General features: G+C 57.8%; 14 protein-coding genes across 25 annotated transcripts in view; 3 read left to right on the top strand and 11 right to left on the bottom strand.

The window, feature by feature from the left end:
• ABCA2 (ATP binding cassette subfamily A member 2) overlaps nt 1–9,167 on the bottom strand; it is a 34,018-nt gene extending 24,851 nt beyond the window's left edge. For all 3 annotated transcript variants that reach the window (XM_088065646.1, XM_088065649.1, XM_088065648.1), the window contains exons 1-2: nt 8,963–9,167; nt 1,665–1,758 (exon numbers count right to left, since the gene is read on the bottom strand). In XM_088065646.1, coding sequence (XP_087921772.1) covers nt 1,665–1,758; nt 8,963–9,028 — 160 coding nt within the window. In that variant the 5' untranslated portion in view covers nt 9,029–9,167. The remainder of the gene's footprint in view (nt 1–1,664; nt 1,759–8,962) is intronic.
• Nucleotides 9,168–12,318: 3,151 nt separating this feature from the next.
• FUT7 (fucosyltransferase 7) lies at nt 12,319–16,149 on the top strand. The gene is made up of 2 exons (XM_014256249.2): nt 12,319–12,364; nt 13,881–16,149. Exon 2 carries the CDS (start codon nt 13,925–13,927, stop codon nt 14,966–14,968), a length of 1,044 nt encoding a protein of 347 aa, XP_014111724.1. The 5' UTR covers nt 12,319–12,364; nt 13,881–13,924; the 3' UTR covers nt 14,969–16,149.
• Nucleotides 16,150–17,318: 1,169 nt separating this feature from the next.
• On the bottom strand, nt 17,319–22,249 carry LOC102104163 (POU domain, class 5, transcription factor 3). Of its 2 annotated transcripts, none has more exons than XM_005527307.3 (5): nt 22,130–22,249; nt 20,452–20,563; nt 19,932–20,062; nt 19,252–19,416; nt 17,319–18,498 (listed from the first exon to the last, which is right to left on the bottom strand). In XM_005527307.3, the coding sequence occupies exons 2-5, from the start codon at nt 20,501–20,503 to the stop codon at nt 18,247–18,249; spliced, it is 600 nt and encodes a 199-aa protein (XP_005527364.3). In that variant the 5' UTR covers nt 20,504–20,563; nt 22,130–22,249; the 3' UTR covers nt 17,319–18,246. The 2 variants fall into 2 exon arrangements, with proteins under 2 accessions (XP_005527364.3, XP_087921968.1); XM_088065842.1 differs by lacking the exon at nt 22,130–22,249 and adding an exon at nt 20,711–20,728.
• Nucleotides 22,250–26,620: 4,371 nt separating this feature from the next.
• On the bottom strand, nt 26,621–50,312 carry NPDC1 (neural proliferation, differentiation and control 1). 3 transcript variants are annotated; one of them, XM_005527308.3, is made up of 9 exons: nt 50,153–50,312; nt 37,010–37,153; nt 31,118–31,225; nt 30,820–30,993; nt 30,637–30,703; nt 29,594–29,678; nt 29,364–29,443; nt 29,168–29,264; nt 26,621–28,207 (listed from the first exon to the last, which is right to left on the bottom strand). In XM_005527308.3, the coding sequence occupies exons 1-9, from the start codon at nt 50,241–50,243 to the stop codon at nt 28,130–28,132; spliced, it is 924 nt and encodes a 307-aa protein (XP_005527365.1). In that variant the 5' UTR covers nt 50,244–50,312; the 3' UTR covers nt 26,621–28,129. The 3 variants fall into 3 exon arrangements, with proteins under 3 accessions (XP_005527365.1, XP_087921969.1, XP_014111835.1); XM_088065843.1 differs by having other exon boundaries at nt 29,364–29,678; XM_014256360.2 differs by having other exon boundaries at nt 29,364–29,678; nt 37,010–37,150.
• A 4,917-nt stretch (nt 50,313–55,229) lies between these two features.
• Nucleotides 55,230–59,044, bottom strand: LOC102105814 (extracellular fatty acid-binding protein). Its single transcript, XM_005527129.3, has 7 exons — nt 58,788–59,044; nt 58,127–58,266; nt 57,592–57,662; nt 56,900–57,010; nt 56,265–56,366; nt 56,002–56,027; nt 55,230–55,406 (listed from the first exon to the last, which is right to left on the bottom strand). The coding sequence occupies exons 1-6, from the start codon at nt 58,881–58,883 to the stop codon at nt 56,002–56,004; spliced, it is 546 nt and encodes a 181-aa protein (XP_005527186.1). The 5' UTR covers nt 58,884–59,044; the 3' UTR covers nt 55,230–55,406.
• A 1,061-nt stretch (nt 59,045–60,105) lies between these two features.
• LOC102104529 (lipocalin-15-like) lies at nt 60,106–63,379 on the bottom strand. The gene is made up of 8 exons (XM_014256218.2): nt 63,373–63,379; nt 62,438–62,664; nt 61,738–61,877; nt 61,470–61,534; nt 61,054–61,171; nt 60,501–60,598; nt 60,378–60,399; nt 60,106–60,222 (listed from the first exon to the last, which is right to left on the bottom strand). Exons 1-8 carry the CDS (start codon nt 63,377–63,379, stop codon nt 60,219–60,221), a joined length of 681 nt encoding a protein of 226 aa, XP_014111693.2. The 3' UTR covers nt 60,106–60,218.
• Nucleotides 63,380–63,439: 60 nt separating this feature from the next.
• On the bottom strand, nt 63,440–65,968 carry LOC102105998 (lipocalin). Its single transcript, XM_014256362.2, has 7 exons — nt 65,810–65,968; nt 64,779–64,918; nt 64,620–64,696; nt 64,392–64,505; nt 64,092–64,193; nt 63,821–63,890; nt 63,440–63,606 (listed from the first exon to the last, which is right to left on the bottom strand). Exons 1-6 carry the CDS (start codon nt 65,906–65,908, stop codon nt 63,865–63,867), a joined length of 558 nt encoding a protein of 185 aa, XP_014111837.1. The 5' UTR covers nt 65,909–65,968; the 3' UTR covers nt 63,440–63,606; nt 63,821–63,864.
• Nucleotides 65,969–68,479: 2,511 nt separating this feature from the next.
• C8G (complement C8 gamma chain) lies at nt 68,480–72,003 on the bottom strand. 2 transcript variants are annotated; one of them, XM_014256363.2, is made up of 7 exons: nt 71,726–72,003; nt 70,854–70,993; nt 70,123–70,193; nt 69,714–69,821; nt 69,321–69,422; nt 69,108–69,146; nt 68,480–68,760 (listed from the first exon to the last, which is right to left on the bottom strand). In XM_014256363.2, exons 1-7 carry the CDS (start codon nt 71,900–71,902, stop codon nt 68,747–68,749), a joined length of 651 nt encoding a protein of 216 aa, XP_014111838.1. In that variant the 5' UTR covers nt 71,903–72,003; the 3' UTR covers nt 68,480–68,746. The 2 variants fall into 2 exon arrangements, with proteins under 2 accessions (XP_014111838.1, XP_014111839.1); XM_014256364.2 differs by lacking the exon at nt 69,714–69,821.
• A 206-nt stretch (nt 72,004–72,209) lies between these two features.
• FBXW5 (F-box and WD repeat domain containing 5) lies at nt 72,210–84,659 on the top strand. Of its 2 annotated transcripts, none has more exons than XM_014256358.2 (9): nt 72,210–72,325; nt 72,600–72,810; nt 75,120–75,277; nt 75,928–76,069; nt 77,315–77,463; nt 78,790–79,270; nt 81,756–81,903; nt 82,176–82,388; nt 82,843–84,659. In XM_014256358.2, the coding sequence occupies exons 2-9, from the start codon at nt 72,621–72,623 to the stop codon at nt 83,087–83,089; spliced, it is 1,728 nt and encodes a 575-aa protein (XP_014111833.2). In that variant the 5' UTR covers nt 72,210–72,325; nt 72,600–72,620; the 3' UTR covers nt 83,090–84,659. The 2 variants fall into 2 exon arrangements, with proteins under 2 accessions (XP_014111833.2, XP_005527188.2); XM_005527131.3 differs by having other exon boundaries at nt 75,895–76,069.
• A 964-nt stretch (nt 84,660–85,623) lies between these two features.
• TRAF2 (TNF receptor associated factor 2) lies at nt 85,624–109,554 on the bottom strand. 4 transcript variants are annotated; one of them, XM_014256336.2, is made up of 11 exons: nt 108,897–109,551; nt 108,449–108,523; nt 106,558–106,778; nt 105,896–105,974; nt 105,449–105,547; nt 94,851–94,922; nt 93,248–93,322; nt 91,941–92,300; nt 90,824–91,001; nt 89,162–89,310; nt 85,624–88,489 (listed from the first exon to the last, which is right to left on the bottom strand). In XM_014256336.2, the coding sequence occupies exons 1-11, from the start codon at nt 108,912–108,914 to the stop codon at nt 88,271–88,273; spliced, it is 1,545 nt and encodes a 514-aa protein (XP_014111811.1). In that variant the 5' UTR covers nt 108,915–109,551; the 3' UTR covers nt 85,624–88,270. The 4 variants fall into 4 exon arrangements, with proteins under 4 accessions (XP_014111811.1, XP_014111812.1, XP_014111813.1 ...); XM_014256337.2 differs by having other exon boundaries at nt 108,449–108,520; XM_014256338.2 differs by lacking the exon at nt 94,851–94,922 and having other exon boundaries at nt 108,897–109,554.
• A 1,518-nt stretch (nt 109,555–111,072) lies between these two features.
• EDF1 (endothelial differentiation related factor 1) lies at nt 111,073–114,192 on the top strand. The gene is made up of 5 exons (XM_005527133.3): nt 111,073–111,219; nt 111,344–111,395; nt 112,369–112,529; nt 113,053–113,146; nt 113,653–114,192. Exons 1-5 carry the CDS (start codon nt 111,142–111,144, stop codon nt 113,712–113,714), a joined length of 447 nt encoding a protein of 148 aa, XP_005527190.1. The 5' UTR covers nt 111,073–111,141; the 3' UTR covers nt 113,715–114,192.
• Nucleotides 114,193–115,411: 1,219 nt separating this feature from the next.
• Nucleotides 115,412–126,000, bottom strand: MAMDC4 (MAM domain containing 4). Of its 2 annotated transcripts, XM_088065816.1 has the most exons (29): nt 125,913–126,000; nt 125,237–125,350; nt 124,691–124,864; nt 124,359–124,499; nt 123,947–124,092; nt 123,772–123,856; nt 123,410–123,538; nt 123,038–123,184; nt 122,794–122,888; nt 122,370–122,528; nt 121,992–122,076; nt 121,130–121,279; nt 120,721–120,825; nt 120,403–120,534; nt 120,030–120,160; nt 119,832–119,937; nt 119,442–119,558; nt 119,091–119,225; nt 118,851–118,981; nt 118,561–118,777; nt 118,082–118,219; nt 117,856–117,977; nt 117,680–117,770; nt 117,338–117,484; nt 116,911–117,045; nt 116,561–116,688; nt 116,371–116,485; nt 116,068–116,243; nt 115,412–115,511 (listed from the first exon to the last, which is right to left on the bottom strand). In XM_088065816.1, the coding sequence occupies exons 1-29, from the start codon at nt 125,956–125,958 to the stop codon at nt 115,470–115,472; spliced, it is 3,639 nt and encodes a 1,212-aa protein (XP_087921942.1). In that variant the 5' UTR covers nt 125,959–126,000; the 3' UTR covers nt 115,412–115,469. The 2 variants fall into 2 exon arrangements, with proteins under 2 accessions (XP_087921942.1, XP_087921943.1); XM_088065817.1 differs by lacking the exon at nt 123,410–123,538.
• A 2,286-nt stretch (nt 126,001–128,286) lies between these two features.
• On the bottom strand, nt 128,287–129,919 carry PHPT1 (phosphohistidine phosphatase 1). Its single transcript, XM_005527136.2, has 3 exons — nt 129,734–129,919; nt 129,443–129,567; nt 128,287–128,680 (listed from the first exon to the last, which is right to left on the bottom strand). The coding sequence occupies exons 1-3, from the start codon at nt 129,873–129,875 to the stop codon at nt 128,588–128,590; spliced, it is 360 nt and encodes a 119-aa protein (XP_005527193.1). The 5' UTR covers nt 129,876–129,919; the 3' UTR covers nt 128,287–128,587.
• A 533-nt stretch (nt 129,920–130,452) lies between these two features.
• AJM1 (apical junction component 1 homolog) overlaps nt 130,453–132,617 on the bottom strand; it is an 8,282-nt gene continuing 6,117 nt past the window's right edge. The window contains exon 3 of the mRNA XM_088065796.1: nt 130,453–132,617. This exon is cut by the window's right edge and continues 1,430 nt beyond it. Within this exon, the coding sequence (XP_087921922.1) occupies nt 130,748–132,617 (1,870 nt within the window). The 3' untranslated portion in view covers nt 130,453–130,747.

The following is a 132,617-nucleotide window of genomic DNA, read 5'->3' as shown; positions in this document are numbered from 1 at the left end:
TCCCCAGGGCAGGGCAAAGCCCAGAATGCCCCAGCCTGATGGTGACCACAGGTTGTCACTGGGCAGTGCCAGGCAGGGACCCTGTTCTCACCACCCTGCCAATGACTCTGTGGTTAGAGATAGGTCAGTGCTGTTAGCAAGGCCACAATCAGTGGTGACTGGTGAAGATAGGCTTCTGGCAGGAACAAGGGACAGGTGCAACATGGCATAGGCCAGCAGCCTGTTGGGGTGGTGGAACCCACACTGGTGGCTGTGCCACTGTTTGGTGACTAAGTCAGTGCATGGCATCTTGCTGGCCTTGAGGCTCTAGTGCCACATCCCAGCTTGTCCCAGCCATAAGGGGCCAAGACAGGGACCTGGTGGCGGTGCCAGGGTGGGAGCCAGCCCCAACCCCTTGGCAACTGGGCAAGACTGGGTGACCACAAGCCACCACATGGGTGACAGGACCCAGCAGACTTTGCTCCAGGAGGCAGGCAAGAAGAAGGGGTAAGACAAGCCTCCACCTGGCCTGGAGAGCCCTATGCAGCCCAAGAGGCTGGGGACATGGCCACCAGTGGCCCCAGCACCTGGGGAACCCAGCACCATCAACCAAGGGGGTACACCACCATGGCTGGTCAGTCCCCAGGGACAAGCAGGCAAGGGCCATACTGTGCCACCCAAGCTCATCTTCACCAGCTGTGGAGGACAGAAAGGGGTTTACAGAGGCATGGATTAGGCCAGAGTGAGTTGCTCTAAACCAGGCTCTTCCTCCCCAGACTATGAGACCAGCACTGGCAAGGGAATGGGAGGAGGAGCCCACCCGTCCCACCAACTTACAGACTGGCACATGCAGTTGAGGCATGAAGGGCAGGCGGGCAGGGGAGATGGTGGGAAAGAAAAAGAAAACATGAGCAAAAGAGAACAAAAAAAAACAAACCAAAAACCACACAACACACAGCGCATGTCAGCACCAAGGCAGGAACCCAGGCAGTGCCTGCCGCAGCCAGACCACGCTGGCAGCTGGGCTCTCCCTCGCCGGGACACACTGAAAAACAGGCTCAAACCATTGTTACACGGGGATCATCAGTGCCCAGCATCTCCCCTGGCCCTGCTGTGCCAGGGCACCCATCAAAATGGGCATCCACAGGCCCTTGTGAGCTGGCAGCTTCACTCCGCTGCCTCCTCCCAGCAGCGCAGCCTGCAGGCATCAGAGTTCCAGCTGGAATTCTCCCAGAGCCCTCAGCTCCAGTCCCATCAATTTATCATCCTGCCAGGCCTCTGAGTGCCCCAGGGTCAGGCATAGGGCTTCCTTTAAGTCACTTTCCCCCACAACTGGGGAGCCCTTCCCAGAGCCACCCCAGCTGACCCTCAGCAACTCAGGGGGACTGTGGCTGTTCCAGAACCATCCAGCTTGCCCTTCCCCATGCAAAATGTCCATGCTGATGACAGGCCCAGGCTGGTTGGTCCTGCAACCCCCAGGGGAGCCTCCCTAGGCTGGGACAGACTCTGCTACTTCCACCCACCACATCCACCCCACCAGTCCTTGACTGTAGCCCCTGCCCAGTGCAATGTCCCTCAAAAGGCCTCTGTAGGTCCCCCCTGTCCCCAGGCTGGAGCACCTCCCCAAGGCCTCAGGGTGCCCCCAAGTGTAGGAGTGCTCCAAGCACCGCCTTGCTGGGACTCACCTTCCTTCACAGGGATGGTCGGCTTCTTCTGCCGCAGCCCCAGGAGAATGAAGAAAAGCACCAGGGGGATGAAGATCTCAAAGGCCAGCACCCACTGGGGATGACAGAGAGCAGAGGGAACAGGATGCTTAGGGACAGAACCCAGCCACCAGGGAGAAGCATGGGCAGTACAGAGGCCCCAGGCACTGGTGCAGTGCAGCACTGTGTCCACGTATTGCAGATGGCTGGTGGCTCTGTCACAGCTCAGCCAGCAGCAATCAGGTTCCTGGGCTTCCCACAACCTCCTGCCTGCACCCTGTTCAGAGCACTGCAGTTCAGGGCAGAGTACACAGAGGGGATAGTTCCCTCCTCCAGCAGTGCAAACAGGGTGCTGGAGCTTGAGCTCAGTCTTGATGGTCCACCATAGCTGGGGTTGCCCAGACCTCAAGTCCTGAAGGCTAGTGCCCTCACAGCCTGGAGCAGCATGATGTCCCCTTGTCACTGTGCCACTGTTGGCTCTCACAAGGTTCAACAGGTGAGTCTAATGGCAGACAGTAGCTCTTCAGCCAGGCTCTAGCACCAGCTCCAGGTGCAACTGGACCATCCTCACACCCCTTCCATACTCTCCCAAAAGGCTCTGGCTGCAAGGAATTTCCACTGGCAGCATACAGCAAACAACAGCAAATCCCCAAGAATCCCTGGCCACAGTGGCTCAGAAGTCCAGGCAAGGCTCTGTGCCCAGAGGCCCTGGGGATAAGCATCAGCATCTCCAGTCACTGGCAGGAGCAAGCACCCAGCACACTGCCAGCACAGCTGCTGCCACTTTGCACCAGAGTGCCTGGACATGTCACAGCCCCACTGCCCTGCGGCAGGGAACCACCGCAGGTTTGGAAACTGAGGCACAGGGTGAGGTGAGCCAACTACAGCTCACTCCAGGGCTAGATCAGACCCAAGGCATCTCCTGATACCTGCTGCCACCCCATGGGCAGGGCAGGGCCCAGCTCCACTGCTGGGAAGGTGCTTGCTACACCACCCACACCAGCCTCCCACCAGTGACCAGTACCAATGGGCAAGACCATGGGGTGGCAAGAATGGACTTTAACATGAAGGATGCAGCTCCCAACAGGGTCAGGCCCTCCTGTCTCCAACATCACCTCCATGCTGCCCCACTCAGGGGGCAGCCTGAGAAGAAAGTCAGAGCAGCCCCAAATGGCAGTGAGCAGGGGGAGCCCTGCACCCAAATCCCTGCCAGCCAATGGCCACAGTGCTACTTCTGTAGGATGAGCACAACTGCACCCATGGGTGCTGCCCAAGCTGCACTCACCATGCCAAAGTTCTTGGTTTTGGAGAGGAAGAAGGGCTGGAGGAGACAGAAAATGCCCCCAGGAGCAGTACCTGAGAATCCTCATCTTTCTGTAACACCAGTCCCAGGGACAGTTCACTGTTCCTGCACAAGGCAGGATAACAGGGGACACCCTGACACACACTGCTGTCCCAGGGCCCCTGCCCCACCCCCTGCCTGTTTACCAGGCACACAACGGGTCCTCTGTGTCCAGGCACCAGGGGGACCATTCGCACACACCCACGCTGGCCTGTACCAGGCTCGTGTGGCGACTGTTCTTGGTGGCAACAGCTTGTTGGAACCTGCTTGTTGTTATTTATTTTTTTTGACAGGGGTTATTGACTTTTGCTCATCTCCATCCCCAGAGATGTCCCATGTCCCCAGCCCATTCTGCACCGCCACATACCCCAGTGTCACAGTAGGCTGTCCCACACCTTTGGCACCCAGAGTGACATGGTGATGGGCAGGCACAGTAGCAGGTGGTTATTTACCAGGTTGCACCTCTAGGACTGACCCTGCCCCCCAGGGCTGCCCCCATGGCCACTTCCCAGAGGTGAGGAGGCCAGGGCTGCTCCACACCCACAGCGGGGCACTGGCATGCAGCAGGGCCCAACAGAGCCTCGGACTTCCAGAGAGGCACACAGTGGGGACACCAGCACATCCTGGGGTCCCTGCCCGCAGGTGCAAGACACTGGAGGACATTTTGGGATTGTGTGAGGAAGCAAGGAGGAAAAGCCAGGATGCAAGCAGCTGAGAAGGAAATGTCCCCCAGTAGGTAGAAGAGAGGGGCTGGTCCCCGCCAGCAGCTGGCCATGATTGTACCAGCTAGTCTGTCTGCCCTGCCCTGTCACCCATCCCCTGCCTCTCTCCTCTCTTGACGAGGGCACAGGTGCAGGACTGAGGGTGGGACACTGGTCCCAGGAGCCGTTGTACAGGTGACAGTGGCTTTGGGGGCCAGAGACAGCTCCCGGATGGTAGCATTCTCTCCTTCCACATCCCCTGCCACATGTTCATTTCAGCCTGGTTGGATGTGAGCAGGATGAGGTCATAGGTGATGTCCAGGTTTGCACAAGTGCTGGGTATCCACCTGCCACCCTACAGACAGTGGGGTAACTTGTCCCATGTTCGGCCCTGCCCTTGGCTACCTGGACAGGTAGGGTCCTGCCCAATTACCCCAGCAGGGAGGCAGAGCCGGGTGGGTGCCACAGCTGGATGCTGGCCCCTGGCAGGGGGACATATCTTTTCTGGAGCATTTGGACAGTGATTCAACACCTGTGCCCATCCTCTGCCACACTGTCAGATGGGAGCAGGAGGCTGCGAGGAGGCCGAGCAGGAGGCAGCAGTGCCTGCTGCGACACATGGCTCCCACACAGCCAGGTCAAAAGGCCAGACAAGCACTACAGGACAGTGGTACAAACAGAGCAAACAGCCCAGCCCAGCACAACAGTGCCACCATGCCCACCCTCCAGCAAGCAAGCACTGGGACAGCTGGGACATGTGCTGGAGCCAGGGTCAGCATAGACATGGGTGTTACATCATGGACAACTGTGCAACTCCACCGGTGTCCCCAGGATGTGGCAGCACTCATGTCCCAGTAGCCCAGGGGGCAGTCCTCATGGGGACAGCCAGGCTAGGCAGGTGCAGCTCATCCTGTCCATCACTGTCACCCAAAGTCTGCTCAGTTCCTGCCTGCCTCCAGCAATGCCTGACGCCCACAGCCACAGCCTCCAGCCAGTATGATGTGTGAGAGGAGCAGTCAGGGGCTGGGCACACCCATACTAAGACTCTCAAGCTGACAACTTGAGCGACACCCCTGCACCCCAAACCTGCCATGTCAGCCCTCCTCTCCCATAGCCTGGCACCTGCAAGGGGGTTTATTTGTACCAACACAGGTGAAGCAGCATCACACACAGCATCCAAAATCCCCGCACGTATCCCCCAGAAGACAGGGCAGGGTCTGTCTGTCCTGCTCATGGGAGGAAGGAGCTGCTGCCTACTTCATGCCATCCTCTCTGCCCATCTCAATGCTACCCACAGTGCCAGCAGGAACTGGCAATAGGTGCTGGCCTGCAGGAACCCTGAGGGATGGGGCTCTCAGCTCCTGCAGGATCCAACTTTTCCAATAGCATTTTAAGGCTGCAGAAATACCTTTGAATTTTCATGGCTCCAGACGTTAATCACTCATTAAATGCTCACTTTTGCCCACAGCCAGAAAGTAAAGGCAGGTAAAGCCATGGTCACTGGGAAAGATGAGCTTGAGAACTCTGGGGCAAAATAGGCCCCAAAATCCATGAGGCTGTGCCAAGCTGCCCAGCTCCAGTGGAGACCTGACCATGGACACCCATTGATGGTCACCACCCAGATGTGGGCCTGAGTGGCTTCCTCAAGGTCACCTGCCCCATGGGGACAGATAAGGCCAGGTCCAGGGGCTGCCAACTCCCATCCTGCCAATGCTAGGCCACCCTCACTTCTGCGTCTGGTCACTTCTAGTTGTGTCCATCCAGGCATGGCAGCCTGGGCTCCTGCCTAGGGGAGGCTGAAGGAGCAAGAAGTCCCTCCTAGGGTTTGTCAACAACTCTCCTGAACTGAGGACCCAGGAACACTCACCACAGTTCTCCCAATTCCTGTAGTGTCAGCCAGACACATGTGTGCTGGGCCAAGAGGGCACATCATCATCAGTGTCCTGTGCAAAGGCCACACAGCACTGGAACAGGGCCACCCTCCCACTGGCACAAGATGCCTGACCTGAGCACAGGGTCATGCCAGCAACCAGTGTGGAGGAAGGTGTTCCACAACAGGTACCCCCTGGCTGCCCTGCCAACAGGGACTCACAGAGACACCCCTGGGCCAGCACACCCCTGCTAAACCTATGCTTCCCCTTCCTCCAGCGAGGGGGCAAAGAGCACCTAGAGCCAGGGCAGTTCCCAACCGATTTCTGCTGTAGAATCCAGTACCAGCATCCTCCCAGCCCTGGCAGCAGGACCTGGCAGGGCCACGGGCACAGGGTCCTAGGGACACTGCACCCCAGCAGAGGCACTGTTACAGCCCCCCAGCACCCCAAATTTCAGCCTTTCTTCTTCTGGCATCAGTTTTCCCCCAGCTCTTTGCCATCAGCCAGGGGGAAGGGACAAGATCTGCAAGCTCCTGTGTGGAGAGTTTTCCATCTTCAGAACAAAGTGCAGAAGGCACAGATCCTGTACAGAGCAGAACAGTCACACTGATGTCAGCTCTCCCTATACCACTTCCCTCATCCCAGGGCTCATGCCAAAGGGTGCCCCACCAATGTGCAGCAGCACCAAAACAGCACAGAACTGCTCCCACCATTCCCCCAAAAAGAGCCTTGACCTGCCCACCAACCCTACCCCAGGACCAAGCAAACTGGCAGCACACTTCCATCACTGAGAGCTCAAGCTGTGACTGCTAGCCTATCCCAAATGAATGGGCACAAAGAGCCCCAGGGCAGGCGGGTGAACACCCTGAACTGTGTCTGTGGTGACTCTTGAGAGAGCACCTGCTAGTTTTACATCCAATATAAGCTTAAACCAGATACCAAAGTCATGGGAGAGCCCATCCTTTAACAATTCCTGTCCCAGCAGACTCAAGTCACAGCCAGCAATCCCCAGGGCTGCCATGGGCACCCCAGGGGACCCCACAGCCCAGGCTTCTCTCTGCCAAGAGCTACCAATGCTATTCTGCTCAGACCTCCATCATCGAAGGTTTCCTGCCTGAATTTCTGCTCTGGGAAGAATAAAATTGGGGCCAAACCCCAGAGCAGTCCCTGGAACAGCTCAGCCGCACTAGGCAAGGTCCAAAGCCACCATGGGATGGGAACAAGGCTTTACAGAGGTGCCACTGGCCAGGGGCAGTGCCTGGCCATCCCCCTGGCCATACTGCAGGTCTCTCTGCACCCACCATCCACCCGTGACCTGGCCAAGCCCTCACCAGGTACCTATGAATAAAGTCTGTCCCAAAACCATGGCTGTACCCTACTGCCATCCTGCTCCTGAACAGCCCCTGCTGCCAGGGACAGTGGGGACACTCCCAGGCCAGCAACACTGATGGGCAGAACACAGAACTGCTCCACCTCTCAAGTCCCAGCCCAGAGCCCTCAGTCAAACCTGGGGCCTCTGCTTTCCACTCCACAGCACTGGGTGTGCTGCTCCACATGTGCTGCTGGGAGGTGAGCGCATGGTGGCAAGAACTTACCCCAGGACAGCACCTGCAGCACCAGGCTGTGCCAAAAGGCAGCTGCCAGTGCCCACATTCCCTCTCTGAGGCTGGGAGAAGCCCTACAACCTCCAACTCTGCCTGCCCCTGAGTGAACTCCCAGCAGAAGAGTGGGCTAGTAGTGCATCCCCCCTTCCCTGCTCCAGCCCCCCAGCCTCTGGCTGCTGCAGTATGATCACCCCAGTGGAAGCTGGCTGCTCTCAGAGAAACATCCACCTATGGCTGCTGCCAGGGCAGACCTGCACTGGGGAGTCCACTGCTGAATGTCAGGCGTGGCTGCCACACAGGGCCTGGCTCTGCCCTTGCCAGCTCAGCCCAGCACTGCTCAGAGGGGGCAGAGCTCCCCATGGAGTGGGCAGGATGATGGCCCCTATGCAGACCAGGGATACTGGGATGTGACTCTGGGATTCACACACAGCAGTAGCACAAGGAAGGAGGTGACACACACAGGGCATGCACAGCCTCAGGGCGCAGCTGTCCTAGGGACTGCATCAAATCCATCCAGGAGCACCCACAGCACTGGGACCAGATCTCGTCCTGGCACACAGCTGGTCCCCTGCACACCCCATGCACTCACAACATTGGTGTGTGGGCAAGGAGGGGCTGCTCCATACCCTGCCACCCTGCCTGAAGCAGTGGCACTCCAGCAACAGTCCATACACATGGAAGTGATGGGGCCTGTGCTCCTTATCCTCCTCCTCTGGCCACAGCTTCCTGCACTGTACCCCCATGCTGCCCACGGGGCTGGTAGGGAAGGTCACGGAGAAATGGGTCCCCAAAAGCTGTGTGCACCCCTACTCTGTAACCCAAAGGCCATGGCAGCCAGGGCCGGGTCAGCCAGCGTGAGCCAGGACCCAGCTGTGCCAGGCCACTCATCCTTGCAGGCAAGGGTCCGGCGCAGCCCCTGCCTTGGCCACGCAGCTCTGCTCAGGGTAAAGAGGGGAGATGACTCAGCCTAAGAGCATCATCCCCCTCATCCATTTCAGGGGCTGTCAGTGCAGGGAAACCTGCCTGCAGCGCCAGGCTCGGCCCTGCTCCTGTCACAAGGGCCTCTGCTGCTCCGGCTACCGGGACACGCAGTCTGGTGCCGGCGGCTGCCAGCGAGGAATAGCAGGATCGGGCCTGCGGGATATTTGGGAAGAGAAAAGCGATGCCAGCTCGCGAGCAGCAGCTCGCTCCCCTCCCCCAGCCGCTAAAAATAACCGGCTCCTTCGGGCCGCGCAGCCACCCCCTGCCCACAGCTGCGGGGTCCCTCGGGGGGTGATGGCTGATCTCACACGGGGAGCCTGCGACAGGGTGCCAGCGGCCCCGAGGCCCCAGCGCGGTCGATGCCATCATGCCCCTTCTGCCAGCCCAGGAGGGACACCCACCAGTCCCCCGACCCCCAACTCCACGAGGTTGCCTTTTCTCCAGCCCACGGAAGACCGGCGGCTCCGACCCACATAGGGGCTGAGAACTTTTTTATACCCGGCGGGTACCGGGTCTCGGGGAGCGATCCCACTGTGGGGGGCGGCATCCAGCCCCGGTCCTGGACTCCTCCTGAGGCCCCACGGATACGACAGCGAAGCGGGAGAGCCCCACCTTTTGCTGCCGGACAGGGGCCCGGGGGCGCGCCAGGCCGGGGGATTCAGGCACGGGCGGCCCGAAGCGGGCCGGACACAGCGAGGGACTGCGGGAACCCTCCGGCAGCACTTCGGCGCGGGGCCCGGTCTCGCCCCTCGGAGCTGCAGGGCCCCCCGCCCCCACTCACCGGGCTGCGCCGCTTCAGTGTCACGTTCTTCCAGAGCAGAAGATGGAGCTGGTGCAGGAACCCCATGGTCGGGTCGGGCCGGCCCCGCCGCAGGGCTGCGCCGCGCTCAGCTCCGCGGTCACCCGCCACCCACCGCCATCCCCTCCCAGCCGCCGTCTATTGCTTGCCGCGGGTTGCAAGGAAGCAAAGCGGCCTCGGCCCAGGCCTGGCTCCGCCGCACCCGCCCCGACCCTGCGCAGCACCAGCACCACCCCCAGCCTGCGGAGGCCGCCCCTTAAAGGCGCCGCCGGAGCCGCCCGCTCCACCTGCACCGCGGCCCCGGCTCATCCCGACAGCAGTGGCCCCGGTGCTGGCTGTTCGGAGCGGGGCTACTGCCCCAGGGGCCGAGGAACCCTTGCTCCCCTCGAGCCGCCGCCCTCCCACCCCTCAACCATACACAGGTCACCTCCGCTCTTCTGCCCCTGGTGCCCCACCCTAGGACACGACGGACTAGCCCGTGGCTGTGGGATCTGTGTACCAGGGTGCCACGGCTGTCCCTGCTCTTGTACGCTTCCCACTCTACTCCTGCCTGACTTCTCCCACGGGCATGTGCTCAGGCATCCATGCATGTTTTTGGGCTAACCTGCTGCCACATCTGACTCCTGGCAGCTCTGAACCCAGGGCTGGATGCCCTCTGCAGCAAGGACTGAACCAGGCCAGCTCTCCTCCTTAATTCCATCCATCCATCCATCCATCCATCCATCCATCCATCCATCCATCCATCCATCCATCCATCCATCCATCCATCCATCCATCCTATCGTCCATCCTATCGTCCATCCTTTTCCTCTTTTCCTCCTTCCTGCCATCTTTTCTTCTTTCCATCTATCCTTGCTTCCATCCATTCCCCCATCCTTCCTTCCCTCCCTTTTCCTGTCCTTTTGTTCTCTCCATTTCCCACCTGTCCCTCCCTCTTCCTGCTCTCCCTTGGCCTTCTCTCCCCCTTCCCTCTCCTTTCCTCCAGCTCTCTGTAACCATCTTGGTCTCCACGCTGCTTCATGGGCCAAGTGTAGCCAGGAGTTGCCCCTGCTGCAGTGGTGCTGGCAAGGGTGCCTGTGCTCGTGGCAGGCTCTTTGGCAGCTGTCCCGGGCTAACAAAAGCTCCCTTTGTCCAACACAAAGCAGCATTATTCCCCAAACTTCTGGGCAAAACACTGTGCTGAGATCCAGGAGGACAAAGGATGCCTGGTGATGTGGTGGTGGAGAGGCACTGTGTGCCCAGCTCCATGCACTGGGGAGGGTGACTGGTTTGGGTGGGTTGCTGGGTGCGCGTGCAGAGCTGCCCAGAATTGAGGGGAGCTGGGCTTTTACTAGGTCCCTGGAGAAGGAAGAATGCAGCCACCCTAGGCTCCTTGCAAAGAATTGTGCATGGTTTGCCCGCAGTCCACATAGGGAGCACATCCAAGCCTCTGTCCTGCAGCAGAGTGGATACCCAGCTTGGAGGGGCACAATGTGGGGACCCATAGGTGGGTCAAAGCCCTGTGTTTGACCTGGTTCTCCTGCTCCTTCCCTCCTGCTGCCCCTGGGTGGGTCTTGGGGAGCTTCACAGCTGCTCTTCTGTTTGGCATGGCCATGGAAAACCCTAGAAGCCAGCAAGGAACAGACCAAGCAGTGTGCCATGGGGCAGCACAACCCCAGGGAGGCAGACCGCCTCCAAGGACCCACAGGGGCCTAAAGCCCAAGGACCCAGTGGCCCAACCTCTCTATGGGCTAGAAGCTCCAAAGACCTTGTAGCCCATCTCCTCCATGGACCGGGGTCCTGAAGACTTGGGAACATGGAGCCCTGAGCACCTCTCAGAGGACTTCCTTGCAGGGTGACCAAGCTCCTGTCTCTGTGTGAAGTCATCTGCAGATGGCAGTACCCACCCACATACATCTCCCTGCTCTGTGCTGGTGCTGTCCAGCATTCCTGATGGTGTCATGACCTGGCCCCTGGCCTTGATCTCTGCCCAACCCACCTAGGCAGCACTGGCCCTGGCTCCCTGCCTGGCTCAGAGCCATGTCCCTTGGGTCACAGGGTCAGGGTGTTTGGATCCACTGGCTGCAAATTCTCCCAGGGCATTGTCCCTGTACACAGGGTGTCCTGGGGCAGCAGCCGCACATGGCAACTATTAAGTGCCAGGGAAAAGGTCCCTGCTTCTCTACCAGCCATCCTGAATACCCTGTGGAAATTCTGTCCACAGTGCTGTCCTGCATGGAGGGGAATGGCCGCAGCCCGTGTGGCCCTGGGCTCTCAAGCTATGAAACAGCAGCAGGATGATGCTGAATGCTCCAGCCAGGCACAGACTTCTGCCCACAGCCAGCAGGGCTAGGGCGGGCAAGGCTGGGGATGGTGCCTGTGGACTGTGGTATCTGGGCTCTCAATCATGCAGGGGAAGAAATGCAGAAAAGAGAGTGAGAAAAGATGACAGGAAATGGACATGGCTGCGGAAGAAGGAACACCCTTCCTTGGGGCTGCAGTTGGCCTTTGAGGGCTCCTGGGGTGTCACTGAAACTACAGAGCCCTGCTACACCATGGCATGGTGCATTATGCCCAACAGGAATCCCTGCTGGCTGGCAGCTAACAGGACTGAGGATGCAGACCCCAGGGGCACTGGAGCAGCCTGAGAACCCCCAGAGAGCAGTTTGGAGCCCCGTTCTGAGCTCTGTATATGCCAAGGCATAGGGCATACCCTTGCCAGCTTCAAGGACAGTGCTGCACACCTCAATGCTCCCCTCCCTGCCTCTGCCTCAGTTTCTCTGTCTCATTTTTCTTGCCAGGGCTTTCATGAAGACTTGGGTACTGAACAGCAATGCCAGCAAAGGACACAACTGAGCCAGACTGGGAGCAGGGCATAACTCGGGCAGGGGAAGAGGAAGCAGCTCTCTGTGCACACATTGCCAAGGCTCACATGTGCCTGCTTCTCCTTTTGGCAGGAAACATCCCAGGCAGGACAGTACCCAGGGCTCAGTGGCACTTGGGGCTGTTAGCTGATAGTTTCAGGATGAGTCAATGGGAGTTGGTATCCTGTTTGCAACCAAGCTGCGGGTGGCAGATGGGTGGCACCTTGTCAAGGCTGAGGGCACCTACCCAGCCATGGGGCACCCACCTTGTTCTGGGCCATGCACCTACCGTGGGGTGCCCATTTGGCCAGAAGGTACCCACCCAACCATGGGGCACCCACCCAGTCACAGGGTACCCACCCCACAGCGCAGTGCAGGGGAAGTTCTGGGGTGGGGTGTGCCAGCTGACACTGGGGCAGGAAGGACCTGCTGTGGGGCTGGGGCAAGGCAAAACTGAAAAAAAGAGGAAGCCCTCGAGTGCCCCAGCCCAGCACAGCAGCACCCAGGCAGACACATCTGGCACCTCGTACACCTCCAACACAGTAAGTCTGAGTTCAACATTACTGACCACAGAGGGGAGAGGGGCTGAGAAATGGGGTGGCCCTTGCTAGGGGTTTCCCTTTCAGAGTATCCTTGAAATGGGGCAAACACCCCCAAAACCGTATCAACATTTCTGCTGCTGGGGACAGAGACCTGGAGCACTGATGTGCAGTGCAGGGAACCAGCAAAGCTTTCCCAGCCCTTTCTGCTTCCCATGCCAGATTTGTCTGGAGCTTAAACTTAGCTCATGTATTTTAGCAGGACAGATGGAGTGGGCCAAGGTGGGGAAGGGATTTTTTGCAGACAAGCTGCAGTGCTGGGGTGGGTGGGAAAGTAGGGCACTGCTTTCCAGGAGACTCCAATACTGGAGGCACTGGCTCAGCCCCAGCTGGCAGCAGGACTCAGGCAACCCACATGTTTCCAGAGGTTTCCACTAAAGGGGAAACCACCTTTGGTGCTGAATGCTCTGAGCCCTGCAGTGGGACCAGCTCTCCAGATGGGGCTTAAGCTGGTGGCTGGTCCCCAGTGCAGCCAACCATCCCCCTCTCCACCTCCACCACTGCTCTGCTCCCAGCAGTTCTGCTGGTTAAACCACTGAGATCTGAGGCAGGCAGATGGGCACCCTGTCAGGGTGAGCATCCCACAGCTGGGGGCCCATGTGCCTGCAAGCTGAGCCCCACCAGTGGCAGCCTCAAGTGCTGCACTGTCCTCCCTGCTCTCCCTGCCCTCCCTCTCCTCTGTGCCCACACAGTGGGGCATTGGCCATCTGTGACATCCTAAGTATAAAATATAAGTGTTTGGGGCACTGAGGCTATGAGCTCCCAGCCTGCTGGAGCTCCTGATGCCCTTAGGGACTGGGAAGTGCACCCTGACCTGGGAAGGGCACCTCGAACCTGGGAATTGCCTTGCCATTGTCACAGGAGAATACTGGAGTGAGTGGACACTTCTTGGTCAGGACTCTGCCAAACTCAGCCCTCATCAGAGTTTTGGACTTCAGAGTCAGTCACCCCATTTTGCAGCTAAGGCCTCACCATGGGGCTATTCAGGTGGGACTAGGATGTTCCTTCTTGTTTGGTGCACAGCAGTGGCAAGGCTAACTGCATATCAGGTTTGACCTGTTCTGGGCAAAGCAAGAACTGGGGACTGAGACTGTGGCTGTGTGTCAGGTGAGTAAACTAAGGCACAGAGCAAGCAAGGACTGCCTGTAGCGGGGCCAGCCAGGTGGGTCAGAGTGGCACAGTTGGCTACTTCCCATCAGCTCAGCACCCTCAGCAGCATCTGTGCTCCCCCAAAGGTCACCAGGGATTGCAGGAGCATGAACAAAGGCCACCCTGGGGTGACACCATGTGCATGGGGAACTCTGTGGCACAGGGAAGCAGAGGGCCCTGGAGCGATGCTGAGGCCCAGGCTTCATGAAGAAGCCCTTTCTCTGGCCCCTCTGGCCACAGCACCTCCCCATCACCCCTCGTCCCTGGCAAGTCAAGCTGATGGCCTGCAGTGGCCTCTCCTCTCTCACAGGTGTCAGCTCTGTCACCCAGTGAGGTGACAGCCAACCCACCAGCATGCCCTGGGCATTGCCACTGCGATGGTCACCATGGGGCCGGCCTGGTGTGAAGGCCTTGATCACTGCCGGGGTGTTTGTAACCACCCTCTGGAACCTGAGGTTCTTCCTCAACCCCTCCAAAGGCTCTGGAGAAGAGCCTAAACAGAGGGAGCCATTGGTGATTCTGGTGTGGGAATGGCCCTCCAAGCAGGTCCCCAGTGTCAGCAGAGATGTGTGCCATGAGCTGTACAGCATCACAGGCTGCCAGCTCACTACAGAGCGGCAGCTCCTGCACCAGGCCAATGTGGTGGTGTTCCCCCACTCCAGGCTCCAGCCTGGCCAGGACAAACTGCCCAAGGAGAGGCTGCCGGGGCAGAACTGGGTGTGGGTCTCCCTGGAGTCCCCCTCCAACACTAGAGCTCTAGCAGCATGGAACCAGACCTTCAACTGGGTGATGACCTATAGACAGGATTCGGACATCTTCATCCCCTATGGCAAGCTTGTACCCAATCAGTCGGCCACCGTGAACATCCCTGCAAAGACCAACTTGGTGTCCTGGGTTATCAGTAACTACCACAGGACTCAGAAAAGAGCTGAAGTCTACAAAAACCTCTCCAGGTACCTCCATGTGAATATATACGGGAAAGCAAACAACAAGCCCCTCTGCAAGGACTGCCTCTTGCCAACAATATCCAAGTCCAAATTCTACCTGGCCTTTGAGAACTCCATCCACCGGGACTACATCACAGAGAAACTCTGGAGGAACTCACTGCTGGCCGGCACTGTGCCTGTGGTGCTGGGGCCACCCAGGGCCAACTATGAGCAGTTTATTCCTGCAGACTCCTTCATCCATGTCAATGACTTTGGCTCCCTAAAGGAGCTGGCCACCTTCCTGAAGACAGTGAACTCCAGTCGCTACCGGCAGTTCTTTGCCTGGCAGAGGAGGTTCAGTGTGAAGCTCTACACTGACTGGAGGGAGCGGATCTGTGCCATCTGTACAGCCTACCCCCACCTTCCCCATGGCCACCTCTATCCTGACCTGCAGAGCTGGTTCAACTCCTAGTGCATGCCAGGACCCTTGGGATGAATGCAGGCAGGGGTGGGAGGTGCATGAGGCACCCACCTGCACACATGATGTGGAGCAAAGACAGGAGCACCCCACTCTCCTCCCAGCCCAGCTGTTGCCACACTGCAACTTCAAGCAACTCCCCATGACTTCATGTTTTGTGAAACAGGACTTACCACCCCGACCCAACACTGAACACCTTGCCAGGGTGCTGGCAGGACCAGAGGGTACTTTGGAAATAAGTGGCACAGTGCTGCTGAGGCTGTGCATGTGGTGTGGACAGGAGAGCAGGGTGGTGGTGGCTCAGGGCTCCCTGACCTCCCCTGTGATCCTCAATGTCCCCTCAGCACCTTCTGCTGGGTGCCAAAGTCCTGGCAGCAGATGCCCTGTGGTGACATTTTGTGGCTGGGCTGGAGTGGCAGGGGTCAGCCCAGGGGGGTCCATTACTCCATGGCTAGGGAGGAAGGACAGCATCTGCTCCCCTTCTTCCTTGCAGCACCCATTTCCTGTCCCCAAACCCTGAGCCATGGGTGTCGCTGTGCCAGTGAGGAGCCACAGGACAGCAGATGCTCTCAGAGCAGCCTTTGCTGCCAGGCAGGCAGAGGGATACTGTGGTTTGTCACTCCCTCCCTGCTGTGACAGGAAGCCAGTGAGCTGACAGCCTCTGAAGGCTTGCACCATCCTCGAGTAAAGCCAGTCCCATGGGAAACTTGCACATGCACACATTGCACTGGGGAAACCCTGCACCATGGGCACCCTGCACCATGGACATCCCAAGAGGAAGTACCCATCTGGGATCATGAAATTGGGGTGAAAATCGGGGTTGAGTGACATGACCAGGGGTAAGACATGACTGCTCCATCTGTGCCTTGCTCTTTGCCCCTCTACTCAGTGCCATCAACTCCCTTGATATAAACAACTCTTTTTGTCACAAGTTTTTCCAGTTTTCTTCCCTGTGGGCCTGAAGTCACCAAACCCCACCTCTGCCACCCTGCAGGCTGCCAGGTGCCCAGCAGGACTGAGAGTTGGCAGAGACAGCCCTCCCCTGGCACAGCCCTGGTGAGGTGGCAGTTGGACAGGCACACTGTGCTCTTCTGACTTCTGTGGCTTCCGATTTCCGCTTCGTTGTTTTCTGGGTCAACCAGAAGTGGAACGGGAGGGACTGTGGATGCCCACAGACAGATGCTGGGTACTCATGGGCAGGGGGTGCCAGGGGTGCAGGATGTCGGAGTCTCATGGTGGGCTGTATGTAGTTCTTGCGTGGCTGCATGCAGAAAACCAGACAGTGGAAATGTGGAGAAGCAAACCTGTGGGAGACGACATCTGTCTCACATTTCTGCTCCTGACCCTGGCCAGCCTCCTGCACCACTCAAGTGCCAGGCAGCACTGGGCAGCAGCAACAGGAGGCAGTTCCCAGTGGATGTCACACACAGCTGTACCCCTACCCTGTGGGCAGGCAAGTTTGAGGCTCTGGGGAAGCAAGCAAAGATGCAGAAGGGCCCCACCCCACAGGGCTGGAATCTAGCCCAGCCCAGCCCTTTGCAGGGTCCCAAGGTGCCCAGTAAGCAGCTGCCTTCACTGCCCCTGGACACTGCCTAGTGCTAGTGCCTAGCACTGCCCTGGTGCCTCCAGGCAGCCCTAGAGAGCAAACCCCTTATAGAGCAAAAAATGGGGATTTCATTCTGCTCAGGGCAAGGGCCCTTGAGAGAATGAACCGGGGACAAACCAGCTGAGAGTGTGGTGGGGAAAAGTGAAGACCCCAGACATCCCTGCTCCCACCAGCTCAGCTCCCAGTGCCCAATAGACCTGCATGGCTGGGTTGTTATCCCCTCATCAGAGATTGCCTTAGCTGGACCACACATACAGGAACATCCTTCCCTCCCCTGTCAGCGCCATAGTACTGAGGGCAGCCCCAGCTTTCCATTGGGAAGCTTATCCACCCTGCTACATCCTTAGTTCTCTGTCCCTGGCAGCTTCTGGAGCAGCTTACAAGCTCACACTGCTTCCAGCCTTCCCAGAAGCAGCTACAGCAAAACAGCAGCCCGAACTGGGTGGAAGATGACCTCTCCTCTCTTTACTTTTGACCCCCTCTGCTTTGGGGGGGCAACAGCCCTGACAAGTTGGTACTACTCCAGGGCCAAGATGCCACCAGTTGTGGAGGGAGGCCAAGCTGCAGGCAGCCAAGAGCTGAGTGTTGCTGGCATGATGGGGACATGTCCACCTTCTTAGGGTGCCTTACTCCAGCCCTGCTGTGCCCCTGCATGCAGCTGAACCTCAACTGCTGGGCTGCAGGAATAGGGATGCAAGGAAGGCAAGAAAAGGGTTAACTCATTCTTGCCTCAAAGAACTCTGAGATTTATTTCATTGCCAGAGGGAATGTGATTAAGAACAAAAAATGTAAAAATCATCATTAACTACAGCAGGCTGGAAGGCATGGGGTGCTAGCAGCATGGACAGGGTGGTGTAGGCCCACTGGGCTGGGCCCTCCAGGGAAAGGTAGTCTCTGGGCATCTGGGCTGGGGGTGGGTGAGGGGGGAACAGCAGCTGGAGAGCAGGGGGGCCTGGGGGTGATGTTGGGCACAACACATGAACGCCCCAACCCAAACAAGCTTTATCAACTGCCCCACAGAGGGGTGAAGTTGTCTTGTGCCACAGGGTGAGGGGTGGTATGGGGGGCTCACCTTCTCCCCTTGCCCCAGCCCTTGGCTCATCCTGGCCACCCAGGAGGGTGAGCAGAGCCACCAAGGCCATTGGCCCTGGGCATGGCACCCCAGCCCCACTCTACATGACAGGGTGGAAGGAGACACCTGGGAAACTAGATCACTACAAAATTTTTTGCTTTTTAAAAACTACAACCAAAAACCTTTAAAAAAATAATAAAACCACCGCCTCCCCCCACCCTCCCCAAAATCTAAAAAATACTTTTTTCTGCATCTCACAGGAGAGCAGCTGGGCTGGGGCCAGGCACAGGCTCAAGAGCCCTGGGCACATGTGGCTTCAGAGGGTGCAGTGGGGCAGGAGGAGCTGCCCCCAGGAGTGGTCAGAGGGGGGCCAATTCTGCTGGGACCAGTAAGCTCACATAACTGAGAAGGGCTGGGAGCATCTGCAGAGAGCAGGCACCATCGCTGTGCCAGGCTCTCAGCGCCTCACACTCCAAAAGCCCCACACATCAGCCCAGAGAGCAGAAGCAGGGCTGTGCCTGTGCGAGCCCAGGGCAAGGGGAGCTGCCCCAGAGCACCAGCCCCCCTTGCTGGTGTAAGCCCACAGCCCCTGGTTCAGTGGCCGCTGTTACTCATGGAGAGCCCAGGCTGCAGCGCTTGTGGGAACATCTCGGCTTTGTGAAAGGTCGGCATGTAGACAGGAGGGGAGGGTGCCAGGCTGTAGCCCTGGGATGTCACTGGGATGGGCAGAGTGGAGGGCACCAGGGGCTGGTTCATGTCATACATCATCCCCTCTGCCTCGTTGCCGTAGGGCAGCAGCAGCCGTTTGCCTTTCTGACGCCGGTTGCAGAACCAGACCCGGACCACCTGTGGGGAGACAGAGAAGGGTATGGGGGTGACCCAGGCACACCATGTGGGTGACAACGAGACCCTTCTGCTGGTGACATCTCCACAGCATCCCAAGCTGCCAGTGCAGCCCCTTCCCTGTCACAACTCCTTGCCAGGCTCAGCTCAAACAAACTTCAGCCATGAACACTTTCCCACTGCTTCCAGAGTCAAGATGACAAAAATGGCAAACGTTAAATAGGAAAGAAGATAACAAATCAAAAGAAAGGTTCCTCTCCAAAGGCTGGCAGCATAGCCAGATGAAGCCAATAGGCAAACTTGTGTATTGTTAGTGGATTATAGTTTGTCTCTCTTCTGGTGCATTTCCACTTCAGAAGAAAAACATTGTAACTTTCTGGGAGGATTCTTGGGATCAAAAATCAGCTTCTTCTGAGATGAATTAGTATCAAAGGATTACTTTTATAGGATAACATTAATATATTTATGTATATATATACACGAATGCCTGTAGTTGGGTCTGGGAACTATATTTGTCTCCCTTTAAGTTTTAAATCTTTAGTCTGTGAACAAAAGTCTTCTCTGGAACCAAGTGGGTTTTTCTTTTATATTGATGAGCCATATATATATATACTAACTGTCTGGCAGAGCTAAAGGGCAGTTGTTTACATCTTTCCATGTGCATTTAATTTTTGCTCTGAGCTAAAGTATCAAACTGGCAGGTGCTCAGGAGCTGGCACTGTTTGGGCACCCATCCTCCCCACCCTTCCAACCTACATCTTTATCCAGGTTGAGGTCCTCGGCGATCTGGGAGATCTCCTGGGGACTGGGCTTCACACACTTGCGGAAGAAGCTCTCCAGTGTCCCTTTCACATTGGTCTCGATGCTAGTCCTGCGTTTTCTCTTCCGAGCTTGGGCCAGTACTTGTTCTGCATTGCACATCTGGGAATGAGAGAGGGAATATGTTTGGTTACCAGGTCGAAGAGTCTCCACCAGGCTTGGGACACGTGTGGCTAGCTGCAGAGCTTGGGGCAGATTGTGTCCCTGTGGCTCTCCACTGAGCATTATTCCATTGTGACTGGGGCAACTCCCAGTGTCCCAGCACTGCCAGCAGTGAGGCTGGACACATCCTCCTGCAGCCCCCCGAGGTTCCCCAGGGAGCAGCAAGCTGCACATTCAGTCTATCTGAGATTACAGCAGGACCTCGCTGCTCCAGAAAGGGAGCTGCCACAATCACAAGGTGTCTGCAGGGGGATTTGGCTTCCTCCCTCAGCTTGGCAGAAGGTGATACCCAGTGGTTTGCCCTCAAGCCAGGTTCAAGCCATGCAGCAAGATGGTGCTGTGGCAGAAGATGCCTTCTGTTCCCCTCTTCTCCCTGAAAGCACGTGGGAGACGGAGGAGAATCTGTGGCTTCAGGGTTTGCAGGTACCCAGCTCCCAGCCCCCTTGGCCCTGCACCTCTTGCATGTTGTCCGTGTTCTCCGCCTCGTTGAGCCAACGCTGCAGCAGCGGCTTTAGCTTGCACATGTTCTTGAAGCTGAGCTGGAGCGCTTCAAAGCGGCAGATGGTCGTCTGGCTGAACATCTTCCCTGTAAGGGCAAGGCAGGCAGGGCATTACACACCACACAGCTTCCCCCGCCCACAGTTCCCCAGAGCCACCACCCCCCCAAGCTTGCCTTGCTCCTGGGAGACCAGGAAAGGCATTCACCCTGTTCCTTCAGCAGGGATTTAAAGCCCTGAAACGTATCTCAATAAGTAACCATTTTAAACCAGTTCCCTGTGAGCTCGAACTTTCCAGCTCACCGCAGATCTGGAGATACCCCTCTAGGAGCCCTGGGCCCGGACTGGCGCTTGATACCCCCTTTGCGGGTCGTTAAGGAGCAGAAATCACTTAGCCCAGGTGATTACAAACCCCTCCCGGGCCTCTCCCTTCCCACCGGCTGCGGGGGAACGCAAGGGCTCTCCTCCGACCCCTCACCGTAGAGTGTGCCCAGTGCCAGCCCCACGTCAGCCTGGGTGAAGCCCAGCATAATGCGCTTGTGCTTGAGGTCCTTGGCGAACTGCTCCAGCTCTCCTGAGGTTGGCGCATCCTAGCAGGGGCAGAAACACACTGAGAAGGGACAACTCGCGCGCAGGGTCCAGGGTCTGTCGGGGTCAGTGGCATAAGAAGGCTCGGCTGAGCCATAGGCAGCACTGACACCGACCAGGCTCACACAGGACCCACCCCGACAACGCACATTGCTCAGCTCGACCCAATCTGGAGGGGCGGCGGCCAAGGGTAGCACAAGGGCACCAAGTGCTCCTGCTCTGCCTCAACACGCCCTGGAAATGTTCCCTTTGTCCTCTGGCTCGAGCCCACCTGACCTTGCCTGGCCAGAGGCAGCACCGATGATCACATTGGCTGAGTCCCAGATTTGCCCCATTCTCACTCATCCCACGACACGTATGCACGGGGACGCTCAGTTCTCCCGCGGCGTGGGCCACTTCCCACGGCTCCCAGGCTGAGACTGCCCCTCGCCAGCCGCTCTCCCGCCTGCGTCCGGAGCAGGGAAAAGACTCCCGTGAAGAGAGGGACGAAAGCGCGAGTGATATTTAAGCACCTTTGCCGCCAGCAAGCTCTTCCGTTCTGGCAAGCGGCTACCCAGGCGCTCCCCACCTTCCTACGGGGGCATTTTGAAGCCTTTTACCCAATTTCCATGTTTTCAGAGGGGTTTCGGGTTTTCCAGGAGTTTTTCCTGTCACCGAGCCACGGCTATTAGTTTCTGGCGAAAACCGGCACCGGTAAACTCGGAGCATCCCTCCCACGGAGGACGGATGCAGTCCACATCGCCGTCCTGCATCATCCCGCAGGTTGCAAACGCCGTTCATGAGCACTCCCCAGCCAGCGCGGCCGTCGCGGCCGGAGGACACACACGCATCGATTGTGGCGTGGGACCTCCCGCAGCTCCGACCCGCTGGCTGGCGGTGCAAATCCTCCCAGCCCCGTCAGGGACCATGCCCCGCCGCCTCTGCTGTCCCCGGGGCGGGCTCGTAATACGTCAACATTGAGAAATATTAAAAACAAGTGCAAAACACAAATTCAGTCGTGCCGGGAACCAGCCCTGCTGCCCTCGTCTTCTTCCCGCCGTCATCTCTGGGCTGTCTGCCCCGGCAGACTTCAGTGCCCGTGGAGGTACGGGAGCGGCGTTCGGGGACGCAGCCGACCGAAGGGACACTGAGGGGACTGGCCAGGAGCCCTCGGTGAATTCGCTGCGCTGCCCCGCCTATCACGCCAGAGACAGCCTTAGGTATCGCTACCCGGGACGGCCCCGCCGCATCGACATGGGGAAGTTCATCTCATGAGTTCCCAAAACCGCCCCCATATTACCCCAAAGCAGCCTCCCCAAGGCTCTCGCCCACTGCGGAGAGTCTGTCTGACACAAGCGGGACGAGCCCCAGCGCCGGGTCAGGGCTTCTCCCGCGGGCACCCGACGGTGGGGTCGGACAGGTGGCACCGGCGGAGTCTCGGCGGTACACGAGAGCAGCCGGGCAGCTCCTGCCGACGGGGCAGCGAACCGCGACTCCGGACGGGGAGGAAAGCCCCAGGGCCACACCGTATGCGGACGGCGGGAGCGGGGCAGGCCAGCCCGCCCCATCCCCGTCCCGTCGGGTCTCACCTCCTCGCCGCTGTCGCTGGAGTGTCCGCCCTCGCTGGCGGCGCCGCTGGAGCTGCCGCTGCTGCCCAGCCCCGAGGGGCCGCCGGGGCCCGGCTGCAGCGCGGCGGGCAGAGCTGGGGGCCAGGGAAACCAGCGGCGGCCGGGCCAGGGAAGGGCGGCCCGGGCAGGGCGGCGGGGCCGGAGGGCGCAGGGCCGGCCCAGGGCGGGGGCGGCCAGGCCGGGCCACAGTAAGCGGCGGTGCGGGGCTCGGGATCGGGCTGGCTGCAAGGCCGGCCCGGGCGCGCCTCCGCCTTGGCGGGTGGCACCGGGGCGGGCGGGGGCAGCCAGGCGCGGGCCGGCGGCGGGTCCCGGGCGGGCTCGGGCTCGGCGGTGGAGGCGAAAGGGAAGAAGAGCGGCTGGGCGGGCGCCCCGTCGAAGCTGCCGCGGGAGAAGGGAGGTCCGGCGTCGGTCAGGAGGCCGAAGGGGGGGGGCGGGAGCCCCCCCTCCCGGGTGAGCATGGTGCCCGCCCCCCCCTGCCCTAGGGCTCCATGCGGGGGCCCCCGGCCCCTGCCTCCCTGCTGCGGCGCCGCCGGGGCCCCTGAGAGCGGCGGGGCCGGGCCGGGCCGGATGGAAATGGGCCCCGGCCCCATTGGGCCCCGCATTGGTGGGTCGGGCGTGAACTTGATCCCCCAGGGGGGCGGGGGGCACGGACGGAAGGTGCGATGGGAGGGGGCTGCGCCGGCCCGCACCCAGCGCCGGTGGGGAGGTGGACGGGGCGGCCCCGGTGAGACAGGGAGGGGGTGAACACCGGTCCTCGCCCCTCGCGGGGCCTCGCACCCCTCCGGTCCCAGGGGACTCGAGGAAACCCACGTCCTTCGCATCCCTCCGGCCCCACGCTGTTCGGGGTCCACCGCGCCAGAGTTAGGGCAGCAGCAGTCACGGGGTCTTCCCACCTGGGAACCCCCAGCGCTGCGGAGCCTAGGCAAGAAACGGGATGGCTTTGGGGAGCTATTGGCGGCATGAACCGGGGCCAGGGGCTGGTGTGAGGGCAGCCTGTTCAGCCGCGGCAGCCACTTGTCCCCAGGACAGAGAACAAGCTGCGCGATGTCATTGCCCACCGTGTCATCGTGCAGCAGCAGGGATGGTCCAGGGCTTGACCATCACCTCTTGCCCCTCTTGGTGTCTAGTCTTGTTGACTGAGCCTTAGCTCCTTGTGGAGCATGGACAGAGCTGAGGCTCCCGGGATCCCTTACAGTCTCACCATTCCTCTCCTCTTTCTCACTCTGCAGAGGAGGGTTGTGGCACGGAGGAGCATGTCCCTGGGGCCCCAGAGCTAGGGGTGTGCTGGCGGGAAGGAATTGCAGCTCCAACTACCGTGTCCATCGGCTCCACAATGAAGCACGCTCCATATTTTCTCTATCTTAAAGACTTTCCCTTCACACTGTCCTTCACAATGGTTCTATCAGGGCTGGCTCCAGTCATTTCCCATTTTCTTCCCTCCGGGCTCAGCACTGGAACCTTCCCGATCCTGACACTGCCATCACATCAGCCCCTGCTTGGCTCTGCCCGATGCCAGCTCCTGCGTACGGTCAGGTACCAACGGCATGGGCACCCCCTGACCTCAGCTGGAGCAGGGCGAGGGGTGCTCCTTCTGCCAGTAGCCCGTGATCCCAGCCGGAGCAAGGCAGGGAGTGATCCCGCTGCCGACACTACTGCGTGTTTATTAACTCGGATTACCGAGAGCAGCTGCCGTCTCGCACTGGAGATATGGCGAGCAGATAGGCTGGAGCAGCCTCCCCCGCGGCGGGATGGGAATGGGGCTGTGGGCGGGAGAACTCGGGGAAGGTGCTTGATGATGTTTATGAAGCACTTGCTTTGGCTCCTGAGACGGCTGGAGCCCAGGGATTGACACCCAGGGTGAGGATGCCCTGGGACAAGCACCCAAGGGTTGGCAGACAGGGACTCATACCCACAGCTGGCATCCAAGGACTGGGATCTACAATGCCCCTGGCCCAGCACATGGCTCTGCTGCATGTCAGGGGAAGAGCTAAGCCTCTTGATGATATTCTTCTAAGGAAAAAAATGGTCCGGTGGATGAGGTGGAATTAATGTCTGTTCCTGATGCCTGGCAGGACATGTACTAGGCTGCCCATCCTGGCTGTGCCAGACTGCTCCAGGAGGCAGGGCAGTCCCAGGAAAATGAACTAAGGATTCAAAAACTTTTTCAGTGGGGACATGGGCAGCCCCGAGTGAGCCCTGTGGCTTCTGGACCTCGGGGGTCCCATGGCCAGAGTGGTGAAGCACCTTCCCCAGCAGGGGCTGGATTCAATCTGGCAGGGGACGACTTGGAGCGTGCTGCTGGGGATGCTGGAGCTAGTGCTGTGCAGGCAGAGCTGCCCGCTGCCTGCTGTGCTGCTGCCTGCCCCACTGCCAGCGGGCAGAGGAAATCTCTCTGCGGGACCCCGATGGCAGCCATCAGCCCTGCTCCTCCCGGGCTCCCGCTGCGGCCCAGGGTTTCAGAAGCTCCTTGGCCTGGCAGTAACTCCGTTTCCCTTTGATTTATTGTTCCCGGGCTGGATCCCCTCCTCCTGCCGACTTACTTTTTCTCTCCATGCCCCCGGGAAGCCTTCCAGGCCCCCCTCCCCCCTCGGCCTCTTCTTCCCCCCCCCGGCCCCCCCCCGGTCCTCAAACGCATTCCTGGTCCTTTCATATACAGACGGAGGGGAAGGGAGACGTTGACTTTGAACCGGCCCCTTTGTAGGCGCGGGGCCCATTGTGGCGGTGATAGTTTTAGCTGGGGGATGTGGAAGGAGTCAGTGTGGTTTCTCGGTGTGTGCCCCCCCCCCCCCCCCCATACATTTCAATGATTTTGGGTGATTTGGGGGGGGGGGGCGCTGCACGAGGTTATTGTGTAGGGTCTTTGAACACCAGTGACCACGATTCTTCTGCCTGCTCCAGAGGAGATGGATGGATGCATCCTTCCATCAGCCCAGATCTGGAACATGCTCTGTCTAACACAGCCAGGGATCAGTGGGATCCTGCTAAGAAAATGGGAGCAGAAAAAAAAGTGTCTGCTTTACTGGTTCACTGAGATGGCAGCAGGCTGGAGAGGGCCGAGATGTACTCTCCTGAGATCTGCTCATCCTCCTTTTGCTGAGTGTATTGCTGTGGCACTGGTGCTTGGGATTTTAAGAAAGTGGATGAGCACGAATTATGTTTTATGCATGGTCAGGCCGCACTTTTCTCTAGCAGGTGATGGAAAGGCCATTGGGGCTGTGCTGGATACCCCTGAGTTGCCCACCGAAGGGGGGCTGCAGTCCTACCTGTGGTGGGTCAGGGTCCCATAGTGAGGGGGCCACTTCAGGAGAAATTAAGAAGGACTGGACAGGGAGTTCTAGTCCAGAAACCCTGTGCCTGGAAGAATGCTGATCTGCTCCCTGTCAGCTGGGCTGCGTCTTACCCAAGAGGACAGTATGGAGTCAGTCATGCCAAGGGGCTAAGGGGAAAATCACAGAAGGTGTTTTGGTCCAGTTCTGTCCCCTTATTACAAAGGCCCTGGGCTGTAATGTGTGTCTCACCTACACCAACACAGTGCCTGATACACCAATGGGCCCACCCCATTGTGTTACAGCTGGGGAAAATGAGGTGGGGGCTGAAGCTCTTGGATGTCTGCAGCACAGATGCCCTGTCCCTGGACAAATGACTTCCATGCCTGAATGTGTGGTAGGGACAGGGATTCCCAGGGGATACAGAGCTCCTGTGGCCACCGTGCCTGGAGCAAGGGGGTTTTCCCAGGCAGAACAGTCAAGTTTTACTATTAGCTAGAACTTCCCAAAATGTCTGGATGTGCTTCAAGAGAGATTGCTGGGTTGTGGGAGCAGAGGAAGGACAAATTTGGGGACCTCAGTGGACACGAGTGACTTCGAGTCTGGGTCTGCCCAGGACTGAGCCCTGGGGGCATCTCAGGTTATTTGGGGTGTGCATCACCCGCGGGTGCAGCTGGAGACCCCCATGAGAGAAGCATTCCGGGTGGGTGCTTTGGCAGTGAGTCAGCACCCACCTCCGGCTGCCGAAACCAGGAGAGATGGTATCAGCCTGATGGGGGGGTTTGGCGTGATCAAAGGAGCTCCGCTGCACACAATGCGGGGACTCGATAGCCCTTATCTGTCATCCCCGAGGTGCGAAGGGCCCCGTGGGGGCTCGGGGCGGAGGTGGGGTGGGGTGGGTGATGGGTGCTGAAGGGCTGGGTGCGGGGGCTCCCACCCGACCTTTCTCTGGAGAAACCTCTCCTGGCAAATACTGAGACAAGAAAATTATCCCAGGTTCTTTATGTGCCTGGGAAAACCCTTGGGAAGGGTTTGAACGCTCCTCCAGTTGCAGAAGCAGGATGGCTGCTCACTGGCCCCTAAGGAAGGTTTGGGGACCCACAGCATCCTCCCTCCCGGTCCCCTTGTCCCATCCTGCTGTCGAGAGGAGCCCCCCGAGCCGCGGGCCCCATACCACACACTCGCATGGGTCTCAAACATCGTCGTTTAATAAAATCTCCTTTTAAAATAACTACAATTCATACAACAACGACAAGAGGTGTGGGGAGAGTGGCAGCAGCCCAGGGGAGGGGGAGTGCAGGACACAGGGACAGAATCTGTGCCATGATGGCCTCTGTCAGCTACCCCACCAGGGACAGGGATGGTCCCATGCCACCATCACTCACCAGCACATCCCTGCCACTGCTGCCTGCCCTGCCCATGTACAACGGCTCCAGTGAGCACAAGAGGTCACCTGTGGCTGTGACAGTCCACAACAGGGTCTGGACATGAAGCCACAGGATAAAGTAACCCAAACCCTGTTCTGGGTCTTCCACTGGAGGGGTCCATGGCCTATGCACCTGGGAGGGTTTGAGGAAGAGCACTGGGCTCCAAGCAAGAACATGTTGGTGAGGGCTGGTGAGGCTGGACATGGGCAACGGAGAGGTGCAGAGGGTCTGAGACCCAAGAGGTGCCTGGGATGGAGCAGTGGAGACTGTTGCCTGCCACAGAGGGATTCTCAGAGAACACACAGTGCCAGGCTCCACAGGGATGCTGCCAGGGCATGAGCTTTGTGGGGTTTGAGGCAGCACAGCAAAGCCCCCATGCCATGGCTGCCCCTCTCAGCCACCCCAGCTCCTTCCAGCCCTATTCCTGCCTCCCCCACAGCCACATAATCTTAAAAACAAAACCTTGAACACTTTTTCTTGAGCTTTTACTCCACTGAGGCCTGTGGTAAGAGAGCCCATCCTCTGCCAGCACAGACTGGGCTCCCAGATCACAGTGGCATTGGGACTGTCCTGAAGCCCAGCACCCGAAAAGGGGTCAGAGCACAGGGCAGCAGCTGAAGGAGCATCCTGGGGAGTGATGTCAGTGCCTGCTCGAGCTTCTCCTGCTCCTGCTATTGGCTCCTAGAGCACTATCCTGCTGCCAGGAGCTGCCCAGGCTGGGGTGGAGGAGGCAGAATGGGCACTGAAGCCCTTAGTGATGACACCTGCTCCAGGGAAAGGCTCCATCCCTGACAGATGGGCTCTGGGCAGGCTGTCAGCCCTGATACCAGGCATGACCATGCCCAGCCCTCCTGGCCCTCTTCTGCTTTCTGACCCTCTCTCTGACTCCTTCCCAGCTGCTATGCATCAGCCTTGCTGCAGCCAAGGCAGCAGCCCCCTCCTGAAAGCCAACTACAAAGGCACAGTGCCAGGGCAGCGCCCCCAACAATTTCTGTGCCAAAGCAGCCGCCCCCTGCGCCACAAGAGTTGTGAGCGAAGGGCTACGCAGGGACGCGGTCACAGCAGCAAAGAGGACAAGGACGCTGGAAACGGGGGCAATCCCCCCCCATAGCTGTTAGTGGGTGTTTATTGGGCAGGCGTCGAACAGTCTGGCAGCGCGGGGTCAGCGTCCCTCGGCCCAGCTGTGGGTGCCCCTCCGGCACAGCCACCCCGCCGGGCACGGCCGCGGGCACAGTCTGTAGCAAGCTCGGGTGCAGGAGATGGGGTGATTACTGGTGCGACTTCGGGTTGGAGGGGTGTAAGGAGGAGTCATCAAACAGTGGGTTTCTCACTTCCATTTCTCCGGTCTGCCGTGGTGGAGGGAGAGGAATGGGGGAAGGAGAAGGCAGGAGGTCAGAAAACAGTTGGGATTCAGCTGCCCCATCCCAAGGGGTTTGGGTCTGAACCCCAGCCCGGCAGGGAGGAGGGAGGAGGAGAGGGGGGTGACCTAGTGGGCTGCGATGGATGATGAGCACCAGGACTCCCGTGACCCGGGAAAGGTGCTGCCTCCCTGGCAGGGGGGGATGGAGCGGGATGATGTGTAAAACCCAAGGTCTTGGGTGGGATGGGATCCCACAGCTGGGGCTGGGGACCCCAGGACAGCAGTCCCAGCCTGGCTGGCAGAAATAGAGTTCCCTGCTCAGACAGGGGACCTCAGGATGCCCCCCCCCCCCCCGTACGGCTGGCAGGAATGGCTTGCCCTGCCCAGACTGCCTGCCTGCCATCAAGTGCCCTTTAATGGGCCTGTAAAGACCCACTGATGACCCTCGATCTGGGCCCTGATGGCCGCACTCGGTACCTATTACCATGTAAAAGGCTCCTCTTCCTCCCTTTGTGCTCTTTGTACCTAGGGCTGTTAAGACCTGCCCTTCCCCGAAGTCCCCTGCTAGCCAGGAACATCCTCTCTGGATGTGAGGGGTCACAGGTCTGAGCTCTGGGAGTTAGGATGGCACAAGGACGAGCCCCCCCAGCCCTGGTGCCCAGGAGCAGTGACCCGTCACTACAGGGATGGTGGGTCAGGTGTGCCAAGGGCTGCTCTAGTTCTCTGCTCCCAGGGAAAAGCTTTGTGCCAGGGCATGCACTCCTGCCCACTGGAGAGCCTCAGTGGGAACTGGCCAGGGACATGGGGGGAGCAGAGTGGTTGGACCACCTCAAGGTTTGATGAAGAACATGTGGAAAAGGCTCCTCACACAGAAGCGCACATCCCAGGCACATGTTGGACACCCCCACATACACAGGGACTCCCTGGCCCTCCTGCAACCGCATACCGGAGCCAGCCCAGGGCACTCATACACGGTGAAGTCTCCATCCTCATTCTCCTCATCAGATGATGCTGGGTCTGGCAGCTTGGGCTCCTCTTTATGCCTGGGGGGAAAAGACGCAGAGAGGAGATGAAGCCCAGTGGTATGATTAGGGCCATCCCAGTTAATGGCAGGACCTGCAGTCTGCTCCCAGGCTGCTTACTTCTCCAGGGAGAGCATCTGCTGCTTTTGGTGCTGGTAGTGGTACATTTGGGCACTCTGAGCCAGCGTCTTGTCCCCGGGCTGTGGAGAGAGCAGGAATAGCTGAGGAGGTTGGGCTTTGGAGGGCCCCAGCCTGGCTGGTGGGGGACCTCTACTGTGTGGGAATCCCTCCAGCAGAGCACTGGGGCCTGAGTGCCAAACACTCCACAGGGAGGGACATGGGCGCCTTACCGAGATCTTGTCATAGGGCAGGGGGCTGGCTGCTCGCTGGGCTGAATACTCTGCTTTCTGTGCCAGCCTGATCTCCTTCTGCAGCCTGCCAGGGAGGGGAATTGGAATCAGAGAATCACTAAGGTTGGAAAAGCTTTCTAAGATCAAGTCCAACCATTAACCCAGCAATGCTGAAGTCCACAACTAAACCATGTTGCCAGGTGCCACATCCACATGTTTTCTGAACACTTTCAGGGATGGTGAGCCCTTTCCAATTCCTGACTGATTACATGAATCTTCCCTAATGTCCAGCCGAAATCTCCCCTGAGACAGCTTGAGGCCATTTCCTCTCATCCAGTCCCTTATTCCCTGGGAGAAGAGCCCAACCCTCCTCTGGCTGTCCCCTCCTGTCAGGGAGTTGTGGAGAACCAGAAGGTCCCCACTGAGCCTCCCTTTCTCCAGGCTGAGCCCCTTTCCCAGCTCCCTCAGCCACTCCTGGTACTTCAGACCCTTCCCCAGCTCCACTCTCTTTTCTGGACATACTTCTGTCCCTCAATGTCTTTCCTGCCATGAGGGGCCCAAAACCAGGATTTGAGGTGCCTCACCGGTGCCCACTGTGGGGCACAATGACATCTCTAGTCCATTCTAGAGGATATGGGGAGCCATAGGAGCAGATGACTCCATTCAGGAGCCAGTGACCCTTGGAGGGTCAGCCCTGTTCCTTGTGATGGCACCATGACAGGCATAGCCACCTCCATCCCATGGGGCCTGGGCACAAGGCACCAATGTGCTGGCAGTGTCAGCACCCAGCGCCACAGTGGGGCCCACACCAGGTGCCACCTGCTCCCAGGAGCCTGCATCTGGTGCAGGGGTGTCTCACTACTGTCCTCCTCCCCCAGGATGTCTCACTACTATCCTCCTGCCCCAGCCATCTGATGTCACATCTTGGGGGGACTGGCAAGGGTAGTAGCTGCCTCTCTTCCGATCCCTCACGCCTGGGAAATGTGGTAATACACTGCCCTGGGCACAGGGACACCAAGGGACTGTCAGCAGCCCCAGCTCACCTGCACCAGCAGATGGCCGCCACGATCAGCGCTGAGATTCCGGCCACTGTGCACACCACAATCAGCCCTGCAGAGTTGGAGAGGACAGCAAGGGACAGCAGGTGAGCTGGCAGCACGGTGACACCAGCCCATACTTCACTGGTGAGGGTGTGAAACCTCTCCCTTTGAGTCCCAGGGTCTCACCAAGCACCATGTTGTCATTTGCAGGGATGGGAGATGCCTCCACCGGGTACTTCTGGACCGTGGCAGTGGTGGGAAGGGTGGTGGCTGCCATGGTGCCAGCAGGACCCTGCTGCAGATGCCCCCCTCTCAGCCCACTGCCTGCACGCTGTCCGCCACGGTCAGGCACCAGGGTGGCTGCGGGAGAAGACAGAGCAGTGAGTGGTGCCTGGGCAGCTCCAGAGGGCAAACCTGCCTGGGGTGCAGTGTCTGGCTGCCACGGGGTCCCTGGCACCGCCGGGAGCAGGGAGTGAGCACTTACTCCTGGGTCTGCCATCCTGTAGAGGGTGGTGGCGAGGAGCCTCCTGCCTGGCCAGCACATCCGCAAGAAAATCAATTTCTGCCTCCAAGCTGGGAATGGAGGTCCGTCCTACAGGAGAATGAATGGGTGTGAGATGGGCACTGTGGGGTACAGCTGTGTGCCCACCCCCAGGCCAGACCAGTACCTCCAAGAAGGGGCTCCTGTCCCAGCTCCAGCAAACACAGGTGGTGTTTAATCTGAGGCCCCTCAGACGCAGCTCTCTCAAAGCTGGCCCCCAGGGCCCATGTGTGTCCTTACTGCTTTAAGTGGCATTTTTCACCCCACAAATGCTGGAGGATCAGGAGCAACAGCATCTGCCCTTGTGCCAGAGGCAGCAGGTGCTGAGGACTCTGTGAGAGAGGGCAGGGTGTCAGCCCCCTGGTGTGCAGGACCTGCCCTGTGTCCCTGCCCCTTGGGTCACTAGCAGCCCCAAGTGAGGAGGGATGGGAGCTGGATCATAGACGGATACTCCCCAGCTGCCCTGCTGCCTTAGGGATGAGAAGCAGCTTCAGCACAGTGAGTTGCAGTCAGAGGACACCCGAACACTGGTTTTCACTCCAAATTGTCCTTTATGGCCCAGGGTGGCTGGAGCCACCCCAGAGCAGGGCGCAGTTTGGCTGTTCAGCAGAGCATGGGAGCCCGTGCTCCAGTAGAGAGGTTGGTTCCTGCCCAGCATCTGGTGGGATGCAGCTCCTTTGGGGAGGGGACAGGGGTGCCCCATGCCGTGTGGGATGTACCCCCAGGGGCTGGCTCCAGCATCATCTCACAGGTGGCTGTCCAAGCCCACACCCCAGCACAGTGCTCACCAGGGACATTTGCCCTTCAGGGGGCTCCTGCAGCATCAGACACAGGCAGGACTCCCACTCTGGCCTGGGGGTGCCCAGCCATGAGGTGACAGCATTGCAGCAAGAGTGGAGTTGCTCTTCTCAGGCTCATCAAGCAGAGTCCAGCTCTGACACTCACCACCGCTTTTAACAGGATTAAACTCAATTTCAAAGGCAGTAGACATCCCTGTCCCCATCTCAATCCCCAACCTATCCCTGCTTCCTTTGTGTCCTGGGGTGATTTTATGATGCTTGTATCCCCAGTAGTCTGTTCTGTTCATGTGACATACTCAGTCCTGCACCTTTAGGACTGGCTCCAAGGGCAAAGGGGGAGAAAGAAGAAGCCACAGTTTCTTTTCAGAAACTCACTCCCCCGCATCCTTCTCCGGACTGTGCTGTCTGCAGCATGGACAGACAGCGGGTCAGAGCTCACCTTCGCTTTCAGCTAGCTTTTAGCTAACTAAGTTCCCTGGGCTGTTTTTTTTCTTTTTTCTTGGATCTGTTCAAACCTGCTCTGGACTGAAAACATAGAAAAACACTGGCAGCTCATGCCTGTGGCCCACTGGGGCCTGGGCCTTGGCACTTTCCAGCACTAGAGGGACTGATAAGGGACTGAGCGAGCCGGGCTACACCCCATGAAAAGGACTTTCTGAATTTGCCATCTCTTCAAACAGCAGGTTTATTGTTTAATATTATTCATTTTTAATGTTTGCGAATACTTTGCTTGTTAAACAGTTTTTCCCACTTTTCTTCAAGGAAATCTTTTCCCAAACCAGTTGGGGGAAGGGGCCACTTGGATTTGTTTCTGCAGGGACCCCATTTATTTCTGGAGGTTTTCTCCCAAATTTGCCCTAAACCAGGACACTTTGCCTGTATTCAGACTGTCCCCTCAGGGAAGCCCTGGGGGCTAAATCTAGACATACAAAGGCAAGGTGGTACTTGCAGCTTGATTCCCAGATAATTCAAGGTTACAACCATTACATCTCCTCTGGAATCTGTTCTCACATCCAGTGTTTGGAAATAAACCCTGATTCCATCTGGAGCTGTGCACAAAGGCCACCTTGCTGCCCCATGAGTCAGAGCCACATGAGCCAAAACACAATTTAAAAGGGGGATACTCTTGCTTTAAACAAAAGCACTGAAAGTTACTGTCCCCACATCCTCCATGTCCTTGTGTCCCCAAACTGCCCCCAGCCTCCTACCCCCTTAGCTGGAGCCCTGGGTTTCCCTGGCTCTTTGCCCCTTGTTATATGCATCCCAGAGCAGCACCTTGGGCAAGTGGAGCCAGGTTGGGGCTGTGCCAATGCCGTGCTCAATAGGTGAGTGCCCATGGTGCCAAGGTGCCAGCATGGGACCATGGTCTCCCAATGGGTAAGGGAGTTGGCTTGGGACAGTGTGACAGCCTGTGCCTGAGGGGGACATCGTGGTGCCCAGGATGGGGATAGCCCTGTGCAAGGGGACATCCTAGTGCCTGAGATGGGGACATTCTGTCTCTAGCTCCCTTCTGCAGTCCGGGAAGGGTCTGTCTCCATAGGGAGACCATCAGGCTGTGTTGTTGGTGCTGGATGTGATGTGGCTGGAAAAAGGAAAAAAGTAGTTGAAAAAGCAGCCAAAGCAGCTGCCAGGTCCCTCAGAGTCTCCCGTCCTGTGGCAGTGTGTGAAGTGGCACATGGGAAACTGAGGCAGCAGTTTGGGGTCCCAGTGCTGCTGCAGCACCTGGGTTGTGCCACTTACCTGCACTAACCAGCTTTATCACCAAATTCTCTTCCAATGGCTAAAAGCTGCCCACCTCCCATTCTGTGTGGCAGCTGAACCTCCCTCAGTGATGCTACAGTTGCCACCACACATTTGAGGGCACCTCAGCCCTCAAGGGCTGGGTCCTGCCAGGCACTGTGGGTGTGTGTGATACTGGCCCTGAGCTGCTCCAGGAAACAGGGAGCTGGGGCGAGACCCAGTTCCTGCCTGGCTGCCCCAGATGCAGGAGCAGAGATGCTGCGGAGGAACAGGGTCCAGGCAGGACACAGCATACAGGGCATGCAGGGCAAGGATGGGACAGGGACAAGGACAGGGCATGCAGGGCAAGGATGGGACAGGGACAAGGACAGGGCACACAGGCGCACACAGGACATGCACAGGGACACCCGGTGGTGCAGGCAGGGCTTGTGCAGGGTGCAGGTGCCCCCTCATGGTAGTTGTTACCACTGCTGCTGCAGTATGGCATGGCCAGGCTGGCACACAGCTCCCCAGCCCCTCTGCTCTGCCCCTGGCCTCTCCTCAGGGCTTCCACCTCCTCAGGGCTCAATCCTGGGACACACACCTACCCTGGCAGTTTGGGGAAACAGGGACCAAGGAGAGACACAAGTGGCTTCCACCCTGGGCTAAGGAAAACTGTGATTGACAGTGTCCACAGGAGGGCACAAAATTCCTACAAATCCACTAATTTCTATAGTCCTGGCCCAGGATGGCTGATGTCCTCCTTGGTGCTGGCAGCACAGCAAGCAGGGAAGGGGGAACCCACACGTTTGTGAGCTGAAGCCCCTTTTCCCCCTTTTCCCCAAGTGCTTCCTGCAGCCCAGTGGGGGCTCCATGCTGGTCAAGCAGAGGCAGGGATGAGACCCACTATCTCAAAGCACATCAAACCCATCACAGCACATGGTGTGCACATGCAGCACCATGGTGTGCGTGGGATTATGTGGACAGCAGCAGCCAGGTGCAGACAGCCAGCTGTGGGATGCACTGCACCCAGATTCCCTGCATCCCATCTCACCTCTGCACTGATGCTGTGCCGGGTATGCCGAGACCCCTACACATTATAATGGTAGCAACACACCACTCACGTGCATCACCCTCCTGAGACCCCAAATGGGGCTCTTCACCCAAAAAGCTGCTCTTGGGAGAGGACCCCTGGCTCCTTCCAGGAATTGTGGCACAGCAGCAAGATCCCAGGATCGATGTCACCAACAGTCACAAGTGGCTCAAGGATGTGTAACCCTTTAAAGGAGCTGCCTACATAGCAAAAGGGCTGCATGGGTATCCCTTTTAAAGGCTTAGGCATCCTTGGGCTACAGCAGCCCCGTTTGCCTTGCATTCCCTCTAAGTGTAGCTATCACAGCCCCTCTTCATCCTCACAGCCTTCTCTGGTGTTGCTACCACACGAAGGTACAGGCACAATGAGAAAGCCCCCATGGAAAAATAAATGGTGCCTCCCTGCCAAGAGGAGCTGGGCATCCTCAGGATGCTAAAATAGAGGATTTGGGAGAGAATCCCCGTTTTTTATTTACTGCAGTCCCCATACTTTTGCTGCTACAAGCTAGTGGCATTGCTTGGGACAACTGGATGGGACTGGGAGAGACCTTGATGTCACCATCCCCCCATGGTGAGTCCTTAGAGGATGGTAGTGTAGTCCTGCATCTCTCTGGGTGAGGATGCAACTATGGCCACATCCTTCAGAAAGGAGCTGGGTTGCTATGGAGATGCCAGCACACGCGCAGCCCTTGTGAGAGGGGAATTTGCTCTCAAGACTTTTTAATTTATTATTAAAAAATAAACGATAAGCAACTGCTAAAGCCATTCAGTGCCAGTGGATGAATAGCCCATGGCAGAGGTGCTGACTGCTGTCAAATGTCAAGTCTGGACCTCATCCCAGGGGATGCCATCCCCTCTTATCCCCCCAGCCATCCCTCTCATTTCAGCTAAAGGGCCTTGCTTACATGCTCAACAACACAAAGCAATCCCCCAAAACCCAGAGGACCCTTCCATGTCTGCATGGAGTTCAGATGCAGGGGGAGCTGCCTCCCTGGCTCAATGACCAGTGCTTGTCCTTCCTGCCTGGCATAGGGAGGGACATGCTTTTAGAAACTCTCCAGGAGTTGGGAACCCCTTAACAAGAGACTTTTGGGGGCAGCGGGAGTGAAGAGTGGGTGAAGGGTGGGCTGGGGCAGATGTCAATACGTTCTGCACCAGGAGATGACTCAGAGGTGCTCCAGAGTACCTTGCATCCAGGTGGTCCCCAGCAAAACCCACCAGGAGCAGCCTGAGGACGTGGCCAGTCCTGGCCTCTCCCCCAGCCACAGAGGGCACTCCACTTTATACCAATAAATAATTGTGTGCCATAATTATGGTCTTTACTCACCTGTGAGATGGTCCCATGATAAGAGGGCACAGAAATAGCTCTGCCACAGCTTCCCAAGCTGCATAAAGAGTTGACTGTCATGCTAAAAAATGCCTATGCCTGGCCACAGCACTGTCTTTGCAGCTGAACCAGGGGCACAAGGGTCAAAGCTGCACTGGGAGCATCCTTCAAGTATTGCAGTAGCAGTGGGATGGGTGACATGGGCTGCTGCACCCAGGCTGTCACAGCCCCTCAGATCCCTTGGGGACAGAGCCAGGAATAACACCCGGTGCAGCCCCCAGTGCCCTGGTATGCAGCCAGGGAGTGGTCCTGCCCGTCACAGCCGACTCCAACCCTCTCAGCATGGACGCTGGGCATCACCCAAGGAGGAAACATCAGTGAACCACAGTCCAACATCTGAAACCAAAGACAATCAGGCATTGCAACCTGGCTGGTTGGTACCAGCTCAGCCCTGGGATGGGTGAGGCCACAGGCACCTGTTTCAGTCACCCACAGAATCAGCCTAAGTGAACGCTCTGTGCTGAAAGCAGTGCCCCTGCTCCTGCAAAGACAGAACCCTAGAACAGCCAGGCAGACCCTGGAGATCCCCAGAAGCTGCCTGTCCTACTCCTGTCCTTGGAGGTCCTGGGCTCCCCACAGCGCTGACAGGGCCACACACAGTCACCAGAGGAGGATGCATATAGAGCAGGGTGGGGTTGCCAGCCCAAAACCACCCCCACAGCTGAGGTGAGTTGGGTGAGACGGAGAGGAGCAGCTGTCCCCACAGAGATACAGCTGCCATGGAGAGAAGAGAGAGGATGGGGTACTGCTGGGGTGGGGGGCGGTCCTGAGGCACAGAACCTTCCAGAGCTGCAGGGTAGGTGTGCAGGCAGAGGGGTGGAGGATGGGTGCACTTACCACTGGGTGAGAGCTGCTTCTGGACACAGCGGCCGTGGTCATCCTCCTGGAAGGGGGGCAGGCAGGGCCCACAGGCACCTGACCCCGGCGGGCAGAACTCTCGGCGCTGCAGGGCACAGTCCAGGCTCCGGGGACATGATGCTGCTGTGGAGACAGGATAAAACAGCTCAGGAGATGGAGAGGAGTCAAACGCCCCCAGCTCTGTTCAAACCCTCTTGGTGTGGGACCCAGCCGCCCTGGGCTGCCCATGGCTGCTTCTGCTGCAGCTCCCAGCTATCAACAGGCTTCACCAAAGCCACCCCTGGGCCCTGTTCTGCCTCCACAAAGCCATTAACAGCTGGAATTAACCACAAGCTTAATGCCTAAGGAGTTGGACTCAATGATCTTCATGGGTCCCTTCCAACTTGAGGTAGCCTGTGATTCTGTGACCTGCACAAAGCAGTATGCAGTGATGAATAGGCAGTGCCCATACCCCTCAAGGTATGGGCACAGGGTGCCACCCCATGGGAGTGCTGCAGAACACTGAGCCCTGCAGAGCTGGCAGTCACCAGGATCTCCTGCTCCTGCCTGCCCTGCATGGGGAGATGAAATCCAACCAGCACAGACAAATACTTGTCTGATGACTGTCAAATCAGAAGTCCCAAACAACTCCCCCAAAGCCCCAGCAGGGTGTGACAGTGCTGGTACCAGCACTTACCTCCCATTCCATGGCATTTCCTGGAGCAAGCAGTGGAAGCCAGCCCTCCCTAGCACTGACCTGCACCCTAAACCTCACTCGCAGTTTCATGGGGCATCTCATGCCCATGTCAGCCCCAGGAAGTCTCCACTCCCTGGGTACAGGCACGAGGCCCCCAGGCTCCAGCCTCACTGTGCCATGGGAGTACCATCATGGCTGGGTTTTCACCTCAGGAGGTGGATCTTCCTGAGGGACACAAGAGCCCTGTGTCTTACACAAAGCTGAGTCCTGGACCAGGTGATGGTGGCAAAGCATGTGCAGAGCTGGAAACAGGAACTGTGACACGAAGGGCCAGCACTCAGGTACCACCTGCAGCAGGGGACACACTGGGGTCCTGGCTTTGATGGTGACACTGCTGGTCCTGCTGCAGCACAAGTGTCTTTGTGTGCGGCCATGCCTGCAGCGTTCCCACAGGCAGCAGTGGGCAGGGACCAGAACTGAGGGGCTGCACTGAGAGCAGGATCAGGACTGAGGGGCTGCACTGAGAGCAGGATCAGGACTGAGGGGCTGCACTGAGAGCAGGATCAGGACTGAGGGGCTGCACTGAGAGCAGGATCAGGACTGAGGGGCTGCACTGAGAGCAGGATCAGAACTGAGGGGCTGCACTGAGAGCAGGATCAGGACTGAGGGGCTGCACTGAGAGCAGGATCAGGACTGAGGGGCCAGACTGGCAATGCATCACAGCAGGAGCCTGCTCCCAGCACTGGCCCACGCACCCTGAGCAGTCCCTGCCAGCCCTCGCCGCCCACACCGGCACCAGCAATGCCTTGGCCACCCATCTGTCCCTGCGCCTGGGGATGGCAACACAGGGGACAGCCCCTGTGCACTCCACAGCGAGGGGAACCACAACTGTGGAGGCTGTCCTGAGCATCCCCAGCCCTGCAGCACACCAAGGGCAAGGGGGACAGCACCCTGTACACAGCTGAGAGTCCTAAACAGGATGGAACCGCCAGGACACGAATCATGACAGATCTGCTCCCCCAGCAAGGGCACGGGAAAGATGTCACCCCAAAGCCACACAAGTGGGATATGCACCCCCCTGCCTTTGTATGGCCATATTCCACCACCAAACTGCTCCCTGGAGGGTGCAGCTGCTACTAAGAACTCCCAGCCTGTGCCCATGCACACATGCCACTGCACCCCAGGAGGAAGTCATCATCATGGGATCCAGGACCATCTTCCCCACCTTGGCTGCCACAAGGGTGCAGCAATGACAGTTTTAATGCTGGCTGACCCCCATGCCAGGCAGAGCAGCCTGGGGAGGTTGCCCTTGGGGTGGGGGAACATGCCCACTGTGCCCCATGGGAGCTCAGTTTTTTGCTGGACTATTTGCTCCCCGCAGATGGTGTGGGGCTTGGCCACATGGCTGGGTGGCAAGAAGTGCTTAATGGGCAAATAATCAGATGTCTAAGCACAGAATCTGGACTTAGCTTCTGGCTTCACATCCCTAGGGTTACTCTCAAGGTTGCTGTGTTTAAAAATCAGGGCAGGAGGAGGTTGTGGCACTGTGCAGTCTCAGGCTGCAGACACACTGGGGTGGGGGACACACCTGTAGGAGCCCTTGTCTGTGCCACAGGTTCATGGAAACACTTCCTCCTAAAACAGGTGCTGCAAAAAGCTTATCACTGACAGAGGAAGTCACCCCAGGGTGGGTAACCCCACAGCACCAGACATTGACAAGACCCTCAGAGCCACCTTATGAGGAGCAATGGGGGCAGAGCCCCGAGCCAGACTCCAGCAACTGGGTAAATAAAGCCCAGGCTGGATCCCAGTGAAGGCCGTTATCTTTGTTTGAGGAACAAGTTATGCTTGCCCAGCTGTCACTGGCTGTAATTCAGAGCTCCCCATGTGCCACCAGCCAGCGACTGGTGAGCTGGCATCGCTGTGTGGGCACCCTGTGGACTGAGGGGGCCCACAGGGGCTTTGCCACTCTCTGAGCCCACCTCAAAGCCCAGCAGTAAGAGTCTTGTGCTGGTGGAAGTGAGCACCTCAGTGCCATGCTAGGTAATGGGGACCAAGCACTCTGAGTGCCACCACCCAGGCACCACTTGGGCACCTCCAACCTTGACTGCTGCCACCCTATGGGGCTGCCACACTACACTGCCCCAGTGCTGTGCCACACTCGCATGCTCACACGTTCCTGGGGGCTGGTGCCACCTGTCCAGTGCTCAAGCAGAGAGGTGGTGGATTCCCCAGCACTCTGGCCAGGGGTCCCCTCTCCTGAACACCCACCCCAAGGTGGGCTGGCACAGCATGTGGGTCCCAATTCCACCTAGCTGTGGCCATGTCACCACCTTGCCACCCACCTGTTACCAGTGTCAGCACAGCTGCTGCATCTCCCAGTCTTGCCTCTGCACCTGCAGGGCTGCTGTTGAATCTGGGTGAGTTTGGGATCTCCCCATCCCAACCACGCCACCTGCTTGGCACCAGTGCACCCCAGCAGGGCCTGGCCACAAGTGGGATGGGCAGAGGGACCCGAGCTGGGATCTGGCTGAAGTCCTGTGACTTGGCATGGCCCTGCCAGCAGGAACAGTACAGACCAGAGGAGCGAGCAATAAATAACATGGAATGGTCTGGTGGCCAGCACCAGACACAGCACAGCCAGGATGCTGCTGTCCAGATGTGCCAAGGGTGTTTGGAGGAGGGGGATGCTCCAATTACCATCATTGCCCTGCCATGGTGCTCAACTCCTGTGCAGGTGGGCAGGGAGGCCAGAACAGCACAACTGGGGTAAGTGTACTGGGCCAAGCTGCTGGTGCTGGAGGAACCGAGTGGCTCCCTGCAGGCAGCACCCCAGCCCAAGGCAAGCAGGTGCATGGGACACAGCAGCTGGCACAGACAGCAGGTGAGCACGAGTTGGGGACACATGTAATCAGGAACAGAGCTGTGCCCAGGAGGAAACATGGTCATGTGAGCAGCAAGGCCTCTGGATGTGTTATCCACAGGGGAAAGCTGAGTGCAAAGCTCCACCCCCAAGGACTCACCCTGGGGAGAGCTGTGCTGGGCACCCAGGGTGGTACTCAAGACCAGCAGAATGCTTGTGACAGGGGCTGCCCAGGCAGGGCATAGAGACACTGGCAGTCACAAACTGAGTGGAGCAGCTCTTCCACACTCATGCCAAAACATGCAGGTGAAAAAGAAACAAAAATAAACCCAATGAGGACAGCTGTGTGGCCAGGGAGGCAGGGACTGCCCCTGCTGCGTCACTGCTGCAGATAGAGAGATAAAAGTGAACGTAAGAGGATAATTAATTAGCACCCAGCACTGGTGTGAATGTTTAAGGTCCCAGCAATGCCAACACCCAGCCTCCCTCTCAGCTGAGTTGTGCCAACGGTTTGAGCTGGCAGAGCCCACTGGGCATGGGCTGAGCCCACGGGGCACTGGCTGCACAGCCACATGGGCACAGAACAGCCCACCCAGGACCACCGGGTCTGGTCCCTCTATGGCAGCAGGACACGGCCCCTGGGCATGTCAGGACATGGGCACTGAGCATGGGGGGATATCGGGGTGTCTGGGGAACAGGGTGCAGGTCTCACTCCCATGTCAGGCCCCTACATGCTGGCTGAGGCTGAGGAAAGACCACAGCAAGGCCATGACAGAACCCCAGCAGCAGTAGCAGCAGCCCCTGCAGGGCCTGCAGTGGTGTGGTCTCTGCCAGCTCCACTCCAAGGTCACTACTTCTCCTCTTCCTCATCTTCCTCCTCAGCCAGATAATGTGGGAACTGACGTGGGCTCTACCTGCCCTCCCAGTACTTCCATGGCCAGCAGGCACTGGCCATGGCTCCCTCCCAGAGCTGCAAAGTGCTCCTGGCTCTGAAGGAGAGCTCTGGAGCAGGCCCTGGGCAAGCTGGTGGGCAGGCATCAGACAGAGAGGCTGGTATGATGCCCCCACCAGACCCCAGCCCCTGAGGTCTTTCTTCCCCCTGTCCACAGCCTCCCTGGGCAGGGGCAGTGCTGCTGTCCAGCAGCAGGCTGGAGCAGGGGTTGCTGAGGCACCCCAGCACCTCACCTGCACTGCCCCATGCCCAGGGATGTGGCTTCTGAAGTGAGTCAGGGCCAGTAACTGCCAGCAGCTGCAGTAATGCCAGGCTGGATGCTGTACACACCAGCCACGGGTGACACATAGACTGACTGTAGGACGGACACCCCGCTGGTGGCTGTGACCTGGTGGGCTTCCTGACCCAGCTGCATCCCCCTGCCCTGCTGTCTCTTGCACTAGGAAGCAGGTGGATGGGGACTGGATTGAACCCCCAGAGCAATGCCCACTCCTGGACACAGCTGGCACCACTGCTCAGGCAGTCCCTGTGCAAGCCCTGCCACTGCCAGCAGCTGCTCACGTCACTGCTGTGTTCCTGCCCCTGAAAATGCAGCAGCCAAGCCCCCTCCCACGCAGAGACAGCAGAGCAGGGCTCTCTGCAGCGCTGACCCCGCAAACCAGGAGTTGGGGGCCGCTGGTCACATCACGTCACTGCTGGGGAGAGAGCATGTGGCACAGCCATGGCCACCAGTCTGGCCCCATGTCCTGCAGCAGCACTGGTGTGTGCTAGTCCACCAGTGGGGGAGCAGCTGGAACTGCTTCTTTGTGCTTCAGCAGATTTGGTCAGACAGATGCAACATGCCATCAGCTCCCATCCCTGAGGCCACCAGGGCTTGTGTTCTGGCTCCCAGCTTTGGCTGGTGGGTGCTGAGGTCTGGCCCAGCTGGCTGAGATGATCTCCAGCATAGTTTCTGTCACAGCCAAGAAACAGTGCCAGCAACCTTGCGTCACAGGCTGGGGACAGGGAACACCTGTAGGGAACCTCTGGGAGCATTCCCCATGCCTGCACAGCAAACACCTCACTGCACCCTGCTCCCAATGAGGGGACAGTCCCACCAGACATGGCCTCACCCAGGAACAATGGAAAAAGGCCTCATCAGCACTCCCCTACTCCCACCTCCTACTCCCATCCCCATCCTCACCCTGCTGCTGCTGCTTTGGGGGCACCAGCCCAGAGCCCTGGGCCACAGGCAGTGCAGACAGCGTGGTGGGCACCCATGCTGCAGCCCTGAATGACAGGCTTCCAGAGGCTTGTCCTACTTCACGTTCATTGCCAAGGGAGAAAGGGAGGGCCAGGAGGAGCTGAGCCAGGTTCCTGCAGAGGTGGGGAGATGCCAAGCCCTCAGCATCCCCAAACACATTGCCTCCCAACTACCAGTGTTCCCCCAGAGCCTGTCCCTGCTCTAGAGGAGACCCCATCTACAAGCACCCCAAAATCCCAAGTTGCTCCTGTTGTTCCAGGCTGGGACAGAACCAGGCAATCTCCACCAGGCTGAGGGAGTGGAATTTTGTGTCATCACTACTCAAAGCCCTTAACTGGGCCAGAAAAATCCCTGTTCCTTGCCCTGGCAGCCTGCTTGCTGTGCAAATGGAACAGCTGGATTGGGAGGGTGTAGGAGTAGGAGACAGCACCAGGATGGGTGGAAACAGCTCCAGAAAACCACAGATTCGGACCTCAGCAGAGACTGGGCAGAGCCAGGATGTAGAAGAGGACATGGCTTCCTTGTCTGTGGCCAGTGAGGAGGGCATCAAGCCACTGAGACACCCCCTGCTATCCCAGCCTCAACAACCCTGGATGCTGACAGCCCCAACTCCAGCCCACCAGGGGCTGCCACATCCAGGATCTGCACCACTGCATCCCACCTGTGCCCCTGCTGTGCCAGGGAGTCTCCAGCCACAAGTGGCTTCAGATATTCAGGAAGAGAAGAAATAATAAAAAAAACAAAAGGCAAACCAGCTGTCACACACCATTTCCCCAGGCCTGCCCGCCCAAACCTGCTGCTGGCTTTGCTTCGCTGCCTGCACACCCACCCATACTGGGGACCCCAGGCTGCCACCAATGCCACCTCATCCCAATGCATCTGGCTGCTCTTTGCAGCCTGCACCACCCACTTTAAGTCTTGTTTATCAAGTTTTGCTCAAGTAAATACCAACGAACTTTGTACATGCCCTGAGCCTGCTGGGGCTGGGGTTGGGCTCTTTAATTCCCTTCTTATTGGGCAGGTTTTGCACCACGTCACAAGTGAAGCAGGTGGTGGTCAGGGCTATGGTGCAGAGCAAGCACCATCGAGGGGCCCCTCCTCACACCCCTGAGGTGCTCTGGAACACTCCAGTGAGTAGCACAGCACTGTGCTGGACCCTTGCTGTGCCAGCATTGCAGGGGATGGGCAGCCCTGGCACCACAGACCCACCAGAAGGACTGAGCAGTCTGGAGGGAAGGGGTGGGGTTCAGCTCTCTCCTCTGGGCATTCCTGGGCACTGACCCATCAGCAGGACAGCACTCCATGGGTATACACTTGCCCAGTGAGCTGCAGCAGAGCCACAGCCCTGGGTGAGCTCTCTGTGTGATGGCAGGGAGGTGGGAGAGGGCAGCCCAACCCACAGCTCAGCATCCAAGGAGCCGTCAGGCCAGGGGCCACCACAGCTCAGTCATCTGAAAGCAGCCACAGGCTCCCACACACTCTCACTACTGGGCTGGAAATACCCATCTGGAGCAGCAGCATCATTGCACCCACCACGGCCAAGATGCTCTTTAGCAAAGCCAAAGCCATCTCACACCACCACCAGAGATATCCTGCAGCTTTTGGGAAAGAGGCACCAGCATAATTTTGCTGATGACTCCAGCAGCTCATTGTTCAAGGTGGGAATTCTGTCTGTCAAGCTCCCTTGGTCTAGTCATGGCCTGGCACCAGCCCTGGTGCTCCTACCAGCCCATCACCCTGAAACAGGTGCCTGGGGACATAGCTCCTCACCCATGGGTGCTGGAGCAATAGGGGCCAACCTTCATGGCTGTTGGAACAGCCATTAGAAGAACAGCCATTAATTAGAATAACGGCCTTTGGAAAAAGGGCTGGCAAAAGGGACTCTGGGTGGGCACCCTCCGTGCTGGTGGACATGCAAGAGCAGAGGCAGGTGGAAACACAGGGGCTGCAGCACTCACCCCACTGGGGCTGCACCTATGGCTATGCTTGTGCTGATTCAGCCACCACCACTGATAAAGACCTGCAGGGCCATTGTGTCTAATGGGGCAGAACCCAGAACATAAGAGGCTCCATCAACACAGAAACTGGGGGTCCATGGGATGCACAACTGCATCCTAGGGGTGCTGGTGAACGCAGCATCCCTGGGCTCTTGAAAAAGGGCTGCAGATGGTGCCAAAAGAGCTGGACCCAGAGATTTTGGGGTATATGCTGAACAGGAAGAGGCAGCTCAGGGAAACCCTCTCCCTCCCAGCCAGGAAGCCAAGAATGATTGTTGCAGGATGGGTCACATTACAGCAGCTCACCAGGTTGCCCTCTCTCCCGATTTAGGGGCCCCCCCCTCTCTCTGACAGGTGTGAGATGATGAACTCCTGGAGGCAGAGCAGCTCCTCACCCACAAGAGAGCTGCGCGCTCCCCAGGAACACTATCCTGCTGACCCCCAGCTGAGCCCAAGCAGCAGCCATGGGTGTGCTTTGGGTGCACTGGAGACCTGTACCTTCCATACCTCCCATCTCCACCTCCACCATACTCTCTTTTCTATAGGAACGGAACAGGGGCCAGGAGCTCAGGAAGCCCCTGTATCATGATGAGTCAGGATCCTCGCCAGCACTCAGCTGACATGTCACCTCTCATGTCACCCACCTAGTGTGATGGGCTCCCACTCAAACAGCAAATAGCTCTTACAGGCTTTGCCATTCTCAATCTGTGCAGGAGTTACCCCAGCATGTGCCACAGTGTGCATGGGTTAACATGGGCAGTTGCAGCTCGCAGTGCTCCAGGGCAGGATAAGGCAGGGATCATGACCTGCTCTGGCTGCGTTTCCTTCCTCCAATTCAAAGCGCACTCCAGGCACTTAATGGCCAGTTTCTTTCCGTTGCAATTCTGGTTAACTCATGAAGTGGCTAATTATAGGCCTGTAGCTGCCATTTGGAGTTGCAAGAGTGCTGGGTTATGCCCAGGCACAGGAGGGAGATAACTCAGCACTGGCAGTGGCACTGGGGCCAGAGGTTTTAGGGCCCCAGCCAGCCCAGGGGAACCCAGGGGAGCCACTACCCATTCATGGACCAGACCCAGAGATTTTGGTGGGGATCAAGCACCAGGGCACCGTGTTTATGGATTCAGTGCAGGGATGGGGCTGATGGCAGCTTCTGTACCCTGTGCCCAGGGACCCAGCACCCTGCACATGGGGAGAGGCCATCCCATCACCCCTCTTGTCCCTGGGCACCAAATCACCCATCCTGTCCACAACATGCTCATCACCACATTGACGCTCTTGTCTGCAGCAGCCTTCATCAACTTTCTCATTCCTGGAGTCGACCCTGTGCTATCACCCCTGCTGTCCCCAGCACACTTTCAGTCCTGTGATCCCTTCTGTTCCCCCTGCCCCTGCCACACTGTCATCCCTGATACACCCCATCATCCCTCTAGTCTCCACCATCCACCACCAACCTCCCTGTCCCCAGTGCCCTGACCACACTGTCACCCACCTGACGCTGTGCCCCCCCGGAAGCACCCGGCAGGGCTAAGCCGATTACCTCCCTTAATACCCCCATGGCCCAGAAGAGACATTTCAGGCAAACATCGATGCACCTTCCCCTGTGCTGTGGGAAAACCTGGGCTCCCTGGGGACTGAGGGATCCCTGTGGTGGGAGACTGGTCTCCAGAGCTGCCAGGAAATCGCAGATCCAAAGGACCTGACCCTGCACAGTGCAAGCAGCAGGCCCCTGGCTCTGGAATCCCAGTCTCCCAACCCTGAGCTCCAGCTCTCCACACACCAGCACCCCCAGGGTATTGCTGGGGTGCACATGGATTTGTGAGTCCCCACAAAGCTACAGCAAAAGGGATGAGAGACTTTCACCCCATCTCTTCCATAAACTCTTCCTTGATGCTGATTCTACAACTGGAATTATCAGACATTTTTCCACCCGTTCCCCCTCCTCAGGCCTGCAGACAGAGCCCTGCCCATGTCCCTGGCATGGGTACTAGCTCCTTGGAGCCTCGTGGGATGCCTGTGCCCATCCCAGCTCCTCCACAGCTCACCCCCACAAGGGCTCTTTTCCCACAGTGGGAGCCAGCTGAGCACATGTAACCCCAGATAACAAGGTGAGGACATTATCTCCAAGAATAAAACCACATGGAAAATTAAACTCAGGAGCAGCACCCCAGCTGCTGCATGGAGAAACAACTGGTCTGCACCAGTGTGGCAGAGGACACCCCACCATGCAGCCATGGGAGGCTTGAAGGGATGGGGCAGCTGAGTGGGACCACTGCCCACCACTGCCACCACTCCGAGGGTGGACCCAGCCAGCCTTTCATGTGCCTCAAGAAAACACTGGGGCTGCTTCCTGCAGACCGACTCACAGGATTTCAGGACTGAGAGACCACTCCCTGCACTCGGCAGGGCAGCCAGGCCCCTGCAAGCACCCCGGGCACAGCACCAGTCCTGCTGTCTTGCTCCCAAGAGCAGCTTGGAGCTGCCACAGCTTCAGGGGTCAGCATGTAGGTCCCTGAGGCCACTGCACCCACTGTGTCCCAACCCTGTGCCCAGTGCAGCGATGGACAAGCAGGCAAGGAGGAAAAGCTGAGAGATGAACAAGCCCACCACAGGCTGAGCCTGGGAACTTCCCAGGGAATGGCTCCTGCCTAGCCATGCCCAGCTGGGAACTTTGAGCACTCCCTGGACCACTGTAGAGCAGGGGCAGCCAGTATGAACACCAGCATCTGTGCTCCCACCCATGTCCCTGCGGACTGGTGCAAGAAGGAGTAGCAGCGCAGAGCCAGCAGGTCAAACGTGGCCAAATGGGTCACTTGGACTGGAAACAACTCAGATTTTGCTGAGCATCTTCTCCAGATGTCTGGGATGTGAAGTGATGGCTGTGGTAGCAAGGTTCAGGATTATTAAAAAATGGGGTTCTAGCCTGCCATCCCATTTGGAAAACACTTTTTTTTTGTTTGCAATAATAACAAGGATAATAACAGATGAAATTCGGCAACCTAGTTACTCAAGCGGGAAGAAATACAGCTTTCACTCATGTTCCATGAAAATGAATCCAGAAAAAGCAGCAAGGCAGGGCCTCTGCCCAAAGCCTGGTGTGATGCATAGAGACATGGGAGAAAGAAGCCCAGCTGAGGAGCAGCAAACAAACCTAAACCACCCTGCACCACCTCCAAAGCACTGCTGCCCTTCATCCAGCTCAGATCAGGCTCACAGCAAGATGAGGATGTTACTGAGCCACGTGCAGCTGCATCCCGGGAGATGGCATCTGCTGCAGGGGCTCTGGGTTGCAGCATCAGCCAAGGAAAGTGAGAAGGAGGAGGAGGAGATGCAAATCCTTGTCTGGATGGAGCTACAGAGGCAGGAGGACATGGGTATGGTGGTGCAGGACCTTCTCCCTGACTCTCTCCTTGCCAGGAGCCAGTTTCATCAGCATACCAGAGAGCAGGAGCTGCTCCAAGGCCTGCCACCTTCAACCTCACAGCCATCCCCAGAGAAAGCCAAGGCTTGGCCCCATCCGCCTAGGAAAGGCAATTATAAAGTGAGAAGAAACAGCCAATGCTTCCTGTGCCCCACTGCACTCAGAGGAAGGTGGTGGGGTCAGGACAGAGACTCCTTTTCCTGCCCAGCATCCCAGGGATATTTCTTCCACCATCTCCAGGAGAAACCTACCTGGAGTTCCCCACTGCCACATGCCACACAACCTCGAACCCCTGGCAATGGGATGCTGCTGTTGGGAACAGTGCAAAGACACCATCCCCAGCTTTTCTCAGGGGAAAGAGGTTGAGCTGAAAATCCAACCCCACGTGTGCCAAGAACGTGCCATATCCCAGCACTGGAACAGGCTGCTGATGCGGTGCCAGGCCACTCACGCTCACCTCACCTCCAGCATCCTTCTCAGGCTAGGAAGGGAAGGGAAAGAGAAACTCTCACCACCCCCTGTGACAGCACCCAGGCACAGCCACCCCAGCAGCCCCTCAAGGAACCCAACCAGCACTGCCAGGCCAGATGATCCCACACTAACCCCTTGAATTCAGGAGGAGTGGAGATTATACTGGATCACTGGTGGCTCATCCGAGCTGCCTGGATCTCCTTCCTCCCATCTCAGCCTGTGTCAGCAGTACCTCTGGCTGGGCCACCCCAGAGAAGGAAGCTTCCCTCTGGCTTGTGGGAAGGGGGGGAGCGCAGGAGCATCCCCGCCACTGCTTCCAACCCTCTGACATGGAAACACACAGACGTTTTGATCCACTGGGAGATTTAAAAATTATTGCAGCTTCCCGCCATCCCACAGAGCAGGCGGGAGCATGGCGAGGCCACCCGGGTCCTGGCTGACAGCAGACTGTCTGTCCGGCGTCCGCCTGCCCGGCGTCTGTCCTGCCAGGAGCCAGAGCAAGGAAACAATATCGGATCCGCAAACAATGCTGGGAGCCTGGAGGCCTCTCCCGGCTCCTGCGCCAGCGAGGCGGAAAGCACCTGCCCGAGACAGGCCGTACCTAGGCAGGGCCATGGCACCTCCCCGAGGGCTTGGGGCTGGCGGGGGTTTTTGGGTCGCTGTTCGTGCCCACGACAGCCCCGTGCTCCCCAGCAGTGGGCACAGAGCAAGGGGACACGGAGCATGTCCAGCGCCAGAAGCCCCAGGAGGGGAGATGCCCTAACCCAGACCCCGAAACTCAAGCAAATCAAACCTGAACACCCCGAAACAACCCTTCAGCAGACAGCAGGGCAGCTTAGGGCGGTGCTCCATGGGTGGAGGCCACTCATTCCTTCTGCCCCGGCGGAGAGCAGAAATGTCACCGTCACTGGTGTAGCAGGGCGATGCTGCGGCTCCTCCCGGGGCAATGAGGCAGATGGACAAACAGGGCTCCCTCCAGCGCAGCCCCGGCGGCTCCCTGAGATGGCTCGGCCACTGCAGCACCTTTATTTTTTTCTTTGTTTCGGTGTTTTTTGATGTTGTTTTATTTTTTTTCCTACCAATAAAGGTGCTTCATGAGGCCCGCTCCCATGACTATGTGCTCCTTCCCCACTCCAGGATCCACATCTGTGGGTCCCTCCAGCCCCCCAGACAGATGCTGGGGACAAGCCCTGCGGCGCTGCCACCCGCCGCCAGGCCCCTGCCTGCAGCAGCGGGCAGGAGAGTGACGAGGAGGCGCTGCCCGTCCCCGGGGAGCGCTGCGGGGTGGGAGAAAGCCCCGCGGGGCTTCGTGGCAGGGGCACCTCCTACCTCGCTTCCACCCAAGAACACGAACACCCACGGATGCTGATCCCTCGTGGGGATGGGCATAATGGGAAAAGAGGGGCAACCGCACAGGGATCGTCGTGGGAGGGGACACGAGCATCCACGGGGGAAGGGTGAGGACACGAACACGGGAGTGCGGGGAACGAGGAGGAACTCACCGGCACGGGCGAGGCGCGGACGGAAGGATCCGAGGGCGGCGAGCAGCAGCAGCGCTCCGCAGCGGGCGGCAGCGCCCCGGGCCGCCACCATCGTCCTCGTCCACGGGCACGGGCACGGGCACGGGAGGGCGCGGGGCCGCGGCGAATGCGGGCGGCAGGGCGGGGCTGGCAGGGAGGCGTGGCCAAGCGGCGGAGGCGTGGCCAAGCGGCGGAGGAGTGGCCAAGCACATGGGCGTGGTCAAACGGTGGGCGGAGCTCTCCGCGTTTGGGCCACACCCCCTCCAGCAAGGCCCGCCCCGCCCGTCCGGCATCACCGGCCGGGGATGCTCCGAGCGCTGCCCCTCGGAGCCCCTCCCAGTGCCTGAGGGGGCTTCAGAGAGCTGGAGAGGGACTTGGGACAGGGGTCTGCAGTGGCAGGACACAGGGAATGGTTTTCCATAGCCAGAGGGCGGGGTGAGATGGGATATTGGCAAGAAATTCTTCCCTGTGAGAGTGGAAAGGCCTTGGCTTTCCACAGGTTGCCCAGAGAAGCTGTGGCTGTGTCATCCCCGGAAAAGTTCAAAACCAAGTTGGACAGGGCTCTGAGCAAGTGGCAGGTGTCTCTGCCCATGAACCATGAATCCAACCCAGAGAAGTTGGACTGTATGATCTTGAAAGGTCCCTTCCAACCCAATGCAGTCTATAATGCTATGCTGGGATCTGGTTATTCCCCCAGTCCCACATGAATGGGAGTGAAGAGCTGGGGAATCTCAGCTGTGGGTCGTGTGGCTGCTGGGGTAATGTTCAGGCTGATGGCAGAAAGTGTCTCATCCTTGCCTGCTCTGCATCTGTGGCACCTGGCTGGGTTTGTCAGACCTCATCCGCAGCCATTGGCTTTGGAGAGAGCTGTGCACTGCCAAACCACCCCCTCCCTTCCCAGTCAGAGCCACATCCCTGGATCACTCCCTTGAAAAACCTCTTTCCATATCCTGGATTAGTCTCACATCTCTAGGGTTTGCTTTCCAACCCCTACATCCCCTTCAGACTACAAATGTCCCGTCTGGCTTCAGAACACTGGGTGCTTGGTGGAGATGTGCCTCCACAGCCACAAACCCCAGAGATGCCACATGAACACCCCAGTCACACCAGTAGCTATGTCCAGTAGGAATGCCAGGTTGTCCCTCTGTGCTGCAGAGCTCCCAGGCTGCCCAAGGTTTTCTCCTGTGGAGTCAAGGGATGCTCTGCAAAATCCTGGCATCCGATCTCTGGCCCCATGCTCTGGGCACAGACCTGAGGCCTTGGCATGCACACAAAAGCCAGTGCTGTATTGGACCTGCTGTCTGGGATCCTGCTGGCCAGCATGTGCTGCCTGATTCTCCGTGTATGGATTCCCATGGCTGTGCAGGGCTGTGTGGCTGGGCTCAGCCCCAGCCGACACGCTCACAGTGGGAGCCCTGTTAAAGTGTCAATGGTGCTCTGGCAGCCTGTCAGCCCAATTTGAGCCTGTCCAAGGAATGCTGAGAGTGAGCTGCTATGGTATGGTGTGACAGGGACATCAGGCCTGGCTCTGGAAGGAATTTCCACCTGCCCGTGGCTCCCCCTGACACCATGACTGAGCAGGAAGGTACCAGGCAGAGGTGGGTGACAGCATGGCATGGGGGCCAGCCATGTCATTTGCTCCCAGCAGAATAGTTACCTCTTACATTTTCTTTATTCTTTAATTTCCTTGGCCCTTTGCTCCTGTGAAATGAACTGTGGGAAAAAAAAATCCCTCTCTGGGATTTTACTTCCCCAAGAAAAAGCTGCTGTCATAGTTTAGGAATGGCACTCTCCAATTTAGTGTTCCCTGCCCAAGACCCTCACAAACCAGATGCTGCTCACTTCCTCTCTCTTTCCCTCCCTCCTTTCCACCACCTCCTCCCTGCTCTAAGAATGGAGTTGAGAACTGGAGGCACAAAAAGGTGGTTTGAGATAAAAACCATTTACTGGAAACAGCACCTCTGTGGGGACCTCAGCACTCCCTAGCATCACACTCAGCCATGGGGCAGGGGTACTCTTTCTTCATCTGGGAGCAAGTGGTGGGTGGGGAGATGGAGGGGGCCACAGGAGCCCCAATCACAGTGGGGCTGAGTTGGATCCTCCAGCACTGATCCATCAGGGACAAGCAGGGCTGGCAGCAAGGTGGGACCTGATCTCCTTGGAGAGGCAGAGAGGGACCCACTAAAGCCCAAAGTGCTCACTTCATGGGGCAAATACAGGAAGTGTTTGGGTTCCTAAATCCATTTGTCATCACAGAAAACTTTTCCCTTTACCTGTTCTAACTATAATTCCATGTTCACAGAGTCTTTGAGTTGATTTGATGAGGCAGAGATGGAAAACTACATGGCCGGTCCACTGGAAAGATATCACACAGACACACCCAGCACAAGAACCCTGGGGAAGCCACCCACCCCCAGCTCCCTCCCCATACCCTGTGACCTCTCCATGACCAAGGGCATACCAAAGAGCTGCTATCCCCAGGACAGCGCCACAGTCTGGGTACCAGAAAACCAGGTTGGGTTCTCTGGCACCAGCTGCCTTACTGGAAGTTGGAGGGTGCAGAGGGATGAGGCACAGCAGACTGTGTGTCCCCCCACAGCAAAACCCCCCAGCCCATGAGCCAGGGCAGGAGAAAATGTCAGAGGTGCTGTGTGAGTGGGATGCAAGTGGCATCTTCATTTCATTCTCTGGTAACTGTGGGGCTTTGCAATTACGTGTGCTGATCTGATAGTCATTAGGGAATGATCAGCCAGTCATTGACAGGGGCTGTTTGCCTTTCTGCTAATTAAATTGCATTTGATTTGCAATCAAATCTAATGAGTCAAGTGAGCTTGAGGTAGGCTCAAGTGAAGCACAAGCCAACTCCACAGCCTTGCTGTGCACAAAGAGCCACATCCCAGGGACACTGCCAGGAACCACCCTGTGGCACAGGGCAGTGAGGGACGTGTCTGCAGGTGAGCAGTGCTGTGTATGTGGCAGGGGCACAGCTTCTGCCATGGAGCTGTGGACTTTGAGACATACACCACTGGAAACCAGTGGTTTTCTGACCACTGTATTGGCTTGGCATGGCCAGGCTTTGGTGGGGGGCTATAGGGGTGGCTTCTGTAAGAAGCTGCGAGAAGCTTCCACCATGTCCAGCAGAGCCAATCCCCGGTGGCTCCAAAGATGGGCATGCCACTGGCCAAAGCTAGGCCAGTTAGGAGTGGTGGTTATGCCTCTGAGATTACATATTTAAGAAGAAACAAAAGAGGTTTTTGTGCAGTTGTAATTGTGGCCAAATAAAAGCAGGGTGAGAATATGTGAGAGGAAAGCTCTGCAGACACCAAGGTCAGTGGAGAAGGAGGGGAAGAAGCTGTTCCAGGTGTTGGAGCCGAGATTCCCCTGAGCCTGTAGTGAAAACAGTGGTGCCCCTGCAACCCAAGGATGGCACAGGAGTGCAGAGATCCACCTGCAGCTCCTGGAGGAGCCTATGCTGGAGCACGGAGATGCCTGAGGGGAGGATGTGACCCCTCTTCCATGTGGGAAGCCCATGGTGGAGCAGGATTCCTGGCAGGGACTTGCAGACCTGTGGAGAGAGGAGCCCACACTGGGGCAGATTTGCTGGTAGGAGCTGTGACCCCATGGGGGACACATGCTGGAGCAGCCTGTCTTTGAAGGACTGACCCCATGGAAAAGTGACTCACATTGCAGCAGTTTGGCTAGGGCTGTTGCTTGTGAGCTGGACTCACAATTGAGAAGTTCACGGAGAACTATTGCCCATGGGAGGGACTCTGCTGGAGCAGGGGAATGACTTCTGTCCCTGAGCAGTGTCCCATTCCTGTCTCCCTGCACCACTGCGGGGACAGAGCTAGAACTGGTAAGGAGGGAGGGATGGGGGGAAGGTGTTTTTAAGGTCTTATTTTACTTTTCATTATCCTGCTCTGATTTTGTTAGTAATAAATTTAATTAATATTCCTAATTAGAGCCTGTTTTGCCTATGACAGTATTTGATGAGTGATCTCTCCCAGTCCTTATCTTAATTCACAAATCCTTTGTTATATTTTCTCTCCCCTGTCCAGCTGCAGAGGGGAGAGCTAGAGAGGCTTTGGTGGGTGCCTGAAGTCACCCCACTACAGCCAGACACCCTGTGCTGCCATGGAGTGCTCCTCTGGCTGCCAGGCCAGCAGAGAGACAGCGAGTACAGCCCTGACTGCTGTCTGCAGAAGAGGGGCAGGGAATACATGAGGGCAGAGACCCAAGCATGGGGCTGCTGCTTCTCTCCTGCACCTCTCTTCATGATAGGTGTGCCTGGCAGCTTCAGTGGTTTGGGACACTGGTGTGATTTCAATAGACCCCTGGATGTGTATTGAAAGAGGAAAGGCTGTTCTCGCCCAGCAGACCCCAGTAGCACTTGGGGAACCCTGTGGTCTCACTCTGCACCATCCAAGGCAGATGGACAAGCCTGGTCCTGATGTTTGCATGTCATCTGAGTGACTCCTCTTGTGGTAGCCTCACCACCAGCTGGTGACTGGTGCTGCACTCCTCACATGCACAGGGATATCCAGGAGCCTCTAACACATGACAGCTCCAGGCAGGTTGGATGGGCATTCATGCACTCATTTTTTTTTTGGATGGCCAAGAGCCCACAGGTCCCAAGCAGCAAGTGGAACCTGGCTCAGAACTGAAATTAAAGTATCATCCTTGTGCCAGCTGGTGTTACTCTTATAACCTCAGATGATCCCATACAGTCACACTTTATTTTTAAAAAGAGAAAAAATGAAAAGTCAAGAGGATTAACTATCACATATGGCACAGAGATTGTCTGGAAAGACCAGCTTAGCTTCCTTTTGAGTGCTTAAGCTGATATTAACAAATACATGCCCTAAACAACATTGGAAACCTTAAATGGAACCCAGTGTGATTGCATCAATTTAAAGAATCTGATTAGAAATAAATATTCTTGGGTGAGCTCAGCTGGGATCACTCCTGGCTGTTCACCATCCACAGCCCCCAGGAGGACAACAGGAGGGACCACAGGACCCAGCACCCCAGGTTCTCCCAAAACAGCCAAACCAAGATCTGGGGAGGGCTTCTATTTATTTGACAAAAGGCAGGGACTTTGTGCTGGAGGAGCAGGGGCTGTGTCAGAGTCCTGACAACAGAGCTTGGAAAAAGGATGGTGGAGCAGAAGCCTGGAGCTTCAGAGCATGGATCTTGCATTGCTTGGTAGGAGCATCCATTAGCCAGTCTGCGCTTCCTGGAAAAGAGGTTGGAGAGGTGGGGGCTGGGTGGGGCAAGGAGACCAGTGTGACTCTCCATTAGAATCAATGCATTCTTCTCCAGTTCTCCCCAGATTTGTAGGGTGAGGCATCTCCAGCAATGGATTTCTAGTAATGTCTTCAGCTGTGTGGTGGGAAAGCACAGGCCAGGGTGGTGACAACAGCAAATATATTTTGCATAGTGAGACACCAACCCACTCTGGCCAGGTTTGCCAGTCCACAAGCCCAGGGCCCCTTTGGCAGGAGCTGGTGTCCTGGTCCTCACTGCTTAAAGGGCTGCACAGACATTTCTCTGGTGGTTTCAGCCCCCATATTCAGTGCCAGGCACTTTCCACTGGGGGTCTCTGGGCACTGCTCCTTGGGAGTCCCTGCATGCTGCTACCTGGGGATCCCCACTGTAGAGCAGTATCCAAAAGAATGGTCCTACCTGTGTGCAAGCTCCAGCACCAGTTCAAACAGATCAACCCCATAGAAATTCAAAGACTTCTTGGTGGCCCTTGTCGTGGGGGCACCAAGAGAGTAAATGTCCAGGAGAGAACATTGCAAATACCATGTTGCACTGTGACAACTCACCTACAATTCATCAAGTCTGCATTCCTCTGTGGAAACAAAGAGAAAGCCTGAGTCTGGCACTGTGGTCTGAATAATCACATTTAGCACCCAAAATAGACTACTCAAAAGGAACTTGTGGGTTTCTCCTTGCTCAGTGTGCCCAGCCAGAACACTGCTGGCTGCCAGCACCCCCTCCTGCCAGCTCAGACCACAAAGTGGTGGCACTGATGGGCTGAGCTGGTCCCTGCCTGCATGTCCCTGTATTGGCCCTGGGCAGTGCTCACCCTGCCTGGGTAAAATCCAGATCGTCTTGTTGGTGAAGCCGTTCAGCTTGGCAAGTCTCTTGAACAGCAATTTGATTTTGGGTCTCACCCACTGGCTTCTGCCTAAAGACAAAGACATGAGTTAGCTCCAGGCTGTGCTTGACCCTGCTTCCCTTCCTGGGAAGCTGGTGAGTGTGTCCAGCTGAGGGTGGGATGGATGGCAGTCCCTGGCAGAATGCTGGAGGCACTGAGGGAGGTCCTGGAGAGCAGTGGTGGCCAAGCACGAGACACCCCACCCAGGGAACAAGATAGCCAGAGATTCTTACACCAGCACAGTGACTCCTCTCATGATTCCTATCCCCACTGATTCTGTTCTGCCTGTGCAGCAAGAACCCCACTCTCCACCCCTCTCCACCAAGCAACTTACCCAAGGCCATGGACTTGCAGCACAGTGCTGGGAGCCGGAGCCCCAACCTCCACAGCCACCCCAAACCACTGCTCCTTCCCTGCCACACAGGGAACACCTGGTGGTCCCTGCCCCACTCCTGCACCTCACCCAGGGTGGGAGTGAAGAGGGAGACTCCCGTTCCCCAGCCTTGCAGGACCCTCAGAAGCACCTGACGCCTCTGAGCAGTTCACCACTGCTGGATACGCACTGTAAAGTCTCAGCATATGCAAGGTCTTCTCATCCTTCTCTCTGGTGGCAAAGACAACCATGTAGGAACTGCCATCGGTATCCACCAGCCTCACCGTCTTATTGCCTCTGTCTGCAAAAGGACGTGGTGAAAAATTAATTATCTTCTTCTGGAAACCCCCACTCTGCAAAGGGGCTGTAAGTGCATGAAGCCCATCAAGCCTGTCTTTCCTCAGTATCTCCCCATCCTGCTTTTCTTTCTTGCTAAGGCCCCTCTGAAAGCCTGGGGGAGCCTACAGACCACAACAGAGCAGAGGGATGGGGAGGTGAGGATAGAAAGGGGTGGTCAGTGCAAGCTGTTGGCCAGTGTCAGACTGATCCTTGTGCTGGGAATGATGGAAAACCACTCCTGCTCCATCCTTGGGAACATCCGCTCACAGCCTCTTTGCGAAAGGAGCCTACTATTCCACTGGGGTTTAAGCTTGCTCTGAATGTGTTTATACCAGAGGGAGGGATTGGGGGGGGGTCTGCCATGCTGCTGAGCCACCAGCCCTGGGGTGCAGCTGGCACCTGGAGGCAGAAGGATGTCCCACCCAGGACAGAGGAGGGACAGGCAGTCCTGAGGGCCATGTCTCCAGGAACAGCCAGCTGCTTCAGACAGGGATGGTAGGACATGCCTCCATCCTGCCCCAAGACCCAGGCACCCCCACTCACCAGAGCTGTAGTATTCACCCAGGCTGCCTGTTGGCTTGTAGATCGATTCAAACTTCATGCATCTCCCAGGGCTGCAGAAGAGTGAAAGATGCTCCAGCTGAGTTGAAGTGACCCCCTTTCCTCTCTCCTGTTCAAGGGTCACTATTCCAGACATGGGACTTGCTGTTCAGAGATGGGATGGTGTGGCCAGGGCAGGAGGGAACAGATACCACCCTTGGAATACAGGGCACGTGAGCTGGCAGGGGACAGGGGACATGCCCTCACTCATGCTTTGAGCTTCTGGGATGAGACTGGTTCTGCTGGGAAAGTTGTAATCGTAGGATCCCATCCCACCCTCTGTGATGGCACTGGTCCTAGCTAGCATTGCCCTAAGCCTGCCCTGAAGACAGGGAGCCCACAGCTGTCCCAAGCCCCTGGTGGTCCTGTCTCAACCCCTGCCCAGTCTTTGGTGAGTGCACTGAGGTGGAGACCCACCAGTGAAGGTCCAGGGAGGAGGCTGGTAGTGAAGCCTATGGAGAAAAGCATGTGGACTTACGTGGGAATTGCAAAGGAGACCTTCAGGTCACCATCCCCCAGGACCTCAATGTTGGCCATCGCCATCTTCAGTTGGTCCTTATTTTGGAGATAGCTCTCGGAGTCAGAGGCCATAGCAGTGATGTACCATGTCCCTGCAATCTGGCAGTGAGAGCAGGCTGTGAGTCCAGAGGAACAGTCAAGAGTGTCCCCTCTTCAGGGACCAAGCCAGGAAAACCTCAGTCCATGGAACACCCACATTCCGTCCAGACAACAAAATTCCCACAGGGACACCTATGCAGGAGCTGAGCGACTATCCCTACCTAGGTGTGGCAGCAAAGCACTGGTGGCTGTAGTGACCCCAGCTGTCCCCAGTACGAAAACACATTTACAGTCCTCCCTGCTCTGCTGGTGGCTGGAGACTACGTCCCTTCCCTTCCCTTCCCTTCCCTTCCCTTCCCTTCCCTTCCCTTCCCTTCCCTTCCCTTCCCTTCCCGCACCTTCCCGCACCTTCCCGCACCTTCCCTTCCCGCACCTTCCCTTCCCGCACCTTCCCTTCCCGCACCTTCCCGCACCTTCCCGCACCTTCCCTTCCCGCACCTTCCCTTTCCGTCCCGCACCTTCTCTGCCCTTCCCTTCCCGCACCTTCCCTTCCCGCACCTTCCCTTCCCGCACCTTCCCACCTTGCTCTCGTCCAGCTCCGCAGTCCCCACGTCCCCAGCCTGCACGCCCAGCAAGCACAGCAGGACCAGTCCCAGGCTCAGCCCCATCGTCCTCATCTCGCCTCAGCTCCTCTGGCCCCCGCAGTGGGATGGGGAGCGGTGCCGGGGCTGTGAGATTTATAGCTCCGTGCTGCCTCCTCTGCCGCCCTGCTGGAGCCGTGCCGAGCCCCACGGGAGCGCTCTCGGGGCTGGCTTGGGCAGGGGTGGATCCGAAGGGCAGAGTCAGCCCAGAGTGAACAAACTCCTGGGGCAGAGGAGAGCTCGTGCCTGCCAGCCCCAAAACGGGGTTACAGGAACTGTTGCACCATTGCTGAAATTTCGGATTTCCCCCGTTCTTTTGGCTGCTTGCGAAAGAACAAAGGGGACGGTTGTTTTCCAGCGGGCTGCCGGGAGGAGCGGGAGGTTCTTCCCGGCACCGGCCCCGGGGCAGCCCCGTTGCCCGACTCACCAAGGCCCTCGGTGACCGGTGTCACTGGCCCCGGGCAGCTGCTGGCATCCTGCCCAAATCCAGCCCTTGGCTGGCACAGCCTGACCCGCGGTGCCTGCGCCGGCCTCCCCACCTGCGCTGGGCTGCACCCTGAGCAGGCTGGGCAGAAGAACGGCTTCATGTCGCTGTGGGATTGTGTCCCTCCTTCCCAGAGTGTGATGTCCCCTGTGGCCTGGCTCTGCCAGGCTCCTGGGGTCACAGCCCAACACCTGCCTGGGCGCTGAGGGACTCCGGGGCAGGGAGGCAGAGGGGGGACCAGAGGCTGCCTTCACTCTGCAGGAGGTGGAGGGGGATGAACACTGCCCTTGGGGGTTATGGCAGCATGGTCTTGCTTTGGTCAGATGGGGACCAGGGGGGGTGTCAGACAGACATGTGGGTCCCAGTCCTGCCATAGGCAGCCCTGGTGCCACCCCACTCCCAGCTGGGTGGCCCAGGAGAGGACTGAGCAGGGAATGGGGTTTCCTGCAGGCAGCACTGGGCAGCCTGACTGCTTAGCCCTGTCTGCCCAGAGCTACTGAGCACCCAGCTAGTCTGTGCCAGCCCCTGTTCACCCTGGCTCCATTCTTCCATGCCCTGGCAGCTGCTCCCCTGCACCTTCCCCATCCTCCTCATGCTTGGCACAGCAAACATCACATCCCGGGTGCCCCCTACCACCCGTGAGGGCCTGACAGGAAGGGTCAGCTCCAGGACTGTTTGGCTCAGGGTGCCTGGAGACCCTGGCATCAACCTGCTCCCACCAATAAAGCACCAAGATCTGGAGCAGTTTCTGCATCTATTTATTTAGGAGGTTGAGGATGATCCTGGTATGAAGCAGGGGGTCTGGCAGAGCCTGGAGGATGGGAAGGAGCACCACGGAGTGGGGTGCAGAACCCATTGTTCACTAGGTCTAGAGGAGACATGGTACTTCAGCTGCAGAGACAAGACAGGCAGACAACTGTTCAGAGCAGGGCACAGCCAAGGTGACAGAGTCCCGAGGCACGTGGGGGATCACCCAGGGCCTGCAAGTCCCTGCTCAGCCCAGGCCATGCTGGAAGGGAGTCACAGCTTTCCCTGGCCACACTCACCTGATGTCCCTGGTGCACTGATCTGTTGGAAAGCAAAGAGAGGGGTGAGTGTGCCGTTGGCAATATTCTGAACCCCCACGCAGAGGGATCACAGCTGCCACCCTGTGCCCTTGGGCCACTCACCTGACTTGGGCAGGATGGCCAGCATGTCCTTAGTCAGGCCCATGGTGGGGATGAGCTCCATGAACTTCTGCAGGAGCTGGGGGCTCAGGTCCTGCTCTCTTGCAGCAGCCACACACCCAAAGCGGGCGCTGATGAGTGCAAGGAATCCCAGCAGCCAGCCCCACACTAGGGGTCCAGGTACTGCGGGGCAGCAGCTGGACCCCAGGGAAGGGCCAAGGAACGAACATGCAGGGTGGATACCAGGCAACCCCCAGCTGCCCTGGGCTGGCAGCAAAGGGGCACAAGCCCCTTGGGATGAGTGACCCATTCACTTGGGGTGGCTGGCAGGGTTGGGTTTCTGCAGCTGGGCTTGCACACTGCAGGGGGCTCTGGTTCAACCCACAACCAACAGGAGATATCTTTAGTGCAAGGCTTCATTCACCCCAAAATTAATTCCCTAGGTGATGGACATGGGGTGCTGCTGATGGCGGGCCTGGGCAGTGGTGGGGAGCCCAGACCCTGCCTGCCTCTGGTGCCCCCATCCCTTCCCAGGAGCCAGGTCCCCACTCCCAACGCACTGAGGAGCTGCAATGCTGTGCTGGGCTCTGCCTCGCCGTGATGGGCCTCGTGCAGGACAGCGTAGTGGCTGCAGTCTGTCTCCATCACATGCAGATCCCTCTTCTCTTGTGCTCCTAAGGACCCCAGAGGTGACCAGTTGGGTAACGTGGTACAGTCTGAGCCCTTCTGGGCCCCTTCTGGGCTGGGGCCCACAGCTCAGTGCTCAAGCCTCAAATTTGCCTGAGGTGGGTATGAGGAAGGAACCCCTGCCCGATGTGGAGGAGCCAGGTGCCCACCCACCTAGAAGAACTTGCTGAGTCGTGGAGGCAGAGGGGGCCAAGCCCACCTCCCACTGCTCCTGAGGCATGGGGGCTGGGATACCCACCCTCTGCTTCAAGGTACCCATGGCTCCAAAGCCCATACCACACATACCTGTGTAGTGTCCTGCCTGCTCGCTCTGCTGGAAGAGAAGCTGAAACTTTTGGCATTTGTGCATCCTGCAAAAGGAACATGAAACAGACAAATGTGTCTAGAGACCACATGGGAGGGCAGTGGGGTGGTGGGCACAGGGGGGAGCCCAGCCTGCCCAGAGGGTTGCACTGAGGCAGGGTTGGACAACCTGGAGCAGTGGGGAAGTTGCTTTGGTGGGGAAGGGAGTCCCTGTACCACGGGGAACAGGGTAAGCAGGACAGATACTTACAAGGGCCAGACCAACTTCATGGCCAGGTCCCCTTCTGGCATGAAGCTGATGATGGCCATGGATGACTTCATCCCATCCCTCATCTTCAGGAAGATGGAGCAGTTGGAAGCAATGGCTGTGACATGCCACACCCCTGCAAACTGCAGAAGGACATCACCAGTGGAATTTGGAAAAGTTGTGGGGACTTGCCAGGGGGATCTGCACTCCTCCGTGGGGGACCTGGCAGCCCACTGCAGAAATTTGACAACCTGCAGTGGACCTGCCACTGTCTCTGGGGACATGTTGCCCTCTTCAGGGACCTGCCACCCTCTGTGGGGATCTGCCCTCCACCATGGGGAACACGACACCCCAGGTAGAAACCTGCCATCCCCTGTGGGGACCAGCCAGGCAGACATGGGGACCTGCCACCTTCCTGCATGCAGAACACCCTGTCCTGCCCCATGCTAAGAGTACATGTGCAGCACCTGGCCCGTCTTCCCTGGGGATAGTGCCACATGCTTGGGGACATCATGGCCCCACGCGTTGGTGTCCTTGCAGTGGGGCTACTGCTGGCACTGGACACAGCAGCCAGGACTAACCTGGTTTTGCACAGGCTCCCCTGGAAGCTGTCCTGGTGTTGGCTCAGGGACTCAGGGGCGCAGCACTGCCCTGCCCCAGCCAGCCCAGGCAGGATGTGCCAGGCAGAAATCTGCGAGGTTACCTTCTCAGTGTCCAAGTCCAGTTGCACAGGGACCTGGGCCCCTGCCTGCAGCAGGTAGAGCAGGGCCAGAGCCAGGCTGGGCAGTGCTGCTGTCACCCTTGCCCTGGAGAGGATGTGGGCAGGAGACGCTGCACCCACCTTTATAGCCCCCGCTGCTGGCAGCACCCCTGCCCACACACCCGCTTTATGCAACAGGTTACATAAGAGCAGGGATAAGCTGTGCCCAGCTTAGGTGACAATGCCCTGTCCCCCGCAGTTCTGGATGAATGCAGCCTTGTGTGAGACCCAACCCAGATCATGCCAGGACCAAGTGCTGCCCCATGCCCGCTCCATGGCTGAGTAGGAGTATGAGGTGCATCCCAGGGGCCCCCTCCTGGCTGTTCCCATTGATTCTAGGGTCTGTCAGTGGTGGGACAGATCCTGCCTCAGGATCCTCAGTGCCACAGAATGGTTGTGCTGTTACCCCAGGCTGAGCCACGGCCTGGTGCCCTCAGAAGGGGTTGCGGATTCTTATGCTGGTGGCAAACAACTCAGACTCCCCTGCTGGAGAGGGTCTGGCTTGATGGGATGGAGTTCCAGGGGTGGCCAGGATCAAGCCACATCCAGAGCTCACAGACATCCTTCTGCTTTGTGCCCATCCTTCCCCAAATTTCTGGAGAACCCCTGATGCCCATCGCCCCATTCCCATGCTGCCAGCCTGCTGTCCAGCAGGGAAATCAAGGCAGGGAAACTGGGGGAGCCCAAGGGGCAGAGGGGGAGCAGATGCCCCTCAGTGAGTCCTGGCCTCAGGGACCCCTTTTTCTGGGATAGGGCAGGTTCAGTGGGCAGGCAGCACCACAGGGCAGAGCTGTGAGTGCACATGGGGTCTCAGCCCAGCAGCTCCACAGCCAGGAGCTGGGGTCAGCCCTGACTGCTAACCCCAGTCCCAACCCTACTGGTCATGCTTTCCCCACCCCATCGCCTTGTTTGGGGCTGCCTCACAACAATCCAGCAGGCAAGGGCTGGTTTTTTATGGGCTTTAATTGAGACAGGGATACAGGTGTAGGTTGTGAAGCCAGGAAGCGAAGACTGCTGCAGTGCTGGGGAGCCACTGGTGGTCCGATGGGACAGGGTGGTCGCCAGTTTGCGGTGCTGCTGGGGCTTGGACTGGTAGCAGCTGGTGGGTCTGCCTGGAAAAGATGGGGGGTGAGCACGGCTGAGCTGTGGGAGACCAGGTAACACAGAGGGGGTACATGGGCCTGGCGAGCCCCACACTGTGTGGGGAGGCACCCCACAGGGCTGGGTGGGGGATCCCCAGTAGTTGTGAGGAGAGGAGCAGCCTCGGGAAGGATTGTAGAGGGGCTGGGGGCTCTGTGGGGTACACGGCTTTAAGCATCCACATACCCTCCGGCAGGGCTGGTCTGAGTCCCAGTGAAGTCAGGACTCACCTAAGCAGCATCTGCCATGCATTTGTCTGCAGGAGGAAGAAACAGGGAGATCAGCTCCTCTGGGGGCTGTGGGACCTTAGCCCCCCCGGGGGATCCTGAATGGGGATACCCCATGGCTGGCCCCATAGAGAGGCAGACACAAGCCAGCAGGGTCTCCTCCTACTCAGTCCCCCTCTGGTATCCTCACCCCCTACTCCCTGACACCATCCCTGTGCTCCCAGCCTCACCTGTCTGGGGCAGGATGAGGATCTCATCATCCGTCAGGCCCTGCTCCCTGGAGAACTGGGTGAACATCTCCAGGTGCTCAGGACTCAGCTCCTTTGTCCGGCCTGCAGTCAAGAGCAGGGTGAGAGGCAGTCCCCCCGTACCCACCAGCACAGAGGTACGGGCAGCCCGGGGATCCCAACCCAGCCACCATCCCCCCAGGGTCACCCCAGTTTGAGAAATTACCCTAACCCTGCCCTTCTCCTATGGAAAAGAGACATCCCAGGGGCATGGACAGCATGGGGGTCCCGGGGCAGACGTACTGTAGAGCAGCACCATGGTGGAGGAACCAGTGCTCTTGAAGATGCGGGTGGCCACCAAGGCGTATTCCTCATAGTTGGTCTCCACCACATGGATGCTGTGCTTGCTGCCCCAGCCTGTAGGGGACATGGGGCACAACTCAGCCTTGAGCTCAAAATCAGCTCCAAGGCAGGAGCAGGCACAGCAGGGCTGTGAGTGTGTCCAGGGCAGCACAGAAGCTGGGCACTCACGTGGGCTGGTGTAGCTGAACCGCCCTGGCTGCTCTGTCTTGGTGTAAAGACTGGTCCTCGTCACGCACTGGTCCCCCCTGGGGAGAACAGCAGCGCGGGATGCACCAGTGGCCACCCCCGGTACCCCCTCCCCGCGCACTCCCTCCCCATGCCCCATACTTGGGGTAAGTAGATGTAACTTCCAGGTTCCCCTCTGCGGTGGTGGAGATGATGGTGGTGCACATCTTCATCAGGTGCCTCTTCTCCTTGAACCAGTTAGAGTTGGAGGCCAGGCCAATGCTGTACCATCTCCCTGTGAGCTGCACACAACCTCCACTCAGCCCCAGCTGGGCACAGACCCTGTCTCACCCCTCAGCCTCCACCAGCCCCAGCCCAGGCCATGTCCCCCCTACAGCAGGACAGCGTCTCAGGGAGCTGCTACAGCTCTTGGCAACCACAAAACCCAGGAACAAGGAAATCCCTGTTTCATTACATGCCCTTCACTGCCCTTGGGTGTTTCCTTCCTCTTCACCCCAAGCCCAGGGAGTGTGACAGGACTGCCTGGCTCTGAGATACCATTTACAGCCATCTGTGGGTGTGAGGAGGGGTCAAGACACTGGGTGCAGCACGGCTCGTTCCATTCCGGTCTAAGGAGCCAGCAGTGTGCTGCCCTGAGGGGAACTGCCAGCCTTGGAGAGCAGCTGTGCTGGGATCACCCTTGCAGCACACCCCAAACCCCTGTCCTTGAAGCAAGTGCCTCCCTCCAGCTCCAGCACCTCTGTCCCCCCCAGCACCTTGCCAGGAGGAGGGATGGAAGGGATACCCCAGCACAGCAGCCCTTGTTTTTTTGTGGCCCTGGGCTGGGGTCTTTGCTGGGGACGGGTTCCCATGGCCCACATCTGTGCTGTCAGACTGAGATTGCCTTTCTCACTCTCCCCTGTAAAATCCCTGAGCATCCACACCCATTCCACAGCACAGCAGCAGCTCGGACCCATGCCTAATCCAGGGTTCTGCCCCACAGGCTGGAGCCTGGATGCTGGATCCCACCAAACCCAGGTGCTGGGAGGTCCCAGGATGAGGGGGCTGCATGTGCACCAGGGCGAGCCTGGCCCCCCATCCACCTGCACCACCCCCTCCCCACATTTTCAGGGCAAGGATCCCCCAAAACACCCCAAACCTCCACAGAGGTGATGCCGGTTGGCCTGGGTCACCTTGTCCTGCTGGAAGTCAGCTTGGACAGGAATGCTGTCCTGGGCGTGCAGTGTGCTGAGCAGGGCCAGCCCCAGGACGCCGAGCAGTGTGGCCTGCATGGCAAAGTGGAGCTGAGCCGAGAGCTGGAGGCAGAGCGCTGCGGTGCTGGAGAGTTTGTCGAGCCCCTATTTATGGTCAGGCATTGCAGGGGCCCCCGGGCAGCCAGCCCTGCCTCCCCCCATGCCGTTATGCAAGCTGGGGCAGGACAGAGCACTGAAGCCAAAGGGCAAGCAGGGGATCCTGTGAATGCTTCCCTCCTGTTGATATGATGTATTTGCTCCAGGGTGCCAAAATGCTCTGCAGTGAAAACAGCCAGCGGCCAGCGGAGTGGCTGCCCTGCCTCCAGTGCTGCTGGGCTGGGGCAGGGAGCAGCCCATGGAGAGGGGCCAGCGCTGCCCCATCCACACAGGGTGGCCTCACTCAGACCCAGAGTGGGGCTTCAGTGAGATGGAGGAAATCCAGGGCCTGCCAGGTCCCAACCCAACCCATGGGACTTGATACCTGTGGGACCTCCTGCTTTGCCTTGACTCAAGTCCCTGCAACACCCAACTCAGCACCCTTGGGGTGTGTCCCACCGGTGAGCCGGGGAGCTCCATGATGTTCAGCTCTCTGGGGACCAGCATGCAGCCAGATGCACCTTAGGACTTTATAGCCCACCTGCCCCACCACCCTGCACCCTTTGCCAGGTGCTGGAGGGGCTGGAGATGCTGTCCTTGGTTTGGGGTCTTAGCAGGTACTAAGGTATCCCACTCAATCTGGGGACTCTCCTGCAGGCTGAGGGCAGGGGATGTATGCTGGTGCCAGCAGCAATGCCCACAGGTCTGGCAGGGTTTGGGCAGGGCTGGCTATGCCGGGCAGAGCCCCAGACCCACGGTGCAGCCCTGCCAGGGTGCTTTACGTAAGGAGCATGTTTTCAGAACAGCTGGTTTTCCCCTGGCAGCCCCCCTTGCACATTCCCCTCCCTGCATCCCGCTGTGAGGCCGCCCTGCCCTGCACACCCCGCGCCTGCTCGGCCCCGTGGATTTATTAAAACAAAACAAAAGCTGAGCCAGGCAGGACTGGGGCTGGCTCTGCTCGGGACACTGCATGCCCAGGACAGCACTCCCGTCCAAGCTGGCTTCCAGCAGGACAAGGTGACCCAGAGCCTGGCTGGGGCCCTGTATGCTGGGCTGGGGCTCAGTCTCCCCCAGAGCTCACCTTCAGGGTGCTGGGGGAACACTCTCCATCAGGCACCGAGGCAAGGAACACCCAGGGTGTCACTGTCACCTGGCGCTGCAGCAGGAACACAAAGTCCCCCCTGCTGCCAGATACCTCCAGTTCCTTGCCCAGGTGCCAGGAGGGGGTGACCGATGGATGCCCAGGGGGTGCCCGGGTCTCCTGAGGGTGACAAAGCTGGGAGCCAGCCCAGGCACCTGTGTGGCAAAGCCGGTGCAAGCTCAGGAGTATGGGAGCACTTGGGGGCATAGGGGACACCAACAGTGGCAAGGGGCAGAAAGAACAAGGCTGGGGGCAGGACGGAGTATCTGGACTGTGGGTTCCTGCGGCAGCTGGACACAGACCCTTGGGCATAACCTGGGTGTTTGCACTCAGAAATGGTTTAGCCCCAAGGATGGATGATCCGAGCTGGGATGAAGGGTGTGGGGAATCCTTATGGACCAGCCCAGCTCCCCGGGTCTCTCCCCTTGCTCCCTTTCCCCCCTGCCCAGTGCAGCCACTTCGGGGTGCAGGTAAAATGGGCTGGATCCAGCACAGCCCAGCTCTGTCAGGTTCGGGGGGCGGCCAGGCTGGACACGGGTGGTGGGAACAGGGACTGGCTTCTGGCACAACACGTGTCTTCCCTTACATAATTCCCTGATAAACAACACGTGCCAGCAGTTCCCGCTAGGATTGCAAAATGCTTTTTTGTACTGTGGACAGACGGCTGCTCCCGGCCCGGGGGCTGCCCTGTCCCCACCTGGAGCCAGCGCCAATCCTGAAATGTGGCAGGACCGCCTCGGCTGGGAGGAGGGGTCAGATGAGGGGCTGCAGCATTAACCCAGGGGGTCTACCCAGCCCTCCAGCCCCTCCAGTGCCCTGCCTGTCTGTCTGCGAGGTGCTGGCTGTGTGGGCAGGAGTCCAGTGCAGGCAGCAGCCCCTCGAGAAACAAACTCTGCAGGGCTGGGGCAGGGGAACAGGCTGTTTCCTGGCCCTGGAGGTCCTGGGGACAGGAAGCAGGATTGTGGGACTAAGATTTCATCCCCTGGGGTCCCTGAGTGATCTCCCAGCTTGTTGGGAGAAAAGGCAGATGCTGTGCTCTCCCCAGTGCCCCTAAGTCCATGCCCCCTGTGGCCCAGGGACAGCGCCGTTCCCCTCAGTGCTGGGACCTCCCTTGCCCCTGCCAGCTTGATGACAGGTACCACGTCACAGGAACCACCACACAATTCACACCACAGGAACCACTGACACAATTCCGTCCCACTCTCCCATGGCTGGTGAAGGCTCACAGAAAAGATGGCAGGGGTCTTCATGGAAGGGGGCTGCACAGCCCCCCAACACCCCCTCAGCACGTGTCCAAGGCATTGTCAGCCCATGGTGGAGGCAGTGCTGGCCTGGCTGGGGCAGACCAAGAGCTGACTGGCCTGTACACAGGCTCTTCTCTGAGGTGTTTATTGGGGTGTTGCTGGCTGCTGCAGGAGAGTGGGGTACAGAGCAGAGGGGGGACAAAAGCTAGGGGGCACAGGACAAGGACAAGTGCAGCTGCCAGCAGAGCTGGAGGGGCTGAGGAACCCCAAGGCTGGCTCCAGAACTGTGGAGCAGCAGGGGGAGCAGACTCAAGTGCGGCTCAGATCTGCGTGGACATGGGCAGCTGGCTGAGGTGAGGGCGGAGCCCTGAGACCCCATGGCAACTCCATCCGCACCTACAGCTTCGTTTCTGGAAAAGAAGTGCTGAGGGGCTGTGGGGGTGTCCATGCCCAGTCTGACCCATCTGGGGGGTGAGTGGGGCTTGCTTTGCCAGGATGTACCTGATGCCCATTCTGAGTGACACTGTGCACACAAGAGCACAGACTCTTCTGGGGAATGGTCTGGCATGGCCTCTCCCGTCCCAGACCAGCCCTCCCACACTCCTGAGGCAGGACTACACAGTCATGGTGCAGTGTGGATCTGGCCCACTGTGCCCAGCCCACTGCCAGGAGGGACACCCAACTGACGCCCAGTGTGGGACCAAGCCTGGCACATAGGAGAGGGCACCCAGCACATCACCCAGCATCCCCAACTCACCATCAAGGATGTGAAACTCATCTGCAGAGTCACAAAACCCTGCAAGAGACAGAGCCCGGGGGGATCACCTTGTCTGGAGCTTGGCACCCTCCAGTCCCTGCACCCCCAGGACATTGCAGGGCACAGCCCCATTCTTGCATCTTTGTCCCTGGGGTGGCCAGAGCATCAGGACAGAACCCACACAGGTCTCCCTGAGGACTGTGTGCCACCCACCATAGGTGGGGAAGTAGTAGGTCACATCCTCACTCAGACCCACAGCCCTGATGTGCTGCTCGAACTTGTCCATGATGGCATCACTGACCAGGCTGGTCCGTCCTGTACAAGGGGAGACACCATCAGAGGCCTCAGGCCCTACCTGGCCCGGGCCTGAAGCCCCCCATGTCCCCACACAAGGCTCAGGCCCCACGGGGTTTTCAGCTCAGAGAAATGGGTTCCCAGTTCCCTCCTTACCTGCTCCCCCACAGCATCTGGGGACAATTCTCCAGCTGGGAGTGACCCCCATTCCCAGGCTGGATCCTCCAAGGCTTTGGCTGGCCTCTCCTGAGTCCAGCATGGGTTTCCCACCCCTGTCCTCCACCTGCCATGAGGCCCCGAGTCAAAGCCTACCATAGAGCTTAACAGAGATGCTGCGGCCCTTCTGGTAATAAAGGATAATGAAGTTGCTAGGGTCAGCCTCACCCACCACCACATCCACCTTGCTGCTTTTCCTATGGCCTGGGAAGGACAAGAGGATAGCCCAGTTAGTCCTGGTCAATCTTGGTTAGCCCCAGCATCATCCAGGGGCTTCATTTCACCACAAACCAGGTGTACAAGGGGTGAAAATCAGGCCAGAGTGGGGCAGCCCCCACAGACAACAGCCCATCATGTCACCCGTGATGGCATCCGGCACTTAGGGACCCAAGACATAGAATACTGGGAGTGCACTGGGAAGAGGGACATTGGTACCAAAACCCTGCTGAGAGCAGGACTGGGGGGCTCCAGCAACCTCCTGTCACCCCAGACCAGTCTCCCTCACCCTTCAGCAGGAAGTGTCCAGGGGCCTGGGCAGGAAGGTAGTGCTGCCTGATTTCCCAGCACATCTTGTCCCTGCATGGGGAGACGAGGAGGAAATGTCAGTACAGGCTGTGGAGGATATTCCTGGGTCCCTGCCCGCCCAGAGACACACACTGTCTGTTTCCTTGGAACTTTGTTTTCCCCCCAGGGAAAGATATCCCAGAACACTGGGGAGACATTGTAAGAGATGCTGGGCCCAAAATCTGTTGAGCCCAAGGTGTCCTTGCCAGCCCCCTGCAGCACTGAGCCTGGTCAGGACCTCGTGGCCCGCCAGGCTGGGGAAAGTGCTCACAGATGTGCTGAAGGTCGTCATCCTGAGACATGCTGCCTCTGGGATAGTCCCAAGAGCCAGTCCTGGGCTGCACAGCCATGGAACCACCACGTGCCTCAGTTTTGCCAGCCTGGCTGTCCTCACACGGACCAGCCTGGGCACACCCAGCCCAGCCTTGAGCTAGTGGCTGTATGGGTGGCAGGGTGCCAATCATGGCCAGGGTTTCTACTACAAAACTCTCTGGAGGGTATCCCACAACGCTTGGCTCTGGGGCAGCTCTGTCCTGTTTGGAGTCTGTGGCCAGGGCACTGGCACTGCTCTGACCTGCTTTCGGAGTCCCCATCCCAGGGCATCAGTCCTGTTCTGACCTGCCTGCAGCACCCCTGTCCCTGCCCGCAGACCCTGTCCCTGGCATTACTCACAGCTTCCTGAAGGTGCTGATGGCCAGGCTCTGCCCATCCAGGATGGTTATTGTCACTGTCGTGGCCTCCAGCTGGTGGCTGTGCTCAAGCAGGTAGCTGCATTGGGAGGCCATGCTGACCAGGAACCACTTCCCTGAGAGCTGCATGGCACAGGGGTGGCACCATCTACAGGGCCACCAGCCTGGGATGTCACCACTCAACCATCCTGAGCACCCTCCTTCCTCTCACTTGGCACCTCTGCCCACAGCCTGTCACTTGGGGTGCCCACAGGGCACAACTGCCCTTCAGGTGCCAGTAGGGGGGATTGCAGGGCAGGAGCCTGGGGCTGGGCAGGGCAGCTCCTGACAGGCTGGGGGTGTGTAGGGGATGTCCAAGGCACCTGCCCATGGCTCACACTGCCCACAGCACTGCGGGCACCCCAATGCCACACTGGGTGTGTGCTGGGCACCGCTTTTTGCTGCAGCCCCAGCTCTGCCCCACCAGCAGAGCCCCAAAGTGAGGGCGGCTGCACAAACCCCGCAGCAGCTTCAGATGGTCGAGGACCCCTGTAAGGCTCTGGCCCCTGCACCTGCTCTGTGGGCAGCTCTGCGGGCAGTGCTGGGGCTGAGCTAGGCTCTGGAAGCCCTGGCTGTGTGGAGGGCACCGAGGGGCTTGGGGATGGGCTGGGAGGCTGAGTGGGGAGGACAGTGGGGGTCTGCAAGGGTGGGCCTGGGGGGGAGAGGGCACAGGGGGTATGGGGGAGGATGGGCTGCAGAGGTGGATCTGGGGGGGACTCCAGGGGTAGCACGAAACAGGAGCCACCGCGGCTCCCTGCAGCCCACCCAAGCGCGGCTTCAGCGGATGCCCACAGACCCCTCTGCCCAACCCCTCACCTGGTGGAGGCTGAGCCCCTCCTGAGCCACCACCTTCTCCAGTGCACTCTGGGGAGGGGGCGGCCGCCGTCTCTGCGCCGCCTTCTGCCCCCGCGCCGTCAGGAGCAGCCCGAGGAGCAGGAGGGTGCGCAGGGCCGCCATGTGCCGGTGTGCGAGACGGGCGCGACCGGGAGCCATGAGACCTGGTGGCGGCTGGACAGGGTCATCGCCGGGGTCATCGCCGGGCCGGGCCCGGCTGGAGCCAAGTGAGCGGCCCCGGACAGGGCCGAAGGTTGAGGAGGGGCCGGGGGGGGGGTGTGTGTGTGGATCCAGGGGTGGGCGGGGCCTGTCCAAGATGGGGCGTGGTCTAACGGGGCACGGGCGGGGCTCATGGGGCGTGGTCTGTGGTGGGCGTGGTCGAGGTGGGGCAGCGTTGCCGCTTCCGGGGCATTCTGAGCGATCGCGCTGCGCTCCCCTCGCTGCGTCTGGCACGCTGCGGGGAGCTCTGTGCTCGAGCCGTCGGGGCTGCGGCCGGACGTGCCCGGTGATTGGCCGGCGGGGGAGCACCGGGAGCGCCGGCCGGAAGTGGCGCGGCGGGGCGGGGGCAGCGGAGCCGCCGAGGTGCGGGGGGACAGCGGGGACACCGGGCACGGCACGGCACGGCACGGGGGGAACGCTGGCCATGGGTGCACTGGGCACGGCAGAGGGGGAACACTAGCCAAGGGGGACACCGGGGAAGCCGGGCACGGCACGGGCGGGATACTAGCCGCGGGAGGCACCAGGGCACCGGGCACGGCACGAAGGGAGCAGCGGCCAAAGCTCGGGAGGGCCGCGGGCCCTCGGCGGGTGCGGGTCCCCTGCTGGAGCCTGACAGCAGCACTCCGCTCCGTTCCAGGCGCGGCGGCAGAATGACACGATGGACGCGGGCTGCCCCCGGCTCCCGGGCACCGTCCTGTTCGAGATCTTTCTGTACCTGGACCATGCCGACGTGCTCTCGGTGGGGCTCGTCTGCCAACAGTGGCGCGCCGTGGCTCGCGACGAATTCTTGTGGAAGGAGCTTTTCTACCGCTACTACCGCGTGTCCCGGGATGTGCCGCGGCACCCAGGTGCGCTCCGGGGCACGGGGCTGATCCCGGGGGACGGCAGCTGCCGTGAGCCCGGGACGGAGACTGCACTCCCCTCCTCTGCCCTCTGCTGTCGGGGTGGTGGAAACCCCGAACCGCGTCCCCTCAGCTGTGTCACAGTGTCATGGGCTGAGATGTGCACGGGAAGGGCTCTGGGTCTGCCAGGGGGTCAAAGGGCTGAAAATGCTTTGCCTTTCCCTTCTTGTCACAGAAAAGAGGTTTCTGAGCTCTCTAGGCAGGTGCTCTCTGTAGCTGCTGCCCAGGGAGATCCCGGGAGTTGCAGTGTGTCACCACATGCTGCTGCATCCCAGCCTGCATGGGATCTGTGGAATCACTGCTGCCTTGGCCTTTCTGGGACTTGGCAGCCCCTCTGCTGCAGGTCTGTCACTTCTCCAACTGGAATAGGCGCTGCAACAAGCACCACTGGCTGCTCTGAGGGTCCCAGGGCCTGGACTGTGCAGGGACACCTGTGCCTGTCTGGGGGATGTGGGGCCCTGTGACAGCACTGGGGACATGTGCTGAGTCAGCAGCTGCCCCACAGCACCAGGGCAGGTTGGATTTGATCTGGGCTCACAACAGGAGCTGACAGAGCCTGGCAGGGCTGTCCTTGGCCAAGCTGTCAGAAGGCTTGGGGGTGGCAGTCGTGTGATCACAGCTCTGCTCCCGGCTGAGCACCCAGTGCTGGAAGCAGTTTGGTGCAGTCTGGAAGGATGACCCAGCTCTGTCACACCAGCTGGGACCCAGCAGCAGGAGCTCTTGCTGCCCAGGCGGGTTTCTCTCCAAGCAGCCCATTCCCAGTGTGCTGCAGGGTGTGAGAGGGCTGTGTAGGGGATCCCCAGCTGTGGCTGAGGGAATTGAATCCTGGGTTGTGAGTTGCAGTGGCTACAGAAGGGCAGGAGGAAATGCCAAGAACCAGGCAGTGGGAGCTGATCTCCTTGCAGCAGGAGCACCACTGCAGAAGGGCTCTGGGAGGAGGTAGATGTCAATGGGATTCCTCCAGGCTGTGTGACTTTGCTCTTGCAGACCCGGGGAGCTCCATGGTGCTGAGGATGTTCTCTTTAGGGTTTTCCTGAAGCCTTTTGACCAGGCTTGTTCCCTCCCAGCTCCTCCTGGAGCTGCTTAGTCAGCTGCCAGCCCTGTTCTTGAGCATTAATTAGGATCAAGCAGTTGGTGTAGCTCAGTAACATATTCAGGCACCTCCCTGGCTGCTGGAGCTGTGGGCACCCTGCACGAGGCAGCAGGATAGGGACAGCTGGCAGGCGTGGGCAGAGGCTGGAGCATGAGTTTGGGGAATACCTCTGCCAGCCTGGCTGCCCTGACAGCTCCATGGTTAGAGGAATGGTATGGAGTGGGTCTGTAAGATGAAATGTTGGGTTTGCTTCCAAATGGGGCTTGCTCAGGCTTTTCACAGCTGGATAGGCCGGGACCAGGAGGCTCAGAGGGGGTCGAAGCGCCCAGCCTCACGCAGCAGTGGGATGTGCTGGCAGCGAGCTGGTCCCTCCAGGTGCCTCCTGGGCTGCAGCGTGTTCCAAAAAATCCTTCAGTCCTGTTCAGTGTCACTAGGAAAGTTGGCCCTTATCCATATGCATGGCTAATCCTCTTTGGCTCTCTGGGATTTGCTGCTACAAGAAGTCTGTAGGCTGCCTGGCTGGGCCCTTCATTAAAAATCTTTATTTACCTTTTATTGTCCATCAGTAAGACTCCTGTGAGTGTGCCCCAGGCTGTGCTCAGCACACTGTGCCCAGCTTCTGTTCTTCTGTCTCATTTCTTCAAGTCTCTTACCTCATGGAAATGTTTTTTTCCTGGTCCCAGACCCTTTCTGGAACCGTCTTAATTCTGCGCTAGACAAGACAGAGATAATCAGTGCAGAGCTGGGTATGGTGAGGAGCAGCTTCCCAGCTTTCCTCTTGTCCCACCTGGTTGATCTGGTTGTGCTCGAACACATGTTCCTTCTCAGGAGTGTTTTGTCCTGAGCAAGGTTTTGGCCTGACAGCCGGAGCCTCTGTGCAGGCTGTTCCAGCAGGGGCTCTGCTGGTTTGGAAAGCAGAGATGTGGTGTGGAGCAGTCTGTGTACTGGAAGAAAGGTTTTTTGTGTTTGGGAGTGGGGAAGCTGCTGAGGAAAATGCTGAGGATTGGTAGCTGAGCTACAGCCCTGGGTTGGTGCCCCAGAAGAGCTTCTGGCCTTGCTCTCAGGAGCCAGGATTGATTTATTAAAGCCTGATGCCGTGTTTAGCCCAGCTCTGCTCCCCTCCACTCACACTCCCGTCCCGTGTCCATGCTCTGTGCTGCAGGTGCTGTCTCCTGGTACGATGAGTTCCAGAGGCTCTACGACACCATCCCTTGCGTGGAAGTGCAGGCTCTGAAGGAGCACAATGACCAAGTTTTGCACCTGAGCTTTTCCCACTCTGGCTGCCTGTTTGCATCATGCTCCAAAGACTGCACGGTCAAGGTAAAGTGGTAGGTGCCCTGCCCAGCCCTTGCAGCCTTGGTCCAGTGGGGCTTAGCCCTGAGAGCAGCTTTTGGGAAATATTTGGAGAGGTTTGACCAGACATCCCTGGACTTGGGCTGGTTCCTGTGGGTGCTGAGCTGTCTTCTAAGCCACAGAACTAATGACTCTTGCAAATATAGCCTTGGGGGCTGTGGATTCCAGCTCCAGAGTGTGTGTGTGTAGGTGGCCAAGGTGCCTTGCTTTCTAGGTGAAGATCAGTGCCCTGTTGTGCCATGGGTCTGATGAAGACTAGGAAGATAATGATCCACTGCAGTGGATCATGTTTTCCCTGAGTTGTTGTCCTGGGAAGAATCTGTCTGAACATGCCGGAAACCCAGCTGTGGTAGCACCATTCACTGCATGAACTCAATCTCCTCTGACCAGTGGAGCAGCAGTTCTTCATTTAGCCCCTCTCCATTTTCTGTCAGGGGAAGGGACAGGGATGTAGTGAGTAGGAGGCAGTTAAATGGGGTTTTTGATAATGTTTGTTTTTCATGTCCTGGTGAGTACTGGCAGAACAGATAAAGCAGAACCAGTCTCAGGCTTCTCAGCAGCTTCCTGATTGTCCATCTCTGTAGATCTGGAGCAATGATCTGGACATCTCCCTGCAGCACAGCTCCAACATGAGGCCATACAACTGGAGCTACACCCAGTTCTCCCAGTTCAACTCCGATGACTCCCTCCTGCTGGTATCTGGTGTCTTTGTGGGGCCTCACAACTCCTCCTCAGGAGAGATTGCTGTGATCAGCATGGGTAAGTGGGGCTTCCCTGGGGCTCCCTGGGGTATATGAGTGCTGTGTGAGGGGGTTCCCTTCTTCTCTGGGTGTGCAGTAGCCTTGCCTCAGCTTGTCCTGACTCCTGAGCTAAGGGGTTCCAATCACAGTTCTAGAGGGGAAACCTCACAGACAGCCTTAACTCTGTTCAGGTCACTGCAGCAGTACCTCAAGGTAGTGTGTTGTGTATTTAGCCTCACTTCTCTTCTAAGTGCCAGTCTGGGCAACTGTTATCCACATCACTCATCTTGAAGGCCCTGCCTCTGGCGTATGTGGTGCTTGGCATAGAGCAACAGAAATCCAGAATGGTTTGGGTTGGAAGAGACCTTAAGGCTCATCTTATTCCAACCCTCCTGCCATGGGCAGAGGCACCTTCCACTATCCCAGGTTGCTCCAAGCCTCATCCAGCCTGGCCTGGGACACTTCCAGGGATCCAGGGGCAGCCACACCTTCTCTGGGCATCCTGTGGCAGGGCTTCACCACCCTCACGGGGAACAATTTCCCCCCACTATCCCATCTAACCCAGCCCTCTGGCAGTGGGAAGCCATTCCCCCTTGTCCTGTCCCTCCATCCCTTGTCCCAGGTTCTTCTCCAGCTCTCCTTGAGCCCCTTTAGGCACTGGGAGGGACTCTAAGGTCTTCTCCATGCTGGACACAGCCAGTTCTCTCAGCCCATCTACAGAGGAGAGTGGCTGGATCCAGCCCTCGATCACCTTTGTGGCCATAGTCTCACCCTTAGGTCTCACAGGGCTTTCTGAGGTTTTGTCACCTGAGCCTCTTTCACTTCTGCTGCAGCTCTGTGTGTGAGGCTTATCCCCACCATGGTATCTCACCATCTTTGTGCAGAGTCCCACAGTACCAGCAATCAGGAGGGCACAGCTGTCTTGGCTGGTGAAGCTTCAAGCCCCAGGGATGGGAGGGAAATTCTGTATGTGTTTAACTTGTTCTTGTCCCCAGGGCCTGCTCTGGGCCCCACTCAGGGAAAGGATGGGTGATTGGATTGCTCTTTGCTCTGGCTCTGTGCACTGCCCTGTTATTTTGGTTTCCTTTGTGCAAGGTATCATCACATATCTCTGGAGAAAAGGGAAATAATCTTTCTCTGAAGCAGTGTCTGGGAGCTGGATAGGGGTTGGCCTCTCCTACAGAGATCTGGATCCACTTCCCCTGTCCCACACGGTTTCTCCAGGGCTGGAAGTCACTGCCTCACACTCATGTTTCCCTTCCAGAGAACTTCACACTGCTTTCCAGGGTGAGGAATAAGCCCTACGATGTGTTTGGCTGCTGGCTGAATGAAACCAATTTGATATCAGGCAATCTGCATCGGATTGGGCGCATAACCTCCTGCTCAGTCCTGTGGCTGAACAATGCTTTCCAGGTGAGCTGCCTTCCTTCCAGCTTTGCAGACAATGCAGCTTCCTGCTGGCTTCTGGGGGAGGGAAAGCTGCAGGGGAGGATGGCTCAATCCTCCTGTCCACCCTGTTTGTCTCCTCTGATTTGCCCTCAGGATCCTGAGCTCAAGGCAACCCTTACAGGAGGTTTCTCCATGCATGGTGTTGTGGTACTCACTACACTATTCTAACTCTGCCCTCAGATCTCATTAACTTTTGCCACATTAATTAAGCTGAGGAGTTGGCTGCAGTGCACCACAGCATGTATTGCCCAACAGCAGGGCTGCTGAGGTCCTTGCTAGTCTGAGTTGGGCCTGGGACTGCTGTAGCCTGGTGTGTGTCCTAGCAATGGCCCTTCTCCCACTTGGTAGGTCAGGGTATTGCTGGGAGCTGGAAGCTGAGCTCAGCCCTGCCTGGCCTTGCTGAGGTTTCTTGGCCCAGGTGCTGTTTCTGATTCCATGGTGAGACTTGGGACCTGAGTGTGCTGGCCTCAAACTTCTCATTCACTCCCTGCACTTGGGCTGCTCAGTTGTGTTCCCTCTTTTTCAGTGTCACACCTGCACATCCCCATGTTTTGTGATTTTAACAAGATGCTAACCCCAGGTAAAATCCTCTGGTAGAGGAGACCCTTCCCACAGCCACATCTCTGTGCTACACTGAAGCAGTACCCCAGCATTACCCCTTCCATCCCTGAGAGGCCAGGAAGGACTTTGGCCATAACAGGGGTGTGGGGGTACAGCTGCAGGCTGGGAACAGTGAGGCAGAGAGGAACCTGCTCTGTGTGTCTGGAGCAGATACCAAGGTGACTTTGCTGAGGGGTACAAGCACACTCCAGGAGCACAGGGATTCTCTGCCACTGCTGCTGTGGGCCAGAGGGATCCTACTTCATGCTTATCACAGAGGCCTGAAATCCACAGATTTCCTGAAATCCTTGTTGATCATAGAAAGTAGAGTATGCTGAGGTGGAAGGCACCCACAAGGATCAATTCCAGCTCCTGGCCCTGCACTGTAAAGCACCAGGTAGCACCAGCTGATGACCTCAGGGTACGGTGGCACCAGGGCTGCCCAGCTGCTGTGCTTCCTCGCTCCACTTCTTCCTGCCTGCAGAAACATTTTCTCTCGCTCTGTCTCCATCCAGGATAGGAAGGAGCTCAGTAGAACTGACAAAGCTGGAGGCCCTTCTTGTGTCAGTGCCCCACACACAGTGTGAAGGGATCTGTGGGCACCAGTGTCCCTGTGCTAGCTCGGGTCTCGGTTTGAACTGTGGAAGTGACGTGGGGTGGTTCCTGCTCACTTCTCCTCACTGCTCACAGGGCATCGAGTCTGAGAATGTGAATGTAGTGAAGAGACTGTTCAAGATCCAGAACCTGAATGCCAGCACCATCCGGACGGTGATGGTGGCTGACTGCAGCCGGTATGATTCCCCGGATCTGCTCCTGGACTACGAGGAGCAGCTGGCTGCTTCCTCCACCTGCCCAGTCTTTGATCTTGGCAGTGACAGCGAGGAAGAAGAGGCCAAGCCCAAGCCGCCTCCGGAGCCAGCTGTACAGGAATTGCCGGATGCCGGGGGTGTGCCGGCGGAGCATGGGCTGCAGCAGTTCTTTGATGATATCATGGAGGGCCGTGTGAGGCCTGCCATGACCGAGACAGAGCTGGAGACAAAGGTGGCCGAGCTGTTTGTGCGCAACAGAACTAAACAGCCTGAGCCAAACCTGCTCCCGACAGACAGCAACAGCAAGACAAAGTACTTGATCTTCACCACAGGATGCCTCACCTACTCCCCGCACCAGATAGGTAAGGTTGGGTCTGAGCCTGGGACAGACGGGGTTCCCTGGGGGCCTGGGCTGCAGCTGCACTTGGGATTTGGGTCGGGAAAAGACCTGGTCTCTCTGCTGCCTGTTTATGAAGTGTGAGCTGCAGTTTGCTCTGGGTTCTGAGAGGCCCCATCACTGAGGGAAGTTCCACCTCCTCCACTTGCCTGAGGGTTGTTTTGTTGTTGCCAGCATGAAACATGGCCAAAGTCATGGCAAGGGCTGAGCAGAAAAGCAAGAAGGAGCTACTGGTTAAGGACACCACCAGCCATGAGTAGCAGTGGGTACAGGGGCAGGGCAGCAGTTGCCCTGGAGGAGTGTGTGCAGGGACCTCAGTCCTTTTCTTTTGTAGGAATAGACAGGGCATCAGGGTAAGCCTGGTCTGGGCAGCGTGGAGTTGATGTGTGAGTCACTTGTGCAGTGCCACTGCCCCTTGCCTGCCTCTCCTCTGCCATGCGTGGGACCAGCCAGTGTTTGTGTGGTGAGCGATGCTGGGCAGGCTGCAGCCTCTGTTGTACCAGTGGGATACAGTGGGCTGTAGGGGCAGCATGTGCCAGGCCGTGACATTGCTGGTGACCTAGTCCTGTGTTAGGATGTCACTTGCTCTCACCTGGGGCGCTCATGTTAAGGCAACAGATCTAGCAGAGCCTGAATTTACAGGAAATCCTGTGGGGAGCTCCTCAGCAGGGAGCAGGAGCAGGTAGACTGGCTGTTTCTCCAAGAGACCCTAAAGCTGGCAGAGAGGTGGAAAGGACCAGTAGTGTGGGGAAGGAGGGAGCTGCTCCCAGAATAGACTGCTGTGAAGCCAGACTGTTTCAGTTCCTTTCACTGCTCACAGAGTTACAGCCTTGCTTCCTTGCTCTCCTGACTTTCCCATGACATGGTCCCACAGCAGTAAGGCGGAGGAAGGCAATCTCCAGAACTGTAAGCAACTTAGTCTTTGCCCACCTCAGTTATATGACCTGGACTGAATGAGCTCTGCTCCATGCTCCTGCCCATGGGCTGGCTTTGCAGACAGCTATGGTGACTCAGCCCTGGTCTGAGCTGAGGTGGCCCCTGGATCCCCTGGGCTGAGCCAAGGCCACCTCACAGACTGCAACCTGCTACACACCAAGGCAGAGCCTTTGGGCTCCTGAATTCCTCCAGAGCCTCCCAAGGCTGAGGGATTTGTGTGATGCCTTTGAACTCTGTGACTCCCTGGCTGGCAGCCAACACTTGCAGTACAGGCTGCTGCTTGGAGGGCAGTTCCTGTCTCACCATGAGTCACTACAGTGTCGTTTCCCCCTTAGTTTGTGTGCAGAACTGGCCCTGTGCACCTGCTCTGTGCCCATAGGACCTGAAGGAGCTCACTCTTTGCTCACCTCCCACTCTATGCAGTGCTGCTCCAGCCTGAAATCCTTGAGTTCCCATTTCTCATGCTGGTTTCAGGTTGAGCAGCCTGTCCTGCTGACTCATGTGTGTCTGAGTTTGGAATGGGGAGCATGGTGCTGTGGAAGTGAGGATGAAAATGTTGGTGAGCAGCACTGGTGGGGTGGAAGAACACCAGTCCTGTCCCAAAGGTCCTAAGCTCAGGGACAGGGATATTGGGAATGGCCTTGGACTTGAGCTGTAGTGGGGTGTCACCCGTCTTGTTGGGCTGCAGGAGAGGGCTAAAATCAAAGGTGATGTTAGCAATTCCTGCAGAGGGGCGATGGGCTGGGATGGGATGGGCTGGGCTGGGCTGGGCTGGGCTGGGATGGGCTGGGATGGGATGGGATGGGACCTTCCAGCTCCCTCTGGACCTGCTGAGGATGAAGCCTGTGTGTGTGCCCAGGAGCTACTGAGGCTCACAGGGGTCCTCCAGAAAGCCATTGGGGATGGACCATTTGTGAAGCTGTTTGTGTTTTGGACCTCTTCAGAGCTGGAAGGGGACAGGGCTTGACCCATCACTTGTCTCATTTCGTCAGGGGGTTCAGAAGCTACAAATCACTTGAACGCAATTTTGGTTTAAATGTCTGTTCTTTGAGCTTTCTGGAACAGATCCCCACCTGCACTTGACAGTGTCAGGGGAGAAGTCTGCCACAGCCAGTGCATCTACTGGGCTGCTCCAGGCTGGCTACTGCAGAGAATAGGCCCAGCCCAGGGAATAATTTAGGAGAAAAGCCCTTCCACAACTAGTGTGTCTCCTGGGCCAACGCAGCTTCCATGTGCTCCAGAGATGGGCTGAGGTGAGGTTTGGCTGATCCCACTGGGATCTCCCTGTCTGGGATTGGATGTGCCAGGATGTTGCTCATGGGCAAGGTCCTGGCCTGAAGCCCACCTGGAGAGCTGAAGGAGCCTGGCCAGGACAGCAGGCCTGTCCCAGACCTTGCCCAGCAAGCTGGTTCTTACTTAGCCACGCCAAGGAAATCTCCCTGAAGCTTGGGATCTCCCCCAGCCCTTCTGGCACCAGCGTATGGAACTGCCTCCCTCTGCTTTCTATCCCACAGGGATTAAAAGGATCCTGCCCCATCAGATGACGACTGCAGGGCCGGTGCTGGGGGAGGAACGGCGCTCAGATGAGTTCTTTGACTCCCTGGATCACGTCATCGACATCCATGGGCACATCATTGGCATGGGCCTCTCCCCTGACCACCGGTGAGCACTGAGGGCTTCAGCAACTGCCAGGGTGGGCAAGAGCTGCTCACAGGCTCTGAGGGGTGACAAGGACATGAAGTGACTGTGGTGGATGAATTGAGTGCCTGCTGATCCAGGTGCTAATGGTGTGTTATTGCTGAGCATCACCCCTGGCCTGTTCCCCGTTTCAGCCTGGATTTCAGTGAGCTGAGCTGTAGGCTCCATCCCTGCTGTGCCAGGGGGCTCTGTGAGCTGTGGTACAGCACAGGTAACCCATCCCTGTCCTCCCCAAGGTACCTGTATGTGAACAGCCGGGCCTGGCCACGGGACTGCGTCATCTCAGATCCGATGCAGCCACCTCCCATCGCTGAGGAGATCGACCTGCATGTGTTTGACCTGAAGACCATGAAGGAGGTGAAGCGAGCGCTGCGTGCACACCGGGCCTACACACCCAATGAAGAGTGCTTCTTCATCTTCCTGGATGTCAGCAGGGACTTTGTAGCAAGGTGAGGGGGTGGCCAGGATTCTGATCCTGCATCTGGGACGCCCTGGGGCAGTTGCTGTGGGATGGCCGGGTGAGCAGAACACTCCCTTGTGCTGGGAGCAGAGCAGGGAATGGGAGTCAGGGTAACTGACTTGGAAAGTGCTGATAAAAGGTAACTGTCCTGGTCCTGTTGTAAATATCCTGCTGTAAATCCCTGAGGAAAGGTAAATCTGGGGCTGGTGGTGTGTTCGGTCGCAGGTGGTAAATGCCCTTCTTGGGGCTGCAGGTGCTGTGGGGTGAGCTGAGGGGCACTGGATCCCAGAGGGAACTGCCTGCGCAGGATGAAGCTCATCGAGACAGGGGCTTGGGTTCCCTATGCCCCCATCCCTGCAGAAAGATGGGAGTGGGGAGGGTTGGGGCTGCTAGGCTGACACTGGGACCAGTGGGACACCCTGACCACTGTCTCTCCACCCCAGTGGGGCAGAGGATCGACATGGCTACATCTGGGACCGGCACTACAACATCTGCCTGGCGAAGCTGCAGCATGACAATGTGGTGAACTCAGTGGCATTCAGCCCAGTGGAGCAGGAGCTGCTGCTGACAGCCAGTGATGACACCACCATCAAAGTGTGGCGGTCCCCACGGGCTGTGCGCATCCGGCAGGCCAGGAGGCCCCGGCCCAGGAAACTGCTCTTCTCCTGGCTCATGAACCAGAAAAGCTGAACCCAGGTACATCTGCTCCTGCAGCTTCCTCACTGCAGCACCTCCTGAGCTCACAGAGCCCTGAGCCTTGCACAGAGATGAGCTCTAGGCACACAAATCCTATGGCTGAGCCTGGCAGCGGGAATTGCCTCCTCCTTGAAGCATTGGCTTCAGATAGGACATAAGAGCTGGGGCCCTGTCGTGGATCTGTTGGGCAGCAGCTGAGCTGGTCACTGCAGGGTGAGCTCCCACAGCTTCTCACCAGCGTTGCTACTTGGGCATAGCTCTCTGGGTGAGCTCTGGGCTCGAGACACTGAGGCACGTCCAGTGTGGCTCTGTGTGAGCTGGGGACGTGGCCGGCCCCACTGGGAGTTACCAGCTGCAGAGTACTTGGCAGGGGCCACAGTGCAGCTGCGCTGCCTGACTGCAGGACTCTCGTAATATTGGCGTTTTATTAATGTGTGTTTGTCCCAAAGCTCCATGGGCAACTTGTCTGGCTGCTGGGGAATGTCAAGTGCCTCCTCCCCATGGCACCTCTGCCCGGGAGGGCAGCAGGGACTGGGGGGGTGGCAGGGCCAGGGCTGGGAGCCTGCCTGGCCCTAGGGTCTGTGTACTGGTATCACCAGTTTCCAAACTTGGGAGGGGTGAGGGCTGGTGGTCCCATGGTGCTGGCTTTGCCTCTGTCTTCCTCTGAGTTGCACTTCAATAAGCTATGGATCGGGAATGTATTTATTGTGGGGGACCTGCTGTCCCTTTCTGGGGTACCTGTGAGGACAGCTCACCTCCTGCCCACGCTACCCAATCATGGCACTTCAGGTTCTCTAGGTATGTTCTCTGTAAATAGGTGTAGGCACCCACAGGTGCTGCAGGTATTCATTCACCTGCAGGTGATAGGGACAGAGCCCTCCTGCCTGCAGTGACAGCTGAATGAGCTCCCTGTCCCTGAGGCTGACCTGCCATGGAGGCGGTCAACTTCTCCAGGACCCCACCGGCAGTGGGGATGGTCACTTGGAGTTACTACAGACTCAGTGGTGTTCACTGTCTGTCCCTTGAGCTTCTCTCTCCCTGTAGCAGGTACCCAAGTGTGTCTAAAATTAAGCTCCTTGTCTTGATCTGGCCTAGATGGGGCCCCAAGGAGCTGCTGTCATTCCTGGAAGCAGGGCTGGGAAGGAGCTGTAGGGGGAGGCATCTTGGGCCCCCCCTGGAAGCCCTGGGGCAGGTTCCTGTGCCATTCCCAGTCTGGGGTTGTTGATAGACCTGACGGAGGTGGCAGCTCCTGTCACAATGGCATTGATGGATTTAGCAGCCTCTGCAGCAGGAGGATCGGCACCTGTGTCCTGCTGTGCCCCAGCTTCATCCAAAATGCCTGTACTCAGGTTTTCTGTCATGAAATGAGGGGTTCCTTCATGTGTGTGTGCACACAGGCACCACATCCCGCACAGTCACACTGTGAAGGAACAGCCTCTCCCTCCTCCCCCAACTGTGAACTCTCCACCCGTGGCTCCGTGCAGCAGCGAGTGAGGCACTGAGGTGTTGTTTGTACTGAGTTTTGCTCTTCACTCTGGCATTGAATAAATACTCTGCTAAAGCATCTCTGCAATGTGAGCTTGTTTTTCTGAGCACTGCTCTGCTGAGGCAGAGGCCAGGACTGTCACAGGGCTGGACTGGGGCACTGCAGGAGCTGCTGCCCAGCCTGTGGCTGCCCGCCCTGGGCTGTGTGGGTAGACAGCTGTGAGTAACAGGAGAGAGGCAGGGGATGGCTGAAGGGCAGCAAGCGTCCATGGCAGCCAGGGCTGAACACTGCAGGCTCCAGGACAGGCCAGGGGCTGGATGCCTCCTGGATTTGTTTTTCCAAGCACGAACAGGCACAGAACAGGTAAGCAGAAAGCCCTCCAAGTGCTGTTTGGCATTCCTGTGCCACAGCAGCCTCCTGAGCTGCAATGCCACTGTCCCCTCATTGCCCTTTGTATCTCCCTGGTGCAGCAGCTGCTGTGGTATGAAGGGGGTCTGGGGGCTTCCCAGAGGGGACAGGCACCCATGGTTATCCCTTGTGTTTGTTTCTTCCACACACAGTGAGTAGAGGCCACCAGGCTGCTGCCCCCACATGGATTTAGTCCCTGGGCTGGTGCTGCAGCTTGGGAGGGGCAGGAGCAGGCATCCTGCAGGCTCTGGGCTCCCAAAAGCAGTGAGGGAAAAGCAGCCTGTTCTGCAGGAGCTCAGAGCTGTTACAACTCAGGACCAGGAGTGCTGGATTTGCCTTAGAAGCAGCAGAACCATTGGAACCACGTGCCCAGTGCTGCTACACTGGCTCCCACTGGCCTTTTGGCCCAGTGGAGCTCCAGCAGCTAGACTCCAGCTCTTTCCCTTCCCCTTACAGCCCCTGCTGTTTCCTTCTTGTTTGGGAATCCTCCTGCAGGGAGGCAGGAGCTGGGGAGAGTTCCCAGCACAGAAATAATCCCCCAGCACAGAAACCCCCCTTCCCTGAGACAATCCCCCCCATGCTGTGCCCAGCATCCCCTGGCTCATACACAACAATGCTGTTCAAACAGCTTTTATTAGTGGTTCTGACCATACTGCACCCTCAAAGAAAACAAAACTTAGTTCACAGTGCCAGGCTGAGATGCTGTGGTCAAAAGGGAAAAAAACCCCACAAAAATCCAGCGGTGGCTCGTGTCCAGTGCTTGTCTGTGTGGCTGCCAGGCTGGCAGAGCTGTGCCAGGAAGGGGCTGGGCCCCTGCCTGCAGCACATAAGCACAGTTCTGCTGCCAGCTCCAGAGCTGCTCAAAGCCAAAAAAGGCCTGGAGAGCATCAGCAGCACCAGAAGGGTGAGGAGGAAAAAGCTCTCAGCAGGAGGGGCTGACAGGCCATGTTTCCCCTCCAGCAGTAACCCCGTGGCCTGAAGGGCTCAGCCTGAGCTTTGCTGCAGCACCGACTCCCAACGACTTTCCAAACATGTGCTGGGGCAGGAGGACCAGCTCCTATCCCAAAAGCAGCCCCCATCCCCCAGCTGAGCCAGCATCTCCATAGTCCCTCCTGGCACCACATGGCCAGAACCCCCAGCCCTGCTGCAGTACACATTCTGATCAACACAGAACAAGCTTCTGACCACATAAAACTTATTTCTCAGCGATTCTATGAACAGAGTCAACCTTCCTCTCCCTTCTGTTTCCCAAGTGTCCCTGGGGAGCTGCTGTAGATGGGAGCAGGACTCTGCCAGCCTGGATTTTCCTCATAAGGCACAGGGTGAGAGCAGCAACACAGGGCGTGATCTGTCCCTTCGGACAGGCTGGCAGGGGAAAGGGGGGTGGCTTGCCCAAAGGGAAGGGTCCTGTCATCCCCCTCCCATAGTTAGGCTGTGCTGTCACCAGCTTCTGTACCCCTGCCCCAATAGCAGGGGCTGGGTCTGTCCCCAGGCCCTGCACACACAGATGTGAGAAGCTCCACGCAGCAATTCCGAAGGGGGCTCACAGGTCACCCCAGCACCTGTCTGGAGAGCCCCTGGCCAGCACAGCAGCTGTGGGTGCAAGAGGTTCAGCTTGGGCCAGGGTCCAGGCCAGCCTGCAGGGCATTGGGCACCCCTGAGTTCCTGGGCAGCAGCAGGGACATTCCAAACAGCCCCAGGGGCAGATCAGGGTAGTGCCAGCATGTGGGGGGACAGCCAGACCCTGCAGAGACAAGCCCTACTGCTAAAGGAGCACCACAGGAGCCAGCCCAGGCCCCTTATCATTGCAGGATGTTCACAGCTGGTTCCTGTCACCAGCAAAACATCTCCTGGGGCACATTCAGCCCCTGACAGGGGTGTGGAAAGCCCAAGCAAAGGAGGCAACAAAACTTTGAGTACACCCTGGATCAGGGCCCATCCAGAGCTACCCATAGCCACAACAAAGCTTCAGAGAGCACTATGCAGGGATGTGGCAGCCAGTTCTTCCCCACTAACACCAGGAGAGACCTTCTCATGGTTACTGAACATATGCTGCCCAGAGGAAAGGAGCCCAGGAACAGAAAGGGGACAGCACATTTCACTTCTCCAGTTCCAGCCAGATCCAAGCCAGGAGGCTGCATGTTCAACATGGCACTGAGTGGAGAAAGAGCCACCTGGCCCATGACTCCTGAGCTCAGGGATGGGGAGGAATAGTGAGGGAGAGCTGCTGCTGGTGACTGCAGGCCCTGTGGGAGGGCAGGGACTGGCCAGCAGTGCTCACTGCACGGGCAGAGTACACATCCCATTACCTGAGGTGGCAGTGCCCAGGACATGGAGCTCGACATCAGCAGAGCCCTGGGAAGGCTGGTGGAGCTATCCCACTACAGCAGCGAAGCCAGTTCAGAGCCTGTGCCTTTGCCTATGAGCAAAGACAGCTCCCAGCACAGCACCCATCCCACCCAGCACTGCTCAGCACACAGAGGGCAGAGGGGGGCAGGGTCTGGGGCTCTCAGGGTGCATATTGAGCTCTGTGTCACCTTCCTCTCCTGGCACAGGAGGGACAATCTCCACAGCAGATTCACTTCTCCCTCCCTACGGGCATCCCTGATGCTGCCACACAGTCCCTCCTGGGCAGCAGCACCTCCTGCCCCATTCCACACTCCAGCAGACACCACCCGTCACACGCCCAGTAAAGGCTGGACTCAGGGCTCCCCTAGCCTGCAGACACACCAACGGCAGCAAACCAGTGTGTGTCTTTCTTGCCCAGCTGGCATTGCAGCTGTCACACACCCTACTTGTTTCCCAGGATGTGGAGCAACCAGCAGTGCAGAGCCATGGCACCTCACAGCATATAACTTCCAGGAACACAGAGATCTCAGAAGGAAATCCTAGACAGCTGAGCCAAAATCCACGGGAGGTGGAGCTCAGGCAGGGCAAACCACTGTTTTACTACAGAGAGCTGTAGATGCTGGCTAAACTGGTAGAGCAAGCGCTCTCTCCAGTTTCCACTGGAGTCCAGACAGCAGCAGTTCAGACACTCAAGTCCCTGCAGGGAATCTTCCATATCCCACAGCCTGCCAGTGTCCACCCAACCCTCTCCTCAGGAAAGAGGGCTCCCATCAGACACCTCGTTTCCACTCAGAGCAAAGGTCCCTTTGCAGGAAGGGCTTTTCCCCCCTGTGCCGCCCCCTCTCGCTCTGAGACCTGCCTGAAGTGCAGCACAAGCAGGAGATGCCCTGGGCAGTGCTGGTTCCATGCTCACTGCTCCAAGGTCAGAAGGGTTAGAGGCCCGTGAGATCAACGATGGCTTTAATAAAGATGGCATCATCACGCACGTAGGAGTTCTTGGCTTCCATGACGGACACAGGGCAGAAGAGGGGGCAGCCGCTGGCGATGTTCATCTCCGTGACAGGGCGCTGGAAGGACGAGGATGTCACATCCGGCCGGAAGGCGTCGATGATGTGCTCCCGGTTATTCTGGTCCAGAAGCATCAGGGTGACCTGTGGGGAAAGGTGAAAACATAGGGGAGTGGCTGAGTAAAAGGCACATGGAAGCCCAGCCCAGCGACACGTGCAGATACCAGCAGCCACAGCCACCCTGCACATCTGCAAATCGGAGAAATGCCTCTGAGTGGGTCCAGCAGAGAACATCACCTCAGTAATGTCCTGTAGAATCCTTCCCCATCCCCACATCCTGCCCGTCACTGGAAACTTCCCTGTGGCAGCATAGGGCTGTGGGACTGACTGAAAACCTACACCTTGCTCTCAGTAGTGACACTGCACACAGGTATTTCCCTGAGCCAGGGCTGTTGTCCTCGCTGCACCCGCTTGTGCCCGCTCACTCAGTCTCCACGTGTTCTGCAGTGCCCAGAAACTGGGATTTGAACTCCTGGCATGGAGTGAGCACCCGCTGTCCCCGAGCTCTGAATCCACTACAACTTTCCCTTGTCTCAACCCCTGCAGAGGCTCTGTGGGGTTCTAAACATCCTGTGTCACTCCCTTGCCCCACAGCACAGCCAGTGCTCAGCACACCTGGGAAACCCCCAGGGCAGCCAGCACAGGGCCCTTCCTCTGCCTTGCCAAGTGGGCCAGAGTGACAGTGCCGAGAAGCTCGAGTGGGTGCCAAACTAGAGAGGCCATGGCTGGACACAGTGGGCTCTGCTCCAGACCCACCTTCTGGTTGAAGGGCCACCGCAGCAGCGCATCATTGGGTCCCTTCATCACCACAAAAAACAAGGACAGGTGGGTCCCACGGCCGGTGCCATCCCCGTTCAGGTACACGCGCAGACACATCTTGTAGCCGTACTTGCTGGTGTAGAAAGCTGTCGGAGAAGTGTGGAACAGGAACAATGAGGGTCCAATGCAGCACAGCCTGGCACCAGCAGATCTCTCTGAACGCTGAGGGCTCTTAAATTTGGAATCTCTGGGCTGCACCAGAGGTGGTCTGGAAAGCCCAAGGCCAGACAGTGCAGGTCCTGGCCTGAGCAGACGCTGTGTACAAAGCAGTTGCTGCCAGGCCCCTGGCTGTTCCCTCACTGCCAGGGGAGATCTGCCCCAGAGTTGGGCCTGCACCCCAGTGCTGAAGGATGTCTGATTTATGGCAGTAACACTGGTGAGCAGGAACAATCCCCCCTCACAAAGCACTTGGCTGGGGGCAGAGCACCCTCAGCACCCCCACTGAGCTGATGCCTCTGGTCAGGGCAGGGGCTCAAACAACTGAGCTTTAGTTTTCATTTGGATGCCCATGGCATGGCTTGGGCATGGCCGAAATGGGATCTCAGGCACTTTCCTTCCTCAGCAGTCTTGGGAATGCCTGTGACGTGACACCAGACCTGTGTGGGGTCACAGCGTGTAAGGGGACCTGCCATAAGTCACCCTCCCACAGCAGCACAGAGCAGCACATCTGGGACTGGTGAGGCTCAGCAGGCACAGGCAGCGATCAGAGGTCACAGCCAATATTTTACTGCAGGACTTGGTGCTTTTCCCAACAGGCAGACTATGAATAGCAGAGACACTGTGCTCTTTCACAGGGCGAGGAGCAGATCGGGTCTTTGTCACTGTGTCCCTCTTGGCAATCCCCAGCTCATTTCCTCTGCTCCTTCCTCCCCACCTGCATCACCCAAAGGCTCTCAGGACAGATGACCCCTCTGCTTGTCCAGGGAGAACATCCCCACTGCCCCTCTGGGCCTTCTCAGCACTCCCATCACCCTTTGAATGTAAAACCCATTGAACAACAGGAGGAAGGGTGGCTCCAGAGTAGTGGGAGTAGCCAGGGAGAGGGACCAGGTAGCTGGGCATCCTGCTCTCCTTGGCCCAGGCAAGGAGCAGAGCAAGAACCCAGCAAGGCCCTCCCCCTTTCCCCCACCCCAGACTGATGGGCTTCACCCTGGCTTGTCCCAGGTCAGGCCCTGAATCAACGCTCCTTGTACAATTTGCTGTTTTGAACTCAAGATTCTGCCCTTTGCCAAACCCTGTGGCAATCACTCTGTCCTCACAACACTGCAAGCAGTAACTCCACTTCCCTTTTCTTTAACACAGATATCAGCTGGTATTTCCTTGCCGTTACATTTAATGCAAACCAAACAATCACAGCCAATTCCCTTTCTCATCCCATCCACAGCCTGCACCTCATTCCTCTCAGCCCTCTCTTCCCTCTTGGAACAGCACTGCCAAGCCTGCTTCACTCTCCAAGGCAAAACACCCCCTTCCACAAGGAATATTTATTTTCTTGGCCTGATTTTCTCAGCCTGGCCTTGGCAGCATCTCCCAGGCAAAGGACCTGCTACAAGACCCACACCCAGCTGAGATGCAAAAGATTTTGGGGATTTTACATACCTGGAGAGAAGATGGCAGGAGAGCGGCCTGTTATCGCCTCCTGACGCTTCCGGGCCAGCTCCGTTATCTTCCAGATGAAAACCCCATCGTAAGTGGAAGCCTCCATGTTGCGGATCTTCTCCTCCATCTCAGCCATGGCCAAGTCTTTGAGCCCAATGCTCCTCTCCAGCTGCCGGACCTGCTCAGTGGGACAAATGGTGCAGGTTAGAAACACACGGGCTCTGGGAGAGAGCCAGCACACCCTGGCAGACCCCAGTGAGAGACTTTCTCCAGAATGGACAGGGAGCACGGGAGGGAGAAATCGAGCAACAAAAGCCAATTCACTGAAGCTTCCTTCTGCCCCCTGTCACTCTTGAGAAGATCCATCGATACAGCTCAGTGCTTGAGCTGGAAACTTTCCCATAGCCAGTGTAAAACTTTCAAGGAGCTGCTCCATTGTCTGAGCAGCACAAGAAGTGAGGATGGGGAAAAATCTCCAAAAACTCAGCATTGTGACAGAAGTAAATTGAGAAAGAAAAGAACCTACACCCTCTGGAGGGTTCACCCCTGCCAGCTCACACAGGATCACACCAGATCAGTTGCCCAGAGAGTACAGGTACACTGCAAACTGCACAGCTCCGGGTGCCAGGAACACTAGGAGCACTCCACAGGGACTGTGCTGGAGCAGACTGATGGAGGCAGCTCCTTCACACCTTTATCCTGTTGCTGCAGGTAGCAGCACTGATGGCACTCCTTTGGCAAAGGCAGCACTCCTTTGGACAGGTCTGGAAGGTAAGCAGCCCCACAGATTCAGTGAGATGTAGCACAAGGGGATGCAGTGAAATTCTGGGTGCTCTGGCTCTTGTTGGAAAACTTAGCTGAAAAACAACCCCTCAGTATCTTGCCCAGCTTGATAACTAACAGAGATCTGATGGTTTATGCGGGTCAGTTAAATTCCCAGCTTTTCCAGGAAACTGCTGAGGACTGGGCACAGGCACAAAGGGTATTTTAGTCCTGCCTTCAGATTTGTGGAGTTTCAGGGCCGGGTGATGAAGCTCTGCTAGCTCATGACACAGAAAGGAAATGGGAAACAGCCTCTGCTGGGAGTGCTGGGAAGCCCAGGCAGGCCATTACACACCTTGTTGCTCAGTGTTTCGATTTTCTCCTGGTCCAGCCGGTGCTGGCGGCTGTAGGCTTCAACTGTCAGAGATACTCTCTCCACCTCCCGGTTGAGCACACAGACAATGTTCTCAAAGGTCACTGTTTTCCTCTCGAGGGCCTCACACCTTCCCAAGAGCTCCAGGGACCGGGAGAGCTCTGACTCTGAGCACAGTGAGTTTGCTGCCAGCAGCGGGGAGCTGTTTTGTGATGAGGAAAGGACAGGAAGAGGTTTCGGGTCCCCAGCACCAGTCTTGAGGCTGAGCACAGAGCTCAGCAGCATATAGAGATGCTCTGTCAAGCACTTCCTCTCATGCTCCAGGAGCTTTTCATTTTCCACCTACATCAAGAGAAATACATCCCCTATTCAGCATGTGCAATCTACACTGCAACCATCCACAGAACAAATTCCTCCTATCCACATCACAACATCAGCTTTAAATTTACATTTATAGGAGAAAAAAAAGCAAAGAAAGAATTTTAAAATGTGTTTTGGTGGGGGTGGTGTGTGTTTTTGTTTTGTTTTAGAAATGCCTCAAATCACATACAATAAGGGATGCTAAACACTTCCAGCTGTACTGGTCTGTTCTACCTTCCTCCAACCCCTCCCAGAAAAGCTCTGTCAGACGTACCTAAAAGCAACAAAGGACAAAGCCTCACAAAACTCCCTGGAGGAGGGATTTATATGAACGAGTGGGACCTGTGAAAACTGAGTGACATAAAGAAATATGGCCTTGCTCCAGTTCTTTGCTTACAGCATCACTGTAATCACAAGTCATTACACACTGGCTTGGATTCAAAGAGACCTTAAAGCTCATCCTGTCCCACTCCCTACCTTGGGCAGGACACCTTCCACTAAACCAGGTTGTTCAAAGCCCCATCCAACCTGACCTTGGACACTCCCAGGGATCCAGGGGTAGCCACAGCTTCTCTGGGCACCCTGTGCCAGGGTCTCACCACCCTCACAGGGAAGAATTTCTTCCTAAAAATCTCATCTAAACCTGGCCTCTGGCTGTGTGAAGCCATTCCCCCTGAAAGCAGAATAGCCACCAGAGTCCTAAAGCACTTCGGGTGCTCTTAAAGTAGGAGAAGATTCCCTTCCACAGGAATCTTACTCCTGGGACACCCAGACTCTGCACAGCAGATGATGTGAAGCTCTATGTGCAATGGGTTTAATCAAATACCTGAAGGTAAACACATGTGACAGTTTGGGCAACAGCAGTTTGTGGGTGAACTCTAATGCTGGGACTGAAAAGGCCCAAGGTGACACAAGAGAGGAGCCCTTACCACCTCAGCACAGCCCACAGCCTCAAACCGGCAAGGTACTTTGGATCTGCCACACGTCTTCACATGGTCCCGAAACTAGAAAGGCAGGAAGGAAGGCAATGTTAGATCTTATACATCCCCAGTGCTCCCTTTCCATCTCTCTGACATTTGGGAAACTGCAGCCAAGCTGAAGAATGCCCAAGCTGTGGCTAATCACCAGCTGTCACAGTGCCCACTAAACCTGGGCTCCGCCTGCCATCAGGTGTGCCTTTCACTGGAATACAAATACAGCCCTGACCCCTGAAGAAAGCTTAATTTCTCCTTCTCTTGATGGCTGGGAGGTCTCACTGCTCACCTGCACATGCAAGAGAGAAAAAGCAGTGAATACAGCTGTAGATGCAGAACAATGAACTTCCCTGACACCTGAGAAATGGGAGGCATAGGAAACAACCCCATGAAACAAGGGCACATTTCATTTTGGGCACTTCACACAGCTCTGGTCAGGATGTACTACAGGTTGGTATTTTTACTTCCATCCCAGCATTACATTTCTGCAGAGAGGTGCCACTAACCCCTCAGCACTGAGATGACTCGTTCAGGTTCCCACACAGCACATGATTAATCCAACAAGCACTGTCACAGCTTCAGCTTGGGTTTAGTACACCCTTCACCATCAGATACCAGAGCTCTGTTCTGAAAAACCACCATATTCCCTCCCCACTTAACTCCTACATCTGCTATAACAGATGTCAATTAAAACTGGTTTTAAACCATGTTTTTTAATGGCTTCTAGATCCATCTGGCTTGCGTAATGAGTCAGGTTACTCAGAATTAACGTGGCAGCAAATAGTCAACAGCAGTTTGGAGAGATAAACATGGAGTTAAAATTTAAACTCAGGGTAACTCAGCCATGGGGACCCCCTGAGCTGGCTCCCTGCAGGGCTTCAGCTCCCACCTGCAGATAAGCAGGGCTGTACCCCAAACCCCAACCTGCAGATAAGGTGGGCTGCACCCCCACCCCTAGCCCCACCTTATGCTGACCATTTGGAAGAACTCTTTTGCTCCTCTTTTTGCTGCCTCTGTTCCCCTGCCCTGCTGAAGGGCTTTTTCCAACACTGCTACTAAAAATATTTGCCTGTAGAAGGCAAGATGGTTTCAGATGATTGTGCTTTTTGAAAATGTTTCCCAAAACTTGAATTCTTCAGACTTTTGAGCTTCGCCCCAGGAGCCAGCAGCTTGGAGATGCTATAGGCATGGATTCCATTAGATGATTAATTAGGTATCAATTAATATAGCTGAAGATGGGCTCTCTTTCCACAATTGCAGGAGTGGTTGATTGCTCTACACAGAACATAAACCCATGAGTGTGCTTTTCCCACAGAGGCTCTGTCCCCAGACATGGTTGTAAGGGAGGTGGCAGTGGCAGCACCAACACCGACCTGCAAGTCAGCCACATTCTCTCACATCCACACTTATGGAAAACTCACATCCACACTAACAGCTGCCACTCAGCTGTTCTCCCCATTTCATTTCCTCATGGACTCTGCTCCTCCCTGCCCCCAGAATGGCAAGCTCAGCCCACCAGGACACCAAACACCCCTGTGGTGCAGGGTCGGATGGATACCTTCTCCCTGGGAATCTTCTTCCCACAGCCTTCACAAGTCAGCGGGAATTCAGGGCAGACTTCATCATGAGCCTGTGAAGGAATGTACAGGAGATATTTGTCCTCAAATAAAAGCCCCACGGAGATTCTGTGATGGGCACAATCCCATGGGGGTGGGTTTATACCTTATTACAGCTGAGCACTGGATTTACCAACCTACATTCAGACCTTGGTCATGCTGATCCCTCTGAGCTGCCGACTCATCCTGTGACCTCCAGGCTATCCCAATTTTGGGTGCCTATGTAGCCTCAACCTCTATTTAAAAGCTGCTACAATGATTTTTTAAAAAATCAAATTATTGCTTTGATGGCAAAGATAATGAACGGGAAATTCCATTTATGGCTCTGCCAGGAGAACACATGTTGAGGCAGGTTGAGTGGAGTGAGCCACTACCTCAGCAGGATAATTTGGGTAATTTTTCCACTGTAATGGTTATCAGTCAGCTGAGGCATAGGCCCCGTGCCAGCTTATCACATGCCAGGCTGAGCTGTCTGATTTTATCTTCACATTTGAATTGGAGTACCATTTTTCAACCAGAAAGAAAAATATTTTTAAACTGTTTTATTTACCAGTCCCTGCATACAAGCACCTGCCTCTGCAACCAGAGTCAGGGCTGGGTGATGGCCAGAGAGACTGAACAAATGACCAGGTGTGGTAGGTTTGAATCTAAACTACTATACCAGGGCAACGTGATACTCTGTCCTCAGCAGACTCTTGGGCAACAGTGCTGGCTAAGTGGAATGCTGGAACATGCCTCTGCTCCTGTGCCATTTCCATACTGCTTAAACCTTCTCTTTATACACCCACCGGTTGAAACAAGGCATTGGAAACATCATGAATATGCAGATCAAAACTCAAATTAAAAGATAAGAGCACTGAAGTCTCCCGTCATGGTAGGGACAAAAAAAAAAAAATCCAACCAGGAGCATTTCTAATGCAGCCATCTGAAACCAGATGTTTGAAAATTTGGTGACATTGAATCTCTGTTGCCTTCTGGGGGAACACGCACAAACCTCACCCTGTCACACATCAGGAAGCGGAAAGTGAAACCAGCAGCAGCTCCACTCCAGCTTCTCGGTCACTCTCTCCTTTTATGCTTTAGGTGAGTTACTTAAGCTCAGAGCTTCAGAGTGTGTCCCTGGAGAGACAGGCCAGCCAGCGAAGTTTGGGGGGCACTGCTCCCACAGGGACACTGCCCACAGGGACACTGCTGTCCCCAGGACACTGCTGCCCCCACAGATGCTGCTGTCCCCAGGACACTGCTGTCCCCAGGACACTGCTGTCCCCATGGACACTGCTGTCCCCATGGACACTGCTGTCCCCAGGACACTGCTGTCCCCATGGACACTGCTGTCCCCAGGACACTGCTGTCCCCATGGACACTGCTGTCCCCCTGGACACTGCTGTCCCCAGGACACTGCTATCCCCCTGGACACTGCTGTCCCCATGGATACTGCTGTCCCCAGGACACTGCTGTCCCCAGGACACTGCTGTCCCCCTGGACACTGCTGTCCCCAGGACACTGCTGTCCCCAGGACACTGCTGCCCCCACGGACACTGCTGTCCCCATGGATACTGCTGTCCCCATGGATACTGCTGTCCCCAGGACACTGCTGTCCCCCTGGACACTGCTGTCCCCAGGGCACTGCTGTCCCCATGGACACTGCTGTCCCCCTGGACACTGCTGTCCCCAGGACACTGCTGTCCCCATGGACACTGCTGTCCCCAGGACACTGCTGTCCCCATGGACACTGCTGTCCCCCTGGACACTGCTGTCCCCAGGACACTGCTATCCCCCTGGACACTGCTGTCCCCATGGATACTGCTGTCCCCAGGACACTGCTGTCCCCAGGACACTGCTGTCCCCCTGGACACTGCTGTCCCCATGGACACTGCTGTCCCCATGGACACTGCTGTCCCCAGGACACTGCTGTCCCCATGGACACTGCTGTCCCCAGGACACTGCTGTCCCCAGGACACTGCTGTCCCCAGGGCACTGCTGTCCCCACGGACACTGCTGTCCCCAGGACACTGCTGTCCCCATGGACACTGCTGTCCCCAGGACACTGCTGTCCCCAGGACACTGCTGTCCCCATGGACACTGCTGTCCCCAGGACACTGTTGTCCCCAGGACACTGCTGTCCCCCTGGACACTGCTGTCCCCATGGACACTGCTGTCCCCAGGACACTGCTGTCCCCAGGACACTGCTGCCTGCAGAGGAGGAGGAGGCCAAGTGCCCGCCTTTATCCCACTCACTCAAAGAGGCTGAGCCCTTTCTTCTACCCACCTACTGCTCTCATATTCTAGAAACACCTGATAATATCTACCCCACGACCCACAAAGCACTGGCAGAACAGATGGTCTGGCTGAAAGAAAGAAACTTCACTGCAGAGGCAACTATTTTAAAAGGGAGTATTTTAAACTTATGGTCTCCCATGCCAACATGCCGGGTGTGAAACTACCACCCCCTCTGCAGTCCCCACCTCCCAGCATTTATCCTCCATCCTGACTGCCCTCTGCACCATGATGTAATGCCCAAGAGTGGGCAGCCCTGCCTGCAGCACAGGAAGGAAAACTGCCCCTCTGAGCTCAAAGTGCAACTGTTCTGTATGTAAATGGTTAAAGACACCCAGAAGCTTCAGCCAGCGCAGATCCAAACATTTCTGTATAAACAGTTTCAAGCTCTTCTGGAAACCCCTGTTCCTCCCGCCCCATGTGGGTGTCAGAACAGAGATGGATGGTATCACTGCTGGAAGAAATCCAACTCAGCCTGGAGCCAAGAGCAAGGGTTGGCACTCGAGCCTGATCTGCCACACTCCACTCCCCCAGCAATGGCACAATCCTCCTGTTTCTATCTTTCCCAAACCCACAGCTGTAGCTTCTGCTACAGGGATAAGCACCATTGACATCCAGGCACTTGCTTGGAAACTTTTTGTTCTAGAAAGTTCTAGAAAGCCATGGCTGTAAGGGGGCTAGGCAAGAGCAGGCACTCTCCTAGAGGGAAACCGAATTGGACAGCTATCAGAGGGAAGGGACAGCCATGGAAGAATTAAAGTGAAGCTGGAAGACAAGAGCTACCCAGCAAGGCACACACCAGCCTGCAGCTTCCAACAGCAGAAGCAGGAAAATCAAATGGGGCAGAGTTAACAGCCTTCACTAACACCTAGCTCTTCCCACTCAATTACAACCAAAGCTGCTGACTGATCCACACATCAATTTCTTTCCCTAATAATAAACAGTGACACGACCTCACAGCAGCCTGCCCATCACCCACCATTCTCTGGAATGACCAGAAAGGTTAGAAAATCAGACACCACTGCCCATGGAAGGACCAGGGTAACTGAGAGGATCAGAGTCAGGAGCTGTGTGTGAGGGAAATCACAGAATAAGGGAATGGTTTGGATTGGAAGGGACCTTAAAGTCCATCTCATTCCACCCCACTGCCATGGGCAGGGACACCTTCCACTGTCCCAGGTCATTCCAAGCCCCATCCAGCTTGGCCTTGGACACTTCCAGGGACGGGGCAGCCACAGCTTCTGTGGGCACCCTATGCCAGGGCTCACCACCCTCACGGGGAAGTTCCTCTTAACATCTAATCTAAATCTCTCCTCTTTTACTTTAAAACTGCTCCCCCTTTTCCTGTCACCATCTGCCCATGTAAAAAGTCTCTCTGCATCTTTTTACAAGCCTCCTTGAAGCACTTAAATGCTGCAGTGAGGTTTCCCCAGAGCCTTCTCTTCTCCAGGTTGCTTAAAGGTGCTGAGCTCTCTTCTCTGCCTGCAGGCCCACTGGCAAGTGGAGCTGTCTGTGTGTACTGGGAATTTCCCACCTCAGTATCAGGAAAGCAGAAAAACGGTATATTTTTAAAATCTGCAGTATTTGCAGACAAAGTTTCTCTCCGGACACTCTGGTAGCAGGATGAGGCAGTTTCATCTGGGACAGCAAGTGCAGCTCTCTGCACTGCAGCTGTGCAGGGGAGTGCAGGCATACAGAGGAAAAAGCAGGTTTTAGTAAGGGCAGCTGATTCCTGGAGCACACAGTGATCATTCCTAAGGAGACGGAGGGCCAGACCTCACTGTGCTCTGAGGCTTCCTCACAAGGGGCAGCTCTGATCTCCACTCTGTGTGCCAGTGACAGGACTTGAGGGAATGGCTGGAGCTGTGTTAGGACAGGGTTAGAACGGGTATTAGGAAAAGGTTCTTCCCCCAGAGGGTGCTGGGGCACTGACCAGGCTCTCCAGGGGAAAGTCACAGCCTCAAGGCTGCCAGAGCTACAGGAGGGTTGGGACACTGCTGCCAGGGATGCCCAGGGTGGGATTGTTGGGGTGTCCTCTGCAGGGCCAGAAACTGGACTGCATGATCCTTGTGGGTGACTTCCAGTTTGGGACATTTTCTGGTTCTATGCAATGCCAGGATAAGCTGCTTCTCTACTTCTCCCTCAGCCAACAGGGAAAGCTGCAGTTTAATTTGATCATCACTTCAGGGCATCGCTAAATTTGATTTCAACTCTGGAAGAGGCTTCTGCTGGAAATCATTATCTCCATTCCGGCTCCATAGTGGCAGAGCAGGACATGCCCCTGCTGCCTGGCTGTTCTGCTCATAACCTGCCACATCCACACAGGTCCAGTTTTCTGGAGGTCTTGTAACCATGTTAGGAATCCATCAGCATGACACTGGGTTCCCCCTCCAGTGAAGGGACAAGGCAGGCAGCTGGGAAATGCCACTGCTGAAGCAGCTGCTGTGAGATACCTCTGCCAGAGCCTGTGGGAAGGTCACAGCAAAGGGCAGGGCTGGCAGAGGGACAAAGGACAGCAGGACAAGCTCTGAGTGAGCTGCATGCTGCAGCTCTCCTGCAAAATCCCCTGCTCTTGGCAAGTCACTCTATTGGTCTCCTCAGAGCACTGTAACAGAAACCACAAGCAGACAGCTCAAGGGTTTGGCAGCTGGAAGGGAGCAACAGGAAGGAAGCAAAACCACCAGGATGGAAGAGGAAAACCAGCTGCCACGGCACAGGGCACAGCAGCGGCTATCAGGGCTTGGGTGGTCTCCAGCCCCAGCATTGCCAGGTGCAGCACTTGGCTCTTTGGACACAGTAGCCTGGCTACAGGGAAAAGGGTGGGCCCGTGGAATTGTAGAGAAAACACTGAAAATGGGTCTCCAGTGAAAAAGAGAGTTTTGAGGGAACCTGAATCCTTTTTGCTAAGAAGCATCAGTTGCTTTGTGTACCTCTGTCAGTTCTCCAGGGGCTCCAGTGGCTGCAAGATGGGAATGTGCCACAGAAGGCAGGTGCTTTGGGATGCCCTACTCCTCTGAAGTCTCCTTCTGTGCTGCAGCTACTCCTGCCAGGGAAGTCCTAAGCTGGTTCTATGCCAGGCTTGCTCAAACCTTTCCCCATACAGGGAAATACACCCATTCAGGTGAGTTGGGCTACTAGGCACAGGGTGACCCCACACCCAGTTCTTGTTCTACTGTATGGAACACAAGGCTGGAAAGCAGGAGCCCAGTCTGTAACTCCCAGTGCCAAACAGGAATGGGAGCTTTCTGAGACCACCACACAGGCTGGTGCCAGACACAAACTTCTCCCATGCTGTTGACAGTTCCAAGCAAGTTCACTTGGCATCACAAATATTCAAAGAAACTGTCAAAACCAAAGCAGTAGGTGCTGTTGGCTCCAGCTGGGCAGGCAGTAAGGGCATGGGAACCCAATACGCCTTCACTGCTGCTCAGTGCCCTGGTGCTCACCTGAGTGAGGACAAAAGGTAGCAGAAGCCTTGTGAGGGTTCTTGTGGGCCTGGCTCATGCCTCTGTTCAGACCAAGGGCAGGAACTCTTGTTTTCAGTGTTGAAGTTTTGTTCATCAGCTGTTAGGGCTGATCAGGCAGAGGTTTGATTTGGGGATTGCTGGCAGAGGGACACAAAGGCAGTGTTTCAGGCACTGAAGACAAGTGTGCAGGCAAGAGCAATTTCTTAGGGCAGAGGAGAGTACAAAATGCAGCAGCAGCTTTTCTGACATTTTCTAAAATAGGTTCTGCCACTCCTGGATGCTTTCAACTGTGAACAAGCATGAAGTGGCAGCACACTCCACAATGGCTTTTCCCACACTCCACAATAGTTTTTCCAAATCCCTCTGCAGTTCCTCCAGTTGCATTGATGGTGAGGGGTTTCCTTGCAGTGTACAAGGCACACTTAGCACTCGCCTCCACTTCAAACCTCATGACTTATAGTTTTTCATTCTCCAAGGGGCAGATGTCAAAACTATTAATTTTTTGGTCACAAGAAGGCTGGGCTGGTTTCAGAAGTGAAGAGCAGACCCTCCGCAGACGGGGCTTTCCAACCCCCTCCCACACTGCTCGCCGGCACTCCATGTGGCTTTACCTCCCACCACAGGTTTGGATGGGAAATTGCCTGGTGTCTGGGCAGCCAGCTACACTAATGTGGGGACTGTAAGCATGGCTGAGATGTGTTTGTGAGCCTCAGCTCTGGCTCTGGAAAGTAAAGGTGCGTCTGATCCCTTTTCCAAAAGCAGAAGGTCCTTTTGGTCACCTGCATGTGTAAGTCAGGGATTCTCTCACCAGAAAATTGTCTGGTCCTGCTGGTCAGGCTGGATCTAGCTGCAAACTGCACTTCTCCACCAGGCCAGAATTCAAAGCCAAAACCTTCAGAAGAAGACAATAAATGCTGTACTGGTTTTTAAAACCAAAGAGAAGGCTGGTCACCCTGATACAGCAGCACCAAGTGTTCCTGCCACAGCACCTGAAACGCTGGACCACACACAGAAAACACTGATACAACACTCAGAGGTACAACTTTGTGGAGCTGGAGATAGGTGAACGAGCTTCAAAGACCAACAGCTCTCCTCTAAGCAATGTGCAAAACCCTGAAGATGAAGTTTCAGCCTCAGCTGAAAATCACCACCAAAACCTGTTGGGGCATTCCTGGGGTGCAGCTGGGAAGGAGGAGCATGACACAGTGCACATGAGGAACCCCTGGCTCAGGGACCCCACCAGAGGGAGGCTCCGAGCAGAGAGACTTTTGAAGAGGGACTCTTCCCTAGGTAAGGTGGAGTAGGAGTTCTACAGCACCTCCTAAGTGTGAACAGTGGGCAGAAAGGAATGCCTCGTCATCCTGTTCTTCTGGTGACAGGAAACCACGTAGCTCAGAAGGGGCTGCAGACATCCTTTCTGGCACCACAGGCTTTTGAGTAACATCACTTGGCTTTGGAGTTTTGCATTTTCTGCAGCCTTCCAGGTTTCACTTACAAAGAACTCTCTAAAACCAAAGAGACAACAACAAACTCGAGGAAAGCACATTCCCTGCCACATGGGTTAAACCAGCTTGTTCCCACACCTGACTGTTGCTCAGCCTCAGGAGCTGAGCTCATTTGAGCCCCACAAAACTTAGTTTAAATACTGATGTCATGTGTAAGTCTAAAACTTAGTTCTCCTTCCTAAAATTGAACAACTTAATTTCCTTATGTCTCAGTTAATTCTGTTTCCAGCTGAAGAAGGCTGAGTTAAATCCCCTGTCTGGGGTAACCAAGGGGAATGCCAAAGCTGACCCCGTGTGTACCCCTCCTCAGCCCCCTCCTCCCATCCCAATCCCGGGGGGAGGGCACAGGAAGGGAACTGCTGGGATGAAAAGCATAAATAAAAGGTGTATGAAAACTGACAACAGTATGTTGATAAACATATAGATGGACGTGGGCAGCTAAAGGTACTGTAAGGCAGGAAGAAAAACACACCAGAGCTAAGGAACCACAAACTCCCTCTCCTGGATATCACTGGGACCGTTTTTGATATTTTTCCTTCTGTTTTAATGGGCTGGGTTTAGTTTCTGCAGCTCTCCTCAGACTCTGCTCTTGAATCTAAAGACTCATGCCCACAGCCTCATTTTCCAAATGCAGATGCAGACAGATTCAACAGAAAACAAGGTCACTAATAAAAGGAAAAACCCTCCAGCCCCCGCCACAAACTACTCTATCCAAATGCCACTAAATATTTACAGACTCTGAAAAATGCAGACGTAGATCCAGACTTAAATTTCATATGGTCTACATAGCTTGAAGCAGAAGTCTAAGTCATGTCCAAGCAGACTGCACGCATTCAGTTTTGTGTTTCCCTGAAAGCCAAACTTTAGTCCACCTGAACAGAAAGCAAAACTGAAATCCATTTTACTCGTGTTTTTGAGGCTTGAGCTTTCCAGCTACAGTACATTTTTCCCCTCTGTGTGCCCTGATAGGATTAGCAAACCAGAAGTGACAGTATCTCTAGATTTGAAAGGGGAGAGCAGCCTCCCTCAGCACAACAGAAGATTTTTAAATCAGCAAACAGTGAATTCACTCTGAGGGACTTTCCATGTCCTGTCGGAAATAGCTCTGAGGGACTTTCCAGAGTGGGAGTGCTGCGCTGCTGCAGGACGTTACCCAGGGCGCAGCTACAGATGCAGCAGTTCTGCAGCAGGCAGCTCTGCACTGTGGCCCTGAAGGCTGGGTTTAACCAAGGTACCGAGAGGCTCTGGGCTGCCGCAGCCGTTCAACCCCTCCTTTCCCAGCCCTCCTCAGCCACACGCCTGGCTCTGGCAGCGTGGGGACAGCCAGTCCTGATTAAATGCCACTGCTTTTTGGCAGGCATCTGGGAGGAGATAACACAAGCCAGACCTTGCCTCCTCCCACCAGTTCCTAGGAAAGAGTCAGCTTTTCCTGAGAGGGCACAAAATAATCTCCTTCCTTAGGCTAAGTGCCACAAGGGCGGGCAGGAGAGGCGACTCAGCCCCTGAGAGGAAACAGGCAGCACTGCTGAAAACCCCACCTCCTGTACCACACAGAACTCCTCAAGACTCACAAAAATCTCTGGCAGGGAAGATGTGTGCCACAGACCCACAGCTCACGCACTCCAGGGCCACACCTCTACCAATTATCCTTTGTCTCAGCAAACGCCAAACTTTGGGAAGAGGCTTGGGAAGATCAGGTGGAGAGTGAAAACAAGGCACAGACTCATCCATTGAGGAGCTCTTCATCAGCTGTGCGCAAGGTTCTGGGGCATCACACACTCCTGCAGCCCTGATCCCAGAACAGCTTGCTGCCCTTCTGAACTCCCAGAACTTCTGAACTCTGGCCAGACTCAGGCACTCAAACACTTGTCAGAATGCATAGGGAGAACCTCTGGCAGCTGAAGATTTTTAAGATTTTTGCTGAGCTCTGCAGGAAAACGCTGACTTTTTTTTTTTTATCCAGAAGAAAAAGTTCTCATCAGGGCTCATCAGCCACAGCACAATCAGCATTGGAAGTTGCTGACAGATGTAATTTGGTTTAGTCTAATGAAAATGAGCCCACTACAATCATTGCAGAAGACACTGGACTTCTGGGCACCAGCAAAAATTAAAGCATGGAGCAAACAATGTGCAGGCACCACCAGCACAGCCTGAACCTGAAACCTCAGTACCAGCATACTCTGTTCCCTGACATGGAATCCCCAAACTCTGTGCTTTGGCAATGTTAAGCTTTTCACCTGACACTTCTTGAGTCCCACATCCACAACATAAGCCTCTCACAAATGTACAAATGAGAGTTCACACCAGCAGAACCATTTAGCACAGATATCCTCATCTCCTGGACTGAACTTTTGAGCACACAGCAGGACAAGGAAGCAGAGCTGCAGAAGCATCTCTCTGCTAACAGGCTCAACAGTCTGGGCAGAATGCTCAGGCCTGATGCACAGCTATTGCTTCTTCATTCCACCTTGCAACGGCATCACTGAGAGAATCCCAAAGTTAGCCTGGACAGACCGGGGTTAAACCTGTTCCTGAAACACATCTCAGTCATTACCAAAGTTCTGTGAACCACCAGGCTATGATCTTTATCTGAAGCAAGTGTTAGAGGGAAATAAAATGTATTCCTCTTATCTTGGGCCTTCCATGTGGTGGTTCTGCCATTCCAAGAGGGATGACAAAATTTTCCTCAGGAGACAAAAGCTTCACATACATTCACATGTCATGGACCAAACACCCACAGCCATGACTAAAACCTGCATTAAAAAGCTAGTAGGCTCCCTGAGGAGAAACTAGGTGGAAAAACCATCCTGTCCAGCAGCCTTATGTCCCAGAACAGCTTGGGGTGATGGGTGACCAGACAGTACCCAACATCCAATCCCACTGCCTTCGTAGCTCTGGAGATAGCAGAAATGGGATCAGGTCACTTTCTGTGAGCTGATGGAGTCTGAAATTTTACAGAATTTTTTACAAAATGCAGATAAATTCACAACCATTTCATGGCACAGCAATTTCCTGACAGTCTTGTATAGCAGAAAAGAGTTGCAAAGAGAGCAGGTGTTTGCCACCATGGAAGGGTCACACTCACAAGCAAATCTGAACCAATCTCAGTCCAGCCTGTGCCCTCAGCAGGGCACATAAACCCTCACTCAGGGAACCTCTCCAGCTGACAGTGAAGTCCAGGGATTTGACAACTTTTCCCCACTGTCAGCAGGCATGGACAACACCCTGAGCCTTCCCCAAACACAGAGGAAAGAAGGATGCAGACATGCCAAGCCTTGCTTTGGCCTGTACCTCGTACTCTTTGATGGTTCCCTTCCAGGTGCAGCCACTGTTGATGCAGACAGCAGGCAGACTCTCCACTTCCCGTCGTGCTGCGTTATCTGGGAAAGCCTGAAATGGAAAAAACAAGCAAACCACAAATATTACTGAGGGGTTGCAGTTTTGATCAGGACTTTGAATTCTTTTGAAAACTCCTCCCACAGCAGTTGCCCCATCAACCCTCAGAGGTGTGTTAACAGCAACCAAATCGCTTTGACAGCTTTAAGTAGGGCACCACTACACACACGTGACCTGGATCTCAGCACTGAGGAGTCCAACAGTAATCACCCTTCCCACTACTGAAGAAAAGGGTTCCTAGGAATAAGGGGTTCTCAGAGCGCGTATTTTAAACAAAAACTGACACTGGTATTACTGACACCAGTGATCTGCTAGGTTTTTTTTCAATGCCTTTTTCCTTACCGAGCTTGTTTCCAAAATAGAAATTCCTTCCTCATATATTCCTTCCTGGATACAGCTGGCACACTTTTGAGGTCCAGAACTATCAGACAGAAAAATAATCATCAAACACAACCAAAACCAACTAATGTATTATTTAACAAATTGATTTCTGGTAACTTTATGAAATGACAGTGTTTTCTTATTTTTAAAGCAACACATTGAGCCTTTGCTTGTGTGTATTTTTTGATGCCTATTTCTAATTTTTTTCTTCTGCCAACTAATCATAATATTAGGTTTCCCTCACTCAAAAGGCAGGAGTGAGACAGAACACAAGGAAGCTGCTCAGGAAGACAGCTTGTGCGTAAACCTCTCCCATTTTGACACAACAACAAAATGATGACTTTAGGACTGTGATGAGGACTGAAGGAGATAGGTGATAGACCTGGACTCCCTCCTCAATGACAAAAACAATGCAGGGGATTCTGGAAAAGAGAACTTTTGAGGCAACAACAAAGGCAAGTCAGAGATTACACATTCCCTCAGAGAAGAGGTGATGCTGAACCTCAATAACTGAGCACAGCTCCCTTTCTAAGAAGGTCCTAAAAAAGACACTTTTCTCTGCTTTTGTTCTTGAAAACGCCTTTTCAAGCATTTTGCCTTCCCACTGAAGGCACAGCAGTTACCTGATGATTTTCTTCAGGCAGTAGGAGCAGTAGCGATGGCCACACTGTGCCTGGAAGGGCCGCCTCAGGATGTTCTTGCAATCAGAGCACAGGTATTTGACCTCCAGTTTAGTTCCCAGGATCTCCTTTGCAAACCCAGGCTGGTTTAGATCCAGTGAACCAGGTGGAGAAGAGTTTGCTGCTGCCATGTGAACGAAAAGTTCTGGCTGTATCTCCAGAGACTGAAAATAAAAGTATTTTCTCCAACTGATTATAACTGCATGGGGGTGATTGTCATATAAATTGTGTTACTCACACATTATTAAACTGTCCCCCAACAAAAGTAAACACACTGATGTAAACCACACCACAAGCCTGCCTTCACCTCCCAAATACGGGAGGAAACTTGAGTTTTAGAACTAAATCCAAAACACAGAGACAGGAAAGACAGACCTAATAAAACCTCCTGTCCGAGTTGACTGAAATGCAGCCTGTTTAGAGATATCAAGGCTTCTTGCTCCAAGTAAGGTAAAAAACTGTCTTAAAGGTGATGAGAAATAAATATAATGAACTCAGTTCACCAAAAACCTGTCGGCCACCACAGGCTACCAATGCCTGCTTTCACGCTTAGCTGTCAGGAGGGGCCAAAATTCTGACCAGAGGCAGCTGGTCCCAGATGTTCCTGGGGGGAAGCTGGGCACACAGTGCAGCCCAGATTTAGTGGTGCTGTCCAATCAGGCACAGAGGCTTCTCCAGAGGGATGGAAAATGAGGACACGAGAGGCATGAGCAAATTGGAAATGAGGAAAAAAATAACATGGGGTTTTTTGGCTGTTTATTTATCTCATAGTTTCATTCCCTGTGACTACATGCCACAGCCACCTAAAACACCTAAGGAGCACATCCACGGAGTCCCATGGTTTGGGTGTGAAGGAACCTTAAAACTCATCTTATTCCACTCCCTGTCATGGGCAGGGACACCTTCCACTGTCCCAGCTGCTCCCAGCCCTGTCCAGCCTGGCCTTGGGCACTGCCAGGGATCCAGGGGCAGCCCCAGCTGCTCTGGGCACCCTGTGCCAGGGCCTGCCCACCCTGCCAGGGAACAATTCCTGCCCAAGATCCCATCCAGCCCTGCCCTCTGGCAGTGGGAGCCATTCCCCCTTGTCCTGTCATGCCATGTCCTTGTCCCCAGTCCCTCTGCAGCTCTCCTGGAGCCCCTTTAGGCACTGGAAGGGACTCTGAGGTCTCCCCGGAGCCTTCTCTTCCCCCAGCCTGTCTCCGGGAGGAGCCCCCACGAGCGGAGACACCGCGAACCGGAGAAGAGCCCGGGGCTGCCCCGCTGCCCCCGTGTGGCCCGGGATCTCCGCGGCCAAGAGGGCTCTCTGCTGGGCCGGGCTCCCGGCGGAGCGAAGCCCGGCCCCGCCGCTCCCTGAGGGCCCCGCACTCACCGGCCCCCGCTCCGCGCCCGCACCGGAAGCGCCGCCAGGCCCCGCCCCCGGACACGTGTGGCGAGCCCTGGCCCCGCCCACCCGTGACGGTCCCGCCCACCCGTGACGGTCCCGCCCACCCGTAACGGCCCCGCCCACCGGCGCCCCTCGCCGTTCCCATACCATCGCCCCCCCCCGTACCCCCAATACCCCGACACCACCGACACTCCCGACACCCCCAACACCATCAGCCACCCCTGTACTCCCAATGCTCCCAACACACCATCACCCATCCCTGCACCCCCGACACCGACAACCACCCCGCCATCACCCATGTCTCCACCCCCAACACCCCCACATCAATCCCTGCCACTGCTCCCAACACCCCACCGTCACACCCAGTTATTCTCCCTGCCATCCCCACTGTCACCCCCTCAATCACCCACCCAGTATCACCTCCCCTGAGCTCCTCAGTCACTCCCTTACCCCATCCTCTGTCACTTCTTCCCCAGCACCACTCCTCGCTGACCCACTGCTACATCCCCGCCTCAGGCGACCCTGCTGGGAATGAATCCAGACCCCGGGACGCTCTCACACTCCTTCATGATTCCCTCATAGGTTCCCTCATCCATCCCCTGAGCCCACCTCACCCACCTCCTGGGTCCCCTCGTCCATCCCAGGGGCTCCCCATCCATCCCCTGGGACCCCTCGTTCATCTCCTGCACACGCTGGAGGGGGACCAGAGGGACTGCGGTGCTCAGCCTGGGGCAATATAACCCACCCGGGGTCCCACTCGGGACAGCCACCTCCCGCTGCACTCCCCGGATGAGCAGCCCCAGTCCCTGGGAAACGGCCCGGAGCGAGCCCTGGCACCCTGAGGAATTGTTTTAAAGTCACTTTTGGCCATTTTGGGTACCAGTGGGCCCTCGCCTACCTGCGCACAGAGTGCCATGGCCACCTCGCGTCCCGTGGCTCCAGCTCGGGGGCCAGGTGGAGGCCAGCTGTGGGGAAGGATGGGCGGCGGCAGGACGGACACGGCAGGATGCCGGTGGCAGGAAAAATGCCGCGGGGGAAAGGCGCGGCGCAGCCCGCATTGAGGTCACGGCGAGGTGCTTTACGCAGGGGAACTCGCTCGGCAAAAGGTCACGGCAGCAGGATTTGTCACCCGGGGTCCCCAGCCTGCCTGCCCCCCTAGCCCGGCTCCAGCGCGGGGGCTCCGGGGCTTTACCGCCTGCTGCGTCTGCGGGGCGGGGACGGGACGGGCGCGTTCTCACTGCGGGGAATTCACCGGGGCCGGGGAAATCCTCGCCGTCAGAGCTGGGCGCAGTGACAGACCAGTGACACAGCGCCCAAGGTGACTCTCCCGGGAGCTTGGGTGCGAAGACGGGGCCAGAGAGGAGCGGGTCGAAGCGAAGGGCGGGACGGGGCTGTGGGGGGCTCGGGGCCAGGTGCTGCTCAGGCACCGTCAGGGAGGGATCGCTCCCTGTCAGGGAGTCGGGAAAAGTGCATCCCTGCATGTGTCGGCACCGGGAATGGCATGGGCACAACTCCCTCGGCATGCAACACGGCACTGCAACAGCCCTTTTCCCAGCACAGCCGCACTGGTCTGGGAACACCAGCATGGAAAACTTGGTGATGTCATCCAGCGAAGAAAAATCCTGTCTGCATTTCCTGAAATGACCGTGACCGGGTGGCAGTACCGGGGCAGGACGTGCTGTTCCCAAAGGGACAGGAAACCGCACCAAAGGCTTGCTTGGACCGCCCGCCGCGGGACGGGACCGTGGGGCTGCTCCCAAAGAAGACGGGATGGGACAGAACGCCCTGGAGTCGCTCACGACAGCCGTGGGACCACCCGGATGGGACCACCCTGGGCTGCTCCCAGTCCTGCTGCTGCGACATCCCGGCTCCACCGCACGGCACAAGGAGAGTCCTGCACCCCGCTCATGTCCCACCTCCAGAGCTGCTTTCTCCTGTCCCCTGGAGCCGGGATCAGGCGTGTTGCGGTGACAGATGACAAACCCCCGGGCCCTTCCGGCACCTGATTTCCGAGCAATGCCCGGATTATCGGTCCGACCGCTCCTCTTGCGCTTTGTCATGGGAAGACCCCACAAAAACCCTCCGGGGAGCGTTAACTCCATGCCTTCTCGCTTCAGAAATTACGAGAGCAGGAGCAGCTTTTCATGCCTTTACTGCGAAACTTTCGGGGTGATTCTGATGGGTTTTTCACCGAATCACAGAATGTCCCAAGCTGGAAATGACCCCCAGGATCACCCAGCCCAGCTCCCAGCCCTGCCCAGACCCCCCAACATCCCAGCCTGGGCATCCCTGGAGCTCTGGCAGCCTCGGGGCCGTGCCCATTCCCTGGGGAGCCTGGGCAGTGCCAGCAGCCTCTGGGGGAAGAACCTTGCCCTGATGTGCAGCCTGAGCCTGGCCTGGCCCAGCTCCAGCCGTTCCCTGCCTGCTGTCCCTGTCCCAGAGCAGAGAGCGGAGCTGCCCCTCGGGAGGAGCTGCAGCCCCCCGTGAGGTCTGACCTCAGTATCGCCTTCTCTAGGCTGAATCAAACCAGTACCCTCAGCCGCCTCCCCCTTGGCCCCTCCGGACCGTCCCCATGCCCGTGTCCATCCTGTGGACGCTGTGCCGGGCTCCCCGGCGCACGAAAGGCCCACAGCGCACCGCTGCCCTGCCCTGCCGGTGCCCGCAGGTGCGGCCCGTACCAACGGCGGGGGAAACCGACACGGAGAACGCCCGCACTGCGCATGCTCGGCTCGGCTCAGCCGGCCAGGGCTATTGGCCAAGGAGTGTGACAGCGCCGCGGAACAAAGCGATCGGTGCCGGTACCGGGTGACCGGCAGGGCCGGCAGCCATCCCAGTGCGCATAGGCACGTGCCTCCGCCCCCAGGGTGGTGAGCGCATCAGCCAATCGCATAAAGAGGAAGCTGATTGGCAGGGCGCTGCGCCTATCAAACAGGGTTACGTCACGGCCGGGTGCAATTAAGCCAATAATCCATGCGGGAACTTCGGCCCCGCCCACTGGGCTTGCGCGGACCCCACCTATGAGCGGCCGTCCTTCCTGACGGGCGTGCGCCTTGTCCTATCAAGCGGGAGCCGCCAGGCCACGCCCCCGAGGCGGGCACTGGGCGGGGCCCGGCGGCGGGCGCGGCCCGGGCGGGGTCGGAGCGATGGCGGAGAGCGACTGGGACACGGTCACGGTGCTGCGCAAGAAGGGCCCGAGCGCCGCTCAGGCCAAGTCCAAGCAGGTCAACGGGGACAGTGGTGGGGGCCGGGAGCGGGGCCGGGCAGGCCGCGAGCCTGGGCTTAGCGTATTGAGGCCACCGCTCCGACTAGCGCCGCGCTCACCGCGCACCTTCGCTCTTTCCCCAGGCGATCTTGGCGGCCCAGCGGCGCGGGGAGGACGTGGAGACTTCCAAGAAGTGTGGGTATCCCGCGGGGGGGGTCCGGTCCGGTTTATGGGATGATAAGATGGGGACCGGGGGCAGCACCGGCCGGCTGAGCTGACGATCCCGAGCTGGGCCGGAACGCGCAGCCCTGGGAACCGCCGGGATGACGCCCCTGGAGCTGCCCCTTCGCTTCTGGCTGCCCAGGGCAGAGCTCTGCCTGCTTTCTGCAGAGATCTTGGAAGAGATTTTATGATCACAAAACTTAAGCTCCCCGTTTTGGCAGCTTATTTCTCTTGAGAATTTGAATGGCTGCCGATCTTCTATGGCGCTGCTCTTAAAAAATTCCTTGTTTCCTCTCTGATTTAAATTGCCGGGTTCTCTCACTGTAGGGAGGCGATTCTGATGATTAGAAATAAATAGATGATCCTTGAAGAAGATTAATCAGCTTTATTGGGACATCGAATGCTAGAGACTAATGTGAGAGAAAGGATTCAAACTAGGGCTTAAATACTGTAATACTGAGAGAAAACAATGTGGTTTTGAAGCTCAGTCTTTCAGCAAAGCTAAGTACAGCTAGACTGTACTTATGGAAGGTTTTAGAAAATTGTTTAAAAGCCAGTTACTTGTGCTGCCTCATCCCTGAGCAAGCACGATTCAGGTTCAAATACTGACCCCTCTGTACTGCAGCACAAACATGTCTGCAGCAAAGTTTGAGCATTAAGACTTGCCCTGTCTGGAGTGAAGTTCGGGTGTGGGGTAGGGAAAGGGAAGGGCTTTGCATGGCTGGGTGTGCACAGCACTATGAACAGGCCTAAGGTTATGTTCCCTGATGGGCAGGATTTGGGTGAGATCAATGTTGATGTTGGTATGTTGAAATCCTGACAGCTCCCTGGGATCCTGGGCAGCTGAGGGCTTGGAAAAAGTCCTTTGATACTTTTTGGCACAGCTCTGAGCCTTATTTTGTTTGTCCTTGGTTTTTTTTTTTTTTGTTCTTGCTTCAAATGACAGGGGCAGCAGGCCAGAACAAACAACACTTCATTACAAAGAACACAGCCAAGCTTGACCGTGAAACAGAGGAGCTGCACCATGACAGAGTTTCCCTGGAGGTGGGCAAAGTGATCCAGCAGGGCCGGCAGAGCAAGGGCCTCACGCAGAAGGACCTGGCCACGGTGAGTGGAGCACCTGCAGGTGAGGGTGGGCACCTTTCCTGTTCCCTGGTGGGCAGCTGCAGTGGGACAGTGTCATGGGCTGGAAGTTTGGGGAATGCAGCATCTCTGGTGTCTGATGTCTTGGCAGCTTCAGTTGTCTGGGGAAACTTCTGAGGTTTGTCCGTGCAGCCCTTGAGCCCCAGGTTGGAGGCAGAGCTTGTCTGTGGCTGCTGAGCTGGTGGGAGGCTGCTCCCCACTTCTCCCAGCAGCTCACACCAAGCCAAGAGGTTTGTACCATCTGGGCTTTCAGTGTTAGCAACTCCCTGCTGTATGAAGGAACAGCAATCCCTGGTGTGCCTACTCCTCCTGAAAAGGAGGGAGGTCACCAGCACTGGGACACTGCAGGGAGATGGTGGTGGAGTCAGCCTAGGAGCAACACTTTGTTATCTGTCCTGGCATAATGAGGGGCCATTCCTTATCTGTGTGAGTCCTGAGGGGCTGCTGCTGAGCCTTGGTGTGTTTAAGACTCATCCTCTCTTTTTAGAAAATCAATGAAAAACCACAAGTTATCGCTGACTACGAATCAGGACGAGCGATCCCCAATAACCAGGTCATGGGCAAGATCGAAAGAGCCATCGGTGAGTTAAGGGAGACTTCAGAAATACTGCCAGTGTTTGGAAGGGTAGTTTGGGGGAAGGTATTTGCCTTTTTCCTGTGAGGAACATTGCTGGCTGGAGTTTATCATGGGTGTGGTGCCATTAAGTCATGTTCTGATAAAACCTGGATCTGCTGACTGAACCAGAACTGGGAGCTCTTCATCTTTGTCGGCACCTTCATGCCTGTGGCTGTGCCCTGGGGACCATCCCTGTGTACTTGCCCCCAAAAGCTGTGAGATGCTGAGACCCATGGAAGCCTGATTGCACTTGTGGAAGGATTTAGTGTTGGTTTTACTCTCCTGGGCTGGTTCAGATCCCATCTGATCAGTTTGAAGTTGGTCTAGAAACTAAAGTAGGATTTTCTTGAACTCTTGTTTCCCTGCTCTCTTTCTGGATGTTTTCTTCCTTAAGGCTGAATTTGGTGGAAATATAAGTTATTGGTGAATGATTGAGTGCTGATGGTGGTGGTCTCCTTTGTCTTATTCCAGGCCTCAAACTGCGTGGAAAGGACATTGGAAAACCATTGGAGACTGGCCCCAAAGGGAAATGACAACAAAGCCTCGAAATCAGTTTGCTCAGACTGATCTGGTTCTCCTCAACCACTCTGCATATTGCCAAGCTGAACAAGAGGGTTTTAGACTTGCTTTGGGGGGAAATCTGCTGAATCTGTATCTGCTGTAAAAAGGCAACCTTAAAGAAGCAATTTTCCTGATATTTGTTTTACCTTGCTCCTTTTCAGAGATTGAGGATCTAAACCCCAAGAAAAAACCCAAACCCTGCCTCTGATTTGCCAGAAAACATGTGCGTTGTGGTGTTAGCAACATCTGATGTTAAGGCACTTAGGGTGGTGTGAAATGTGATGATTTAATGAAACAATTTGGGGGATGGGTGAGATATATTATATATAAATAATCTGGGAGAGTTGGGGCTTGATCAGAAATGATGACTCAGTCACTGTATCTCAATGAGTTGGTTTGTTCTTTCCAGCCTGTTTTAAGGAGATCTGTAATAAAGTTTGATACCCTTCAGTTGCCCAGAGGAGCTGCTGCATGTGACCAGCTGGTAGTAAATGTTGTGGCTGGGTGGGACTGGAACTGCACCACCTCTTCCTTCTGGGATTGTAATTAAAGGGACAGCTGGGGTGCCTGGGCTGAGGGCCAGCACTGTCACAGCCTTCCTGGCTGTGTCACCTCTCCCTGTGTCGGGGATGGTTCAGCTTGGCCAGCAGCCAGGGGATGGAACCAGTGCTGTGGAGGTGAGGGGAGGCTGTGGGGAGCTGGAGAGCCAGGTGGGTGCAGAGACATCAGGTGAAGCCTGAGCCTTCCTTGCCCTTCCCCAGCTCTCAGCTCTATTGGGCCCTCATTTCTGCAAGCAGGACAGGGCTGTGGGGATGGTGCTTGGCCTGACTGAGGCATCACCGAAGGGGGACCCAGCTGGGTGAGGGAGACAAGCTCTGGTCACAGTCTGGGAAAGTAGGATGTCCCTGCAGCTGGATGTGGGGGCTGGGGGTAGCAGGATACTGGTGGGCTCCTCATGCAGGGGCTGAACTGGTCTGTGTGTGGGGCTGGGTTTGGAGTTCACAGCATTCAGGTGTGAAAGCTGGGGGTGAGAGCGGGGTCCTGGGCTCGGATGTGGTGGGTGCAGGGTTGGGGTCCAGGCCCTGAGCCCAGCCTGCGCCTCAGGAACATTTTTGGGTTTCCAGTGACATTTATAAAGTGCATTCACAAAGTGTGTGGGCAGCAGGTGTGCACCAGATTTGGGAGCTGCCTGTTGCCCTCAGGGGTGCTGTGTGGTGCCCCCTTCTGCTCCCTGCTCTCCCACCCACCACTCACCCTCCCCAAAACCAGCAGAGGCACTGAGCTTCTTTCCCTGTGGGGTCTCTGTGCCCTAGGAGCTCTTGTTCTTTGTCCTGGGCATGGGAAGTGGCTCACACCCTCTGCAGCATGCACTGCTCTTCCCAGCTCTGGGGGCCAGCACCCCACACTTCACCCCCACTTCCGCAGGCCAGACCCCTGTTTGGATGAGGACAGCCACTGTGAGAACTCCCACTCCTGCCCCCTTGCCAAAGCACGGGCACATTGCTGTGTCTTGGAAGCAGAAAGTTCATGTTGCAAACAACAAAAACGCTTTTCCCGAGCACTTGGAGGTAGTGATGCCAGGGGTGTGTCCCTGTGTGGGGCAGGCTCCCTGGGTCACCCGCTCCCCGGTGCCGGGGGCAGAGAGCAGGCAACTGATGGAGCGTGGGTTCCTGTCGAGGGGTGGTCTGCCCGGGGGAGCAGGCAATTCCTGCTGCTGGCTGCTAATTTCAAGACTCATCCTCCTCCCTTGGAGATATAATAACCTTGTCCTGAAAAGAAAGGTGAGTGCTGACAAATGTGGGCTGTCTGCTGTGAAACACCAGGATTTCTTCCAGGCTGCAGTGAGGACAATCTGTGTGCCAGCCTCCTGTGACCCTGGCGGAGGCACCAAACCCCCAGTGCACCCAAGGGGCTCCATGATTGTTGTTGGAGTCCATGCTGGGGCTGGTGGCTCTGCTGCAGATCTCATGGCACCAGATCTGTCCAAGGACCCTGCAGCTTAAGCAACCTTGCACTAATTTGAGTGCTGGCTGAGTGAGGATGAGCTGGGTTTGCCAGACCCCCTTCCCACAAGACTCTGGGGTGGGAGCACACTCAGCTCTTTTGGGAGCAGCTGCCTGGTGGCAGCAGCACTTTTAGGTCAGTCCTACAGCTCGGGTCACTTGTTTGTCAACAAGCAGATAAGAGGCAGAGCCCTTTGCACCTCCCTGTCGCGTTGGCGGAATGTGGGATCAGGGAGAATCTGCTGGCATTTGCTGAGCTTTTAGGAAAATGCTGTTTTGGCACAGCTGGGGTAACCAGGGCAGTCCTTCACCCTGTCCTTACATCTCGGAAGGTGATGTTGTCGAAGCCCTGGGGCCTGGTGCTCTCTGTCGGTGTCTTGCTCGCCAGCTCTCGCTGTTTCAGCCAGTACCAGCCCCCAAGAGCCACAAGCGCCACGATGACGAGGGCTAGGAGCAGACTGAGCACCACCTCTGTCACAAAACTGCCGGGGGGTTTCTCTGCAGGGGGAGGAAATGCTGTCAGGCTTGACCCACTGCCCAGACAGCTGCCTCCAGCCTCAGCCCAGCACGCTGGGCAGCTCTGGGTTGCCCTGTCAGAGCCAGAACTGCCCCCCCACCCCTGCACCTTCCACTGGACTCTCTGGGCTGGAATGGCAGCCCACCCTGGCGCTGTACACGATGTCATCCAGTGCCACTGTCCCCTCCATCGGCCACCTCCATGTGGTGATCTCAAAGCTGATCTGTGGAGGAAGGTGGGATCTGGGGGGCTGATGCACCCCCGGAGACACCCTGCACCCCAGGGTGGCCCCACTTACCTGGAACTCACTGGGGCTCTGCACCGGCACCACGGCACCCTGCCAGCCCCGGCTGCGGTGCCCTGCCACGCTCCACACCGTGCGCTGCCCCGCGGCGCCCTGCAGTGTCACCCGCAGCTCCCCACTGCCTGCAAGGAGGGGACACAGGCGTCTTGGGGTCACAGCTGCCCCGAGCCCACAAGAGCCACCCTCTACAGGGATGGCAGCAGCCAGAGGGAATGGGCCATCGCCACTGCCCAGCTAGAGCTGAAGCAGAGTGTCCGTGGTCTACAGGTGGGGACGACTGAGGCCCCCACTCCCATATGTGAGACCCAGGGACAGCACCTCCTCCCCGCCCCTGCAGTGCTCACAAAGGTGCTCTGGGATGTCCATGTGGTACCAGAAGCGCAGGCAGGAATCGGTGGCCACGGGCAAAGGTGGGCTCTCCAGCAGGGCACTGGTGCCCCCAGCACCCAGCACGCTGGTGTCGAAGTGCATGTAGTGACCTGGGTGGGCAGCGACAGAGTGCAGGGTGTCACTCAGTTCTGCACCCATTTGTCCCACCCTGCTTGTCCCACTCTTCCCCAAAATGCCCAGAGTGATGCCCGGAGAATGGCACAAACCAGCCCTGCACCTCACTGCCCTTGGGGCTGAGCTGCCCCTCCCAGGCGAAAAGGGGACAGGGATGCTGTGGAGCCAGGCCTCACAGGGTGTATTGGACTGACTCCATCCATCCCCAGCTCCTCTTCCTCACTCTGGCCATGCCAGGGTGCTGAGGCAGGGATGGATGTTTCCTACCATTCCTTGTGCCCAGGGTGTGATCCTGCTCAGGGCCGGGGTACTTGGCCAGGGTGATCCCATTCTTCCAGCCCCAGGCAAAGCTGTGCAAGCGGGGGTTGGAGGGGCTGCTCCAGCCACAAGTGTCCTGCTCGAAGTCACAGGATGCTGAGAGGAAAGCAGGGCTGTGAGACACCCAGTGCTACCTGGCTGGAGATGGGGCACCTGGGTGGTACACACTTGCCCCAGCTTTGGGCCAGGCCAGGCGCAGGGCTGTCCCCATCCCCGTGGCTTACATGCCCCCACAGGATGTCCCATCCTCCCCCTCTGATCCACAGTGCCCCTGTGGGGGGGGGGTCTCACCTAGTTCAGGGCAGGCTCCATCCGACACATGCAGGTCGTCCAGTGCAATGTATCCGTGGTCACCCCCAGCTCCCACTGCCTCAAACACCACCTGGGCAGGGTGACATGCTGAGGCTGGCAGCCTCCAAACACCCCTCATCACCTCACGGTGCCCCCAGCACCCTGCCTTGTCTCACCTGCCAGTCGCCATCGGGCTGGACAGTGATGTGGCCGCGGTGCCAGTTGTCCCCTTCCATGGTGCTAATGCTCAGAACCTTCCTCCTCGCCCTGCTCTGCTCCACATACACCCCGAGGGAGCCTGCCCAGGGCACCCAACATGGAGGAGGGGTCCAGGGCTGTGCCACATGGGGCCCCCACCCTCCTGGAGGTGCCCCCAGGGGTCTCAAGGCAGGTGGTGCTCACCTGGGGTCCCAGTGCTCAGCTGGTACCAGAAGGCCAGGCACTGGGCAGACAAGGAGGGCTGGTAGGGCTGGGAGGTGAGGGTAGCCACGTGCCCTGCAGGCAGGAAGATCCTGCCCATGTTCACCACCATGTAATGGCCTGGAGGAGAGATGCCTCTGTGCTGTGACCCCTGCCCAGCCCTGCTGGGGAGCACCAGGGGACAACTGGGGCTGGGTTTTCCCCCCAGGTCAAGGAGTCTCCCCAGATTGGGAATCTTCCCAGGATTAGGGAGCCCTGGGGCTGGGAGACCGCATTTGGGGAGCTCCAGGGTTGGGAAGCCATGTGCAGTATTGCCTTCTGCTCATCCTAGGGAGGTCAGGGCAGGCATGACACGGGGAGAGCAGGCAGGGCTGGTGTGGGGTGCAGGCAGGACACTCAGAGCAGGCAGGGGGGGACACTCAGTGCAGCAGGGGAGCAACAGAGCTGCCACAGCCCCATACCTGTGGCAGTGCCGGTGGTGTGGTCAGCCACAGGGCCAGCGGTGGTGCCAGTGCTGTTGCTCTGTCGCTGCCAGGTGCCCTCTCCACTGGCTGCCAGCCCACAGCCCTCGGCCTCGAAGGAGCAGGAGAGCTCGGCCCCACAGGGTCCCGCTGTCTGTGCGATATCATCCAGCCCCACGTCCCCCAGGAAACCATCACGCAGCACCTCGAAAGCCACCTGCCCCCAGGCAGCGGTGTCAGACACGCTGTGCCTTGCTGGTCCCAGGGACATGGGGGGGCCTGGTCCTCACCTGGTACCGCTGCTGGCCCGTGGCAGGCAGTGTTGCCCATGCCCGGTGCCAGATGCTGCCCTGGGTTCCTCGGCGGGTCCACAGCACCACCTCCTCCCCTCCCTCTGGCCACAGCTTAAGGTTCAGGGTACCTGGGCAGAGGGGGGTGTAGGGGCAGCCATCCCACAGCCCTTGAGGACCCCGCTGTCCTCAGAGTGGAGCTGGCTGGGCAGCCCTGGGAGGATGCCATGGGGCACGCACCAATTTGTGGGCCAGCCAGGCGATACCAGAAGGAGAGACAGCGTGGGGCAGTGGCTGGCTCCTGGCGGGAGGTGAGGAGCTGGGCCCGCTGCCCATGGCTCCATGGCACAGAGGGGTCCACGGACAAGAAGTAGCCTGAATGTTTGGGACAGCCAGGATGGAGGGATCATGATGTGAGTGTTCCACATCACCCACAGCCCAGATCTGGGGTGCTCCCAGCTGCCCTAGGTGAGCTTACTCCGTAGGTGTGGGGCTGCTGGAAGTGCACAGGGCATGTCATGGCCATGGGGATTGAAGGCCATGGGATGCCCTGGGCTCCTGGGTTCCCCCAAAGAGCAACCAGCCCCTTACCTGAGCCAGTGGTGTGGTCAGAGCCCTGTCCCTGCCCCATGCTGTGGACCCATTTGAAGTCACTGGACAGATCCTGGTACCAGCCACACATGCCCCTCTCAAAGTTGCAGGACAGCTCTGGCCAGAGAGAGGTGACAGTGTGGAGGTGGAAAGGGGTAAGGCATCACAAAAGCAAATGGGTCCCCCAAACACCCCTTTTCCCCTGCTTCCCTGCCCCACTCCCCAGTTTTACCCTACACAGGGGTCCAAAGCCAAGGCAGGATATGTGCTTGGCCCTGGCTCTTGGCCTTCTGCACCGTGGTCCTGTTCTTGGACAGAGTGACAGCCACCAGGCAGCCCCCATGGAAAGGGTCTGGGGTTACCCTCCTGCCCACACACCCCTGGCCGTACCTGCAGCTGTGGGTGACACCACATCGAGGTAGCACTGCTCGAATGTCACGTTGTCAACACTGACACTCGCTGAGCTCTGGAGATCCACCAGTGCCAGCAGCTCGACCTGGGGGCAGCAGCCATGAGCCCAGGGTGCCTGGCAGCACTGGCACTTGCCACTGAAAGCCCCCCAGGCTGGTCCCTGTGCATCCAGAACACCTGGAAGGGCCGGCTTCTCTCTCCCAGTGGGACACGGACATGACCCCCAGTTGTGCTGCCACGACCTTGTGCCTGCCAGGCCAGCTGGGTGGTGCCAGTGGTGTGATCTGTGACACTGATGGCGAGGAAGCCTGGAACAAGAGGTGGTGCAGAGGCTGTGGGTACCCAAAACCCCTGGCCACCCTGTGGGAGCCCTCCATGGCACCAGCCCGTGGTCACAGGGTGCAGGGACACAGACAGCGACACGGACACCCCAGCTCCAGGATGATGTGATGGGGCAAAGCAGGGTTGGCAGAGGCAGCAAAGGCAGGTGGGTATGGGAGGTCTGGGGGCAGGAAGCAGGCAGGGCACTCTGGGGGTGGGCAGAAGTTACCTTGGGGGTCACTGTGGATGTGGTAGCTCATCTCCACGGTGCAGGCAGGGCCAGAGGGGCCCAGCGGAGGCGATCGTGCCTTCGCAGGACCCATCATCTGTCCTTCTCCTGTCTGGAGGGCCAGGAAAGTCCCTGGGCACAGAAACACTCTGTGAGGTGAGGTCTGGGGTCTCACATCACTGGTAGCACCCCCAGCCTAGCATCCTGCCTGCCCATCATCCCCATTGTGCTGTGGCACCCACTGGGGGGCCCTGCTCTGGGGGCTCCCGTGGTGCTGAGCACTGAAGAGCATTGTCTGGGTGGTGAGAACAGCCTCACCTGTGAGGAAGATGTCAGATTCAGGGACCTTCTGCAGACCCCAGCGCAGCCGCCCCACGCTGACGTCATGCCAGCCTCCAGTCCCTGACTCGAAAGTTGTTGTCCCTGAAAAGTCAAAGAATTCCAGAATCCCAGACTGGTTTGGGTTGGAAGGACCTTGAAGTTCATCTCATTCCATTCCTCTGCCATGGGCAGGGACACCTTCCACTATCCCAGGGTACTCCAAACCCTGTCCTGTCAGCCTTGGACACTTCCAGGGATCCAGGGGCAGCCACAGCTGCTCTGGGCAACCCAAAACTCCAAGCTCAGTCTTCCCAGGCCACTGTTCTCCCAGGACACTCATGTGCCAAGGGTGACTGGTCCCCTGCACTGCCGGGGCACTGGTGTGGGTGCCTGCCTTGGCTCTCACCACAGTGCTTCTCGTCGGAGCCATCAGCGCACGTGGCAGCGAAGTCGCAGGCCAGCTCTGCGGCAATGCAGTCCCCATTGTCACAGGCCACCTCATCTGCTGCGCAGGGGCTGGCATCTGCCTGGCGTGGCAGCATGACCAGAGGCTTCTCTGATGGTGAAGCACCCCAGGATGGAGAGCAGTGGTGAAAGGGCCCAGCAACAGCATCAATGTCAGCCCTTCAAACCGTTGTCCCTTGTCCCCAAGCATCTCCCTGGCTCTCCATTTCCCCCATCCCATCCCATCCCAGCCCATCCCATCCCATCCCAGCCCATCCCATCCCATCCCATCCCATCCCAGCCCATCCCATCCCATCCCAGCCCATCCCATCCCAGCCCATCCCATCCCATCCCAGCCCATCCCATCCCATCCCATCCCATCCCAGCCCATCCCAGCCCATCCCATCCCATCCCATCCCATCCCATCCCATCCCATCCCAGCCCATCCCATCCCATCCCATCCCATCCCATCCCATCCCAGCCCATCCCAGCCCATCCCATCCCATCCCAGCCCATCCCATCCCATCCCATCCCATCCCATCCCAGCCCATCCCATCCCAGTTCCCACCAGCTGAAGGGGACCCAGGGCCTAGTAAGAGATGCTTGTGTGACACATTGTGACACAGAGAGTGTCACGGCCACAGGATAAAGATACCAGCACCCCAGGGCAAATGTTTGCTGTGCTGCACCCAGGATGGTCCCTGTGATGAGCAGAGGGACAGGCAGACCACGTTGGGGGTCCTTTAGGCACAGTGCCATGGGCACAAGACACCTGGGACAGCTGCCCACTGGAGCAGGGTGAGGGACACTGCCCACCAGCTCACCCTGCTCCTTCACACAGCCCTGAGACAGGATCAGGTCATCAATGGCCACGGTCCCCCCACGGCCAGCCACCCCCTCAATCAGCACCTGCAGGGAAGCACCATGTCAGCAACATCAGCCAGGGGTCCTGCACAGTATGAGGGGGATTAGGGTGACACCAGGGAGCCATGGGATGGGGAGAGCCAGAACCTGTCACAGACTGACACATGTTCTCCCCAGGAAGGGACTCAGTGGGAGCAGGGCGATGCCGTGGTTGACAGGGGGGCACAGCGTGGGCTGGCATGGCCACGGTGGGCTTGGGGGTGGTGCTGCCCCTGTACACAGCTGTGGTCCCCGACCCCGGGGTCAGCCCAGCTCCCCCCAGCACAGCACCAGCCCACCTTGAAGGGATCTGTCACGTTAAAGTCCACTCTCTCCCGGACCCAGCAGCTGCCCAGGTCTCCTGTCCTTTCCCTCATCAGATGCTTGGTAGAGTTGGTCACGTAGAAGATGCTGAGGTTGCTGGTGGCTGAGCCATGGAGGTGGCAGTACAGCACAAGCTGGGGATGGGGAGGAGGATGAACCCTCAGGGCAGGGGCACAGAGCCTCCTGCATCCAACAGAGGGGCTGTAAGATACCCCAGAGCTCCCAATGGGCATCAGAGATGTCACCTAACCACCCTCAGAAACCTGATGCCCATCCTCAGCGAGGGCCAACCACAGCCCCAGCCCTACATGAGGGGCTGGGTTCCAGAGCTGGGAACCCTATCTCCCATCACCACTATGCCCACATAAGCTGAGACATGAGGTCCCAGCTGTGACTCACAGAACAGGAGTTGGTGGCTTGGAAAGTGGGGCTGCTGAGCTGAGCTGTGCCACCACCCCGTGCAGTGAGGCCGCTGCCCACATGGAGAAAAAAACCTGCAGGAGATGCTGGGGCTGAGTGGAGCCAGGCAAATGTGTGGGCGCAGGACACCCCTGTCCTGGCACAGCCTTGAGCAGAGCCCAGGCATGTGTCACCTCAGGGCACATCCACGTGCAGTGGGGCTCTGCTGGTGCCCACCACGTACCAGCCCTGCTGCTGTTGCTGTGGTCCCGAGTGGGAATGCCATAGGAGGTGCCCAGGTTCAGGCTCGTGTTCCTGCCCCACGCTGGTGACCCGGCTGCTGCCTCCCAGCCACAGAGATCGCGGTCAAAGGAGCAGCGGGTGAAGTTCTCTGTGAGAAAGGACAGCAGTGACCCAGAGACCGGGGTCGCAGCCCTCTCTTGGGCAGGTAGGTCTCTGCAATGGGGCTGGGCTGATGCCACCCCTCTGCAAACCCTCAGGGTCATTTTGCCCTCTGGCGTGGGGCAGAACTGCCAGCCCAGAGCTCAGCTTTGCCCCACCAAGGCAGACCCTCAGCCCATCCGCAGGACTCGTCCCCGGGGCCACGGGTGCTCACTGCACTGCGCCGCGCCCTCGTCCGAGCCGTCCCCGCAGTCGTAGGTGCCGTCGCAGAACCGGCTCTGTGGCAGGCAGGAGCCGCGGGGGCAGCGGCTCTCCTGAGCCCCGCAGACCTGCTGCCCGACCCCTGCCGCGGGGGGACACACGTCAGACAGCGGCTGGTCCCACAGGGACATGGCGAGCGCTCCCACATCGCTCCCTGGGGTGGCTCAAGGAACGGGTTTTCACTGCCCACCTCATGCTCTGGCCAGGGCACAGTGCCCCAAGACATAGCGAGCAATGGGAGAGTTCCCCCGGGCTTTGCACCCCACCCAGTTCCCCCAAGATCCCAGTTCACGTCCCAGCAGATGTGGGACTCACCTGGTAAGCCACAGTTCCTGAACATGATGTCATCGAGTGCCACCTCTGCCCCGCAGGTGGGTGGTTGTGTCAGGGAGAAGATGAGCTGTGGTGGGAGGATGGGGATGGCATCAGCTGGGTCTCAGAACATCACCCAGCTCCTCTGGTCCCAGCCTGGGTACCAACACTGTCTCACCTGGAACTGCTCCGTGATCCGGCCGGGGTAGGCAACCAGCTGGTGCCAGCCCTCACTGCAGTGCCTGGGGCTCTGCCACAGCCCCACCACCTCGTCCTTGTGTGCCACAGCCAGGCGCAGCACCGGCTGCTCTGTCTGGTTCTGCCCTGAGGGAAGCCCCAAAAGTGCCCTTGGTATGGGGCATCCTGGGGTGCCCAAAGGAACAAATGGAGCCTCACCAGATCTGGGGGCAGGAGCTGGGACCCCCAGGTCCCACCAGCTCTGTGTGTGGAGCGTGGAAGAGACAAACAGGATGGAAAGGACTCATCTCAAGGTACTGATGGCTCGGTCCTTGACAGAGGGGCAGATGGCCCCATCCCTCCCCGCTGCCCCCCATCCTCACTGCCCAGTAGCTGATGCTGCCTGTGCCCACCTTGGGTGTGCTCACAGCTCCCTGAGAGGTGATACCAGGCTCTGATCTCACACGTGGCAGCTGCTTCCCGCATCTCTGGTGACCTGAGCCAGGCTGTGGCCATGGTCTTTGCTGGGGGGAACATGGTCATCAAGAACCAACCTGGGGAGGGCAGAAAGCAGAGTGGGGGCTGCAGCCCCATGCCAGCACTACTCCTGCCCCTCCATGTGTCTGCTCTGTCCCCTGCACCTACAAGGATGGATGATTTGCTCCCCCAAGTCCAGGGCACCCATAGCCCAGTGGAGTGGTGCTGTGGGTGCCCAGAGGCTGCTCACCAAGCAGCTCCCACTTACCCAGGTCAGTGCCCATGGTGTGGTCTGAATGAGGCCCCACACCCCACATGGCCAGGCTGGCCCGGCCTCGCACCCATCCATATGTCGAGGTGCCCACGTCCTGCCAGCCACAGTCACTGTCCTCAAAGTCACAGGTGAAGGGGGTGCCCAGCACTGCTGAGCCCCGTAAGTACCCTGAGGGTAGGCAGATGGGGGGGGTCAAGGCAGGTTTGAGGCCACCCTGGGGACCTGTGCCCACCCCAGGGAACTGCACCCACCCTGGGGGGCTGCACCTACCCAGGGGACCTGTGGATCCCGGGCACACAGCCTGGGATCCTGCACCCACCTGACAAACTCACCTGCACCCAGGCGACTGGTATTCACCCTGGACACCTGCACAAGGGACCTGCCCCTAACCCCTAGATCTGCACCCACCTTGGTGCCCATCTTGAGGGACCCTGCACCCGTCCTGGGCACCCACAACACCCCCCCACTACACAGCCTGCTCTCACCCCAGGAGCAGGGCCTGAGGGTGGGTCTGGGGGCCTGGGGAGTCTGGGCACCCACCACACTGGTTCTCATCTGAGCAGTCGCTGCAGTCACAGACAAAGTTGCAGAGCTGCTTAGCCACGCTGTTGCAGCTGTTGAGGACAACGGACCCACTGGGGAGGACGGCTGTGGCTATGGGAGAGACAATAGGGCTGAAAACGCTGCAAGGAACCAGGCAGGGTGCACAGCAGGTGACGGAGGGCACGCATGACCTGCATGTGACATTTGCCTGGGGATCTCGGTTTGGGACCCTGCCGGGGCAGGTACTGTGCTCCCAGTGGCATCTTCCCCTGGACAACCCCCCCAACTCTGTCACAGCACCCTACATCCCTCACACTGCCACCTCCCACCGTCAGCCTCGGGGTGCCAGAGCCTGCCGGGGCACTGACTCTGCTATATTGCACCCGTGCTTCGAGTCCCAGCCCCCTTTTGGGAAGAAACAGGAAAATCTGGGCATTTTCTGGCCCACGCTGAACAAAAGCCATTGGTGATCCCCAGCCCGGTGCTGGGGGCTCCAGCACCCGCTCGCCCTGGGAACCCCGGGCTGACTTCACCAGCAGAACCCAGTGGGCTGTACCTGCCCTGGCCCCCAGTGCTGGGGCAAACTGCTGGGGAGCAGCAGAGCAGAGCAGCCAGCACGGGGGTCCCTTCCCTCCAGAGACACAACTCCCCCGTCCCTGTCGGCAGAGCTCACCCAGCAGCACCAGGAGGGCCAGCATCGCCTGCCCGCCTGCAGCCATCCCGGCCACCGCGACGGTAAAACGGAGCTGCGAGAGGCCACACCGTCAGCCCCGGGCTGGAATGTGCTCCCCAGGACCTGCCTGCCTTGGACTTCAGCCCCGCTGTTATCACTTTCCTGGCCGGGCAGCAGGTTTATGGCGAGGCTGGGACAGTGCACTGCAATCCTGTCAGCAGCACCACCGGCACCACAACAGGGGCTGGAGCCAGGTGCCCCAGGGAGACCTTTGACTTTTCCCCGCTGAACAGCTCTTCTTCAGCTCGCTTTCCACCCAGAACAAGACGCTGGCTGCAACTCTGACTGGGACGGGGCACAGCCCACTGGAATGTGCCGGCTTGGTGAGGGATGAGGACACTTCCTGCTGAGCCAGGGATGCTGCCAGCCCTGTGGGGAGAACTGGCACCTCTGGTAGGGACTTCAGGGCTCTGCCAGTCCCTGTGCATGAAGAGAGTGGGAGAGACTTTGGGTGCAGGTTTGGCAGTGGGCTGCACTCTGGCCAGAGAGAACAGCTGAGCTGGGAGTCAGAAATATCTCCAGTATTCCATCTTACCCTGCCCCCTGGCAGTGGGAAGCTATTCCCTTTTGTCTTGCCCTAAGCTCTTGTCCAACGTCCCTCTCTAGCTCTCCCGGAGCCCCTTTAGGCACTGGAAGGGGCTCTAAGGTCTCCCTGGAGCCTGGGGATCCTAAGATGCCATCGGGAGGAACCAGTCCTCACCCTGCCTGCTCTGCTCCAGCTGGCAGGAGCATCTCAGCACCCAGCTCAGGACTTCCAAGGGGCGAAGGGACACAGCTCCAGGGCCACAACCAGGTCATTCCTGGGCAGAACATTCCCAGCAGAGCCCCAGAAAGGGCTGATGAGCCTGAAAGTATAGCTTGGCAGCTAGAGCCCCACAGATCACTATCAGTGTTGCTTGGCGATGGCAACCACTAACCCCACTGGTTTCCTCAGCTGGGCAAGGGAAGCAGGGACTGCTGCACCACAGGACCTCTCTCACCTCTGCTGCCACAGCCTCTGTGCCCTGAGAGGGGCCCCACTGAACAGATCCTCCCATTGAGCTGACAGCCCTGGAAGGCAGATTGCAGTGGGATTGCATCAGGGGCAGTAAACACAGGCTGAGCTCCTTCTCCCAGCACCAGCCAGGCCCAGTGGGGACCAGCAGCCCCACATCCCCCAGCCCAGGCTTGCTGAAGAGCAGGAGCCCTGCTCGAGAACCTGGCAGCACCAAGCTGGCCACAGGCCAGTGCCACGGCCTCCTGGGTGCCATGGGCAGAGCCTCTCTCACAGATCTGACCCCTCCCCTTTGCACTGGAGATGCTGGTGGCCCCAGTATGAGACGTGGGCATACTGGAGCAGATCGAGCCAGGGGCAGTGATGATGATTGCAGGACAGTACAGAATGGAAGGCACAATGGGAGGTCACCCCATCCTACCCCTCTACTCCACAAGAGTACTACTACACATCCTTGAGGATGTGATCAGATATTTTTTGAGTATCTCCACAGAAGGAGATTCTCTGATGATGATGATGATGGGACTGGACTGCCCACAAGGAGAGGCTCAGCTGGACGTGCCCAGCTTGGAGAAGGTATAAGGGGATGTCACCCAGGTAAGCCCTGGCAGGAGGGCACAGGGACACAGGCACAGGCTGAGCTTCTGCAGGCTGAGCTGATCCTGCATGGCTCTGGGTGCACAGGAAGCAGCCCACACCCCTGAAGGCAAAAGGAGGAGGCAGTATAGCACGATCATGGCCAGGCAGGAGCTTGGAGCACACAGGGTCAGAGTCAGACAATGAAATGGGGCTGGAACTGAGATGGGAAGTTCCTCCAGCCCCACATGGGACAGCGACTGAACCAACCCAGCCTGCACATCTCCCTGGAGCTCTCCAGCCACTGAAGCCTCCAGCAGCTTTTCCCAGTCCCCCCCATCGCTTCTTACTGGAAACACAAGCAAGGGAGAATTCCTGGGAAATTCTGAGGGACAGGAGCTGGTCCCGAGGGACGAAGTCAGGGAGGATGCTCTTCCTCCAGGTGTGGAATGGGCATGTGCTTCCCAACCATGTTTCCAGGCAGCTCAGTTCCCTCCCCGCAGGAGATGGGGCTGGTCTTCCCCCAGGTCTACCCTGCCTTTCCCTCCCCCAGGTGTGGGCACTGCTTTCCTCTCTCCCTTCTCAGCCCTTTTCAAGGCAAATCCTGATACACCTCTTGCTGTTCCCACCCCAGACTGTACCTGCTCCCATGCCAGGCCCCCCTCAAGGGGCAGAAAACCTGGCGGGTCCCTTCCACTTTCAACAGGCAGTCCCAGAGCTGGGAAGGAGCAGCCGAGCCGTGAGTATGGCCACCAGAGCAGCTGTGCTCCCCCAACAACTTTAATTCTCACAGATACACGTGGGTTGAGCCCCTGGCACCTGAAGGCTGGGACAGAGCAACCACTGGCTTCACCAGCTTTGCCATTCCAGGGAGGTGGGAGCACCCAGCACGGGGACAGTCCGGTGATGGTGGAGAATGGGCGAGTTCAATATAGAAGAAAATCAGGAGAGCCTGGAGCACGATCAAGCGTGGGGAGCCTGCTGCCACCGCCCCGGTGTTATGTCCAGCTGTGCCAGCTCTGGGCTGGCATCACAGACAAAGGAGTCAGTACCCTTCATCCGCCCAGGTGATCTCGTAGTCGGGATACTCGGCCTTCAGCTTCTCTGTGGTCACAGCGTGGTCAGCTCGTCCAAAGCCCTGCACAGGAAAGAGGGTTCCCAAGGAGCACTGGTGGGTGACCACTTGCAGGGAAGCCTGGCAAGTCCCCAAGGTAGCTCTGGCAGACCCCAGCAGCAGAGAGGAGGCAGAGCCTGTGCCAATCCCACTGTGGCAGCCCTGGCTGACTGCAGCTGAGGCTGGCGTAGCACCCAGGCAAGAGAACAGTGCCACCCTGAAGCTGGGAAGACTGCATGCACTGTGGTCTGGGGACCACCACCCTGCCCTGGTCCCAGCTGGGCTCTGCACTCAGCACCCAGCACAGCCCTGGGCTGGGGTCAGCATCCAGGGACCCACCACACCAGTGATGTCCCTGAGGGTGCCTCCAGTTACCCTTTCAAGGCCCCTACAACACCTGACACTCCTGCAGGAACACCCTCAGGACACACAAAGTGGGGACACGGTTCTTGTGCAGCCCCATTCCCTCTGGCAGCACCCAGAGGTGGGCACAGCCACTGCGGGACCCCCCGGGGGCTCTGTGTGTGTGGCAGCCCCAAAGGCAGGTGCTGGGGGGGTTCACGGGGTGACCCCGCTCTGGCCAAGCAGCGCTCACCCGAAAGGGCTCTGCCGAGTCTCCGCTCCCTGCGGCGCTCGGGGGAACGCCCAGGAGCCCCGGGAGCGCCGCCCTGCTCCCCCCTTCCACCCCCGAGGGGATGCGGTGCCGACTCGCCCGCCGTCAGGGGGACCCACACGGCCAAAGGAGATGCCGCGGCCATGCACGGGCTCCCCCCGGTTTCCGCTTACCACCGAGTAGCCGTAGACGTGGATCTTCCTCTCCTGAGGGCGGTGGGAGAGGCGGCCGCCGCCCAGGCACTCGCAGCTCAGCCCGTGCCGCGCCAGCTCCTCCGCGGTGCGCTCCAACAAGTCGGCTGTAGGGAGGGAGCGGGGGGAACGCGGGGAACCCCCCGCCGCAGCCGCCGCCCGAGACGGGCCAGACCCCCGGCAAGCCCCCGCCCGCCCCCGGGGCCCGCGGCCGCTTCCCTCGGCACCCCGGGCCAGAACCGAGCCCCGCCCCGCACTGCCGACGCTCCTCACCGTGGTACTCGGCCCAGCCGTGGCCTCGCACGACATCCTTGGCGGGCGCGCCGGCCCCGCTCACCCGCACCAGCACGTACTTGAAAACGCCATCGCCATCGATCTGCACGTCCGGCACCCGCGACAGCGCCTCGGCCGCCATCGCTGCCGCCCGCGCCGTGCCCCGCCCCCTCCGCCCAGCGTCCAACCAGCGCCCGGCTCCGGAGACAGGCCCCGCCCCCTCCGCCCAGCGTCCAACCAGCGCCCGGCCGCGGAGCCAGGCCCCGCCCACAGGCGGCGCGGGGTCCCGCCGGGCAGCGGCTCTGGGGATGGAGGCCGGTCCCGGTCCCGGCCCCGGTCCCGGCCCCGGTCCCGGCAGTGGGAGCGGCGGCGGGGAGCGGGGCCGGGAAGGGCGGCACGGGCGCCCCGGGTGGCCACGGCCCCGGCTCTGCCTCCTCTTCCCTGATCCCCGCCACGGTCACCACTGGCGATTACCCCCGACCCCGGTCAGACACCCTCCCCCGCCCGCCCCCCGCAGATCCCTCACTGCGGCCGCTTCCCCCCCTCCCCCGGCAGCGTCCCGGGATCCCCAACCCTGCCCCGCTCTGTGCCCAGAGCTCGCGTGGGCTCCCAGGGCCCCCCCAGCACCCGGCCCTCCCGCAGTAACACGCCCAGGACACACAGACACGGTGGGGACACGGTCCTGCTGCAGCCCAGCACGGCCGCTGCGGGACCCCCGGCGCTGAGGGGGCCCTGGGGCAGGCCCGGGAGACTCTGGGTGTGTCCCGGCCCGGTGGGCAGGGGTTGGGGGGATGCGGGGCGTCCCCGCTCTGGCCGAGCACCGCTCACCGGAGCGGGCTGTGCAAGGGCTCGCCAGACTCTGGGCTCCAGGGCAAACCTCGGGCCGCGCTCCCGTCACCCCCCGGTCCCCCCGGCACTGCCGGCCGTCCGCAGCCCCCTCCCCTTGGTGTAAAAGCCTAGGGGGTTCTGACAGGACAGCACGTATCTACAGAGGGGGTGCCCCCCGCCCTGCGTTCACATGATGTCGTCCAGGAGGTTGGGGCTGGCCACCCAGTCGAGGGTGCGAGGCTCGGAGGCCGCCATAATCATGCACATGAACTGTTTGCCCGTCCTCTTGTCGATGGGGTAAATGGTGGTGGGGGTGAAGCGCTTGTTGCTCTCCACGAAGTCGCAGAGCTGCTCGTAGACAGCGGGGAACTCGTGCCGCAGGAAGACGCCGCGGATGCGCAGCTCCCGCTGGATGTTGATGAAGCAAACCTCCCGTGCCTTCCGACCCTCCTCCCCTTCCTTGTCGATGTCCGCCGTGCCGGGCGGTGGCGTCAGGATCAACGTTTCCATGTCCCGCTCCTTCTTCAAGATCTTCTTCTCGGGGCTAGAGGAGGCTAAGGCCACCTTGGCATATTTCCTGACCGTCGGCACCTGCATCTTGGGTGACGGCCTCTCTGGCACTTTCTGAGTGACGGCCACGGTTACATTCAGCAGGAAACATTCGTTGGGGTCGTACTGGTTGCCTGTCTCCCGCAGCTCCTGGGCATACTCCCCCAGGTTGTCCGAGTAGCTGTCCAGCTCCCGCAGGGACAGATACGTGGGGGACATCAGCAGGCTTTCCAGCCCAAACTGGAGAAAGTTCTCGGCTGACCCCGAATTGGGGAAGCCTAGGAAGAGGACGCCACGGCCGCGGGAGAGGTATCCCACCTTGGCGATGCGCGAGAAAGCCTTGTGCACCTCGGTGTTTTCACGGCAGAACTGCAGGACGTGGCGGCAGACGCTGCCCACCCGCCCGTAGACACAGCTGGCCTTGTGCGTGTCCCAGTCCTCGCGCCGGCAGTGCCGGGAGCAGTAGTAGGTGTAGCAGCTGTGGCACGATTTGAAATAGAGGCAGGCGTTGAACATGGTCTCCGTGCGCCGGCACTTGGCGTTGGAGCACATCATCATGTCGTCCTCCTCAGCGCTCAGGTCGGGCGAGCAGTTCTCCGGTGACTTTTCGAAGGGGCCGGTGGCCGGCGGGGCCGGTGGGCGGCACGGGGTGGCGGCGTGGGAGCTGGGGCCCGGCTGCTCCTTTGTGGGTCGGGGTCCCTCGGGTACGTTATGAGGGACCCGCCTGCCCTCGCCCCGCCGGGGGGGCCCTGAGGCGCTACTGCTCAGCAGCTGCTTGAGCTGCTCCGCGAGGCTGTCCCTGTCCCCGGCGCGGTGGCCCGGTGCCGGCTTGTAGTCAATGACGAGGTCGGTGATGAGCTCGTCCAGCTGCTCCAGGCTGCGCTGGCGCCCCGAGCCACTCTCCCGGGGGCTGGGCTGAGGGGCGCAGGGCACAGCGTAGGGCCCGCGCTCCCGGCCCGTGTCCAGCATGTCCCAGCTGGCCGAGCGCCGCTCGCTCCGGCCCGGCCCGTCGGTGCGGATGTCGTTGTCGGTGATGGTGATCTCCGGCGTGACGTACCAGGAGTGGCCTGGGGGCCCGCGGCTGCCGTCGGCGTGCACCCTCTCGAGGATAGAGCTCTCAGAGAGGGACAGGGCCGCGTAGCGCTTGGGCGAGCTCGACAGGTTGATCACCACAGGTTGCCGGCGCTCCTCGGGGGATAAGGCACGGTGCTGTTCGTGGGTGAGCAGGTTCTCGTAGCTGCGCCCACGCTGCAGGGCCTCCTCCCTGCGCGCCGCTGGCGCCAGGATGTTATCCCAGGATTTAGAGTAGTGCTGGGTCTCCCGGCCCAGCCGTGGTGGAGTCATGCCGTAGCTGGCGTGCCAGGAGGAGAACATGGCCTCGCGGCCGGCCGGCTGCGGGGTGAAGCGTGACAATTGCAGGCTCTGGTAGGGCAGCGTGGCCCGCTCGGGGCAGTACCAGTCCCCGAAGTGCAGGGCCTGAGCGCTGCGGGGCGGGGGGCACGTCCGC

This window comes from Pseudopodoces humilis, chromosome 22 (genome assembly GCF_049639895.1).
Source record: "Pseudopodoces humilis isolate 2021_Gansu_Grassland_sample_001 chromosome 22, ASM4963989v1, whole genome shotgun sequence".
Lineage (NCBI taxonomy): Eukaryota > Metazoa > Chordata > Aves > Passeriformes > Paridae > Pseudopodoces > Pseudopodoces humilis.
The sequence above is the reverse complement of the archived record's forward strand: the minus strand, read 5'-3'. Positions and strand labels throughout refer to the sequence as shown.

Coding starts and splice junctions, on each gene's coding strand:
- EDF1 (XM_005527133.3), top strand. CDS start 111,142: ATGGCGGAGAGCGACTGGGACACGGTCACGGTGCTGCGCAAGAAGGGC. Junction 111,396..112,368: donor CGTGGAGACTTCCAAGAAGT/GTGGGTATCCCG, acceptor TTCAAATGACAG/GGGCAGCAGGCCAGAACAAA. Junction 112,530..113,052: donor CGCAGAAGGACCTGGCCACG/GTGAGTGGAGCA, acceptor CTCTCTTTTTAG/AAAATCAATGAAAAACCACA.
- MAMDC4 (XM_088065816.1), bottom strand. CDS start 125,958: ATGGCTGCAGGCGGGCAGGCGATGCTGGCCCTCCTGGTGCTGCTGG. Junction 124,093..124,358: donor GAGCTGTGAGCACACCCAAG/GTGGGCACAGGC, acceptor GGCTTCCCTCAG/GGCAGAACCAGACAGAGCAG. Junction 117,771..117,855: donor AGCCCGATGGCGACTGGCAG/GTGAGACAAGGC, acceptor CACCCTGCCCAG/GTGGTGTTTGAGGCAGTGGG.
- NPDC1 (XM_088065843.1), bottom strand. CDS start 50,243: ATGGTGGCGGCCCGGGGCGCTGCCGCCCGCTGCGGAGCGCTGCTGCTG. Junction 29,679..30,636: donor GCGGCCATCTGCTGGTGCAG/GTGAGCTGGGGC, acceptor CCTCCCTGGCAG/GCTGCAGAAGGAGATCAGGC. Junction 29,265..29,363: donor CAGATGCTCTCCCTGGAGAA/GTAAGCAGCCTG, acceptor TTTTCCCCCCAG/GCATAAAGAGGAGCCCAAGC.
- LOC102105998 (XM_014256362.2), bottom strand. CDS start 65,908: ATGCAGGCCACACTGCTCGGCGTCCTGGGGCTGGCCCTGCTCAGCACA. Junction 64,506..64,619: donor GTTCAGCTACACCAGCCCAC/GTGAGTGCCCAG, acceptor TGTCCCCTACAG/GCTGGGGCAGCAAGCACAGC. Junction 63,891..64,091: donor CCTCATCCTGCCCCAGACAG/GTGAGGCTGGGA, acceptor TTCCTCCTGCAG/ACAAATGCATGGCAGATGCT.
- FBXW5 (XM_005527131.3), top strand. CDS start 72,621: ATGGACGCGGGCTGCCCCCGGCTCCCGGGCACCGTCCTGTTCGAGATC. Junction 77,464..78,789: donor GGCTGAACAATGCTTTCCAG/GTGAGCTGCCTT, acceptor CACTGCTCACAG/GGCATCGAGTCTGAGAATGT. Junction 81,904..82,175: donor GGCCTCTCCCCTGACCACCG/GTGAGCACTGAG, acceptor GTCCTCCCCAAG/GTACCTGTATGTGAACAGCC.
- C8G (XM_014256363.2), bottom strand. CDS start 71,902: ATGGCTCCCGGTCGCGCCCGTCTCGCACACCGGCACATGGCGGCCCTG. Junction 70,194..70,853: donor ATCAGCACCTTCAGGAAGCT/GTGAGTAATGCC, acceptor CTCCCCATGCAG/GGACAAGATGTGCTGGGAAA. Junction 69,822..70,122: donor TGGACACTTCCTGCTGAAGG/GTGAGGGAGACT, acceptor TGTCCTTCCCAG/GCCATAGGAAAAGCAGCAAG.
- LOC102105814 (XM_005527129.3), bottom strand. CDS start 58,883: ATGAGGACGATGGGGCTGAGCCTGGGACTGGTCCTGCTGTGCTTGCTG. Junction 58,267..58,787: donor CGGAGCTGGACGAGAGCAAG/GTGGGAAGGTGC, acceptor TCTCACTGCCAG/ATTGCAGGGACATGGTACAT. Junction 56,367..56,899: donor GCATATGCTGAGACTTTACA/GTGCGTATCCAG, acceptor CTTTGTCTTTAG/GCAGAAGCCAGTGGGTGAGA.
- FUT7 (XM_014256249.2), top strand. CDS start 13,925: ATGCCCTGGGCATTGCCACTGCGATGGTCACCATGGGGCCGGCCTGGT.
- TRAF2 (XM_014256336.2), bottom strand. Junction 93,323..94,850: donor AGAAGATTCCCAGGGAGAAG/GTATCCATCCGA, acceptor CTGCCTTTCTAG/TTTCGGGACCATGTGAAGAC. Junction 89,311..90,823: donor TCCTGCCATCTTCTCTCCAG/GTATGTAAAATC, acceptor CTTCTCCGACAG/CTTTCTACACCAGCAAGTAC.
- LOC102104163 (XM_005527307.3), bottom strand. CDS start 20,503: ATGCTGGGCTTCACCCAGGCTGACGTGGGGCTGGCACTGGGCACACTC. Junction 19,417..19,931: donor ACACGGACAACATGCAAGAG/GTGCAGGGCCAA, acceptor TCTCATTCCCAG/ATGTGCAATGCAGAACAAGT. Junction 18,499..19,251: donor ACCTCAACCTGGATAAAGAT/GTAGGTTGGAAG, acceptor GTCTCCCCACAG/GTGGTCCGGGTCTGGTTCTG.
- LOC102104529 (XM_014256218.2), bottom strand. Junction 61,878..62,437: donor TGGACTTGGACACTGAGAAG/GTAACCTCGCAG, acceptor GTCCTTCTGCAG/TTTGCAGGGGTGTGGCATGT. Junction 61,172..61,469: donor GCAGGCAGGACACTACACAG/GTATGTGTGGTA, acceptor TGGGGTCCTTAG/GAGCACAAGAGAAGAGGGAT.
- PHPT1 (XM_005527136.2), bottom strand. CDS start 129,875: ATGGCGGCCGAGGCGCTGTCGCGGGTGCCGGACGTGCAGATCGATGGC. Junction 129,568..129,733: donor CGGCTGGGCCGAGTACCACG/GTGAGGAGCGTC, acceptor CCCTCCCTACAG/CCGACTTGTTGGAGCGCACC. Junction 128,681..129,442: donor ACGTCTACGGCTACTCGGTG/GTAAGCGGAAAC, acceptor TTTCCTGTGCAG/GGCTTTGGACGAGCTGACCA.